At 51.9% G+C, this 144179-nt stretch overlaps 2 protein-coding genes across 4 annotated transcripts; both read right to left on the reverse strand.

Annotated features, from left to right (window-relative positions):
- Nucleotides 1-8807: 8807 nt before the first annotated feature.
- On the reverse strand, nt 8808-30652 carry PCMTD2 (protein-L-isoaspartate (D-aspartate) O-methyltransferase domain containing 2). Of its 3 annotated transcripts, none has more exons than XM_010365271.2 (6): nt 30523-30652; nt 26113-26443; nt 21540-21642; nt 20597-20768; nt 18014-18137; nt 8808-11849 (listed from the first exon to the last, which is right to left on the reverse strand). In XM_010365271.2, exons 2-6 carry the CDS (start codon nt 26417-26419, stop codon nt 11470-11472), a joined length of 1086 nt encoding a protein of 361 aa, XP_010363573.1. In that variant the 5' UTR covers nt 26420-26443; nt 30523-30652; the 3' UTR covers nt 8808-11469. The 3 variants fall into 3 exon arrangements, with proteins under 3 accessions (XP_010363573.1, XP_030770780.1, XP_030770781.1); XM_030914920.1 differs by having other exon boundaries at nt 26113-29853; nt 30523-30636; XM_030914921.1 differs by having other exon boundaries at nt 30463-30590.
- Nucleotides 30653-47119: 16467 nt separating this feature from the next.
- On the reverse strand, nt 47120-95462 carry MYT1 (myelin transcription factor 1). The gene is given in 22 exon segments (XM_030914343.1): nt 47120-47462; nt 47887-48030; nt 50588-50691; nt 51329-51420; nt 54568-54789; nt 58982-59065; nt 59476-59538; nt 63580-63648; nt 63765-63827; nt 64872-65026; nt 66757-67026; nt 67668-67792; nt 69389-69603; nt 74193-74306; nt 75610-75700; nt 76720-76854; nt 79538-80380; nt 86151-86364; nt 86366-86399; nt 86798-86860; nt 94401-94431; nt 95408-95462. Coding segments are annotated over 22 exon segments (3327 nt in total). The 3' UTR covers nt 47120-47321.
- Between the last annotated feature and the right edge of the window lie 48717 nt (nt 95463-144179).

Below are 144179 nucleotides of genomic sequence, written 5' to 3' on the forward strand. Positions count from 1 at the left end.
ATCCCAGGCAGGCTGACAGCGGTCACATTTGTACCTACTGCGTCTCTTTTCAGTGTGCTTCTCTGCCTTCATCTGTACTGATGGTGCCAGGTTTCTTTTAAGAATGTCCCCTTTGTCCTTATCAGCATGTAGCTAGCAATATTGTGACATTATTACTGCAGAGTGAGTGATGACTGGGGCATCTTAACAGGATTTCTAGGATGTTTCTTTCTGCATCGGTACCTCTTCTCCCTCTTACCTGCAATTGACAAGTGCCCGTCCACTCCAGCATTACAGATGCCACTAAATGTGAATTTTTCATGCTCCCTCCAGGTGAGCCTTCCCAGACTTTCCCTTTTTCAGGAGCTCCCCCTCCTCTTCATGTCTAGCCGTCTATCTGCTCTAACAGAGCCCACTACCCTGTGTCTTTCCCAAAAATAGTGAGGGAACGATTATTGGAAACCATAGGAAATGATATGCATGGAGATGAAAACTTTACAACTTACACAAATAATCACTCAAAATCATCCTTACACTAAAAATGCAAAACTATACAATTTCTAGAGGAAACTATGGAAGAAAAGCTATGTGCCTTTGGGTTTGGTAATGAATTTTAACAAATGACACACAAGGTTGATATACACACAAGAAACGACAATGTGGATTTCTTAATATTTAAAGTTTGTACTCTGGAAAAGACCTTGTTAAGAGAACAAAAAGACAAGCCACATATTGGAAAAAAAAAAAATTGCAAAATACAGATCTGAGAAAGAATTTGTATTCAAAATATATACAAAATTCTTAAAACTAAACAATAAGTTAAACAGCTCAATTAAAAATGCACACAGTTCTGAACAGACACCAAAGATGATCTACAGATGGCAAGTAAACATACAAAAAGACGCTCAACGTACTAGAGAACTGAAAACCACAATGAGATAGCACAGCTGGTCTATATCTGTTAGAACTGCTAAACTCTAAAAAAAATGACAAATTGCTGGAGGAAAAACAAGAACTCTTTTCATTGCTGGTGGAAGACAGTGTGTAAGACCAGAATATGCCACCCAAAAATGTGATGGTAGGAAACCAGAATATGCCACTCCAAAATATGTCCCTTTGGCATAAGAATTATTCTGAGCTGATTACTTTGAAAAAATGCTAAAAAAGGAAGTTCTGGAAACAGAGTAGAAGTTACCCTTGTGTAAGGGAAAATTTACATCTATAAACGAAATCCCCATTTAAAAGATCTCTCTGTCTCTCTCTCTCTCTCTCTCTCTCTCTCTCTCTCTCTCTCTCTCTCTCTCTCAGCACCAACCAACAAGACAAGGATGACTAAATCACTAAAGAGTCTTATCAACAGAGAACGCATGGAGTTAAGTCGTATAAGAAAACTTACCCTTGTCTACTGTGCTTTTGCTTGTTACCTCCTCACTACTGAGCCTCAAATCTTCTTTCTTTAAGTTGAAGATAGCATTTACACTTGAATTGAAAGCCACCTGCTGGGGATTTACTCATTTTTCCCTGAGTATCTCCCATGTATCCATAAGGTGTACATGTTTTTAAACTTTTCTACATTTTTCTCATTTTAATCTGTCATTTGTTACAGAGGGTCCAATCTAAGAATTCTGAAAAGTTAGAGAGAAAATTATTTTTCCTCCCCTATTACAAGTTGGGCGGTTTTTTCCAAAGCTAAACAAGTCTCACCTTACAATCCAAAAATCACGTTCCTAAGTATTTTGACAAATACTTTGGTGTTATTTCCAAGCAAAAGTTACCAGGCAATTACGTACAGAAGCCCTATTCATAATGACCAAAGGAAAAAAAGGAATCAGAAAGTTTTACAACAGATGACTGTGTGGGGACCCACTCAGACATCAACAGTTGTTACAAAGATTATTTAAATGAAAACATTTGAGATACTGAAGATGTAGAAAGAAATCTTATCAGAACTTACTTTATCCAATTAAAGCAGAGCTCCCAGAAAATACAGCTGCCATTTAACCCTATCCAAGGAGTTTCTTGCAAATTCACCTGCCATGAAGATACACTGCTCATTCCCCTTAGCACTGATAAATGAAAATGAAATCCTAAGCTCCCAAATGACTGAACAGACCCACTCTTGGCTGAGGGAACCCCAGAGTAACTTTCAAAACTGAGTTCTCGGCTTGGCCAGGATGGGATGATGGGGGTCAGATACACCTCATTATAACTCCTCCTTTGCAAACCATGATGAGGCTTTCTTCCCTAAGGGTTTAACAGAAACCAGCTGTTTCAAAGCCTACAACACTGATATCAACCTCTCCTTTCTTGCCTGATAAGAGACCACCTATGATGGAGAGGTTCTGGACAGCACACAGAGGATGCACAGAGCGAGTTTTCACGTCCTCTGCTTCACCTTTTAATGTCAGAGGGCTGAAAACTCCACCCTGGGATCATGCTAACACTGCCATTTTTTGTACATGGGACCCATGAAGGAGCAAAAAACTCAATTGGGCACGCACGCATTTCTCCTTTCATATTCATGACTCCTTCTAGAGCTTGTTAAATATGTGTATTTGGCCATGGCACTCAGCATAAATTACTGTTTCCTTTATCTCTCCCTTCAAGTGTCTGTTTCTCGCTTCTGGCTGGAGGCTATGCTTCCCAGCCTGTCAGAAGGACTACCCTGCAGGCTGCAACCCTTTACAGGAAATAAATCTCTCACTGGGTGCGGTGCCTGTAATCCCAGCACATTGAGAGGCCAAGGTAGGTGGATCACCTGAGGTCAGGAGTTCAAGACCAGCCTGGCCAACATGGTGAAACCTCATCTCTACTAAAAATACAAAAATTGGCTGGGTGCAGTGGCTCACGCCTGTAATCCCAGCACTTTGGGAGGCCGGGGCGGGCGGAGCACAAGGTCAGGAGATCAAGACCATCCTGGCTAACACGTGAAACCCCGTCTCTACTAAAAATGCAAAAAATTAGCCAGGCGTGGCGGCGGGCACCTGTAGTCCCAGCTACTTGGGAGGCTGAGGCAGGAGAATAGCGTGAACCCAGGAGGCAGAGCTTGCAGTGAGCCGAGATCGTGCCACTGCACTCCAGCCTGGGCAACTGAGCGAGACTCCGTCTCAAAAAAAAAAAAAAAAATACAAAAATTAGCTGGGCGTAGTGGCGAGAGTCTGTAATCCCAGCTAATCTGGAGGCTGAGGCAAGAGAATAACTTGAACATGGGAGGTGGAGGTTGCAGTAAGCCAAGATCACGCCATTGCACTCCAGCCTGGACAAGAAGAGTGAAACTCTGTCTCAAAAAAATAAAAATAAACAAAAAAATAGAAATCTCTCCTTTCCATATTTATGAACCTCATCATTCTTCAGTTGACAGCATTAAAAAGTTCAAAAAGACCTTCCATACTCTCGCACAGAAGCCCTAGAAATTGTCATTTTGTTAATCATTTTGGATGCTTGAGAACTGAGAATCTGATAGTGGCCTAGTATCTGGAATATACAAAGAACTCTTACAACTCAAGAACAAAAAGACAAACAACCCCCACCGACCTCCCACACAAAATGGGCAGAAGAATTAAAGACACTTTTCTCCAAAGAAGATACACAATAACACATGAAAAGATATTCAACATCAGGAACCATTAGGGAAATGAAACACAAATCTAAACTACAGTAAGATACCACTTCATCCCTATTAGAATGGTTACTACAAAACAGAAAGAAACGGAAACTAACAAGCGTTGGCCGGGAAGTAGAGAAATGTGGACATTGCTGACGGGCACGTAATCTGGTGCAGACACTGTGGAAAACAGTTTGGTGGTTCTGCAAAACGCTACACATAGAATTACCATAGAACCCAGCAACTTCACTCCTAGATAAATATACACAAAAGAATGGAAAAGAGATATTCAAACAAAAACTTGTACACATATGTTTATAGCGGTGTTATTAACAATTTTAAAAAGTTGGAAACAGGCCAGGCGTGGTGGCTCACACCTGTAATCCCAGCACTTTGGGAGACAGAGGCGGGCGGATAACCTGAGATCAGGAGTTCAAGACCAGCCCGGCCAACATGGTGAAACCCCATCTCTATAAAAGTACAAAAAATAGCCAGGAGTGGTTGTGGGTGCCTGTAATCCCAGGTACTCAGGAGGCTGAGGCGGGAGAATCACCTGAACCTGGGAGGCGGAGGTTGCAGTGAGCCAAGGTCATACCATTGCACTCCAGCCTGGGTGACAAAAGCAAAACTCCATCTCAATAAATAAATAAATAAAACACACACACATACACAGCCCAAATGTCCACCAACAAATGAACAGGAAAGTCGAATGTGGTACATTCCTATAACAGCATAATATTCAGCTGTAAAAAGGGTTGAGGTACTGATATTACAATGTGGACGAACCTCAAAACATGCTAAAAGAAAGAAGCTGAACACAAAAGGTCGCATACTCTATGATTCCATTGGTGTAGAATATCCAGAACATGTAAATTTACAGAGACAGAAAGCAGATGAGTGGTTGCCAGGGGGCAGAGAGAGGGCAGATTGGTAGTAGCTGCTTTATAGGTAGCGGCCTTCCTTTTGGGGTTTTGGAACTAGGAGGTGATGGTTGCACAATATTTTGCAGGTTCACAATGTCACTGAATTGTACATCTTAAAACAGTTAATTTTATATTATGTGGATTTTACCTCAATAAAAAAACAAAATCCTATCCCAGCATTCCCTCACCAGGGTGAGCCCTCTTAGCCTGGGGTTCAAGGTCCTGCACAGGCCAGCGCTGCCTAGGCCTGGCCAACAACATTCTGGACACATGTCTGCCAGCTCCTAAACCCACGGCCATTTCATCATTCCAGGTCCAGGTCACCTTCTCTCGCCTTCACAGACACCCAAGGATCAGCAACAGCACCTCAGGGCTCACAGGGTCTTTTGAACCTTGACCTGCTGTAATCCAGACCTTGGCACATGCTCTCCGACGGTTCTCCCATCTCAATAAAAGGAAATCAGAGTATTCTGAGCTCCAACGTGTGCAGGTGTCTTGCTGAGGTGAACTCCCTGCTATCTATAGCTAGTCCCCTGGCCAGGCTCAGGTGGCTGAGTGACTCACCTGACCTGCAATCCCACAGCCTCCAGTGGCTTCACACTCAGGTTCCAGCCCACAGCCGGGTCTCCAGGTGCCACCCAGGGAGTTTGTGAGTCAGATGAACGTGTGTCCAGCCCATACAGGAGAGGTATCGAAGCTGTGGGGTCATTTTTGTGATCTTGAGGTGGTCCAGGCCCCATGAGAAACTTCATGAATCAGGCAGACCCTGCTTCTGTACACCAACCCAAGGCTCCCCAGAGGCCAGCTCCAGGAAGTGGATTCACGCTACTATGTGATACTTAGTTAGAGCTGAGGACAGCTGAACCTCGCTTCCGTCCACATCCTCCCATTCTCTGGATGCTAAAGATACATTCTCAGGCCTGCCTCATCCCTGCTGACCAGGATCTGGTCTGAGGCTCCCCACAAACCTCAGGGGTTCAGAAGGCACAGAGGGTAGGAAGGATGCTTATCTGGGTCAGAAGGCTTTCGCCTTTGGTACTTTTTTTTTTTGCCCAGGCCACAGGGAGCATGGGAACCCCCAGGACAGGTGCTCCCTGGAGTTTGGGGTCCAGAGAGGGACCCAGCCTCTATTTTACCCTGCCTTCAAGACTTCAGCAGCCCCAACCCCTTAATAGTCTCATCCCAGCCCTCACTGGGCAGAGGTTCCCAGCACCAGCCCCATCCCCAGCAGGCAGGCCCTCCTGTGATCTGCCTGGGGTACCCTGGAAGGGGATGGGGCACCCTGGAAAGGGCCATGGAGGAATGTGGAGATCACTGGCAGAGGCAGGAACAAGGTTACAGGTGGAGTTTCATCCCTAACAATTCATATGTTGAAGTCCTAACACCCAGTACCTACAAATATGGCCTTATATGGAAATAGGGTCTTTGCAAATGATGAAGTTAAGAAGTCATTAGGGCCATCCTTCATTCACGATGATTGTGTCCTTATCAAAAGGGGAATGTGGACACAGAAATGCACACAGGGAATACGGTTTGTGAAGACTAGAGCTTTGCCGTCACAAGCAAAGAAACTACCAGAAGCTGGAGAAAGACCCTGGAACAGATGCCTCCCTAGGGCCAGCCCACCAACACCCTCATTCCAGACTCCGGACTTCAGAACTTCGAGACAACAGATCTCTGTGGACCAGGAGGGACGGGGCCAGGTGGCTTCCCTGAAACTGTTCCCTGAGTCTCTACCCCACTGTACCCAGAGCTGACCCTGAGCCTGCTGTCACTGGAGCCCAGAAAACCCAGGGCTGCGCAAACCCCACCCCTCACACCTCCCCTGGCTCCTCCTCCAGCTATCAACACTTTGGAACAGCCATTATGTCCCTTTAATGTCTAGGAAAGGTGCCACAGGAAGGCACAGAAAGAGGCACAAGATGGTGCCTCAACTGTGTCCACCAGGCCCAGGCTGGACCTTTAAGGAGGTGAAGGCAGGCTGTGGGATCACATCCCTCTTCTCAGAGAGGCCAGGGATAAGGCCAGAAAGGGGAGAGGGGGAAGTGTTGGGGCGGGGGCGGTGCTGTGGGCAGAGGACGCTGAGGGCAGTGGCCCCTCCCCACAGATGCCGAGTGGAGTGGGTGAGGAGGAGCCTTTAGCTTCCATCTGGACCGGACCTCTAACCATTGCATAGGTGCCACTTCTTGGGTGGTCCCGTCCCAGCCAAGGTTCAGCTCCAGAGATTTTATTTTCCCCAAAATGGACATGATGCAACTGGCTAAGTCATGGTTCTAGAACTTTCAGGACTGACCCTGCTACCTGAAGAGGATGAGTGAACAACACGCCCTGGAGGTCCTCATGTAGCCCGTGCCTCTGGCTGTGACCAGCTAACACCCAGGCACCTCCTCACACAGTCCCTGGGCCCTGCTGGTCCCAGGAAAGGCTACCGGCAAGGGCTGGGATGGGCCCAGGCTCTGCGTGTTTCCTGTGATGGCAGAGGGGTGGCCCTCGCCACCTTAGCGGCTCAAGGCACAGTAGTTACTGCTCCTGCCCTCTGAGTCTGCGGGAGCTGGCCAGGTAGGGGATACGGGGCATTAAGACAACCCTTATCTCTGACACAGAACAACAGGCCTGGGGGCAGGGCTCATGCTGTTCTCCCTCCTGACCACCTGAACCACCACCTAACCACCCAGTGCCCAGCTGCCCAGGGCCCTCCTAGATCAAAGGGACTTCCTGATCATGTGGTCTATGACTCTACCCCCGCTTTCTGCTATTTCCTCTTCCTTGCAGAACCTCAAGTGCTCATTTGGACATTCTGGTTCCAACATAGTAGAGTAATGGCTTACATCTCTGTCTCCAAGAGAAAGAGAAGGGAAGAGATATAAGCACAAGGTCCACAGTTGTTCAGAGTCAGGTTGCAAGTGGAGCCCCTGGTGACGGGCATCTGACAGGGAGCTGGGGTACAGCAGGGTTAGGGTTAGGATGGTCTGCAAGGAGCTCGAATGGCAGGAGAGCATCCTGATGCCCAGCAGCAGCAGGGAACCAGAAGGAAGGGGTTTCTGCGGACGGATCAAGGAGGCTCACTGATTCCAAGAGACCATTACCCTTCACATGTCCAGGCTCCTGGCTTGAAGACCAGCTCTCCTTATCCCACAATGAGGTTGGCCAATGACTGTCCCTACGCCAGCCTGGTTTGTAATTACAGACAGGCAAACGTGAGTCTCCAACAGTTCAGTTAAAAAAGAAAAAAAAAAAAAGACACAGCAAGTCACCTGTAGGGGAGTAAGTCCCCACATTCCTTCCTTTCTGGCCATTTCCTTCTCTGTTCAAGGAAGGGCCAGAATCCACATTCCCACCTCTGATGAAGCAAAATTTTAAAAAAATTCTAATTAGGATCCTAAAAAAGTCTAAGATACTGCATCCACTGAAAGTAACAGTATATGCAGGTGTGATGGCTAATACTGAGTGTCAACTGGATTGGCTTGAAGGATGCAAAGTATCATTCCTGGGTGTGTCTGTGAGGGTGTTGCCAAAGGAGACTGACAAGTCAGTGGACTGGGAGAGGTAGACCTACCCTCAATCTGGGTGAGTACCATCTAATGAGCTGCCAGCTCGGCTACGATAAAAGCAGGCAGAGGAACACGGAAGGACTAGACTGGCTGAGTCTTCTGGCCTCCATCTTTCTCCCATGCTTTGCTTCCTGACCTCGGACTCCAAGTTCTTCAGCTTTTGGACTCTTGGATTTACACCAGTGGTTTGAAAGGGGCTCTCTGGCCTTCAGTCACAAACGGAAGGCGGCACTGTCGACTTCCCTACTTTTCAGGTTTTGGGACCCAGACTGGCTTCCTTGCTCCTCAGGTTGCAGATGTCCTATTGTGGGACTTCACCTTGCCATCCTGTGAGTCAATACTCCTTAATAAACTCCCTTTCATATATATATATCTATCCTATTAGTCCTGTCCCTCTGAAGAACCCTGACGAATACAGCAGGAAGGAAAATTCAGAGATCAGTCAAGACAGCATGAAATTATCTTAAAATATATAACTGCCAAAATAAAAAATTGGAAGGCAGAATGTAAAAAATTTCCCAACAGGAACATACAATAAAAAAGAAAATATAAGCTCTTTGGGAGACTGGTCCCAGAATTTCAAGATCTAAACAACATTTGTGCTCTGAACAGATAACTGAAAACAAACAAACAAAAAAAAATGTCTGCCCCTTAAAAAGGTGAATGTGGGAAAATTACGCCAAAAACATTAACGGCAATCTTCAAGGCCCTATTCTCTTATGTACTTGGAGCTAGCCACTCCTCCATTTCTCCATTCCAATTTCACATTTATTAATGAAAAATAATGCCTTCTCTACATCTACTGTGAATTTCACAGAATCAAGCAGTAATACAAATATTTGCTGAAAGTAAACATGTTAATAATGAAAAAAGGTTCTTAAGATTTTGAAAAGAACATATTCAAGAACTCGAATCCCACACAGGATGCAGAAGCAATGCTAAGGATAAAATATCCTGACTACCTTTATTGACATGATTTGTGTTTACCAGCTCATTAAAATCTACGTTGCAAATTCCTTGGATTTTTCCCAAGTTCCAGACTGGTAAAAAGTATTTTTACATACACATTTGATTCTTTCATTACAAACTTCATATCTATAAACTTGAAATTTGTTTTGCACAGGTCTATGGCTATACTACTTTTCAAGACAGAAGTCACATATTAAAATACAAACTACTCAAAAGTAAATGGTTGTCAAGAACGTGGTTTACGAGATAGATCTTACAGACAACACAGACTATATTATGATTTATCTGTTTGAAAACAGAAAGTAGTGTATTATATTATATTGAATTCTGGTATAAGGTGCGCAGGAAACCTTACTTACAATCCTTTATTTTCAAAAGGTAAACACCAAACTATTTCTCACATATATTACAACCATATTTTTTTAAACCAAATTCTGGTTTAAAAATCACACACTGACAACACAGAAATACGAAATGCTAGGAAAAGTCTAGCATATGAGGGAAAAACATGTCTTATGCATTGTAATACAATTTTTTTTTTTACAATCTAGCATAAAGGCATACGCGGTTTTTTAAGAAATGCAGTCCATATACAATTATAGAAAAAAAACTAGTCAAGCCACCTAATATAACCAATTTCACAGATACCACTCATTTAATATTATGTCCAAAAATTTCCAAGTAAGTGTCTACATGTTAGAATAATGCCCACAAGGATCTCCAAACTACAAAATATTAGCAAGTAAATGTAAATCACACGTTTGTCTTTGAAAGAATGAAGCTTGACTATGAGTTAAAAGGCAGTAACTATGAACTAACTTTCTTTAAAATGACTTAAACTGGCCAATCTAGTGCAATACACGTTTCCCAGCTATACATGCAAACTGGATTGTGTGGTAAAAATGACTCAGTTACTTAAAAAAGCAGAAAAGATCCAAAATAATCAGAGCTCAGCTAACGTGGCGAAACCACAGAGACACTGAAGCTCAGCAACTCCCAAGAAGCTGAGGATTAAGATTAACAATAAACTCTGGATACCGAATCCTACATCGACACCCTGAATTTATGTTTATTGTTAATAATTTATATTATTCTTTTCTTTGGGTAAAAAAAAAATGTTTTAAAAAGAACCAATGTTTTGGAATAAGCAATGTAACTCTGATCATTCTGCTATGTGACTACCAAAAACGCTGCTGTTCTTTTAGCCCTACCACTTGGTAAGATAGAAAGCTCTCCACACACAAGGCTCAGAGAAGGCTGATACCACAAGTCAGTGTGAGTTACACTGTTCTCATCAATGGAGCTACTAAAATACATACATTTGCTCTTACAAAAAAATTACAAAACTAACAAATCTCTTTTTCTCCAGAATTATAAAAGATAGAATCTATGAATCAGTACTCTAATGTGATCGCAGAAAAATAGCAAACTGAAGTCAAAAAGCACAGGCTGTTCATCAGAGTCCCCAGTCTAATTCCTTTCTACCTCGAGTCCCAGTCTATTTAACACTTTCTACCTGCTCTGAGGATGGAGGGTGTCAACACCTTGGAAAACCATGATGAGCTTTAAACCTGGGTGAAGAACCATCCCTAGGGGTTACGGCACATGTGCCTTCGCTTACTGCTCACACACAGGAAAAAACTCGCTTCCTTTTCCAGGATATTCTTTTAAGGATTACGTGGCAGTAATTCTTTTAAAGGTATCAAAAGATGTCATTTAAAAAAAAAAAAAAAAAAAAAAAAAAAAAAAACCTCTTTGGAATTCTCCCGGAATTCAAGAAAGATTATCTGGCAGTTCATTCCTCCACCCCATCAAAATTTTTCCTTTGAAAAATTACAACTGACAACTCACATAAGATTTAATTAACTTACTTAAAATAAGGGAGGGCTTCTCAATAATGTTTCCCCACTAGAAACTAAAATTCAGTGATACTCAGTGCCAGTAACTAAGTGGCACATATCATAAAAATTCAAACTTGGATGCAGGTGCGTCACACCCAGAAAAGATTTCATACATTTATAAGCTTGTGCTTTCACACTTTATAAGCAACACAGGTTAGTTTCCACTTCGGTTTTCATTTTTAGGGAGTAACGTGCATGTTGTATGAGGGACGGTCGTCAAACAGTCTCTCTTACACACACTTTAGTGTTTCATCAGAGCCGAAAAAGCAACAGCCTTCTCTTTTTCTCTATGAAGAGTCTCTCCACTTTGGGAAAACAATCTTCTATGCAATGAAGGTCTTGTGGAATTACGCACAGAAATCATACAACTAAATACAATTTTAGAGGCCAGTCAGGAACCAGAAGAAGAAACCCATGATGTGGACGAGCCCAGCAGTTCCCTCCCCCGCAACATCTGCCTCCAGGTTCAACAGCACATAGGCAGCACAAACTTCACACTCAGCAATCTGCTCTTCCTCATTTCCCCCTTTCAAACAGGGGACTTATTTTTCTCTGTAATAAAGCAAGTAGTATTTCAGGGGATCTGGCAGAGGGAGGCTCAGGACCTTCTGGCGTAGGAAGTTCACTGGGGGGTCTGGCTTTGTTTCAGGCGGGGTCTTCTCTTCTTCTTCTCTCCGTTCCTCTTCCAAGTCTTCACAGCTGTTGTCATCTGAGGGGTTGGAAATCCGACTGGCAAAGACTTCTTTGTCCAAAAAGACAATCGTTTCCATTCGACGGCGGCGAACTCTCCTTCGTTTAAACCTGGGGGTGTTCTTTAGTCCGTTTCCGTTTTTGCTCACAGTTTCCTGATGAATAACCTTTTTAATGGTGCCCCGGATGGCAATGCGAGCCAAGTCCTGGAGGCTGCGAACTGCCACGGGTGCTGCGGCACAAAAGAATGAGACACAGTCAAACTCATCTGAGCGACACGACCACAATGCCTACACATCTAAGACCCGTAACTTCATTTGAATTAACGGCAAATCTATGAATATGTTGAAGGAATATGAGAGCAGGCCAAGCAAAGGTCAATTAGTGCTCTGATTACAATCATATGGTACTTTTCAGAAGACATTTTCAAATGCATCCATTCTTAACTGTGAAAGGGAAAGGAAGCAATATTGCTTGGCTATATTAATCAGTGGTGGAATCAACACCTGGGTTACAGTTTGTTTTCCTGACAGCCTAGTTTCATTATTCTATTACCTGCACGTTCATGTGTATATTAATACCCACCTACTAGTAAGAGAGTGAATATGTCTACAACGTTCTTTTTTTTGAGACAGAGTCTTACTCTGTCACCCAGGCTGGGGTGCAAGGGTGTGATCTCCACTTGCTGCAACCTCCGTCTCCTGGGTTCAAGTGATCCTCCCGCCTCAACCTCCCCAGTAGCTGGGACTACAGGCACGTGCCACCACGCCCAGCTAATTTTTGTATTTCTAGTAGAGGTGAGGTTTCACCATGTTGGTCAGGCTGGTCTCGAACTCCTGACATCAAGTGATCCACCCACCTCAGCCTCCCAAAGTGCTGGGATTACAGGCGTGAGCCACCGTGCCCAGCCTAATATTCTTTTATCTATTAGTATTTTCATAGTTATTCACACATTGAATATTTGTTCCATTTTTACTAAAGTACAGAAATGCAAATCCAAACATTTTTCAGAAAAAGCAAAAACTCCACACCAAGGAGAAAGAACAAATATTTCTCAAAGGGAAAATTACATTAAACTTATAGTTTAGTATTAATTATATATCATTAATAAAAGTAAATCAGCATCACTTTTCCCCTCCAGTACTCAACTTCTCCAAAGAACAACAGTTTGCACTACAGGGAGAGCTCTTGTGTTGTACACATTTATCACCAAAATCAGAAAGGCCTGCAGAGAATCTCAGCCATCTCCACTGTTCTTCGGAAACCCTCAAACAGGCATGTGTCCCAGGCCCAAGGCAGTAAGTAGCACCTTCTCCCTTCAACCTTTCCTGCTTTTCTGACTCCACCGACAAGAGGTCCCTTCTCCTTTCTCCAGGACAGGCTCTGGCACTTCCTTTGTCTTCAATCCTGTCTCCTCACCGAACACCACGATCATGCCTCTTGCCCCATCTGCGACCCAGCTCCCTCCTCAAGTACAGCCATCCTTCCTTCATCATCTCACATCTAGAAATATGACTCCAGAGCACTGGGATCTAGCTGTTGCCCCAAGAGGCTGAAACAACTCCTTCCGAGGCCCTCAGGGTTCCAGCCTTCAGCTCTGGCCTCTCCAGATCTCCAAGGTGTCGGCTTGGGATAAGGAATGTGGCTCACTGCTACCCTGGCCCAAGGCACAGCTGCTCCCTCTGACCTCCACAGCTCTTTTCTCTTGCAGGCTCTTCCTCTTCCATGCAGCCCAGTGATGCTCCCTAAGGTTCCAATTTCCACCATTTCCCCCTCTCGGTATGACTGCTAGTCCTTGGTTTTACATCCATTCTGTGGCTTTACATAACAGAGGCCAGCCAATAGCTCCCAAGGTTCTAATCCAGTCCTGACCAGGATCCTGAGCCTCCCATAGACCCAGGTCTACAACAAACAATGAACACCTCACATGTCCTTCCTCAGAAGGACTGTATCATTGTATGTATCATTCAATCTTCTCTACCGTAGAAGCCAGTCTCTTAGTTTTCATCTTTATATCTCGCCTGGAAAATTTCAACAGCTTTCCACTGGTTCCTGCTTCCAATGTGACCTGTATCCATTCAATCTGAAAGCTAAACCATCCACCCCACACCACACATATCTACACTCACACGTACTCACGTGACCCCACACCGCACATATCTACACTCACACGTACTCACGTGACCCCACACCGCACATATCCACACTCACACGTACTCACGTGACCCCACACCGCACATATCTACACTCACACGTACTCACGTGACCCCACACCGCACATATCCACACTCACACGTACTCACGTGACCCCACACCGCACATATCCACACTCACACGTACTCACGTGACCCCACACCGCACATATCCACACTCACACGTACTCACGTGACCCCACACCGCACATATCCACACTCACACGTACTCACGTGACCCCACACCGCACATATCCACACTCACACGTACTCACGTGACCCCACACCGCACATATCCACACTCACACGTACTCACGTGACCCCACACCGCACATATCCACACTCACACGTACTCACGTGACCCCACACCGCACATATCCACACTCACACGTACTCACGTGACCCCACACCGCACATATCCACACTCACACGTACTCACGTGACCCCACACCGCACATATCCACACTCACACGTACTCACGTGACCCCACACCGCACATATCCACACTCACACGTACTCACGTGACCCCACACCGCACCTATCCACACTCACACGTACTCACGTGACCCCACACCGCACATATCCACACTCACACGTACTCACGTGACCCCACACCGCACATATCCACACTCACACGTACTCACGTGACCCCACACCGCACATATCCACACTCACACGTACTCACGTGACCCCACACCGCACATATCCACACTCACACTACTCACGTGACCCCACACCGCACATATCCACACTCACACGTACTCACGTGACCCCACACCGCACATATCCACACTCACACGTACTCACGTGACCCCACACCGCACATATCCACACTCACACGTACTCACGTGACCCACACCGCACCTATCCACACTCACACGTACTCACGTGAACCCACACCGCACATATCTACACTCACACGTACTCACGTGACCCCACACCGCACATATCTACACTCACACGTACTCACGTGACCCCACACCGCACATATCTACACTCACACGTACTTCACGTGACCCCACACCGCACATATCTACACTCACACGTACTCACGTGACCCCACACCGCACCTATCTACACTCACACGTACTCACGTGACCCCACACCGCACCTATCTACACTCACACGTACTCACGTGACCCCACACCGCACCTATCTACACTCACACGTACTCACGTGACCCCACACCGCACATATCCACACTCACACGTACTCACGTGACCCCACACCGCACATATCCACACTCACACGTACTCACGTGACCCCACACCGCACATATCCACACTCACACGTACTCACGTGACCCCACACCGCACATATCCACACTCACACGTACTCACGTGACCCCACACCGCACATATCCACACTCACACGTACTCACGTGACCCCACACCGCACATATCCACACTCACACGTACTCACGTGACCCCACACCGCACCTATCCACACTCACACGTACTCACGTGACCCCACACCGCACATATCTACACTCACACGTACTCACGTGACCCCACACCGCACATATCTACACTCACACGTACTCACGTGACCCCACACCGCACATATCTACACTCACACGTACTCACGTGACCCCACACCGCACATATCTACACTCACACGTACTCACGTGACCCCACACCGCACATATCCACACTCACACGTACTCACGTGACCCCACACCGCACATATCCACACTCACACGTACTCACGTGACCCCACACCGCACATATCTACACTCACACGTACTCACGTGACCCCACACCGCACATGCCCGCACTCACATGACCCCCCACCGTGCACGCCCGAACGTGACCCCACACCGCACATGCCCGCACTCACATGACCCCCCACCGTGCACGCCCGAACTCACCCCACACCGCACACACCCGCACTCACACGACCCCACACCGTGCATGCACATTACCCCACACCGCACACACCCGCACTCACGACCCCACACCGTGCACTCACACGACCCCACATCACACGTGCCCGCACTCACACGACCCCACACCATGCATGCCCGCACTTACATGACCCCACATCACGCGTACCCACACTCACACCCCACACCGTGCACGCCCGCACTCATGACCCCACACAGCACATGCCTGCACCCATGACTCCACACCATGCACGCCCACACTCACGACCCCACACCATGCATGCCCACACTCACATGACCCCACATCACGTGTGCCCACACTCACATGACCCAACACCGTGCATGCCCACTCACACCCCACACCGTGCACACTTCAAGTCACGACCCCACACCGTGCACGCCCACACTCACACAACCCCGCACCGCGCATGCCTGCACCCATGACCCCAGACCATGCACGCCCACACTCACGACCCCACACCGTGCACTCTCGCACTCATCACCCCACACCACGCGTGCCCACACTCACACGACCCCACACCACGCACACCCACACACACGCGACCGCACACTGCAAATGTCCGCACTCATGACCCCTCATTGTGCACGTCCACACTCTCATGACCCCACATCACGCACGTCTACACTCACTCTGACCCCGTATCATGCAGGTCTAAACTTACACACCCCACACCACGCATCTACACTCACATGATCCAGTATCACATGTCTATACTCACACAGTTTTCTATTCCACTGTCTTCACGAACGTGACTTTACTAGTCTAGGAAACTCTGGCCCAGGAAAAGAAAAGTTGCAAATAACCCAATGGGTCACTTCAGAAACTCTAAAAGCATCACATTAATATTGATTATCTAACACTCTCTTCAAAACCATCTCCGCAAAACAAGCATTCAAACTGCCCACCACATTGTCATGATTCTTAATCAGGCCAGATGAAGCCCTCACAGGGAAAGACTCATTTTCAACCAGACCCTCAAAAAGTCTCAAATACCCCAAAGATGCCCTTGCCCTTCCCAAACTCTGTTAAGGCTCTGGAAGCTGGTGACCTCCCAGCCAAGAGCAGCAGTTACTTAAAAACATTATTCTGGTGAGATTTTCAGAGCATGCATTTGACAGATTCACCCTCCACCTGACCACCAGGCTTATCCAGGATCTTTTACTTGAAGCATCTGATAGCTCTCCCCAGCCAACATGATAAACCCAATTCTAACCTACATACCAGTAGTTTCTCCCACCAGTCCTAACTCTGACTATACAGGGAACATGCATTTTGATTTCTGCCCTACCATTGCTGCCACTTTTCTCCACTTTCTCCTCTCTTTAGGGAATTGCTTTTTGCCCTTGAAGGCCGAGCACAAACATCATCCTCTGCCAAACCTTCCCTAATTACTCCAACCGTTTTGCACGTCCTATTGTTGCTCATTATCAAATTTCAAGAACCGTGTCTGTTTCTTAGAACCTGTACTTAGTAGAGACCAAAGCAAAGTGTAATCATGTAATAGATGATTCCTAATAAACCAAAAAACCTTTCTGGAAGAGATCTGCCAAATGTACTGTCTCTGAGTGGTGGGACTATGTAAAACTTTTCCCTTCCTATTATTTGCATTTCCCTTCCTAAAATTTGCATTTTCCAAATTTTCTAAATGATCAGAGAGCATCCTGATAGTTTTATTTTAAATAAAATCAATTGGAACTCTCATTTCTGTGTGAGTTGTTTAAATTTTAAAACATCAGGAGGTTTTGCTGTCGTGCTGGCCCTGGCATCAGTTCCTTGCTCAGTTTGCATCCTGAAATAGTGGAACACAAAGGCTCGGCTGTGTAAGGTTCCACGGAAAGTCTCCTATCCACCCCAGCAGATTAGCTGGAATGTGTTCTCCACCCTTGTCTACCCATGAGGCAGCAGGCGCTTGGTGCCCTGGGGAACAGATGCCCCAGGACTCTGTAGGAGCCCCCTCTCGATGGCTCTCTCTGTAAGACCTCTCCCAGCGGAAGTGGCAAAGAGGCTCAGTCTCCCATGTGGCAAAATGAGCTCCCTTTTATGTGTGTCCTCAGCTTTCAATGGCGTGACCAGCAACAGCTCTTTGTAGATTTAAACGACGGCTAAAATAACCTGAAATAGGCTAAAAATAGATTATAATTTTTTTAATGCCTGAAATTGCTTGTAGAATTTTAGTTTCAGCATGGGAGTGGTGCTTTTTGATATCAAAAGGTTCTTTGTAAGCTTTGCTGCCTTTTAAAATCTAACGAGACGAAAAAGATCTAAAAGATAAAATAAGTAAGGACTGGTATACTTACGTAACTGGACAAGTCTTGATTTTCCTGACTCTGAATGGCAGGGCTGGATCAGAGGAGCAAAAGAAACAGCAAGAATCTTTTTGGTTTCCCAAGCTGAAGGACCCGTGCGCGTTATCTTAGTCAACTATCCCAGAGACAAAATGAGAATATTCAAAAGATTTGGCTACTGAATAGCTCATATTTAATCATTCCTATACATACTAAAAAAATACATAGATACGCTTACAATAAAATGAAATATCTTGACATATGGACCCCTAATGTGATGTGCCATGAAGTACATCTATCTTATGAATATTCCTGCAAAAATGCTTAACCTGAATATATTCAGGCCCTAGGCCTAACTTCTGTTTACAGAAATTATAATATTATAGAGAAACTAGTTATAGGATAGCAAGAGAAAACAATCACATAGAGAAAGTGAGGATTCTTGTAAGACAATGCTCTAGCACTCTCCAAAAAAGTCAACATTGAGGGTGAAAAGGGGGTCTGTTCTAAAGTATAAAGTAATTAAAGATATGTTAATAACCAACTGAATCCTGACCTGTTGTTACTGGGGGCGGGGGGCGGGGGGCGGCAGGCCTAACTCCTGATAGGCACTGTAGTCACAGATACTGTTATAGAATCCCTGTTACTTTTTAAAATGTAAACTTGTCATCTTGAATGCCTAGGCAATTATCCTCATGCTTTGGAGACAAACACTGAAGTGTTTAAGTGAGCCTTGCCCTGATATCACCCCCACGAAAGCACCGGAATCTGGTGGCTTAACATACTCCAGTGTAGGTCATCAAAGCATTTCTTTTGAATTCAAGTATTAGCAGCACCAGAGAACACAATGAGACAGGACCCTCTGTGTGCTCTGTGTAGCTGGGTCAGTCTCCAAGTGGCCTACACAGGTCACAAAACTATTTTTGGTCAGTTCTTTCATGCTATGATTACCTGCTGGCCTTTTCTAAAAATATCTAAGTCAGTCAATCCTCTAAAAACTAAGATTCTATGTCACAAATCTCATAACTTAAAGGATTAAGTAGCCATGTACTAAGCAAATATCAACAAACATTCTTGTATAGCAGCAAAACATATGTTTAAACATTTTTAAAAGAATGTCGTTATAATGAACAACAAGTATTTCCATATAATCAATAAATGATGTATAAAACCTTAAATAAAACTATAAACCCCATTTCATATTCTACATAAGCAGATGAGACGCTGTAAAGATGTCCACAATCCTCAAACTAATCGAGATGACACAATTCCAATAAAAATCCAATGCATTTTTGTATAGCAACAAAGACCTGTAATTTCACTTGTATAAGCAAAGACATTTAAAACAATATTCTGCCAGGTGTGATGGCTCATGCCAACAACTCTGGAGGCTGAAGTGAGGCAACTGCTTGAGGCCAGGATTTTTTGATCAGCCTGGGCAACACAGTGAGAGCCCGTCACTAAAAAAATAAAATTAGGCTGGGTGCAGTGGCTCATACCCGTAATCCCAGCACTTTGGGAGGCTGACACGGGCGGATCACGAGGTCAGGCGCTCCAAGACCAGCCTGACCAACATGGTGAAACCCCGTCTCTACTAAAAATACAAAAATTAGCTGGGTGTGGCGGCGCGCACCTGTAATCCCAGCTACTCAGGAGGCTGAGGCAGGAGAATCGCTGGAACCCGGGAAGCGGAGGTTGCACTGAGCCGAGATTGCGCCACTGCACTCCAGCCTGGGCAACAGAGTGAGACTCCGTCTGTAATTAAATAAATTAATTAATTTAATTAAATAAATTTAGCTGGGCATGGCAGCACATGCCTACAGTGCCAGCTACTTGGATGCTGAGGCAGAAGGTCACTTGAGCCCAGGAGTCTGAAGTTATAGTCAGCTATTATCAAGCCACTGTACTCCAGCCTGAATGACAGAGCAAGGTCTCATCTCCAAATTTTTGTTGAAACAATTAAAACCTCCTAATTTTTACTTTTAGTGTTTCCCTAGTTCTTTCTGACTGGGAGACATTCTTCTTGGTGACCAATTCACGTCTGAATAATCTGTTCATTTATTACGAACTGCTTTTCAGTGAAATACAGCAGCACAGACAAACATGCATGACCAAATAGCAAACTTGGACAAGACTCTCACCAAGCAAGGAGTCCTGTAAAGTGCATAACATCGAGGCATTTAACAATTAGGCTAATGATGAGAATGGAATTACTCTAATAATGTGATATATAATTCTAATAACAGAATAATTATAATAGATTAACAATTAGAATTAAAACTCAGAACAGCAGGGGGGAAGGAGAAGGGGAAGGAAGAGGGAGGTGAGGAGGAAGGGATAGAAGAAGGAAAAGGAAAGAGAGAAGGAAGGTGGAGAAAAAGGGTTTCATGTGTAGGCTCTGAAGTACCCACCTGAGTCAGGTTCTGGCCCCACCTAGGGTATGTGCATGACCTGGCATCTCCCTCACCTGTCCCTGCCTCTGTTTCCTCATTTATGAAATGCAGGAAATTGTTAAAAGAGTAAGTATACATAAACTGCCCAGAACAGACCTTGGTAAACAGTGTGCAAAAATGTCAGTTATGAAGGGAATCTGACCTTCTCTTCCAGTGGCATGACAAGGATCCCTCCCACTTTGAGAAGATTCTTCATGTATTCTTCATGTTCTTTCTGCACACCAGCCCCACAGTATACACGATCATACTGAGAACAATCCGGAGAAATCTCCAGGCAATTCCCAGTAACAAAGCAAGGTTCACAGAAGTCAAACCTGGAAGTAAAAAATGCTTCTTGCAACTAAAGGTATCACATTGCAACAAGTCTATACAGTAAACCTATGCTAACCATAGGTTAAAATCCCACAGCAATGTAACACAGTTTACAGAGCAAGGAGCTGGAAGAAAAGAATTACAAATGTCCAAGAATTACTTCCAAAAAGAATTACACTATATAACGAGAACTCTAGAAATGTCAAACAGTATGAAAGTGAGTATCAAAAGTATTATCCATATTTAACACAATCTCCAATCACTGTTGTCTCTGTCATCTTCCTATCATCTTATGTGAGATCTATTAACACAATGAGTGAGATGTGGGGGTGGTGAAACTGCACTTGGTGTTTCTAAAAATTTTAATCCCTAAAATAAGAACTTTAACGTCTTATTTTAAAATGGCAAAAGCTACTCATATATACTGTTTAAAGAAAAGTGCAACAATTTCATTTTAGGAAAAATTAGGTGGTAAAAAGTCGTCTTAAATAGGAAACATGAATACTGAGCAAATGAACATTTTCTGTTTTCTTCTATTCTTATATTGGTCAGAAATTACCTTATGTAGGTGTAACAGTTTGAAATACCCTAAAACCCTCAAAAACACAGAATATTTTTTAAAACTTAGAACAGGCACATAGGATCATCCCACCACAGTTTAATTACGTTTGCTACCACTTGAACACTAATAAGCTGATTTCTTTCTATCTGAGCAAAACTTTGTAAAATTATAATTCACATTATCTGCGCCAATGGATAGTACTTCATCTTACTTGTCAAAACTATCACTTGTTCTGATGAAGAAGTCCAGTTTCTGCTTTGCATATTCTATCACATCAGAGTGAAGTTCCACCCCATGGTTCACACCAAAAGGACCTAAAAGGTTTAAGAAGAAGAAAACATGTAGAACCAGAGCAAGAGCTCCTGCTCATTTGTTTACTTCTACCAACTGTGACGCATCTGATTTAGCATCTGCAACTGCAGACATTCACCAAGTTTTGAAGTCTCATCACATGACCACGGCTCACCACATCATAAATACTTGGGGCCTGGGCTTCTCTGCTCTCAAACTTTTAAAGAATCATTTGAAAATGGAAACAAACCAAGTGTTCAAGTCTTACTAATGAACTAAAGAAGAAACATGTATCTGCAAGTGCAACTGACACAGGCCTCACCTGTTTGTCCACAGGTAACATTTAAGACGATTCTGTTTTCCCTGAAAAGTTTCCCAAAACACTCAGATGTGTGCATTATAATATTCACAAAACAGGGTTCAATCATCATCATTAAGATAAAACTATGCTTCCAAGTCACAATGAAACATTGTTTATATCAAAGGATATTTATCAGTAATTTGAAATAAAACTGAGAAATGTTACAAGCCCACTTAGTGATGAAAGTGCTCCCTCCGTATAAAACTGCCCCTACATTAACTGGGAACACAGTATTGACACTCAACTTAGATGAGTCTCTCTGTTGTGGGAATCCACTTACACGAAGGTAAAAATCAGGCAAAATTCGTCTGTACTGACAAAGGCAAAACCGTCATCACCTTTCTGGAAGGTGCAACACTGGGGACCTTTCTAGAAGGAGGAGGGGGCATGGGAGCCTTCTGGAGTGCTGATTCCACTCTGTATCTTGCTCCGGTTGGAGTTTATATGGAGGTGGATGCACATGTAAAAGTCCACCAGAATTCACACTTCACACTTGTTCATTTACTATGGGTAAGTTACACAACAACTTTTTAAGTCTACATGTAAAAATCAATAGGGCACATAGGACTTTACTTAGTAGACGGATCTACCACAGGGATCATGCAGCACTGGACCCTACGATCTCACAGAAATGCTGAGAAACGAGCAACCTTCTGTGCATCCCACACCTGTGCACCATGCGGGCCCTCCTAGTACAAGAGTCACCAGCCCAGGCCAAGGCTTCCCTGGCCCCCATTTGGACAACTGTACCTGCTGCTCTTCTCTCTCAACAGATTTCGCACACAGAGCTGCTGCTAAAACATTACCTCATCAAAATACACCCTACCTGAGCGTTCAACTTTTCACTATTTACAACATGAAATCCTGAATTACTCCGAACGTTAAGACCTTCTGACAACTCCCCGACTTCAATTCCCGACTCTGCCACTGTGCCAGAGACCAAAAATAGCTGCTTGATTTTTCCTACTCATCTTATTTTCACTGACCCCTCACCTTCACTATCAAGCACTTAATAAGAATAAGCAGTTAATTCTAATAACAGATATGAGATATGTGTCCTATTCCCAAGAAGCTTAACACCAAACAGTAGTAACACAAATATCTCAACCCACCTGCTTAATAAAAAGATGACTAGCAGGGGAAGGAGGACACAGGGTGGCTGGGGGGTGTCAGAACACAGCACCTGGAACACAGCACTGGAATATGGCACTGAAGCCAGACCTGCAAGGCCTCCCCTGGCAGAGCCACTCCCAGGCATGCCCTGCTTCCTAATCACACAGCATTTTTTCAGGTAGGTGACTTATGAGTCACCATCTCTTAGTAGCTACTGTATTCTCCCCTGGTTGATGACAAACGAAGGCAAGGACAGCCCTGAGCAAAGGGGAGAGGAGCCCACAGAGCAAGCACAGGAACATGGCTGACCCAGGATGCAGCTCAGACCACGTGAAAGGCAATGAAGAGTCACAGTAAGGGATCCGTCAGATGAGAGACCCACATTCACAAGCACTGGGAAGCCAACGAGCTTCCACTCTGCAGGGCTTTGCACAAAGTGCTGTTACAGTTGAATAAGCTGCAGCATCTGGAGACGCAGCCAAGACATGCATCCATGACAGCAAACCCTGAAGTCACTTCCTCCAACTGCAACAAAGCAGCATGTCACATCCATCACAGCAGAAAACAGGCCTTCCTTCCTTCAGACCTCTCTTCTCCCAAAATCCAATGAAATTCCCAGTAAACGGGATTCAGAAAAGAGAAGCAACAATATCAAGTTGGAAGGCCTTTTCTTATAACTTCTAGGGGATGTCAAGTGCGGCAAGGCCATTTCAGGCTTACTTTCCTTCTTTCTTTTTGAGATGGAGTCTCGCTCTTTTACCCAGGCTGGGGTGCAGTGGCGCGATCTCTGTAACCTCACTGTAACCTCCGCCTCCCAGGTTCAAGTGATTCTCCAGCCTCAGCCTCCTGAGTAGCTGGGATTATAGGTGCGCACCACCACACCCGGCTAATTTTTTATACTTTTGGTAGAGATAGGGTTTCACCTTGTTGGCCAGGTTGGTCTCAAACTCCAGACCTCAAGCGATCTGCCTGCCTCAGCCTCCCAAAGTGCTGATATTACAGGCAGGAGCCACCACGCCTGGCCACTTCAGGCTTACTTTAAGTCATCTTTTCCTAAGCATTTTGGCTCTTTTCAACAGCATTTCTAATCTAGTCAGCTAGATCACCTATTTCTCCCCAAGGTTCTACCTTAGCTATAGCTCCAATTTTTCAGCTACATTGGAGGAAATCACAATTCCCAAATTCAAAAATGATAAATAACCTAGCCACCATGTTCTCTTCTCAAAGCACAAGGATCACAACAGTTTCAATCGAAGAGAAGTTAAAGTCAAAAAGCATTATAAAAATCTACACATTTTTACACCTGAAGGTAGCAATCTATAGCCTAAAGTCAAAATAATCGGTCTCAAAACTTCACCAAATTCCAATTTATACAGTCTTAGAGAAAAAAAACAAAATTCTCATTCCATATCCACAAAACTCAATTAGAGACAAGGTCCCGCTCTGTCACCCAGGCTGGAGTGCAGTGGCGCAATCATAGCTCACTGCAGTCTTAAACTCCTGGGTTCAAGCGATCCTCCAGCCTTGGCCTCCCAAAGGGCTGGGATTACAGGCATGCACCACCAAGTCAAGCCACATTCTTGATGTTTCTTTCACAACCATATACAGTCTATCCGTAAATCCTGTCAGTTCTAACAGGATTTAGAAAAAATACAGACTCCAGCTTCTCTGCACTGGTTTCATCCAGTGTCTTAGCCAGCATGCCTCAGCAGCCTGGCCCCTGCTTCCTGTTTAGAGCAAGGTTTTACAGTACAGATCAGCTCCTACCACTCCTCTGGCAAAACCTTTCCACCTTACTGAGTTAAAAAGAGATGCCTTCCCCGCCCCCCATAGCATTTTGCACCAAGTGATGTTTTTCCTTAGTTATCTGTTATTATTAAAAACAGCCATATTCCCATATGCAGTCTCACAACTCATTTGTTTGGGAAAATACACTAAATAGCTTCAAATAAGATAACCTGTGAAATCCCTTCCATCCCTGAAACTAATTTTAAAATCTATAGATATTACTCTTAATATTAAAACAAAAAAGCAGGCCAGGTATGGTGGCTCATGCCTGTAACCCCAGCACTTTGGGAGGCTGAGGAAGGTGGAGAGCTGGCGCCCAGGAGTTTGAGACTAGCCTGGGAAACACGGCGAGATCCCGTCTCTAAAAAAAATTCAAGAATTAGCCAGGCATGGTGGTGCACGCCAAGACCCCACCTCCACAAAAAAGTTTTTAAAATTAGCCAGGTGTGGTGGTGCACGCCAAGACCCCACCTCCACAAAAAAGTTTTTAAAATTAGCCAGGTGTGGTGGTGCACGCCAAGACCCCACCTCCACAAAAAAGTTTTTAAAATTAGCCAGGTGTGGTGGTGCACGCCAAGACCCCACCTCCACAAAAAAGTTTTTAAAATTGGCCAGGTGTGGTGGTGCACGCCAAGACCCCACCTCCACAAAAAAGTTTTTAAAATTGGCCAGGTGTGGTGGTGCACGCCTGTGGCCCCAGGTACTCAGGAGGACTGCTAGAGCCCAGGAGGTCAAGGCTGCAGTGGGCCATGTTTGTGTCACGGCACTCCAGCCTAGGCGATGGAGCACGATTCTGTCAAAAAAAAAAAAAAACTGCTTAGAAGTACTCCGAAAGGACTTTAAAGTTAATTCCCATCGATTTAGAGAAGGAGTGCCAAGGAAGACTGAGTGATAAAATTAAATCAAGAAATCACAGTGGGGTCAAGAGTTACACAACTATCTTTGTCCTCCACTGTCCAGAGGGCAGGTGCACAGTACAGGCTTTGGCAGTACAGGCAGAGGGGACAGAGAACAGGAGAGGTCCCCCTGGAGAACCTGGGGCCATGAGATGCATGCAGGCCTTCCTCCCTCATCTCTCCATCCACCACCCAGTGATGTGTCAACATCAGATAACTACTGGGAAGGCTGGGGTCTCGACCCAGGCGGGCCATTAGCAGACTACATTTTCTGTCAAAGGAGACGCCTCCTTCCCTGAGACAGATGAGTTTTCAGACTCTCCTTCCACACTTACCGAGAATGAGGCCCACCATGGAGCTCAGGTACCCAGTGCCACTGCCCAGGTTCAGAAATGAGAGTCCAGGCTGCAGATCTAAGGCTTCCATCACCTCTGAATAGATGCATGGGGCTGAGAGGTGAATGTTTCCATGCTTCCATGCCAAGTCTTTATAAGCATTTTCTTTAAATTCTTCAAGATAATAGTCTGCACGATCGATAGCTCGGAAAGCCTGCTCTACCAGCTCAGTCCGGATATACTGTGCTTCCTTCAAATTATCTATCAGCTCATCATTGTCTTCACCAGCACTCACAGCACCGCCCATGTTCAAGATTACACTTAGGCAATACTATAATTAAAAATTTTTAAAAAGAGTGATTTATGTTAAAGGTAAGAGCAAAACAATGAAAGTTCTAAACAGATACCACTTTCAAATTCTGAATTCTGAAAATAATAGACTATCTTTTGTCAACACCCACCTCATCCCCCGCCCCACCCAGAGATGCTAGATTTGGAAGGAAAAAAAAATCCCAGTTCAATTGGAAAATCAGGTAAACAACAACACTAACAATTATTTGATATTTATTTGAAATTCAAATTTAGGCCGGGTGCGGTGGCTCATGACTGTAATCCCAGCACTTTGGGAGGCTGAGGTGGGCGGATCACCTGAGGTCAGGAGTTCGAGACCAGCCTGGCCAACATGGTAAAACCCCGTCTCTACTAAAAATACAAAAATTAGCCAGGCGTGCTGGTGGATGCCTGTAATCCCAGCTACTCACAAGGCTGAGAGAGAAGAATCGCTTGAACCCGGGAGGCAGAGGCTGCAGTGAGCACAGCTCGTACCACTGCACTCCAGCTTGGGCAACAGAGAAAGACTCTCTCTGTCTCAAAAAAAAAGAAAAGAAAAAAGAAAAAAAATTTAGGTGGTGTCCTATATTCCATCTGGGAATTCTACATCCCCACCATAACACAAAAATACCCACCCAAGTCAAGCAATCCATTTGACCTGTTGATCTGGATATTTTGATGTTCAAATTTTAGACAAAAAAAGCAAGAAAACACTCTTCCCAAATTGAACACATTGTGACAAATACCTTCTTCTAACAAATGCAAAATCAGCTTCCTGGCTAAAGTTTAAGTGTAGGAGGGGCTGCTACCAGAACTTCCTACAGCCTCTTCTTAATTGCATGATATGCAGCTTTCCCAACTCTTTAAAAAGAACAACTACTTGTCTTACCTTCTCCCAAGCTGCCTTCAAGAAGAAAAAGCACAGAATGTGTCACCTCTGAGCCTAACTATTAAAATACAGTGTAGCTTCATCTAATTCACAAGAAAACACTTTCATATGGAGAAGTCTTACTCTTCTTAAAACTACAAAAATATCCTTTCCAATTTTATACTTACCCCATGTAACTTTTTCAAAGTAACTGCTTTAACTTCACATAAAATGGTAATGCTTTACAAAACACCAGATACAAATTGTTGGGGGAAAAGACCACCAGACCTCATGAAGACATTTTCTGAAATGAACACAATCTTTTTAACAACCTGTTATAATTATGATGAAGTTTATACTTGCTTTCCTCCTCACATTCCTCTGGATTTCTAACAGCAGAATGAGGATCGTAAAGAAATACTGCAGGGTGGCGAGGGGCCAGGGGCAGATTTCATACACACCCACGTACACAACAGGTGACAGTGGTGGGAGAGGTTTTCCCAGGAATGAAAATAATCACGTAGTTCCTTACAAGTGAACAGAAAGTGTGAAGGCTATGGCTTAACACAAATTCTCTTCTATTTTTATGGTGGAATACTCAGACTTCATACTCAAGATTTTAGAGCTGAATATTAGGTTTTGCAAATCAATAGGATGGTCCAGTCATTAAATTTTCACACCCTTTTTGAATTTTTTGAATTGTTTCAGAGCCCTTGTTAGATTATGGTCCACAGCCAGTTGATTTAGACTTAGATGGAATTAGGTCCTAATGAGGTCAAGTTTAATCCTGGATAAGCCACTTAGCTCTGAGGCTGCACCCCCAGCCTGGCACAGACATCTTAAAATTTAGGTCAGTGGTTAAAAGCGGAATCATGTGTTTGGATGCTTAAGGTTCTATTTAGGAAAGGAGCTGGAAATCACATACCCTCCTCAGTCAAAGCCACCTCCTCACCCAGAAGCCTGTAAATAATGTTCTGACATTCTGTCTCGATGCCACATCTTTAGAAGGCAACCTCAAACTGTATGTTGGATAGGTTTCCTTTTCCATTAAGTAACTATCACTTATTTTGAACTCTGTCTTAACTGGAAAGTTCGGACAGCTTTTTAGTAAAAACAAGCACCTTTTTCCAGGTACCACCTGTCAGTCATGGCCTCATTTACACTTCACAACATTAAGAAGCAAATTGGAGCTGGCCAGTTAATTTGTTCATGATCACGTCAGCCAGTTTGTGAGAAGGGGGCTGGATTCAAACCCAGGACTGTATGGCATAAGGCCTGTGTTTTTAATACCACACCAATGCAGCTTTTAAAAAGACTCAAGACAGCAACGTTCTTTACCACACAACACACCGGTAATCTTTTGACTATGGGGCAACCCTTTCTATATCTATTGCCATTGGTAGGATCCATGTGAATAGCTGTGGAGTCTGACATTTATTACCATTTTTGTCTGTTAATCTAACACTCCCTTACGCTGGAAACCATCGCTCTTTACAACAGACTGTGGATGTGATCAGTCATGATGTCACCAAAAACACCAACAACTAAGCTCTTTGCCAAACCAAATCCTATCATTTTCACCTAGATTCTACAATCTAGTCAAATCCAATTATTCAAAGTAAAAGTGTAGAATCATTTTTAGAATGCTGCACTCGATGATACTGTGCACATTATCTGCTGTAATTAATCCTTACTATACTTCACTACTCTGTAGTAACCAGCAACAGTCCATGACAACCCGGCTGCTCCTTACAATGCCAACTGCCAGGGCACATGAGGGACACTTGCTGGGTGGTGACAGGCATGGGAAGGTCTCAGAACTGACACCTGAGGAGGCTGTGATTGTGGCTGTGTCAACACAAGCATGAAGCTATGGTAATGGCGTTTTGGGAGGCTACATACAGAAGACCACACTCCAACCTGGATGTCACTTCTTAAGGGTAATATGGACAAAGTAATTCATTGTGGAAGGTGAGTGGGAAAAAGGACCCAAAGCCACATCTCCTTTGGGCAGAATGATCAAACAAACAGATTTCTCACCTTGAAAACCAGAACTCCTACAAGGAATGCAAAGGGACTTTTTTCAAATACAGATGGTCTCTGACTTAGGATGGTTCGACTTCAGGTTTAACGACGTGTTTAATGGGACGCGACCCCATCACAAGTCGAGGAGCATCTGTACCTGAAAGGCTGTCACATGCACACTATTAATGGGCCTAAGAAAAGCCAGACCAGTGGTACATGCTGGAGACAATGCCTACTAAATACACAGAGAAGCTTTCTAACAAATGAAGTTGCCATGAATGAAAGGAGCTCTTGACAACCCCAGCCAAGTTCCACTGGAGGTACGAGCTGGGGTGGGACAGGGAGAAAGGCCCTGGACCCATCACCTCTGAGGTCTCCTCTCATCACCTGCGTGTAGGGCTCCATTTCCCCCAAGCATCGGCCACAACAATTTCTGAGTTGCTTATAGGCACCTCAACGTCACTCATTCTTGAATGACATTCTATCAAATGCCCAGATCGGAGCTGTTCAGCCATTCCCTGGAGAAGAAAAACGAAAACTATTCTAGGCACACGAGTAAAGGGGGTGGGTAAAGAGGGCGTGGATATTTAGGTGACTTATTTGAGGTGCAACGCTGGAGCAAACATTCATTCGGGAGACATAACCCTCTCACAAAAACAAAAGGCACGAAGCTCAGACAAGTTCTCCTTCCTCCAACAAAGATCTCTTTCGATGCGTGAATGGAAGTCCCAGAGCTCTGCTCCAATTCTTACTACCTCCAAGGCACGGGGCGGGGGGGACAACTTTTTTTTTTAAATTGTCATCTTCTGAAAGGGTCCAAGGTAGACTTTGTTCTAAACCTTAGCTCATGGCTTGCCTTGGAATTGCAAACGTTGCCCACTTGGGAAACAAGGACAAGCTGCAGGTCTGGACTAAACAGACCCAAGAGTGTGAGTGAGCAACGGGCACCGGGAGAGACCGAAGGGAAACCGCGAGCGCTCGGAGAGAGAAAGGCGGGGCGCCCTGGGGGCCGCTGGGGGGAAGCGAGGGTGCCCGAGGTGGGGAGGAGCGAGGCCCCCAGAGGAGCGCTCCGGGCGCAGGGGTGCCGGGGGTGGGGGACGAGGAGGGAAGGGGCCGAGGGGACACACCGCCCGCTCGCCGCAGGCCGGGCCGAGGTGGGGGGACGGCGGCGGCGGCGGCGGCTCTACCTCCAGGCTCGGCCGGCCGACGGGTTCGGACCGCCTGGGCTGCGACCTGCAGCTCCTCGGGAGCGTCCCTCGTGCGCCCGCTGCCCGGCAGCGCCGCTCCAGCCTCGGCCGCCGCGAACATCCGCCGCCTCCGCCTCTGCGCCTGCGCACAACGGCCTGACTGCGCCTGCGCACAACGGCCTGACTGCGCCTGCGCACAACGGCCTGACTGCGCCTGCGCACAACGGCCTGACTGCGCCTGCGCCGCGGCCTGGCACGGAAAGGGGTGATGGCGGCGCGGGGAGGGCCCCGCTCGCCTGGGCTGCCCGCGTCCGCCCGCCCGGCTGAGAGCTCGCTGGGCCCTAGGCCGGGTCCGAGTCTCCTGGGCGCGCCGTCCGCGCAGTGCGCAGCCAGGACGGACCCCGCACAGGCTGCCTGAGAAGCCCTCCCTGAGGGTCACCTGAGACGCCGTTGCTGACCCACGGCTGGGGGCGCTCCGCCTCTCCAGGGTGCCCTGCGGCGGCTGACTCGGGGCCGGCGCTGCCCTCGCGCGGCCTCCCAGGACCAAGCACAGCCGCCCTGGGGCCCCCGCCCTGCCACCCGGACGGCCTCGCGGCCCTGGGGCCCTCCTACCCAGCCGGCTTTGTGAAATCAGCTATGAAAGGAAAATAGCCTGGGCCCCCAAGATCACTAAGGAAAACTCCAGCAGGAAACAGCTTAGGGCAAACTGCTTCCCATTCCATTCAAAGTCACTCCTCTGCTCACTGAGATCGATATGTATCCGACTTGCCTCCTTTGGAAAGGCAAATCAGAAACTCTAAAGAACGTAACGGTTTGTGCCTCACCTATCCGTGACCTGGACGCTCCCTCCCCGCTTGGAGTCTTCCTGCCTTTGCTTCAAGTTGTCCCACCTTTCCAGACCGAAGCAATGTACTTCTTACATGTATTGATTGATGTATCATGTCTCCCTAAATGTATAAAACCAAGCTCTGCCCCGACCACGTTGGGCACAGGTCGCCAGGACTTCCTGAGGCTGTGTCGCGGGCGCGTCCTCAACCTTGGCAAAATAAACTTTCTAAATTAACTGAGACCTGTCTCACATTTTCTGGGTTCACACAGCCTATTGCCCAAACTTCGCGTGAGGCTTTGCAGATGGGCTTTAGCTGCAGAACCTTTTCTTCAAGTACAGCCATGCAAACCACCCCATTATGTGCAGCAAGTGCCAGCGTCGCTGCTGCGGACGAGTGGGCCTGGGTCTCCCGTCCTCGCCTCCCTCCTGCCCCGCATTCCTCCTTAGACCCTGGAGCTCCACTTGGGAGCAGAGTTTGAAAACCAAAGGCCGGTGCCTTCAACACATTATGTGGTCCCAGGGAGACCTCACTTCTCTTGTTGATCCGTGGTCCTGGATCCACGGACCTGAGATGGCCCACCACCTCATGACCTTCATGGGGCTCTCGGTAGTGTCCTTCCACCTGAGAGCTTCTGTTTCAAATTACAGAAGCCCTGGAGTCATCCTTGACCCTCTTCCTACTGCCAGGGGACATGTCCTCCATATATCCCTCCTTGGCCTGCCCCAGCTCCCCTCACCTCTTCCCACCCCTCCCACCACTCCCCTGGGCTCTGGCGAGTGGTCCTCCTAAAACAATGTGATCACATCACTGCTGTCTTCAGACACTCCCTTTGTTCCTGGAACCAACTGAGGGTCCGGCTGCTACTTCTCCTGGCCCTAAAGCAAGATGCAGGTGAGCTGGGGAGTAAGGGAGGTTTTATTTCTGTAACCGGTTACAAGGAGAAGGCCTGGAAATTATCACCAGACCAACTCAAAATTACAAAGTTTTCTGAAGCTTGTATACCTTCTAAGCTGTATGTCTACGTGTACATGTGCATTCATCTAAAGACATAGTGATTAACTTCTTCTAATCTATAACTAAGATCTAAGTCCTGAAGACCCTCTCCTGGAGCCTCAGTAAGTTTACTTAATCTAAATGGGTCCAGGTGCCAGGGTGATTACCCTTATCTTATCTCCTGCTAAATCATAATGGTATGGGCAGTTCCCTTAGACCCCCATATACTTATCTGTGGAGGCTTAGGGAGTTTCTTCAGATCCCTAGTACAATTTGTTTAATCCTAAAAGGGTCCTGTTAAGAGTTCCTTCATTATCTTGTCATGCTTCAAGGCCCAGGAAAAGCCTAGGCAAAAATCTTGGTGGGCTCTTTGTTACATTCCAACCTTTGTATAAGGGCATCGGCTCAATCAGCTTTTAATGTTTAACCTGGCTACTGAGTCCGTGCTGGACAGTTGTAATGGACGCCTGTGTTAGTGAAACCTGGCCTGCCACAACTTCAGACTCTTGCTTGGTTTTCCAAGGTGTCTCTTCCATTCCCCTCCATATCAGCTCCCACGACCATCAGCATTCATAACCCTTCACAGGGTACATACTAAGCACTCTACATAAGTTATTTCCAAGAAATAGGTACTAGTATGACCTCCAAGAAGAAAAGTAGACCATAACATCAGGAACTGGCCTGGCGCTCAGATGGAGGCCATGGGGTCTCCTATTGGACATAAATACTTTTGTAGAGAAGCACCATCATGATCCAAGGCCACATCATAATTTTGTCTAAGCACAAACAAAAATAGGGTCACTGTGTCACCCACAAACTCTAAAACATAACCACTCCAAGTTAGTAGCAATGACTCCTGCTCCTCTACCAGCTACAGCTGAGCCTCCCTCTGCCCTGGCCTTCTCACAGATAACATCTACTGAGATGCCCAGGGAACCGACCTTTCCACCCATCCACTCCCCCAATTCCTGACAACATCTAATCCATGAAAAAAATCACCCAACTCAAGCCCATAACCTTTAGTAAGTTTTCCCGACACCTCTTACTGAGATGCCTTGCAGTTCTCCATGATCTGCATCCTTCTCACTGTAATGAGAGATAATCCCCAACTCATTCAATTACAGGCAGGTTCCTGGTGCCCTTTGGCTTGACGGCACTGATACCTCCATTTTACAGATGAGGGAACTGAAACTACAAGAGGTTAGCTGGCTTCCTGTACTTACCAGCTGGTAGTAAGCACAGGAAGGTGGACAGGAATCCAACTGCTACTCTCGGCCTCCTCCAGGCTTCTCCCACACCCAGCCACAGGGAGCCTTCTGAGTATGTCTTCAGTGTCCCCTTGCCTATCCCCTTGCATCTGTCCACTCATCTTTGTCGTATCTGCAGAGGAGCCTCGGGACAGAGGGAAGGTCATGCAAGGGCCTAAGACAGGGGTGCGGCCAGGTATCTGGAGTGCAAGTGGCTAGAGCCACATGTGGGAGGTCGTGTTGTTGTCTTCAAAATACACTATTCTTATTATGGTAAAATATACAAAATATTTATCATTTTTACCATTTTTAAGTGTACATGAAGTACACTGACATTCTTGTGCACCCTCACTACTATCCAGCTCCACATTTTTTTCATCACGCCCAACTGGAACTCCATGCCCGTTCATGTTAAAAATTCTTACCCAGCTGGCCAAGCAGGGTGGCTCATGCCTATAATCCCAGCACTATGGGAGGCCGAGGTGGGCAGATCACAAGGTCAGGAGATTGAGACCATCCTGGCCAACATGGTGAAACCCCGTCTCTACTAAAAATACAAAAATTAGCCGGGCATGGTGACGTGTACCTGTAATCCCAGCTACTCGGGAGGGTGAGGCAGGAGAATAGCTTGAACCAGGGAGTTGGTGGTTGTAGTGAGCCGAGATCGCACCACTGCACTCCTGCCTGGGCCACAGAGCGAGACTCTGTCTCAAAAAATAAAAAGAAAAAATTCTCTCCCAGCTAGTAATAGAGGGGCATTTCCTCAACTTGATAAAGAACATCTACAGAAAACCAACAGCTAATATCATACTTAATGGTGAGAAAGTGGACCCTTTCTCCTTAAGATCAGGAACAAGGCAAGAATGTCCCCCCTCACTACTTCTGTTCAACATCATATAGAAGTCCTAGCTGATGCAATAAGACGTGAAAATAAGGGTTACAAATTTGGAAAGAAAAAATGAAACTGTCCTTGTGCACAGGTGATAAGATTAACTGTGTATTATACCCTGAAGAATCTCCAGTAAAACTCCTAAAACTAAGAAGTGACTACGGCCAGGTTGCTGGATACAGCAGTCCCCCCTTATCCTTAGGGGATACATTCTAAGACACTGTCGGGGATATGTACCAAACCCTATAGTACATATACGAATGCTTGAAACCAGGGATGGAATCAAACCCTATATATATTATGTTTTTTCCTGGATCATCTATGATAAAGTTTCATTTATAAATTAGGCATTGCAAGAGATTAACAATAATGATAAAAGTAAACAATTATAACAATATACTGTAATAAAAGTTACATGAATGTGGTCTCTCTGTCACCACAGAGAGATTAATGGGCAAGTAGTATATATGCCATGGATATGCTGAACAGAAAGGTGGCGCACGTACTGGGTAGCATAGAGCAGGACAGCACGAGATTTCATCACACTACTCAAAATAGCACACAGTTTAAAATTTATGAATTATTTCTGTAATTTTCCAATTAATATTTTTGAATTGTGGTTGACTGCAGGTAACTGAAACCATGGAAAGCAAAACCACAGATGGGGGACTACTATGTAAGGTTAATAAACAAAAGCCAATTGCTTTCCTATAGACCAGCAATGAACGATTGGAATTTGAAATTAAAAATACAATACTGCTTACAATGGCACCAAAAAATGGGATGCTTAGGCGTAAACCTGACAAAATAGGTACAAGGTCTACATGTGGAAAACTACCAAACTCTCATAAAAGAAATCAAATATTTACATAGGCAGATATTCCATGTTTATGGAGAGGAAAACTCAGCAGTGCTATCAGTTCTTTCCAACTTAATCTGTAGATTCAATGCAACACCAATCAAAATCTTAGCAAGTTATTTCATGGATGTCAACAAACTGATTCTAAAGTGTGTATGGAAAGGCAAAATGCCCAGAATAGCCAACATAATACGGAAGAAGAACCAAGTAGGAGGACTGACACCACCAGATTTCAAGGCCTGTAAAGTTCCAGTAATCATGACAGTGTGGAGTTGGCAAAAGAAGAGACAAATAGATCAATGGAATAAAATAGTAAGCCCAGAAATAGACCCCCACAAATACATTCAACTGTTCTTTGACAAAGGAGCAAAAGCAATTACATAGATAAAGAATAGTCTTTTCGACAAATGATTCTGGGACAACTGAGCATCCACATGCAAACAAAAAACCAAAAAACTAGACATAGATCTCAAACTTTTTATATAAAAGTTCTACAAGATAATATAGGAGAAAATCCTGGTGGTCTTGGGTTTAGTGATGACTTTTTTGACAAGTCAAACACACAATCCATGAAAGTAAAATTTGGCAAGGTGGATTTTGTTAAAATTAAAACGTCTGCTCTGTGAAAAACACAAGTCTTACCTTATGGGTTAGCATTTGCACTCCTAGGTGCTTACTCAACCACTATGTCCATGCAAAAAGGTGCACTTAGATTTTTATAACAGCTGCATTCACAGTTTCCAAAAATTGGAAACAACCAAGATGTCCTTCAATAGGTGAATGAATAAACAAACTCATACATGCTAAACAATAGAGTATGAATCAGTGATAAAAAGAATGAGCTCTGAGCCACGAAAAGACAAGGAGGAACCTTGAATGCTTATTGCGAAAAGAAAGAAACCAGGATAAAAAGGCTACGTATTAACACTATATGATTCCAATGATAGGACATTCGGGAAAAGTGAAAACTGCAGAAACTGTGAACAGATCAATGGTTGCCAGGGATTGGGGTTGAGGAGAGGGAGAGATGAACAGGCAGAGCACAGAGGATTTTAGGGCACTGAAACTATTCTGTATGATACTGTAATGGTGGATACATGTTATTATGCTTTTGTCAAAACCCATATAACTATCCAGGTATGGTGGCTCACGCCTGTAATCCTAGCACTTTGGGAGGCGGAGGCAGGAGGATTTCAAGACCAGCCTTGGCAACACAGCGAGACCTCGTCACTACAAAAAAAGAAAAAAGAAAAAAAAATTAGCCGGGCATGGTGGCACAGGCCTGTAATCCCAGCTTCTCAGGAGGCTGAGGTAGGAAGGATCGCTTGAGGCTGGGAGGTGGAAGCTGCAGTGAGCAGTGATTGTGCCACTACACTGCAATAGAGCCTGAGCCTGTCTCAAAAAAAACACACAAAGCAACAACAGCAAAACATGTAACTGCAACACAAAGAGTGAACCCTAATGTGAACTATAGACTAATTAACTATTAACTAATCGTTAAATAGACTAAATAGCTATTAACTGATAACTACAGTTAATAGTCATGCATCAATATTGGTGTATTAGTTGTTACAACGTACCATAGTGATTCAAGAAGTTAATAATAAGGAAAACTGTGTGCAGGAGAGGGGTCTATGGGACTCTGTACTATCTGCTCAGATTTCCTCTAAACCCCAAACTGCTCTCAAAAATAAAGTTTGTCATTTATTTTAAACAATGAAAGATTTTTCTCAGACATGCAAAGCTAAAAGAATTCATTAGCAGACCAACACAATGTGAAATGTTAAAGGGAATTTTTCAGGCAGATAGCAAATGAAGCAGATAGAAGAGTAGATCTACATTTGAAAAAGCACACTGGAAATGAGAACTCCATGGGCAAATACGTAAGGTTAATTTCTTAGCATGTCTGAGCTCTGGCTGAGGACGCAACTTCTCATTTAATTTACCTCTGTGATGTTTGTTTGTATGACGTACGATATTGCTTTTGCAACGACAATTTAATTTTTTTTTTTTTTTTTTTTTTTTTTTTTTGAGGCGGAGTCTCGCTCTGTCGCCCAGGCTGGAGTGCAGTGGCCAGATCTCAGCTCACTGCAAGCTCCGTCTCCCGGGTTCACGCCATTCTCCTGCCTCAGCCTTCCGAGTAGCTGGGACTACAGGCGCCGCCACCTCGCCCAGCTAGTTTTTGTATTTTTAGTAGAGACGGGGTTTCACCGTGTTAGCCAGGATGGTCTCGATCTCCTGACCTCGTGATCCGCCCGTCTCGGCCTCCCAAAGTGCTGGGATTACAGGCTTGAGCCACCGCGCCCGGCCGACAATTTAATTTTTTTTTAGCCTCTAAGGGTTTTACAACAAGTGCCCTATTCTTTTTCTTTTTCTTTTTCTTTTTTTCTTTTTTTTTTTACGGAGTCTCACTCTGTGACCCAGGCTGGAGTGCAGTAGTATGATCTCTGCAACCTCCGCCTCCCGAGTTCAAGCGATGCTCCTGCCCCAGCCTCCCAAGCAGCTGGGATTACAGGTGCCCACGACCATGCCTGGCTAATTTTTTTTGTATTTTCAGAAGAGACAGGGTTTCACCATATTGGCCAGGCTGGTCTCAAACTCCTGACCTCAGGTGATCCACCCACCTTGGCCTCCCAAAGTGCTGGGATTACAGGCGTGAGCCACTGCGCCCGGACGGCACCCTGTTCTTGAGGAGGAGCTCCACTCCTGAGTACCAGACAGTGGCTGCCTTGCCATTTCCCTGCTCAGTACTTGGTGGTGGTCAGGGGTGGCTGAGTCAGGACTGGCTAGATGAAGGGGAGTCAGAACAAGACACTCTGATGGATGATGTGTCAGGGGTTCTCCCCGCCATGCGAGCAGAAAGCAGTTCACAAGGGAAGTGGGTGAATGTGTGGAGAGGCCCCTGCAGCAGCCGCCCTACATCCTCAGCCCCTTCCCTGCCACTCTTCCAACATCTCCTGGGTGCTTTTTGCAATCCAGTGAAGGGGCAGGTCTCACACCCACTGTAGGTGTCCTGGGCCTCTGAGATACTTGCCCACAGTCTCATCAAACACAGGTTGGCTTTGTCAGGGCCGCAGGGGCAGGGGGCCAGAACTCTTAGGGAATGGCCTTACGCCTGGTCTCTCTTGCCTCTGGCCGGGGCTAGCGGGGTGGGGGGGTGCTCATATGAGGAATTTACCGCAAAGTGTCACCGCTGCACAACTGCTCTCTTGGGAGGAGACAAACTGGGTCATCTGGAAGGGGAAGTCGTTCTCATTTTAAGCCCTGTAGCCAGAGAATGGAATGAGCCAGTCTGTTTTCCGACATCTGTCAAGGCTTCACTGCGATTCATGCCACACAGGTGACAGCAGTTTGATGCTGAACTGAAAATACCGGTAAACTCAAATGTATTCACACACATAAAATGGTTGGGAATGATTCTCAAAAATTATTTCTCATCTTAAAACGACCACTTTAGGTGGGCATAGGGAAGAGGTCTGCGATGGCCAATTTTATATCAACTTTGCTGGGCCTATGTAGGAGACACATATGTATCCCCTATTGGTTCTGTTTCTCTGGGGACCCTGGCTAACACAGGGTCCTCACAGAGAAGTGGGGTCAGACCCAAGGCCCAGAGCCCTGTCCACAGGAAACCTGAGGTGGGAGTGCCTTGAGCTGACACCCACACTTCTTAGGATGTGGGACCCAGGGTTCTTGGTGACATTGCTGTCGTAACAGGAACTCCCCTGTGCCAGCTTTTCCTCCACTCCCCACTCCTCACTGCCTCTTGTGAATTGTGAAAGGAAAACCTGGAGGGGAACGTGCGAGTGGATATCGGCCTTGAAGAAGGATGGGCCGCCCCAGAAACGTCTTACTGAACAGGTGGTGGAACAGACTAGTTGTGAGGACGAGGTGGTAGCAGAGGATGTTTTCACTCCCTGGGCACCACGTGGGTGGCAGCTGGACCTGGAGGTGAGGACAGGAGGGCCTTGGGTAGCACTTCCGAACCAGGCTGGGCTGTTGTCAGACATCCGGTAGCCAGCAACCCACCAGGGTCAGACCTCGAAGCCAAGAGGGGTGGCTGGTATAGATGGGAGATGCAGGGATGTCCCTGAAGTGTCATAGGTGGATGATCTGGGACCCAGTGCACCTTTGCAGGATGGCTTTATGTGGCAGGCAGGGGTGCCAGGCACAGGGAGAGGTACCCAGTTGCCAGCTGTCTGGAGAGTGAGCTCCAAGTCAGCTTCTCCCGGGCAGCCCAGCCCTGAGATCTGGGTGAGGATATGCCATGTGGAGCCCCCTGCCCTGTCTCAGCACTCATCCAGATGTCCCCAGTGACTTGAGGCTGGCCCTGGACTCCCCCTCCCTCCCTCCACTCAGCACTGTTTGCCTGCAAGAGCAGATCGCTCTCTTGACCCTGGGCATCCAGGGTTCGTATGACAAGACCCTCATCTCAGGGATCTTGTAGAGGCAAATAAACCGGAAAACACATCAGCAAGGTCACTCCACTGCCCCAAAGCCCCAGTGTTTGCATCTCACACAGCATCAAAGTCTGGCCATGGCCGAACTCCCTCATCCCTCATGCCTCCCGCTGCCCCGCCCCTTGGCCAGCCCCACTGGCCAGCACCCTTCCTCCCTCCCACCAGGGTCCCTGCCCCTGCCCCAGACACCCCCAGGGCTGGCCTACGCCTCCCTCAGGTCAAGTGCAAATCCCCTCAGGAAGGGCATCCCTGACCACATTGTGCCCCATTTTTTCTCCATGATTTCTCTGTAGCTCTCTTCACCAAATACGGAGGCAGATGAGGCTGGAGAATCTGACTCCATTCCGAGGAGCCTTAGTGGTGTCCAGCCAGTCCTACCTGCCCTGGGGAATGATCAGATTGTCCCCGGAGGCAATGACATCTACCTGGCCTCCCCTGGCCTCCTCTTCAGGCATCCTGACTGGGGACCCAGATGGTTCCCAACTCTCCTGAGGCTGGAGCAACCCAGCAGTGAGCTCCCATCTTTCCCTGCCCTGCCCAGGCAGATTTTTCCAGGCGCCTCCTGCCCATCCCACTGGACTAGGGACCATAGCAGCCCCTTCTCCCCTGGCCCCTTGGATACCCACTGGATCCTACTGTTCTGCGAGGATCTGCTCTTCTCCTCCTGGATACGCTACAGACACCATCATGTGGTTCCCAAGGCACCAGCTCTGGAGTCAGGGGCCTGTAGGCAAACCTTTGTGGCTCTGAGCAGCCTTCTGGGCTTCCCTGGGTCTTGGTTCCTTCATCTGCAATGATGGAGACAGTCCTATTGCCTATATCACAGTTGGCTGAGAGGTGGAAGGAGTCCATATGTGTAGAAAGGGATAAGATTCAACAATGGTCAGTCTTTTTTCTCCTTATCCGCTCAGAGCTGAGCCAAGTAGGGCTTCTATGTGGGGTGGGAGTTAGAGCAGCCATCATGAAGCCCTTCTAGAGTTGGTGCCTGATGGGTTCTGAGATTATCCACCCACCAGGGGTCCCAAGCAGTGGCCCAGGGGGATACGGGGTGGAACCTGTAGCACTTCTGGTTGGTCTTTCCTAGGCAGCAGGCTGGTTCTCACATGGCTCCTCACCATCTTTAGTCATAAACATTACCAGGTTTGACTTCTGCTATTTTGACAACTTCTACAGAGAGAGCTGTGACAGGATTAAAGACAAGGAAAACACTTTTGACAGTGAGTGAAATCAACAGGCAAAGGTGTGTCTAATTTGGCAAAAGGTGCCCCATGAGCAGAGAGGAATATGCCCCATGAAGAGGGTTCGCTGGGTGCTGGAGTGGTGGCTGCGGTTTGCTGCTCAACCTCCTGCTCCTTGGCTCCTGTCGGGGGGGAGGGGTGGCAAGGCTTCACAGGCACCCCTTCCCCTCCAGCAAGGTTTCTCACCCTGGGAGTGGTGGCTGCTCAGGGATGGTTCTGCAGGGCTGAGACTGTGCCTCATCCTTCAACTTCATGGTGCTCCCAGTGATCCCCTCAAGACCTACACTGGCTCACGAGGCTGCCAGGGGTGTGGCCAGCTCTCAGGAGCTACAGTCAGCCCAAGTAGACAGCTCAGCGACACTGTGACACTAGCTACTGGGAGGGGCTCTCTAGGAGCTCAGGGGAGTCACTGTGTCCACATGGTGGGCAGGGCACAGACTGTGCTGTTATACATGTATCCCTGCATGGCTTTCCCCAGGATCCAAAATAACCATCCCTTCTTCCCCCACATCATACTCCTGCCCTTGTCAGAGCTGCTCTATGGTTGGCCCCATGCGGTGGCACAGCAGAAGCTGGGTGCTCCCCAGGGCATTCACATTCACGTGGCACATCAGGCAGCTGTGCTTAGGGGCTCTCGTGTGGCCATGTGACCTTCACTGCGTGAGTGAAGACCAGGGGCTGATGGGAGTTGGTGTCTTGCTGGGCCCAGAAAGGACCAGGTGGGAGTAGCGGGCAGGCGGTTGTTTTCACCCAAGCACGTGTCCTGATGCCTCTGGGGCACCCAAGTGCATACCCAGAAGGTACGTTCTCTGCACACAGCAGACATCAGCCTTGGGAATGAGGAGAAAGGGGCTGGGACAGCCCCGATGCAGCTGCAGGGTAGGGTGGAAATCAGGAAGGAGGAGAGACCAGGAGTACATAAGCAGATGGGAGGAAGATACAGTAGAGGGAGAGGAGGAGGGAGCCATAGCAGGTGCTGGAAGAGGAGAGGCCAGGCTTTAGAAAAGTCAGCACACACAGAGACCTGCATGCTGAAGACACTGAGAGGAAAGAAAGAGAGGCAGAGACAATGGGAGCAGCCAGGAGGGGTGGTGGGCTTGGGGTGCAGTGAGGGCCAGAGTGGCTCAGAGCATAGCTCTGCCAAAGGTCAGCTGCCTGGCATCAGCCCAGGCCACCCACGATCATGGATAAGGTGCCCTTGTGAAGACTTAAGACTCTTATTAGAGAAGTCCACACTCCACCTCCATATTTTAAGACTGGCAAAGGGAACGGAACAGAGACTATAACCCCTGGGAGCATGGATGGCCTGTGTTGCAGGATTCACAGTCAGGTGATGGTTAGGAAACCCTCCACATCCATGTCTTTAGCAGCCTCTGAGAGGCCACCAGCTTCAGAGAGACAGAGTGGTTAATAGGAAAATCCCGCCTGAACTTGAGGCTTCAATTACTCACGGGGTGTTGTCGACCCAGCACTAAGCTGACTCCCCGTCTGTTCAGGCAGACAGTCGTGTGCTCACCAGCTGGAGGCATACCCATCCAGGCAAGGAAAGCAGGTGTATATGTGTGTTTACCTTTGTTCTCTCTTACACCAGGCTAAAATGACAGATTTTAAGGCATAATTGGCAGGAGTGAGGAGGTGAAACTGCAACAAAGCAATTTAGAAGCCAGAAAATTCACAGGTGCAAACTAAATGGCCTAGAAGACCCAAAACACTGAATTCTGGCCAGAGTGTAGACAGTTCAGAACCAACACTGTCCACACCTCAGAACCCCCCAAGAACTGGTGGCACCAAATTCTGCTGGAGATGGGAGAAGACGACTGGGAGAAAGTGTTTTGGGGGCCAGTAGCCCCTTCCCCAGAACTCCACCCCGACTCTGAGAGCCAGGCAAACACTCCCCTCCCTCTGGATGAAACCTTGAGCTTTATTCTCTGGATATGGTAAACAGAAGGGTCTGCAGGCTGGTAGAGAAGGCCTAGCTGTGGAGTCCCATACCAAAAATAAATCCTAAGAGAGCACATGCCTGTGACTCTAGACACTTTTTCTCCCGGCTCCCAGTGGGCTGGTGGCCCAACCAGTGCCTCTAAGCAAAAAGTGAGAGAATCTTCTTGGGGGTGACCAGCTCATGCCATTATCAAACTGTGGGGTTGTGCAGCTTTCTAACATCATGGTAACAGCCTGTGGCCCCTAGCAGCAACATCATAGTCCCCATCTCTCCAGCCAATTCTCATGTCCCCCAGAATGATTTTACCTCAGATTGCTGAGGGGACGCTGCAGACTCAGTCTTGCTCACACCCACCCCAGCATCTGCTGTGCTGATGTGAAGGGTTACAGCTCCAGGCCACTGGTCTCCCTGTCACAAATGGGGCCTCACCAAAGGAGACCCCCAGGAGCCCTTCCTCATAGTTGAACAGGTTCTGCATAACCTACTAGTAGGCACTGGCACCTGCTCGGGCCCCCAGAGCCAGCAGTGGGAGCCCTGAAGGCAGATCAAATGTCCTCCACAGGTGCTACGGACCCTGTCTGAACTACAACAGAGGTTGGAAACTCAGTCCAGAATTTCTAAGAATTTGTCAGTGAAGATGGATCCTTTGTTTGCATATCAGATGAATGCTCCAGGACTACCACCAGGCCAGATTCCAGGGAGGTCAAAAGCATGTTGACAGTTTAGGATGAATGTGACTAGAAGCCCTAAGTCCAAGTCTTACTCTAGGAGCACTAGAGCTCCACCTGACACAAAAGTACAAAAATGAAAAAGGGGAGAAGTCACTTTTTTTAAAAAAGCTGGTTTGCATTGGCTTTTTGGCCTTGTATGCCAGCTTGAAAAAAAAAAAAAAAAAAAAAAAAAGAATCCATTGCCTTACATAACTGGGCAGTTCAAGGGTAGAGTGCCTTCAGACATGGCTGGGTCCATGAGCTCTAAAAAGATCATCAGAGAGCTCTCTTCTCCTCCACGTCTCCCTCCATTGTCAGCTTTGCCCACCTCCAGAATGTCTGAACTCTCTCCTATTACTGTGGCCAGGAGAGAGAGCCCAGGGAAACCCCAGTTCCACACCCCCAAGCCTAACAACCTCAGCAGGAAAACTTTTTCTCCCTGACCCTAAGAAAAGACTCCTGGGAAAAACTTCAATTTGCAAATGACTGGTCATGTGGGAAGGGGCAAGATAGAGGGACTTAGACCTTCTAGAAACACACATGGAGGTGGTGAGGGAGGGTAGTTTCAAAAGGAGATATTGGCTAAACTGACACAAGGGGGGCCCCACGTGTGGTATCAAGGAGAGACCAGAGATGGATGACTCCCCTCCTGCCCACACGCTCCCAGGAGGGCACATCATAGAGCTCACCAGGAATGGCTCCCAGGAGGGTGCATGATAGAGCCCACCAGGAATGACTCCCAGGAGGGTGCATGATAGAGCTCATCAGGAATGGCTCCCAGGAGGGTGCATGATAGAGCTCACCAGGAACGACTCTCAGGAGGGTGCATGATAGAGTCCACCAGGAAAGGCTCCCAGGAGGGTGCATGATAGAGCTCACCAGGAAGGACTCCCAGGAGGGTGCATGATAGAGCTCATCAGGAATGGCTCCCAGGAGGGTGCATGATAGAGTTCAACAGGAATGGCTCCCAGGAGGGTGCATGATAGAGCTCATCAGGAATGGCTCCCAGGAGGGTGCATGATAGAGCCCACCAGGAATGACTCCCAGGAGGGTGCATGATAGAGCTCATCAGGAATGGCTCCCAGGAGGGTGCATGATAGAGCCCACCAGGAATGACTCCCAGGAGGGTGCATGATAGAGCTCATCAGGAATGGCTCCCAGGAGGGTGCATGATAGAGCTCACCAGGAACGACTCTCAGGAGGGTGCATGATAGAGTCCACCAGGAAAGGCTCCCAGGAGGGTGCATGATAGAGCTCACCAGGAAGGACTCCCAGGAGGGTGCATGATAGAGCTCATCAGGAATGGCTCCCAGGAGGGTGCATGATAGAGCTCATCAGGAATGGCTCCCAGGAGGGTGCATGATAGAGCTCATCAGGAATGGCTCCCAGGAGGGTGCATGATAGAGCCCACCAGGAAGGACTCCCAGGAGGGTGCATGATAGAGCCCACCAGGAATGACTCCCAGGAGGGTGCATGATAGAGCTCATCAGGAATGGCTCCCAGGAGGGTGCATGATAGAGCTCATCAGGAATGGCTCCCAGGAGGGTGCATGATAGAGCCCACCAGGAAGGACTCCCAGGAGGGTGCATGATAGAGCTCATCAGGAATGGCTCCCAGGAGGGTGCATGATAGAGCTCACCAGGAAAGGCTCCCAGGAGGGTGCATGATAGAGCTCACCAGGAAAGGCTCCCAGGAGGGTGCATGATAGAGCTCACCAGGAAAGGCTCCCAGGAGGGTGCATGATAGAGCTCACCAGGAAGGACTCCCAGGAGGGTGCATGATAGAGCCCACCAGGAATGGAGACAGTGTCCTCCCCACAGACCACAGCACCGACTCACAGTCAGAGTGGACTTTTATTAGGAAATCACCCTGCAAACACACCATGGAGTGCTGTGGGTTCAACGCATTTCCTGAGGAAGGAGGGTCACAGTATTGGAGCTGTCGGAGGGATGGGCGGCACAGCCTGTGAGCCCAGCGGCGACTCGAGGCTGCCTGCGGCCGGCACCCCCTCACAGCAACAGGACTCCACCGCAAGGGCCGACACGCAAACGCGACACGAGAAACATGCCCAAGCACACACATCTGCGCTACACTTAAATAATAATAAATACAGAATTCCATTTGCTGTTATCCGTGCTTGAAACAAAAGGAACCCAAAATGGAAAAAGAAAACCAAAATGTCTTTCTCTCCACTGGACCAAGGGGAAAAAAATCCCCAAATTATCAAAATTCCTCAGTTACAAAATAGTTTTTAAAAAAATTCCATTATTAAAAGAATAAATAACAAAATATATAAAAAATAACTTGGTTGCATCAAAATTATAACTAGGAGTTATATCAAGATTTTTTGTGGCCTACATTATAGTCAAATAGTTATTTTTGCTTTGAATTCACTTTTCCCCTCTTAGGGTGCCCTGGTGTGGGGTCTAGTTGAAATAGTATAAAATTAATAAATAAAAATGTTAAATAAATAGCAAACGTTAACATAAAAGGTTGTGAATATAAATACATCTTGACAAAATTAAATAATTTACAGAATAATTAAACTAACTACTTTTTAATTTTTTCCAGGAAGTGCAATTTCTCTACTTTTAAATACTAACTTGGAATTGCAGTCACAATTGACTTGGATTCTATTTACACAGTAGGAACATTGTGTTTTTAACACATTAAATTAAAATGTACCCTTTTTTCGCATACTGGATGGATCTAAAAGAAGTGAAACCTTGGTGGTCTCCTATTAGGAATTTACCCTCTGACCTTGATGATGTCATTGCCACCTCCGTCGCCATGGATGCAGAGGTCAAGCTTGGCCACGCCCCGGATAATGTGGCAGTGATGGGTCAGGGGTCCGGGTGGATGCACAGAATCCAGAGCGGTCCCTGGACGTGGATCCCAGACCCAGGGTCTAAAGGCTGCAGCCCAAACAGGGAGCTGTGACCCAGGGCCACACACATCTCCACAGCCTCAGCGCGCCAGCTGCCCCGACACTAGGCTGATTTCCAGGAGTCTCCCAGGTTAAAATTCCTTGACCTGACAGGGGCTGCAATGCTTGTCAACTGTCTGGAGTGTCCTCTGGGAGGCCTATTCCTAACTTTCCCTCTGGGACCGAGCTTTGTTCCACCCTTAACACAAAACTGAATTAAATGAAAACAGAAAACGCACTTGCTTCCGCCGCCCTCACTGAGCACAGACACGCTGCCCCGGGCATGTCCTCCAGGCCAAGATGCCACTCACACCACCCGCCCACCACGCTCACGGCTACCCTCCCAGCCTCGACAGACAAAGGAATACTGTGGTTGCAAACTCCAAAACTTCCCTGAGAACCTTGTCCATGAGCTTCCACTGGAGACTTTGAGCTGCTCTTCAGATTTCTTTCAGAAAACAAAAATAAATCACTTTGTAATTCTTCAGTGCCCCTATGCACATGGATGGGGCCGCCACGGCCCCAAGCCTGGAGGGAGCATCGTGGGAGAGGCCGATTTCCAGCCATCCCTTTGGATAAACCCACCCGAGGCCACACCGGGCCGCGAACGGGAAGTCACTGTGAGTTGGGCATCCCCACGGTGTGGGGCAGGGCGGGGGAGGTAAACGGTGTGGTGGGCTGGGACACTCCTGGGTGCCACACGGCCTAGACCTGGATGCCCCTCACAGCCTGCTTGATGCTCTCCAGGAGGTCCTTGTTCTCCGGGTTCTGGTAGCACTCCTGGTTGGAGTACATGTCGGTGAGGGTGCTCACATAGGCATCGAAATTCTGTTCGCATATTGGCTCCTAGAGAACAGAACCAGGTTAGCAAGCCCCATCCATGCAGTGGGCCCCACACCAAAGAACCTGATGTGGGACCATCAGACCTGTGCCCCCGTGTGACCCGAGACAAGCCCATACCAACGAGGGGCAGCACTGGCTGCCCTGCCCTGGCTGCTTTGAGTGTTTCTCTCTGTAGCCATCCCAGCAGTAGCCTCTCTGCTGGTGGAATCATCATTTTGCTTCGGATTCATTAGCTACTCAGGAGGGCTAAAGTCACCATAGCCAACAGCCTGCCTGGGCCATTCGGGGTAGAGAGAATCTCCACCAGGGCACAGGACCCCTAGGGCAGGACCCAGTGGCAGAGGGGGTGGGAGATGCCCTGCCCTCCTGCTTTCCGAAGAGACCCTGGGGGGCAGCTGTGGTGCTGGCAGGTCCGCGTGCTGCCTACCATGTGTGGAAGGCGGATATTGGCGAGACTTTGGATGAGGGCCTGGCTCAAGCCAGACAGCTCCAGAAACAGGGCTTCATTCTGCTCCTCAATGAGCTTGTTCTCCTCCTCGATGTTCTTCAGGTTCTTCTCCATGGAGGAGATCTGTGCCAGAGAGAGGTTTGAAGTGCTGCCTGCCCCTTGGCCCCCATCCTCCTGGGAGTCCTCCCTGGGCTGCTTCTCACAACCCTCTGGGAGAATGCAGAACCCTGGGGTGGGGGAAGGGACAGGGACCCTGCCTTCCTGTAAGTGTCCTGCCACAGGTGAGGGGCTGCCAGAGGAGAGTAAGGCAAGGGCCCTCTGGAGACATGGCCTGACTCCAGGGAAGCCAGGAAGGGGGCCCATGTGGCACGTCTCCCTGTACCATGCTTTCTAGATAGAACTGAAACCCCTGTGCAGCTGAGGTCCCCCTCCTGGTTTTCTGAGCCCCTCTGTCCTGAGGGGATGGGGTGGGAGCACAGACTTCACAGTGCCCTGTCTCAATTTCAGACTCCACCTGCTGTGGTCTTCGCTTCACCATGCTTCCTGCTTCTATCTGTAAGATGGGAATCACTGCCCCACCCTGTGGGGTGTCAGACTGCCTTTGGGTCTTCCCCTCACCAGAAAGACCAACAGAGAGCCTCCTCAGTGCCTCCAAGCACATCTTCCCCAGGTCAACTACAGGCAAGTCTTCTCACTTCCCCACCACGGTGGGGAACCTGCCCAGGGCTGTGTTGGCCCTGAGGCTTTTGGTGTCCAGGAATAGCCGCCAGCCGGACTGCACATCTGCAGGGAGCCATGCGGGCAGAGGCTAAACTCACAGAAAGACAGTGTGGGTGACACACGAGGCAGGAGTGGTGAGCTCCTTCCTGGGAGGCTGTGGATGGGGTCAAGCACGCTTCTTCTGCCACCTGGCGACAAGCATGTGGCTTTGAAAGGGATGCATGGGGGACAGGGATCTGCCTTCCCTTTGCCTTTGCCCTGCTGCAGAGGACACCACTCACCAAATTCCCTCAGAGGGACAGGGGCTTCTGAGTCCTTCCGAGGGGATGCCAGTAAAAGGTAATCATCTGTCTTTAAAAAGATTGCTTTTGGCAAATAAAGAGAAATCAGAGGTGCTACCCCGAGGACACTGACACTGATGAAGCCTCTGAGGACTTTGAGAAGGGGAGGAGCAGGGAGCACAAAGTGGGACACCCACACAACAGTGCATCTCCACACTCGGAGACACCAGGAGGGGATGGGGATGGCTCTGCTAGGCGGGCCGTCACCCCTTCTCTGTCGTCACTGCCTATGAACCTGGGGGCACGCAGCATCGACATGTGCATGACAACGAAAATCCTTCCTGATCCCCATGGGGTGATGCTATTTTTATACAGGCTCTTGAGTAACAAGCGGTCAACGTGAGCCTGTTTGCCAGTAGAGACAAGAGCAGAGTAACGAGACACGTGGGGCTAGACTATGTCACTCATTTTCTGCTGCCTTGGTGGAGGCCGCCGTCTCCCCATCTGTCCCTGCCCAGAGGGGCTCTGCCCAAATTCCCTGTGGGACCTGGTCACTTCCTTGTCCCTTTGTCCCTCCAGCCGTTAGGGGCACAGTTATGTGTGCCCACTCCCCCATTGCGGCTGCCCACGGGTGAGGCATGCTCTTATTTTCAAAATAAGATCTTTAGTGGTTTTTTTTATTTTTCTGATTATAAATGCTCATTTTAGGGAAATCAGGAAATATGACACAAACATTTAAAGTAATTTGTAATCCTATTCCTCAGCAACAGCAGCTCTCATCGACCACACTTACTCTGGATCAGGTGCTTTTTTTTTTTTTGAGATGGAGTCTCGCTCTGTCATCCAGGCTGGAGTGCAGTGCCTGGATCTCAGCTCACTGCAAGCTCCACCTCCCGGGTTTACGCCATTCTCCTGCCTCAGCCTCCGGAGTAGCTGGGACTACAGGCGCCCGCCACCTCGCCCGGCTAGTTTTTTGTATTTTTTAATAGAGACGGGGTTTCACCGCGTTAGCCAGGATGGTCTCGATCTCCTGACCTCGTGATCTGCCCGTCTCGGCCTCTCAAAGTGCTGGGATTACAGGCTTGAGCCACCGCGCCCGGCCAATCAGGTGCTTATGCTAACTGTTTTCCTCATAGAAATGCGTTCATTGTACAATAACCTGGAGTAGAATCCTGTTCTTACCTCCATTTTACGGAGGAAGAGGCTGAAAGGTTTGTCAGGTCCCTCAGCTGGTATGTGGCTGTGCTGGGGAAGAAACCTGGCTCCAGAGGCCTGGCTCTAAGGCACCACCCTCATGGACTACTGGTACTCACAAGACCAGTAAGCCTAATGGGACCACTAGCCTTGACGGGACTAATTCTAATGAGAGTAAGAAAAACAGTGCTGCTATCTTAATAGGACTAGTATTATTAATAGTATTATTAACACTAATGAGACCACAGCCCTAGCGGGACAACCAGCTCCAGCGACCCGCCGGCACTCACAGTGTGACTTCACAGACACCACCACGTGAGTGGCCAGCACGTCCTAAGTGTGCCTGTGTGCCAGGCACTGCGCTGTCCGTCAGCTCAGCCCTTACGGCAACCTTGATGAGTGCCGACGGATGCCTCACCGTTCCCAGGATGAACGTTTGGGTTGGGAAGGCAAAGAGCCCAGGAGTGGGGGGCGGCACCACCTACCTGGGACTGCAGCTGTACCATGGCGGCCTCCATCTCCGAGTTGGACTCGTTCAGGTCTCGGATCTCCTGGTTCAGCTGCTTGATCTCCTCATCATTCTCCAACACTGACCCAGTGAGAAACCTGAGCTGTGGCTCTGGGCCTCAGGCAGGCCTGGGCCAAAGTGCTGTGGGGAAGCCTGCTTTCTAGATGGAACTGCAACCCCCCGTGCAGCAGAGGTCCCCCCTCCTGGTTGTCTGAGCTCATCTCTCTGGGGCTCATACCCCACATTGTGTGCTGGAGAAGTCTGTCTTGAAAATTGTGAGATGAGTGTTTATGGTTTGCCTCCTGAGCTGGGTGGCAGGTGGAAAGGCTTAAATCTCTTTGGGAGATATTAATTGCTACATTAAAGATGGAAGTTTGTTCGGGCGATGCTGAATTTCCTCACCTAAGTGGGAATGAGCCTCACCTCTCCACAAAATCATAGCACATGGGCTCCACTGGACTCTGATCCCAGTGGTCACCAAAGCCGCAGGTTACAGCAGGCATGACCTCCTGAGGGCCAGGGGCCCCAGACACAGGTGTCAAGAGCTGCAGAGCCAAGGTCCAACAGGCTGTCAGCTCAGGTCAAGGGATCTGCCTCTGCCATGACTCATTCCAGGAGGGGATTCATCTCTCTGCCTTCTTCCCACCAAAAAGGTGCACAGCTCTCACTCGCCCAGGAACCCAGTCATGAGCAAGGAAATTCAGGAAGCCATCCTTACCATCGCTAGTCTTGAATTTTGGACTGAGGACCTCATCCCCTGAGAGTTTTCCCTTCTTTCCAGCAAATGTTGCTCTGGGACATCCTGACAAACTGGAAGCAGAGGCCACATATCATTCACCAGCCCAGGGTCACTCACCACGACCATCCCAGGGTCACCCACCACGGCCAGCCCAGGGTCACCCACCATGGCCAGCCCAGGGTCACCCACCAGGGCCAGCCCAGGGTCACCCACCACGGCCAGCCCAGGGTCACATACCACGGCCAGCCCAGGGTCACCCACCACGGCCAGCCCAGGGTCACCCACCAGGGCCAGCCCAGGGTCACCCACCACGGCCAGCCCAGGGTCACCCACCACGGCCAGCCCAGGTCACATACCACGGCCAGCCCAGGGTCACCCACCACGGCCAGCCCAGGGTCACATACCACGGCCAGCCCAGGGTCACCCACCAGGGCCAGCCCTGGGTCACCCACCACGGCCAGCCCAGGGTCACATACCACGGCCAGCCCAGGGTCACCCACCACGGCCAGCCCAGGGTCACCCACCAGGGCCAGCCCAGGGTCACCCACCACGGCCAGCCCAGGGTCACCCACCACGGCCAGCCCAGGGTCACATACCACGGCCAGCCCAGGGTCACCCACCACGGCCAGCCCAGGGTCACCCACCAGGGCCAGCCCAGGGTCACCCACCACGGCCAGCCCAGGGTCACCCACCACGGCCAGCCCAGGTCACATACCACGGCCAGCCCAGGGTCACCCACCACGGCCAGCCCAGGGTCACATACCACGGCCAGCCCAGGGTCACCCACCACGGCCAGCCCAGGGTCACCCACCAGGGCCAGCCCAGGGTCACCCACCACGGCCAGCCCAGGGTCACCCACCACGGCCAGCCCAGGGTCACATACCACGGCCAGCCCAGGGTCACCCACCACGGCCAGCCCAGGGTCACCCACCACGGCCAGCCCAGGGTCACATACCACGGCCAGCCCAGGGTCACCCACCACGGCCAGCCCAGGGTCACCCACCATGGCCAGCCCAGGGTCACGCACCATGACAAGGCCAGGGTCACACACTATGGGATAGTCTAGCGGTCACCACGACTAGTCTGGGGTCAGACACCATGACCAGCCCAGGGTTACACATTATGGGTTAACAGAAGGTATGTTCACTTCACCTAGATGACCCGGAGGGCCTCCCTATGGCCAAACTGTGTTCTATGGGGAAAAAGAAGCTACATCTTGGCAGGGCAGAGGCTGGGAAGGGGACACTCCAGAGCTTACCTCACTTGGCACAGCCATAGCTGGCCCTAACTGATACTCGAGGGGCCGGGGCAGTGTTGCTCTGGGTAACGCTCCCTCTGGGGTCTGAGGTCCACATGACCCGCTTGCCCGTACTTTGCAGCCCGGACCTCCCAGAGGAGCCGGTTCTAGCTGACTCTGCCTCTGAGATACCCTCTAGGATGTGGTGGTAACGACAATCACAGATCACTCCTCGGATACAGACACTCGAGCAGAAAAAGGCATTAAAATTGTACATTCTCAGGCATGATTTCCTTTATGAAGTGATTGTATCCACGGCATAAGTAAAGGTTGATTGAGGCAAGGTGAGACGTCTTTAGGAAGCCCAGCGTGAGTCTCTGCCCACCTGACCCTGGCTGCAGTAGCCTCCTTTAGTGGCCTTCCTGGCTTCTGCGACTGTGACCATGCCAGCTGCCCGTGCCAGATCTAGTCTCTCCTCTGCCTTCTGCCAGGGCCCCTCACTCACAGTGAACGCTGAGTCCTTGCTAGCTGGCAGCCAGATAAGCCCTGGCCCAGAACTTTCTACCTCATTTCCTTTCGCTGCCTCTCCCTGGCTCCAGCCCCCCAGCACCTCCAACCTCGTCCAGCGGGCCAGGCTGTTCTCAGCTCCAGCCACTTCACTGAGGCCTTGTGCCACAGACATCTCAGACCAAGCTGCTACCTCCTTCTCAAAGAGGACTTTCTTGTCCTCTTTGTAATTTACGTATTTATTTATTTACAGGCTGTCCCACCTACTCTGCCCCAAATGCACTCTACAAGGATAAGGGTTAGTTGTCCTTTTCTTCTCTGCTCTCTCTCCAGGGCTGGGTACATGGTGCAAATGCTTTTGTTGAATGAGTGAGTTAATTAATCTTGTAGGGGAGGAAGGAAGGGAAAAGGGAGGGGAGGTGAAGAAAAAGAAGAGAAGGTGAGGAAGGGGAGGGAAGGGAAGGGGAAGGTGGGGGGAAGGAAGGGGAGAGGAAGAAGGGGAGGAGAGGGGGTGCGGAGGGGAGGGGAAGAGGAGGGGAGGGGAAGAGGAGAGGAGGGGAAGGGGAGGGGAGAGGAGGGAAAAGGGAAGGGGAGGGGAGGGGAAGGGAAGGGGAGGGGAGAGAGGGAGGGAAGAGGGGAGGGGGAGGGGAGAGAGGGAGGGAAGGGGAGAGGAAGAAAAGGGGAGGGAGAGGGGAGGGGAAGGGGAAGGGAGGGAAGAAGGAAATGGGGAGGGATAGGGAAGGGAGAGGGGAGGAAAGGGAGGGAAAGGGAAGGAGGAAGGGAGGGAGGAGAGGAAAGGAGGGAGAAGGGAGAGGAAGGAGGAGGGAAAAAGGGGAGGGGAGGGACAGGGGAGGGAATGAAGAGTCAGCATTGGCCCTAGGCCCAGACACAGGGTTTCTGATGGGACCAGGCACTTATTGTCGCCATAGGACACACACAGGAAGTGGGGGCTGGTGAAGCAAGGTCCCTCAGCTCCACAGCAGGTGCTGGAGGGCAGGTGAGAGGTGGTGAGTGCTGCCCAGGCCCACTGCCAGACAGTGAGGGGTCGCCAGCTCCCTTGCAAAGCAGGCAGGGGTCTCTGCCCAGAGTTCAAAGAAGAGGTGTGCATGGGAGAGACACGGCAAAAGGTGTAGAAGACACACTTTTCCTGAGAAGTTGTCAGCCTGCTAAGAGAACATGTCAGACCCAGGGCTCTGCTCATGTGTGGCCTCTGTGTCCAGCATCACACCCAGCCTGGAAGGACTCCATCAGGATGTGGAAGGGTGGCTTATGAGGGAAGACGCATGGCGAAGACATAACCAACAGCATCACCTGGCACAACAGACCCACTAGCCTCCCCCATCCGCTACCCATGCGGCCTGGCCTTTCCCTTGAGAACCTTTGGTCACACGGAGTCCTGGTCTGGCTTCAGCCCCAGGCCCCAGGCGAGGGTCCCTACTGACTGCAGAGGGGCAGGGCCTGCAGGCACAGTTACCTCCGGTGGGTGAGGAAACTCCCATTGGCGTGGCCAGAGCCGTCACAGCCCGGGGTGGGGCAGGTCGGTCCTTCATTCTTCAGGGACTTCCAGGAGAATGACGAGCCATTGAGGGAACCTTCCTTCTGCCTGCGGGCGGCCAGTGGGCAGCCGGACGCGCTCCTGTGAGAGGCGTATTTTCCGCTGATGTGACCAAGCCCCACACAGCCTGGAACTGGGCACCTGGGCACAGAAAGGCCAGGGTGAGTACAGGGGCGAAGGGTTGGGAGGAGAAGCCTGGAGACGCTCCCAAGCCAGACACGAGAGAGCCCAGCATCACACATTAAAGGACTTCTGAGTGAGGCAGGGAGGGCAGTTGAGGTCCTGGAGCCTCAGGGAAGAACCTGGCCCTTCCCGGCTGAATGTGAAGACTGCAGGGCCGCGCTCCCTCTTCCGCCTTGGCCTCACAGCCCCTGTATGGCTGGAGTCTCCGCAGCCACCTTCTTTCCGTGCCCTCCAGCAGCTATGACCCTGAGCCTGGGGGCTGCCCTCAAGTTCACTCCAAGCCTTGCTGCTGGAGTCACTTATGTGTCACTCAGCAATGTGGAGCCATGTTGTCAGCTGAGACCACCCAGAGGCTACTCCCTGGGAGCTTGCATCAAGCACAGGTCCGGGGGCCTATGGATCCATGAGAATGACAAGGTACCCTAAGCAGGGGAGCTCAGGGACAGCAGGGGCCTGTCACCCCACAGCCTCCCAGACTGAGGCCAGTGCAATCGGGGGCAATGCCCACAGATGTTGCAGCTTTGACACAACTGAGATCTATGTTCTAGAAGGAAGAACACAGGCCTCATGTGGGGGAGACTCGCTAGGACATCCCATAATCACTCCTGCCTGAGGCTGGCCTTACATGGTGGTTCCCTTTCTTTTGTTCTGGGTGTTCCAAGAGAGAGATAGAGGCCCTTATGACAATAACATAAATTCAGATTGGCAAATGCCTCGAGCACAGTGTGGGTCAGAGACAAACAGGACAATGACAATGCAGAGGGCCCAGGCCCAAGACCTCTCTGAGTGTCTGTCCCCACGGCCTCAGGGAAGGACCTGGACCAGGATTTGGGGATCTGAGGGACCACGTCATCCGGGAACCCACTCCAAACCTAGGACAAGATCTTCAATCTGCAAGGCTCATTCTTATCTCTCCATAAATGAAACTCATCCAAATTCCCATTTGTCACATGCTCAACTGTGCTGATTACCTGGCAACACAAGACCCCAAGAGAGGACATTGCTCCATTTACAAAGAGATCCACGGGGATACAGGGAAGTCACAGCGCAGGAAGCGCTCCGGAGGACGGTAGCGGGGGGCGGGGGCAGTGGCAGAGGCTCCTGCTGCAGGGGTGAGATGGGGGCACAGGGCTGCGTTGCTCAGTGGGAGGTCAACGAGGCCTGGGCAGGGAGGGCAGCATCCGGCTCCTTGCCCCCACGCTGGCCTCATCTCTGAAGCTGCCATTTCAGGCACTTCCCAGCCACCTCAGCCAGGGCCCTGCTTCCTCTCTCTCCACAGGCCCCTCTCAGGGCTCTTTTCCCTTTGTTGCTCATCCCACCCACCCAGCCCTCAGACATTCACAGGACATTCCCTGAGCAGTCCAAGGCTGTCTCAACCCCATCCAGAGCAGAGACACTGCCAGCGGCCCCGATGGGGGCTTTGGGAAGTTCACATTCAATGTCCAGCCCCCCTCAGACGGGGATGCCTCCCAGCCGTGGGGCCCTGGGGGGCACCTGTGCCAGGCACAGCCGACCCTGAGGTGAGGACCTGGGCTGGGAAGAGGCACTGGCCAAATGGGAAGTGGCTCTTCAGTTACTCTACACGGTCGAGTCTGAATTATTATTATTATTATTATTATTTTATTATTATTGAGACGGAGTCTCAATGTGTTGCCCCGGCTGGAGTGCAGTGGCACGATCTCAGCTTGCTGCAACCTCCACCTCCTGGCTTCAAGCAATCCTCCTGCCTCAGCCTCCCAAGTAGCTGGGATTACAGGCGCCCGCCACCACACCCAGTTGATTTTTGTATTGTTAGTAGAGATGGGGTTTCACCATGTTGGCCAGGCTGGCCTCAAATTCCTGACCTCAGGTGATCCGCCCACCTTGGCCTCCCAAAATGCTGGGATTACAGGCATGAGCCACAGCGCCTGGCCCAAATCTGAATTATTTTTACTCCCTTTCTTGCAAAACACTAGTCCCCTTCATCAAGGGAAACTGTTTTTGTTCCCCTGGGTCACATACATGGAAAGGATTTCAGATTTCAAGTATGTTCTCTTTCTCACAACACCGTGTGTGGAGACTTTCAAGCCGTCAGGGACATCATGTTGAGACGTGCTGGGGCGGGGGTGCAGGCACTGAGCTGGTGAGGCCTCTGTGCTTCTTGGGTGAGCTAGTGTTTCCTGTCACATATTGGGGGGCAGAAGCCATGTGTGCCAGTGACATGAGAAACATGGCCAGGACCAGGAACCAGAGGTGCATTTCATTTGTCGGGTGTCTGTGAGGCCAGGGACAGCGTGGGCTCCCCTCTGGGGACAATGGGCAGGGCAGGGGGACATTCGCCTCTTGACTCCCATGGTGGCGCCTCCGCAGGACTTTTATGACCAGTTATAAAGCTGTGGCAAAGGGATTTACCACCAAGTGCCTGTTGTGACTCAGTTTTAAATAGTGCAGGCATGAGACGTCATAAAAAGGACTTGCTCCACCAGGCTCTCCAGATCACAGCTCATGCACGCTGACAAAATCCCATCCCTCAGCAAGACCTGACACATCCATTCGAGTTTCTGCTTCGATCTGCATCTGTTTAAAGACGTTGGGCAATTATAAATGCAGTTAAAGTTTATGGCTGGGGAGGCAAACCCCTGTAAAACGGAGGCGTTAAGTGGTCAGGTTCCCTCTGCCGTGGAGCCATTAGGAACTTCGTCTATCCTGCAAATGCTTAAGTGTTTCTCAAAGTCGAGTCTCCACTTGGCTGCAGAACTCTTGTTTTTTTTAAAGCTAAGTTGACAGCACATTAGAAAGGAAAACCGTTTTTCCTGATTAATTTGAAAAATGCTGATCTTGATTTTAGTTATCTGCAAATGCAGCACGATTCACTTGTAATATCCCTGCCAGCAGGATCCTTGCCAAATCCATAAAGGTGTTGCACTTATATGATCGTAGCAAATTCCTGGATTCTCAGGGGCAAAATGTTTTTTCTACACCTCAGCATTTAGCGTGCGGCCTTCATAGTACTAACAACCACAAATTTTGCATTGTTAATTTAGCGTTCATTACAGTTTTATTGTAAAAAGTAAACAAACAAGCCACAGCCTATTACACCAAACAGCTGGTGGGGCCAGCCCTTCCGAAGGATGTGATGTTGGTCAGTTAGGTTCCTCCAGGGGCACAGCTGGAGCGAGCTACCAAGAGGGGCAACCCAATCTCGGCCAAGTTGTCCCCTCCCCAGGGGTGAGGTCCGCCTGCCCTTGGTCCAGCAGGTAACACAATCAGGGCAACCTGTTTCCTGTGGGCATAGTAGGGCCGTGTCCTGACCAAGCCAGCCCCAAGGCCCTGGGCAACAAAGTGTACAGAGCCATCATTTCCGCCGCTCACCTGCTGGGGAACCCACTGCCCGTTTTGCCAGATGTCAGCTCTGAAAGTACCTCGGTCCTGGGCACATTGGCCAGTGGGCCGCCCGGTTCGAGTCTGTGGCAAAGCATTGCCCCCACCTACAAGTGGGCAGTGCAGGGGACCCATCCCCTATTGGGAGAATAGGCTTGCGAGGACACAAACCCCCACCGAGTAAGACAACACAGAGTCAGGGTTCCCGTGAGCCCCACAAAGACACATCAGCCCCACCCTGCCCCAGTGGGGAGAGCAACAGAGGAGATTCTTTTTGCCTCAAGGACTTTGGGTCACTTAAGGCCAAGGATGTCCTCTCCTTCACCCAACAGTGTCTGGTGTCCAGTTTAGATCCTCCCAGCTCTCTGTCTACCAGCTCTCTGCATCGGTGTGTGGGTGGACGGACACATGGGGTTTGAAGCTTCAACGTCTTTCTAACCACCCTCTTCTCCTTGACTTCTGCACCTCACCTTTCCTGCAGACAAAAGTCTGCAGGTTGCAAGGCCCTGGGGCCCACTCCCAGGTGGCCCTAAGACATAGGTAGAAGGGTGCTCTGCCTCTCCCAGCCCCGTCAAATACTCCAGACCTGAGAAGCCCGGAGGCTCTGGCACCCACGCCCTCCGTACTCACATCTTCACAGGTGCCAACGTGCAGCGAGAGCTTCCATAAAACAGTGAGGTGACCCATTGTATTAACGAAAAGAGACTCTAGCAGGCATTTTTTACATTATAAAACATAGGAAAATCTCAATTCTGCAAAGCAATGAAAGAGCCAGCATGGCCCAACGTACTTCATCAGCTCGGGGTCCTCCTTGTCGTCCTTGGTGGGTGCCACCTTGACTCCACTTTTCTTTGCACGAGGGCAGCCGGACAAGCTGATTTTGAAAGAGGAAAAAAGGCCACCTTAGTGCTAGAACAGCGGCTTCTCACACCCGTTCATCTCATCCTCGCCCCTCACGCTCTGTGACCCCAGGTTGGGGTGGGAGAGAATGAGGGCAACTGATGGATCCATTGTAAGAAGCAGAAACCACAGACACGGAGCCTTCGCACGAGGCAGCAGGGTCAGAAGGAGAAGCATTTCCATGAGCCCCTAACCCTGACGCTTTGTCTTTTATCTTACTGCAGAGGGCAACCTAATCAGGTTCTGGAAATGGCAACAATTCAGATTAAAGAGATGGAAATGGACTCCAGCGGTCAGCAACATTAGTGTCTTCCAATCTTCATCTAAGGAAGAGATTCCCTACACACCCCTGGGGCCCAGGACTTGAGGGCGTGGCAGGCTCACCTCCGGTGTGAAGCGTAGTTCCCTGTGATATGGCCAGAGCCGTCACAGCCAGGCGTGGGGCACCTGCAGAGGAAAGCAGAACTGGAACCAGAGCCCGTGAAGACGTTTAGCCCCGGCCCAGAGCCCTGGGACTCCCAGAGGAAAGCCTTCCGGGCGCAGCCCTTGAGTGAGCCCACTCACATTCCCTTATCCACAGAGGAACATCACTGATGTTCACCCCAGCTGCCTACTGCCAGCAACAGGGGTCTGAAGAGATCATCTCGGGGGTTCAGTACTTTCCTCCCCTGTCTCCCCAAGGGAGACCAGGAAGTCTGAGAGGACAGCAGCCAAATGCTGCTCCAGCATCAGTTTACACCCAGGCACCAAACCTGGGCACTGGGACAGGCCTACAGGGTCCACAGCAGCCCAAGGACACGAAGGGCTCCCAGCTTGGACTTCTGTAGGGTCTAGGCTGCACTAAAGGCATTCAGAGCATATCTGAGCCATAACTTCAAGCATGAGTTCTCCAGATCCTAAGACCAGTACATCTTCTTGGACGGGCTGGGAGCTTGCCCTCACAAAGGGTTGCCACCATGGGCTGGTAAATGAACAGAGGGTTTTTTGCCCACCTGCTGCATAGCAGATGGCGCTGGCCACGCCAGGCCTGGCTGTTGTGTAGCGTGACTTCAGAGTTCATACAGCCAGTAGCTTACAGCAGACTAAGGAGGAGAAGCACACAAGTCCAACTTCATACACCCAAAACTATGTGATGAATGCATCACGGGAGGTGGTACAAAATTCCACTTTAATATTACAAGCACGGATGCTATTTTCTTCCGAATGTGCAGTGAGGAAAAATATGTGAGTTCCTGCTGATGTTAGAGTGGGAGGAGGTGACCTGATTGTGCGGGTAGATCCATCCCCCGTCAGGGCTGCTCTCTGTGCCTCACCCCTCATGAGCATCCTGACCCTGTAGGAGCCAGGCAAGACTTCAGTGCTTGTGTCCAGATCACCTGCTACTCATGGGCACTTTGCTGTGGCGCTCAGACCCCAGGGAGGACGTCTCACTTTCCATGCTGCCGGCCCTTCCTCACCGGAGTCTTCCACCAGCACATGTGACATCTGGCCACTGGGGCAGGACATCTCCTCGCTTAGAGGAAGATGCGGCCGGGCACAGCCTGGCACCCAAAGGGCTATGGCGGCACAGCAGGGCTGGCCCCACCTCTTGCAACCTTCTCTTCAGCCCCTAGGAGTTTTCTCGGGACGCCCTCATGGGGAGTCTCAGGTTCCTTCATCCTCGCCCTGTGGGCCACACGTTGGATACCTTGCTGGCCAGCCCAGAGAACCAAAGATGGCCTGCCTCTCCTTCCTGAGTTGGCAGCTGTTCAAGTGGCCACATGGGGCTCCAGCTCCTTGTCTCAGTGGCAGGAAAGCATCGGGTAGAGCTCCGGTTCAGTGCGGTGGGCAAGTGGCCACTCAGGTGCCAGAGTGACAGACCCACAGCAGCTCCAGGCCTCGACGGGGATAAGCACAGCATTGGGCTGTGAGTGGCATCAGCAGCAGAGCAGATACTCCCCGATGGCATCTGTGAGTGAGTCTCAGGTGGGCGTATAACTCCCAAGGGGCCGGCAGGTACCTAACACACAGGTGGGGCCATCCTGCACTCCTCACTGAGGCCGCATTCAATGGCTTTTCTCAAGAGTTGTGTCCAAGAGAGGAAAGTGCTCACATAGTCAGAGGAGCAGGTGTCCCCTCTGCATGCCCCTTATGGCCCTGTGGACCCCCAGGGTCAGCTGCAGGAATCTGGAGCCACCTCCACCCCTCCCACTGCCTGTTTCTGAGTGTCCCATCTGGGCAGAAGGGAGCACCATGTCTGAGGGACACCCTCTCCCTTGGCAATACACACCAGGTCTCACCTCTCTAAGCCCCATCCCTGTGCTGTGGACAGGCATTCTTCACCCTGCACAAAGCCTGTCATGCCCTGGCAGGTGTGTGTGGCTGTGGCCGGAGGCAACCATGTCCTCTCAGCCCTTGACCACATCAGACACATGGGAGGGAAGAGTGAACGCCCTTGGGATTCACTTAAAACACAGAACACACATCATCCGACTGTCACTGCAGCCAGTTGTGGACAGGGAGGTCATGAAAGGAACCTCATTTTTTCCAAGGCCACCTTCACCCATGGCTGCCACAAGGCTGATCAGAAGGAGCCAGTGCCCGATGCCCCCTCACACAGGAGGTGGCAGAGAGCAAAGAGGTTGGTATATCAGGACACGTGGCGGGGCAGGACCACCATCGTCCCAAGCTCGTGCAGTGGTCGGAGGTAGGAGAGGAAGTGGCCTCCCATGGAAAGGCCCCTGGGGGGAGAGTGGAGCTTCTGAAGGAGCCTGGAGGCCTTGGCTGCCTGCCCACACCTTGCCAATGCTGATGAGTGGTTCACTTTCACACAGGGGAGGCTTTTGGTCGTTATTTCTAAAGAAGTTTGGAGTTAAAGTTCTTCACAGGCTCTTAGTCTTAAAAAAGCACTAACTCTCCCAGACGGCCATGTCTCCAGGCCGGAACCGTGCCAAGCTTCTTTCATCCACCTGGGCATCCACTTAGCAGGACAGAAAGGACATGGTGACATGGGGCCACTGGCTGCACACAGCCACATTTCTTGCCCTTTCATTATTCAGGCCCTCAAATGGGAAACACCATGGGAACTAATCATAGAAAAGAAAGCAGAATTGGAAAAGGAAAACGGAATGCAAGAAAGATGGCAAGAGAAGAAGGAAAGAGGGAGAGAGGACAGTCCCAGAAGCTGCAGGACTGAGTGTTTCCTGGGTTTCTAGGACTAGACAAAGTGAGGGGCAGAATGAATGAACAAGTCAATGTGTGAATCGGCTGTGGTGACCTGAGCCTCAGAAAATGCTTATGTTGAAGCTATGAACTTCCAGGAAGGAAACTGAGATGGTGCACCCCACCCTGTGGGAACTGAGGGCCTGATGACACACTCCTCCTGGCTGCTGGGGCCAGGGCAGCCTCCAGAGAGAAACAGAGACAAGGCTGCTGGTGGGTGGGGGCTCTGGGAGGCCCAGAGCTTTCTGTCCAGCTCTGAGCCAGCTAAGGTCCTTAGAAGCCCTTCAGCAATTTCATTTCCTCATCTTAGAGGCACCAGTGCCCAGGATCCTGTCTGGCCCCAGAATGGAATGAGACAGGGTGTGTTGACCTGAATTCAGGGCCCCCAACACAGAGGGCTATGGGAGGGAGGGACACCCCCGGAGAGGGGTGCCCTGAGGAGACAAGAATGGGACCCCCTTCCTCCAAGGCCTCAGCTCAACCCCGGTGCCCAGGAGGTGCTCCCCGTGGCTCAGGGTCACATACATAGGCTGTGGAGTCACAGCACAACTGGAGGCATGAAAACCAAAGGCAATAACAGTCCCTGACTCCAACCCCAAGAGGACACTGATACCTGGAAACCTCTGGGTGCTTGCGCCTGGCTGTGCGGGACTGTCAAGCAGGCTGGCTGGTGCCTGCAGGGCCTGCCCTGCCCATGTGTTAGGTAGGGGCAGGGAGGTGCAGAAGCAGAAATGGGTGAGCCCAGCAAACAGAAGGCACAAGCATGGAGGAAGAGGGCATCAGGGCTAAGGCAGAAGCAGCTGGAGCATGACAGGAGGGGGAGGACAAGGAGCTTTCTCTTCATGATCAGCGTTCAGTTCATTCAGCAAGAGCCACACAGCCTGCGGCCTGCCGAGCCACGGCAGGGCTCACATTCCCTGGTCGGTTCTGGGCTTTTCCCAAATCTCTAGGGCAGTGAGAAGGCAGGCCCAAACAGCCCTGTCGGGGTCTTCAGGAGAGGCTGGAGGGTGGGGAATGGGGCAAGAGCAGCGCGGGAGCCTGCAGCAGCCCCTAGCCCCCAGCGGAGAGGTGAACAGCAGAGCTCAGAGCAGGGGCACAGAGGCAGAGCAGCCCCAGCCAAGCAGAATCGGCCCCTCCACGGCCCTGCCCCTCTGCCCATCTCAGGAGAGCTAGGGCCAGCCGAGGCTTGGCACCTTGGAGAAGGCTGATTTTGGCAGGAGCCTCATGGAAGGAGAGCAAAGCGAGGGTGCCGCCCAAGAGACAGGAGGTCAGGGAGCGCAAACATACTTGAGGTCAGCAGAGTGGGCAGCCATGAGGTTTCTGAGGCTCTTGTCAGCAAGAGGGCAACCAGAGAGGCTGAAAGAGAAGAGATGGGATATTGGGGTAAGCCAAAGAGGGGAGCAGAGGAGGAGGAGCGGAGGAAGACCCACCAAGAAGCACCCAGGCCAGACAGACCCGAGCGGGAGACAAACCTGCGGTGGGAGGCATAGTTCCCAGTGATGTGGCCGCTGCCGTCACAGCCAGGGGTGGGACAGCTGGACAAAGGAAAAAGAGTGTCAGACCAGAGAGTGGTGTGTACCTGTCCCCCAGGCTAAGCCTGCTCTGCGAGGGTGACTGATGCCCACTCCTGGCTCGTGGCTCCTCCTCCCCTCAGTCCTTGGAGGACAGCCGGTGCCTCTCAGGCTGGAAGTTTCTCCCACACAACTTAAGAAGAAAAAGGTAACCAAATTAAAGTTGAGCTTAAAGTTAGGATGCCTGTGACGCACATGCTGTGTGTGCCCGTGTATGTGCCCGTGAATATTTAGGCAGGGAGCTCCTTCCCTTTTCCAGGCCCTGAAGCAGCAAGGCCTTCCCTGGATCCAGCCGCTCCCAGGAGGGCAAGACACAGGTGTGAGGGTACAAGAGGGGTTCAGGGTGGGGAGAAGAGGGACCCCAGAAATGTACTCTGAGCACATGTGAGAGGTGGATCACCTGTGGAGCAGGTGCCAGGCACAGCCTCTCACAGTCCCCTAGGAGAGGTGGCTGGCAATGAAGGCTGACCTGAAGGTCACTGACATCTCACCATTATCCATCAGCAACTTTGACTGTTCCAGCCCCGTGCGGACCAGCTCAGACACACAGCATCTGGGCCAGCCAGCATGACAGAGTTGAGGGTGGTGAGCCCTAAGGCAGTGCATTCCAGGCCTTGGCCACGGAGCCCTGGGCAGAACGTGCCCAGCTGCGGCCTCAGGGAGAGGGCTGGGCCTCTGGTTGCCCCGAGGGCTTCCAGTGGAGCTCTCTGAGGAACTCTCCTCCACTCTGCCCCTGCTCTGCTCTGTCCTGCTTGGTGAGCTTGGCCAGGGAATTTCTTTGTTCTTAATCACTTTTAGAAGATTGCAGTAAAGCCAACCACAACGCAAAGGTGTTGGGAAACCTCTGACTGCTCTGGCTCCTGTCGCAGGCCGCCCGGATCAAGGTGGTCAGGACAGGTCGGAGGAAGCCTGAGCAGACCCACTCGTCACGGGTCGGGACCGGGGCCTGTTCCTCCCCAGGCCACAGAGGGTCTCCTAGGAGCTGTGCCAGCCAAAGCAGGGACTCACGTGAGCAGTTCCTTCTTTATGTCCTTGGAGAGAAACTTCAGCTTAAAGTTGGTCAGGGTGACTTCCCCCGGATACTTCCGCTCCTCAAAATTCTCTTCCGACACTTCCTGGTCATCTGCTTCAGAAGAAGCAAAAGAATGGGCTGCTGGCTCTGACTGCAAAAAACCAGCAGGGAGATGTTTTAACCGGCTGGCGGGGAGGCCTGGGCGCCCAACCCGGTGGGCGAGGGAGAGGAACCCTTCAGGACAGTGCCTGGAGTCTCCTGTCTTCTGGATAAGGGAGGAAGACTTAACTCCCCAGCAAAACACAGAAGACAACACCCCCGAGGGGCCGGATCCCTCCCCCACTTCAGCCAGAGCTCCTGGGTTGCCCTAAAAATGAGAAGGCCTGGTGCTGCCCAGTGTGGCAGGCTCCTGACACTCTCCCTGGCCTCAGGTGTGTGGGTCCCCTCCACCACGCCACTCCACAGTGTAAACATCAGGATACTGTCCCTTCAGAGCCAGGGATGGCACTCAATAGACAGTAGGCACTAAATAAGTGTTACTGAAATGCCATGAAGATGGGACGGCACAACGAGGGTAATAATATACAAATTACGATCATTGCAGTGGCCTTGAAACCACCTGGCCTGACACGCCCACCAATGCGATGCCTTGACCATGGCAGGTACTTGATAAAGGCTTCAAACTGAATGCTGGGTATGGAGGCTCAGTGCTATGGACACAGGTAAGCAGGGCACAGTCCCCCCCACGGAGGGGCCAGGGGTCCATGAAGGGTCAGAAGGCCAACATTCTGCAGGATGCTGTAACCAGAGCTCAAATTCCAGTCCTGACAAGCACTCGCATGTGTCCCAGGCAGGTGGCTCAGGCTCCTAGGGCCCAGGTGCCACTCTTTTAAACTTGAGGTAACAGCAGTCCCTCACGGGCTTTTGGGGATCAAATGAGGAAATGCCCTTGAAGCCCACGGCCCAGCATAATAACAGTCTTCGGACAATTGGACCTTGTTGTGGGTTCCCAGGCTCCTCCTCTATAAAATGGGGCGACCTGAGGGTGGTGTGAGAGCCAGTGAGGAAGTCTGGCTCCCCACTGAGGCCGGATTATGGAGGGGGCCTGATCCAGCCCCCACCCTTCATAGGGGCCTAGCCCCACCTCCCTCATTCCTCCTTGAGGGTCTGGCCCTGCTCCTTCCGCAGGGACCCCTTCCACCTCCTGAGGGGCTTTAGGGGAGGGGAAGGAGAGGGAGAGAGAGAGGAGCCTGCTAGTCTCACACATGCCGCTGCTGCCACCTGGACCCTGGGCTGCCCTCAGAGCTGGACTTTTCTCTTCAGGACACACACCTCCTTGGGAAAAAACCCAGAATTAGCCTCTGAGGGCTCTTCTTTCACATGTTTTAGGGAATAACTAAAAAGGGAAGGATCCTCTGCTTCCCAGATCACAGTTCCAACACCCACGCCAGGTTGGTCCTGGTCTCAGGGACCTGGCACGGCCCACCATGGGCGATCCTAAGCCCATGGTGGTGGGAGGCTCAAAACCCAAGAAACCTGAGCTTTTCCCCAGTCAACTCATGGGATCTGAAAGACGCCTTTCTCCTCCCCATGCCTCCAGAGTGCCCACGTTGGTACTGGCCGCCACGCTCCACAGGGGTGAGAAGACCACCTCCTTCTTGACAGACAAGAAGCATGGCCCTGCTGCTGAAAATCCCACCTAGAGGGTGGGCCCCTGAGTCCCAGCCGCTCAGAAGATGAAGGACCCTTCACGAAAAGGGATGTCTCCCCCGAGGCTCTACTAGAACCGGTGAGGAGGAGCTTCCTTGAAAAGCCAGCATTACAACAACCTCAGGCAGGGCAAGCAGCCTCCCGACTGCTTGCCCAGGCGCCTGCACCCACCTCCTCAGGTTCCTCCTCTCTCAGGCGGCTGGGCTTGGTGTAGTCCAGAGGCCGGTCCCACTCATCCTGGCGGGAGGCCTGGCTGGACTGGGGAGAGGTCATGGAGCTGCTGGGGGCGCTGGTGCTGCTCTGGCGCTGGGAGGTGTCGGGAGACTTCACGCCGGGGCTGCTGCTGCAGCTGCTGCTGCTGGGGAAAGCCTGTTCTCGCCTGCGGTGTTTGTGCATGCTCAAGTCCAGGGTTCCATTTTCATCTACCTCAATATCCACAGACTGTAATTGCAAAGGTGAAATCTGTTAGCGATTCCAGCACCTTCCCGTGTGTGCCTTCTGGTACATTTTAATCAAATGTACAGAGTCGGAAACCCTGGTTCCCATAGAAGGAAGCAGAACAACACAGATAGACAGGCAGCGAGAGGGGAAAAATCCAACTGCCATTTCCTGATTTCCCATGAAGGAGGCCCTGCAATTCCTCTTGCCTTCCAACAGCACAAAACCCAGTCCCTCAGGACATGTCATAAACACGGGTAGGACCAGGTCCTCTGAGCAAGGAGAGTGTGTCAGTAACCACAAGACTCTGCGGAAAAAACATGTGAACAGGGCACGTGCACCGCCCTGGACTCAGAAGGAGACACCTGGGAATGTGTGTGCACCACCCGCAGGCTCAGAGGGAGACACATGGGAACTTGTGCTCACAGCCCTTGGTCCCCCTTCACTCAGCACACCAGGTTCTCTTGGTGGACCCATCCAAGCTCTGCGGTCCTTGGGGCCAGGGCCAGGAGGGAGAAAAAGTAAAGAATGAGAATTGCCAGCTAGACACGAGCCATTCCTAGGGACATTTTGTGCGGACAGCAGGTGGGCCTGACTGCAAATTCCACCAACTCACCTCTCCCAAGAAAGGCGGATGCACTGACCTTGCTGGGGAGGTCCTGTGGCTTCGTGCTGAGGTTCTCAGGCATCTCCCAGCAGCGTGTGGAGAGGTTCAGGATGGCAGTGGCAGCCATGTGTGCAGCCTCGGCATCGTGTGAGTAGTCAAAGCCTGCAGAAGAGGATGAAGTGCTCCTCACATAACTACTGGAGGGGCTGTGCCTGGGGGAAGAGGCCTTTGGGAAAGGTTTGGCTGCAAAAAGGGAACAACACCAGGCTGATACACAACTTGAAAAGAGGCAGCAATGCAGACAAGTCAGTGGGGAGGGGGGACTTTGGGAGCGATTCAAGGGCCCAGGGCACAGCTATGTCGAAGTGGGCCGGGGGCTTGGCCACCCATCCCAGTCCCATGTCCTCACACACCTCATTCCCACCCACCCTCCTCTAGGGGACTGAGGAGACAATCTCGTTTCTGGCTCAGTGAAAATTTGGGCAAAAAGAATAAAAGCCTCCAAGACATTCCAGCAGCCCTGACATTTCAAACAAAAATAACTTGTCTGTCAGAAACTGAAGCATTCTGTAAATAGGATGAGTGTGCCGTATCGCCCAAATAGGAAAACTTTGTGACACCATCTCAAAGGGGTGTACCCATATTTAGGCTGACTTGGTGTCCCCAGTAACCATCACTGCCTCAAAAAAGTAACATGACTGCTCAAATGAACATGGCGAATGAAGGCACGCAATGTTATCTTTTCTAGTAATTGTACTGTAGCCGCAAAATCACTCTCATGCACAATGTTCTCAGCAATCACGATGTCACCAGTATATCCAGAAAGGTCTAGATATATTGGAAAGCTTATCGTGTGGTCCCCTCTCCACTGGTACCATTGCATTCCCTCATCCAAGTAGGTGTGTGTGCCCGGAGGCAGGAAGTCCTCCGCCCTGACGAGCAGGCTCTGCCAGAGTTAGGAGGAGAGTCACACCCCACTGGAGCTGCCGCAATCAGACTCGTCACTGTCATGTTTTGGGCTGACAACATCTGCCACAAAACGCCCTCCCAATCTCGTGTGTGCACCAAATGCTTTTCCATTCCGCGTGCATTTCAGAGCTAATGAGCTTATTCCACAAACTAGGACGTAAGTGACAAGACAAGACAGAAAGGATTGTTCTTAAAGATTTGTAGGAATGATTTTTGTCAGTACAATTACCCAGAAAATTTGTCACTAATGTCACAAATAACACATTGTATCCGGTAAGACGGTCCCCACCAGGAGACCAATGGCTTCCCGCCAGGGCACTGGGCCCAGCCCCGCAGTCATCTGGCCCCACCCAGCCCACAGTCTGACCCTCCCCAGAGGCAGTGCTGGGAAATGGACGCCCGGCTGCGTTGGGATTAAACAGGTAGCACGAGGACAGCGGGGAGAGTGGGGTCTCCCGGGGTGAACCATGTTAGTGGAGCTGCTCTGAAGTCTTCGGAGACACACACTCATAACAGATCTGGGTTTTGTTTCACAAATAATTAGGAGACACATAAATGTTAATGGTGAGCATGAAGGTGGCAGCAGGAGTGAGACGCAGGCCCCAAGAAAGCCGCCACAGTGCCCACTGGGACAGCTGAGTCCTCCAGCCTGCATCGTGGTCCCCTCACGAGGGTGGAGATTCCCTCCCTAGTAGCTCCTCGAGACGGTCCCTCCTCCACTGCCCCTTGAATCCTGCCCCTCCCAGGAGCAACACGGAAGAGAAACAACAGCAATTCTCCCCAACTTACATTGAAAGGCTTTAGGTGAGGTTTCGCTGGTCTGAATCTTTGGGGCAAGCATGCGTTTGCCAAAAACCTGAGCATCGAAACTTGCGTAGTCAAAGGTGACCTTGGAGAACTTCTCCAGCTCCTTGGCCAAGTTGGCCCTGGGCGTGGTAGGGGCCACGTTGGGCCGGTAGCTCCCATATGGAGGGACCTCGAGCTGCTTCACGAAGCACATAGGCCTGGGGTGCAGTACAGGGATGCACAGCCAGTGAGATGGGACCCGGGGATCCCATGCCGCCCTCCCCAACCCCAATCCACAGCCCAGGCAGGGGCCTCACAGCGTCTGGTGAGGAAGGAGACTCAGGGAGATACTCCCCCTGCATATTCCACCATTAAAGCTGGGCAGAGTTCCACCTCCCAGGGCCAAGGGCTCCCAGAGCAGGCCCATGAAGAATTGCCTGCAGGAAGGAAGCAATCGAGCCTCAAATAATCAACGGCCTGTCCTGCATCAGCTAGAGGAGGCCCAAGATTTTCCCCAGAACTTAGGAGAGCAGGTTTCAAACAGCTCAGCTACAACTGGAGTGAGTACCGGGCAGAGGGCAAACAGTAGTGTAGCCCAGGACAACAGCAAGACACTCCAAGGCGGAATCAGCTAGGACTCCCCAGCAAGGAGGAAGCTGAGGAATCTACAGGAGACGCTAGTTGTATCAAGTGCATTTCTGAGGAGTGGTCTCAGGGCCAGGCCTGACCCTTCTTCATTCAGCCAGGGACTCAGCCCTCAGCTGCCCTCATCTTAAAGCTGTGTGGAGGTGAACCCTCAAGAACTGCTGGAAGGGGTTAACGACAGACGCGGAAAAGCTACTGCGAGCACTCAGTTCACTCCCACTGATGCTCTTGGAAGACTTCAGGATTTTACATGCACAAAAGATGGCATGAAGAAACTGGCATAGAAGGCACAGGAGGCAGGAAGACTGGTGGTAGATGCTGGTGACTACACAGGCACAGAGGGGTTTCTGAACCTGGCAGCTCAGAGAAGAGGAGGTCCCAGCAAGCAGCTATGGCTTTCTCTGTTCCTGTCTGGACCAAGCAGTGACTTCAGTCTGGAAAATGTGCAATCGGTGGAATTAAGAAGGAACTGACAGGCCGGGTGCGGTGGCTCAAGCCTGTAATCCCAGCACTTTGGGAGGCCGAGACGGGCGGATCACGAGGTCAGGAGATCGAGACCATCCTGGCTAACACGGTGAAACCCCGTCTCTACTAAAAAATACAAAAAACTAGCCGGGTGATGAGGCGGGCGCCTGTAGTCCCAGCTACTCGGGAGGCTGAGGCAGGAGAATGGTGTGAACCCGGGAGGCGGAGCTTGCAGTGAGCCGAGATCCGGCCACTGCACTCCAGCCTGGGCGACACAGCGAGACTCCGTCTCAAAAAAAAAAAAAAAAAAAAAAAAGGAGCTGGCTGACAATGACAGCCTCCAAGGTGCTGGGTGCTGCTACAAGAACTTAAGTGTGGACTAAGAACCGAGCCCAGCACAGAGGACTGCCAGGCCAGTCCTGCAACTGTGACTAGCTCTGATGGGCCTGGAAGAACTGAACACTACCAGGACTTGGGTGCATTCTCCTTCTCCAAGAAGGGTGGGAGCCCCAGGATGGACCCTGGCCCCAGTGGCAGATAGAAAAGTGACAAGAGTAAGGCCAGGAGGGAAAAAACTAACTTTAAACTTAACATTGGGTCAGGTGTGGTGGCTTATATCTATACTCCAAGCACTTTGGGAGGCCAAGGCAGGTCTCTTGAAGCCAACAGTAAGAAACCAGCTTAGGCAACATAGTGAGACCCTCTCTATAAAAAAAATTACACGAAAAAATAGCCAGGCATTGTGGCACACCTGTATTCCTAGCTACTCAGGAGGCTGAGGTGGGAGGATCACTTGAGACCAGGAGTTTGAGGTTACAGTGAGTTATGATTAAAACCACTGCACTCCAGCCTGAGCAACAGAGTGAGACTCTGTCACTAGAAATGATGATAATAATAAAGTTGACATTGATACCACTGTTGATGGCTTCCTTGACCAAGGCTTCAGTCAGAATCTATACACTTATTGTCCGCAATGCCAACAAAGCTTGGCAAAGCCTGTCCTCACACCCCAAAGTTCGACAACCAGAAATGTGGGCTAGACAGAATCAACAGAGCCTGATGGGAGGCCTCCTGCACCCTAGCCACAGGCTCCAGCGTTCAGTGAGTGTTCACCAGGGGCTGAGGGCGGCAGAGTCACTTGAGCCTCATGAGCGACTTAGTTTGTTATCCTACTTTTATAAGCGAACAAACTGAGGTCATAGTCCCAGGGAGCGCAGTCTCCGAAGTTGGAACCTGTTTGACACCCCTGCCTGGCCTCACACGGGGGCCAAATCTGTGGTTTGACATTTTATCGGTGATTTAGATCAAAGAGGGAAAGGATTGAATTAGCAACTGACAGGAAGCTGGAGGGAACAGCAAATAAGAATGAGGAAAAAGCAGCTTCAAACCATTGTGAGAGCCAGCTGGTGGAAAGCAGCCTGCTGGGACCTGCAGGGCTGAAGGTGCCTGTGTGTGGGCTGGCAAGCATGCCCACAGAGCAGGAAGGCGAGTCTCTGTCCTCGGCCCAGAGATCCCACGTGTGGGAATCGCACCTTCAGAGGAACCCTCTGGAGCAGGGCAGGGAAGGGCCTGGGTATGACACAGCCAAGGTGAGCAGCCCAGGTCATCTGGCTGGGACTTTGCCAATTACGTGCCAGGAAGGGCTGGGGTCAGGTGGGCCCTGAAAGGAGGTGGACAGTGGAAGGGGCTATGCAGTCATTCACACTCACCCCAGCCGGGGTCTCCTACACTCTCGTTTGGTGAGACAGATATGGAACAGGGGTCTGAGAGCTGGGGAGGAGGAGTGTGTGACTTCTAGTTCCTCAGGGAATGGGGGAGCAGTGTGTCTGCAGGTGAAGACAGGAGCAGTGGAAGTGTTCTCTTCAACAGTGGGTACCACGGTCCAAGGACTCAGCCCCACAGAGGAGAGACTTTGAAGCCAGGCAGGATGGGCAGGGTGGCCTTGGGCAACTCTCTGAGCCTCTGGCCTTATCTGTGGCACTTACTTCTTAGAGCCACGTGGAAGGAGGGGACACTAATGGGATGCATTCTGAAAGATCCTTATTGATGAAAGCCAAATCTACACATGCACACACACAGGGAGTCACACGCACATGTAAACATACTGGCACATATGCAAACACAAACAGGCGTGTGAACAGGCACACACATGCTCCACACGCTCACACACACCTACTGCAATCTCAGAACCTCAGGGGCCACAAAGCACTCAGGGGAGCAAAGCCTGCACCCACCCCTCCTCCTTGACTTGGGGTCTATCCCTGAGGTCGGGGAGGGACAGGCAGGATGGCCAAGGATTAGTGGCTCATGGTGCTTCCTGGACGTCCGTGGTCCTCGGCTGGTGCAGTCTACTCTCTCCAGACAGGACTAGCATCTCCACAAATGAATTCCCAAGGAGCCTCAAGTGGTCACATCAGACGACTCTAAGGAGGCAGAGCACCATGTCCAGGGCAGAGGCAGCTGTGCGGGAGTTTGTGCTTTGGCTGAGGCACTGGCGAACGTGGCAGACATGAGACTCTGTCCTGGGTGGCCCCAAAACTGCCCCGCAGTCCTGCTCCTGGGTGGCCCAGGACATGTGCACACTCCTGTACGTGCAGTCACACACATGCACTCACACACATGCACTCACACACGTGCACTCACACCCGTGCACACACATACACTTGCATGCACTCACACCCATGCACTCACACATGTACACTCACAAGCAGTCACACACGTGCACTCACACACATTTACTCACAAGCACTCGCACACATGCACTCACACATGTACACTCACAAGCACTCACACACGTGCACTCACACACATACACTTGCATGCACTCACACATGTACACTCACAGTCACACGCGTGCACTCACATGTGCACTCACATGCACTCACACGTGCACTCACACGCGTACGCTCACACGCACTCACACGTGCACTCACACACATACGCTCACAAGCACACACACATACGTGCACTCACACACGTGCACTCACACACATACACTCACACACTCACATGCACTCACACATGTACACTCACAAGCAGTCACACACGTGCACTCACATGCACTCACAAGCACACATGCACTCACACACATGCACTCACACATGTGCACTCATACGTGCACTCGCACACGTAAACTCACAAGCACACACGCACTCACACATACACACACGTGCACTCACACACGTACACTCACAAGCACTCACACGTGCACTCACACACGTGCACTCACACACGTGCATTCGCACACGTACACTCACAAGCACACACACGTACACACACGTGCACTCACAAGCATTCACACATGCACTCACACACATGCACTCACACACGTACACTCACACGTACACACACGTGCACTCACAAGCACTCACACATGCACTCACATACATGCACTCACACACGTACACTCACAAGCACTCACGCACACACACGTACACACACGTGCACTCACACGTGCACTCACAAGCACTCACATGTGCACTCACAAGCACTCACAAGCACCCACATGCACTCACACATGTGCACTCACAAGCATCACAAGCACGCACACGTGCACTCATACACGTGCACTCACATACACTCACAAGCACTCACACATGCACTCACACACGTGCGCACAAAGCCTGCGGGAGACTAAGAAGCCCCCTGCAGGCGTTTGGGAGGCAGCCTCTTCAGCTCTGCGGCTCATCTCACTCACCTGAGGATCCGATCGGAACTGGAGCTACTCTTGGAAGGATCTCCTGTCTGCGGCTGCTGCTTCTCATGGGATTTGGCTAATTTTTCGGCGGCAGCAATGGGACACCCAGACAAACTAGAGGAAGGAAGAGGAGGGATATCTGAGCCTTCCCCTCCACGCCTGTCCTGTCCTGGGTGACTGCGTGTGTGGGTGTCTCACGGCAAGGTCATTCAGATGTGAGAACTCCAGGTGTGCAAGAAGCCAGAACCGGGAATAACCCTGTCCTTCTGCAGGGCAGGGGTTTTCTCTCTGACTCTGTTCTTGAGCCCTCAAAGTACAAGCTGCCTAGTCAGTTTCTGTTTTGGAACATTCTATGCCAATGACACACAAAGATGAAATACATCCTAAAGGCCTTGAAAGCTCTGGGCAAAGCTGCCTCCTCTGCATGGGTCTGGGTGACCGGCTTTCCCCTCACCCGCGTCCTCTCCCTTCCCAGCTTCCAGGGCTGGATTCTGCAGCCATCTCTGGCTCTTGTTCCGTTAGCTGCCCTGGGGCAGCCCAGGGCCCCACTTGGACGACAACCTGGGCACTGACCCTGGATGACTCAGGCCCAGGAAAGCCTAAGACATGGAGGCAGCCGCTTCCTCTGCCAGAATTAAGTCAACTGTGAGCGCCAGCGCCAGTCCCTCAGCCAGCTCGGGGAGGTGATGTAATGGGGAATTGGCCTCTCTTCAAATGAAGTGACCTCAAAAGCTCTGGCAGTCCCTTCAGCTGAGCGTATGCTGGGGCAAAGGCATATCCCATCAAGGCCATGGCCACCCATGACACTTTGGGTAAGGCTGGGGGACTAGACCCTCTTGCCATAGAAGGCGAGTCAACAACTATACCTTGAGGGCGGTCGGGAAGCTTCACTTCCACCTGGGCCTCAGAACCCCCACAAAGCAGCCCAGAGTACAGTCCTGGCCTGCCGAGGTTACTGTTCGCGTCTGCCCTTTCCACTCAGGAGCAAGAGCCAGTGTGCAGAGGTTTCTGAATGTGGGCAGGACACAAGTATTCACCTGGCTCTCCACACAGTCATTGTACCTCTCTTCACAGAGGGTGCATTGCTCGCTCCTCCACAGGCCGCCCCCTGCTCTCTTGAGACCCCCAGCTCAGAGGGGTCAAGGCAGCAACCCCATGGAGTGACTGCACCTCCAGTTGCTGCTCTGCCCACACAAGGGGCCCTCACAGCCCAGGTGCGCCCTGACCTTATACCCACTCCTGAGGGCAGCAGGCAGGGAGAAGGGCAGCCCACAGGGAGCTACCTGGCAGGCCAGAGCCCTGTCCCAGGTCACGGGCCCAAGGCCCAGACAGGGACACACAGGTCTAACCCAGGTGCCCTACCACACATGGGGCCGCCCACCCTGGCCCCCACCCTGGCCCAGTTCAGTCCAAGTACCTTCTGTGCGTGTTGCGGTTGCTGTTCACATGGCCCTGGCCTGTGCAGCCGGGAGTGGGGCACTTCAGCACATTCTCATGCATGGCTAAGACTGTAAGAGAACCGGGGATGGAGGGAGCCAAGGCTGTCAGAGAATCTGGGGAACACGAGCTGAGTGGGAAGCACAGGCTGAGGAGGAGGCAGGAGCCCTGTCCAAAGGCTGCTGCTTGGTGGGCAGTTGGGGGACACAGCAATTTAGGGCAGCAACGCAGGTCAGCTCCAGCCCCCAAGAGCCTGCAGACGTAACCCCCCACCCTCAGTGTGATCCACCACCACTGTGGTCCCTCCCTCCTGCGGCAGAAACCAGACTCAGCTTTAAAACCTCTCGGCCGGGCGCGGTGGCTCAAGCCTGTAATCCCAGCACTTTGGGAGGCCGAGGCGGGCGGATCACAAGGTCAGGAGATCGAGACCATCCTGGCTAACATGGTGAAACCCCGTCTCTACTAAAAAATACAAAAAACTAGCCGGGCGAGGTGGCAGGCGCCTGTAGTCCCAGCTACTCGGGAGGCTGAGGCAGGAGAATGGCGTGAACCTGGGAGGCGGAGCTTGCAGTGAGCTGAGATCTGGCCACCGCACTCCAGCTTGGGTGACAGAGCGAGACTCCGTCTCAAAAAAATAAAAAAATAAAAAAATAAATAAAACCTCTCATTCTGTGGTTTGCTCCTTTAAATTTAATTTTCACAATTACTGCTTCTAGCCTAAAAATTAGAAGAAGTATTTGCTTCCCAAGCCTTCGGAGCACAGAGGTTGCTGCAAGAAGACCTCTCTCTTCCCAGCATGCTGGCACTTGCCTGTCCCCTCCCATCGATCTGTGACTGTGGGCTCTGACCCCGACTGGCGTCTCTAGGTAGACAAATGGGCAGGTTGCAGGGCCCCAGCCTCAAAGGGCTCAAGTTTGGGCTGAGGCAGTTTGTGGGGGGAGGCGGGGAGATGTAAGGATGAGCATCTGAACAAACCAAAGGGGCAGGTTATGGCCCTGGGCAGGCCACGCCTCCCCATAGACACCACCCAAACACCACAGAGGCAGCCTGAGCCTCAGAGTTGGGGCTAACGCTACACAGAGCTACTCACTCTCCGGGGGGATCCTGTCCTTGTGGGGACAGCCAGAAAGGCTGCGGTGGTGCGGGTACAACCCGGTCACGTGGCCAGTGCCGTCACAGCCTGGTGTTGGACACTTGATCTCACGCTTCTCAGCTCTTGAAGGATCTAAAACACACAAGTCGCATCAGTTAGAGCCAGGAAGCTGGGTGGTGAGCAGAGAGGGGGCAGGGGTAGCTCAGGACCCCTCTCTCTGGCTGTCCAGAGAGAAGAGAGGCAAGACTGCCCGTGAGCCTGAACAGGGACTGGGGCTGGACAGTCAGGTGACCCTGAAGAATCCAGCCCACACTGGCTACCTGTGTGCAAAAGCCCTGATACTGCCCTGACCATCCCAAAGAGCAGTTTGTGCAGTGTTTTAAGGAGAACAACCCAGATGGCAGCTGGAGTCCTCTTTCCTCTCTCCTCTGACAGTGTGGAGGCCTCATGGGTCAGCCTTCTGCCTAGAGAGGTCAAGGCATTTGGCAATATTGGAGATGTCCTTGGAATCTGACAGCACGAGGAGGACAAAGGAGCTAAGAAACTTATCCAAGGCTGCATGACTCATATACGTCTGGGCAGAAATTTAAACCCAAATCTGTTATAGACCTCATCTAGACTCTGCAGGACCAGTCTGGTCACTCTAGAGTGCAGGGACCAGCAGGAACACAGAGGACCCTCACAGCAGAGCTGACGTCTCAGTGAAACACCTTTGGACGAGCTGTCCCCTTTGGGAGGGTGCAGAGGTCACAGAGCCAAACTCAGAACTCCCACACCAGAGGGGAAGGGCCCCAATGGTGGGCTCCAAAGGGAAGGAGCTTTTGCTCTGCTGCCCCCAGTTCAAAGGAGGAGGAAGTCAGACTTCCACCCATATGGACAGGCAGCAGAGTCCTGAGGGGCTTCCAAACCCATGCCCAACACCTGCCTCCTGGGCTTGCCACCCCGTCCCACAGCCTCCATTCAGAATTCTCGCTGCATCTGGGTCCCAACATGAGTCCCTTAGAACCAGTCCCAGTCTCGTCTCTATCCTACTACACGTTCACATTGCACAGACACTCACAGCCCAGCCCAGCGCTGTCTGGTGTTCTCAGCTTGGCCACCTGTGTCACCCGGGGCTGTGTCCCTTTGGGTCCATGCACTGAAAATCTATTCCTGAAGGCAGGACACCTTGCCTCTGGGTCCCCCTGTGTCTGTCCCACAGGTCTGAGACCCTTGAAAACCTGGGCCTGGGGCTGTCACTTGGTGTCTCTGTTCCTCATACGTGTCCCACCCAATTCTGCGCTGATCTGTGTGGCCCAAGCACACCACACCCAGACTAGTAACCACACCAGGCCCGTAACACCTGTCCCTAAGTCTCACCTTTAGCCTGTGTCTCTTTGTGCCCATGGCCCCACAAGGCCGGAGCATGATGGTGCTGACTTAAATCTGGGTCTCCAAAGAGCTGTCCCGCCATCTGGGTTGCCCTAAAGGGTGTCCCCTCAAAGCCTGGGGTCCATCTCACCCTGAAACCATGTCCCCACCTGTGTCCCTTAGTATCTTTCCCCTGGGCTTGTCTCATATGCCTGGGTGTTCCCAGAAAATATGTCCCTCGTGTCTCCACTGACCTGCCTGTCATGCCCCTTGAATTATGTCTTGCTCAGGTCTGTCTCTCCCATGAGCCAAGTGCGTCTTCCCAGGGTTGGCCTTGAGTCTGTGTCTCCTGCATTTTTGGTTCCTGGCTCCAGCACCTGAGTCACCTCCCATCCCAGTTCTCTCTCCTTATCTGCCCCTCCCTGGTCTCAGCTAACCCTTCCTGGGGGCACTCATTGGAAGAGCGCCAAGAACTCCCACTGCCCCCGTCCACCTGGAGAAGAGATGCAGGACTAGACATGGGGAAAAAATAGGCTGAGGTCCGGGCAGGTCCCTAGTCTCAGGAGAAGAGAGGCCAAGTGCCCAGGTGCAGAAGGTTCTCTGCACCAGGCCAGGTGAGCCAAAGCTGACCTGCCCAAGGCCTGGCCTCCCTGGCATGGCTCACTGAGGGAGCAGCCCCTGGCCAGCCCTGCTCCCCAGGCCCCTGTCCCAAGGAGGAATCTGAGATGGGCAGTCAGCAGAGCAGAGCCAGCCTGCTGTCCAGACCCTGACACCCCAGTAACAGTGAAGGCCGCAACCGTTCCCTCAGGATTCGTCCTCAGACCTCAGCACTCCAGGCTCCCAGCTGCTCCCCAACCATGTCAGCCCAGTCCCAAGCCCCTCCAAGCAGCCCTCCTTGTCTGCCCTCACCTCAACATCAGCCACTCAGTGAGGTCAGGGGATGCCTCCCCTATACCCTGCACACTTTAGAGCCAAATCCAGGCAGATGCAGAGCCAGCGGCAGGCTGCTTCCTCTGAGGAGAAGGGCACCCCTCACCTCTGCCTGCTGGGCTCCAGCCCATGAGAGGATCAGGATGACCCAGCATGGCTGTAGGAAACAGCGGGTACTGTCATAGCACAATCCCTGCCACAAGTGTGAGTTGGGGTGGAAGGGACCGGACAGTCCCCACCCTCTCCGGACCCCAGATGCTGCTGTGACCAGTCACTCTGGGTGGGTCACTGTCCCTCCCACCTCCTCTCTCCCACCTGGTTCTTTCCCACACATCTCCGCTCTGATTGCTCTGTAAAGCAGTGTGGGAGCCCATCTGCTCGGTATCCGACCACAGTCTGTGTCATGTATCTGGTCTTTTGTCTGCTTTTCTGCCACCTCCCAGCCTCCTGTCCTAGAAGGGCTCTCAGCCTGCATTTGTACACTGGGGCAGGGGCGAAAGGATGAGTCTGCAGGGCCAGGCCACCCCGACCCTACCTTTACTGTAGTAGCTCTTCCGAACAGCGTCCAGGGCCTTTGCTGCCTTCCCTGGCTCTCCCAGGCCCAGCGGGCTCCGCTCAGCAGGCGGGCAGCCCGGCTCACAGACCGTGCGCACCTGTTCAGCCTTCAGGGCAATGGCCTGCTCCAGGAGGCCCAGGTTTCCCCGGGTCATCATGTCATGCATCTCTGACTCGTCAGTGACTGTTGACTTCTGGGAGTGGGTGTCCTCGTCCTTGTCATCATCCGAGCGGACCTCCACAATAACAGAGTACTCAGGCTTGGGACTGGGTGGTTCTGGGCCCTGGAGCTCAGGGGCCTTCTGGGCAGAGGCGTGAGAGGTGTCCTCCTGAAAGATCACATCAGGAGCTGCCTCTTCCTCCTCCTCCTCCTCTTCCTCCTCCTCGTCCTCTTCCTCCTCCTCTTCCTCGTCCTCTTCCTCTTCTTCATCCTCTTCCTCCTCCTCTTCCTCCTCCTCCTCCTCCTCCTCGTCCTCCTCTTCGTGACTCAGGATGCCTTTCTGCTTGCTGGACTCCTCACTGGCTGCATCCTCCAGGGACTGGGGACACAGGTCCTGGCAGCGTTCGGTGGTGACTTCTACAACCTCCTCGGCATCCTCTGGCTGGATGAAGAGGCCTTTTTCACCCTCCTCGCTGGCAGCTCCCTCTGTGGCCTCCTGAAGCAGGTGCACAATGCCAGGGCCTGGCTTGGCCGCCAGGGTCTCTTCAGCAATCTGACCCAAGTTCAGGAGAGAAGTGGCGATGATTCCCTGGTAGCTGCTATAGCTGCCCTTGGAGGAGCCAGTGGGGTTGGATCCAAAATGGGACTTGATGGGGCTCCTTCCTGCACAAAATCGAAATCAACGTGGGGGCCAGAGAGCATGTGGGAAGACTCCAGGTCTCCAGTCCCCAACACACCCACCACCCCTCCACCTGACCTACCACTCACTCTTTACACGGGAGCCAAGGGGAAACACGAAACTCCGGAACTGGGGATTTGGTATGGACTTTCTGTCAACCGCTTCTGCCTGAATCCAGATATCACGGTGAACATATTTCAGAAGGCAGGTCATGGGCCACTGATGTATTTTCTAAACTAAGAATTACTTAGATACTTTTCCTTAATGTTCCTCTCCCATCACGTTTACTTTCCAAATCAGATCAACCTGCACTGTATACAATGGAGCTTAAGCAGCAAGTCAGATTTTAAAAAACAGTAATTGTTTCATAATTGAAAAGCAGTAAATAAGAATGGGCGCGGTGGCTCAGGCCTGTAATCCCAGTACTTGGGGAGGCCGAGGCAGGCAGATCACCTGAGGTCAGGAGTTCAAGACCAGCCTGGCCAAAATGGCGAAACCCTGTCTCTACTAAAAATACAAAAATGAGCTGGGCGTGGTGGTGCACGCCTGTTGTCCTTGAACCCGGGAGGAAGAGATTGCAGTAAATCAAGATCGTGCCCCTGCACTCCAGCCTGGGCAACAGAGTGAGACTCTCTCGAAACAAAAACAAAACAAAACTAAGATATGGTAGGTGCTCACCACGTGCAGGCCCCGTAGGGTTGTCAGCAAGGACGCCTGGGCCAGCACGTCCCGTCCCACAGCGGTAGGGACAGACGCCGGGGCCGGCACGTCCCACAGCGGTAGGGACAGGGACACCGGTGGCCGCCGCACGTCCCAGCGGAGGACAGGACGCCGGGCGCAGGCCCACACGGTACACAGCGGTAGGGACAGGACGCCGGGGCCGGCACGTCCACAGCGGTAGGGACAGGACACCGGGGCCGGCACGTCCCACAGCGGTAGGGACAGGACGCCGGGGCCGGCACGTCCACAGCGGTAGGGACAGGACGCCGGGGCCGGCACGTCCCACAGCGGTAGGGACAGGACGCCTGGGCCGGCAGGTCCACAGCGGTAGGGACAGGACGCCGGGCCGGCACGTCCACAGCGGTAGGGACAGGACGCCGGGGCCGGCACGTCCCACAGCGGTAGGGACAGGACGCCTGGGCCGGCAGGTCCACAGCGGTAGGGACTGGACGCCGGGGCCGGCACGTCCACAGCGGTAGGGACAGGACGCCGGGGCCGGCACGTCCACAGCGGTAGGGACAGGACGCCTGGGCCGGCAGGTCCACAGCGGTAGGGACAGGACGCCGGGGCCGGCACGTCCACAGCGGTAGGGACAGGACGCCGGGGCCGGCACGTCCACAGCGGTAGGGACAGGACGCCGGGGCCGGCAGGTCCACAGCGGTTGGGGACAGACCCTGCCATCCACCCACTTCGGAGGGGAAGTCCAAGCCCGGGATGATGCCTCAACGCCAGATGCCCTTCTTGATAAGAAAGCAGGAAAATCTGTGTCTCCACTCCCTGTGATCTAGGACTACGCTGATGCCATGGGCAGCGCACTCACTCCACTCCCTGTGATCTAGGACTACGCTGATGCCATGGGCAGCGCACTCACTCCACTCCCTGTGATCTAGGACTACGCTGATGCCATGGGCAGCGCACTCACTCCACTCCCTGTGATCTAGGACTACGTTGATGCCATGGGCACGCACTCCACCCACTCCCTGTGATCTAGGACTACGCTGATGCCATGGGCAGCGCACTCACTCCACTCCCTGTGATCTAGGACTACGCTGATGCCATGGGCAGCGCACTCACTCCACTCCCTGTGATCTAGGACTACGTTGATGCCATGGGCAGCGCACTCACTCCACTCCCTGTGATCTAGGACTACGTTGATGCCATGGGCAGCGCACTCACTCCACTCCCTGTGATCTAGGACTACGTTGATGCCATGGGCAGCGCACTCACTCCACTCCCTGTGATCTAGGACTACGCTGATGCCATGGGCAGCGCACTCACTCCACTCCCTGTGATCTAGGACTACGTTGATGCCATGGGCAGCGCACTCACTCCACTCCCTGTGATCTAGGACTACGCTGATGCCATGGGCAGCGCACTCACTCCACTCCCTGTGATCTAGGACTACGTGATGCCATGGGCAGCGCACTCACTCCACTCCCTGTGATCTAGGACTACGTTGATGCCATGGGCAGCGCACTCACTCCACTCCCTGTGATCTAGGACTACGTTGATGCCATGGGCAGCGCACTCACTCCACTCCCTGTGATCTAGGACTACGCTGATGCCATGGGCAGCGCACTCACTCCACTCCCTGTGATCTAGGACTACGCTGATGCCATGGGCAGCGCACTCACTCCACTCCCTGTGATCTAGGACTACGCTGATGCCATGGGCAGCGCACTCACTCCACTCCCTGTGATCTAGGACTACGCTGATGCCATGGGCAGCGCACTCACTCCACTCCCTGTGATCTAGGACTACGTTGATGCCATGGGCAGCGCACTCACTCCACTCCCTGTGATCTAGGACTACGTTGATGCCATGGGCAGCGCACTCACTCCACTCCCTGTGATCTAGGACTACGTTGATGCCATGGGCAGCGCACTCACTCCACTCCTGTGATCTAGGACTACGTTGATGCCATGGGCAGCGCACTCACTCCACTCCCTGTGATCTAGGACTACGTTGATGCCATGGGCAGCGCACTCACTCCACTCCCTGTGATCTAGGACTACGCTGATGCCATGGGCAGCGCACTCACTCCACTCCCTGTGATCTAGGACTACGCTGATGCCATGGGCAGCGCACTCACTCCACTCCCTGTGATCTAGGACTACGTTGATGCCATGGGCAGCGCACTCACTCCACTCCCTGTGATCTAGGACTACGCTGATGCCATGGGCAGCGCACTCACTCCACTCCCTGTGATCTAGGACTACGTTGATGCCATGGGCAGCGCACTCACTCCACTCCCTGTGATCTAGGACTACGTTGATGCCATGGGCAGCGCACTCACTCCACTCCCTGTGATCTAGGACTACGTTGATGCCATGGGCAGCGCACTCACTCCACTCCCTGTGATCTAGGACTACGTTGATGCCATGGGCAGCGCACTCACTCCACTCCCTGTGATCTAGGACTACGTTGATGCCATGGGCAGCGCACTCACTCCACTCCCTGTGATCTAGGACTACGCTGATGCCATGGGCAGCGCACTCACTCCACTCCCTGTGATCTAGGACTACGCTGATGCCATGGGCAGCGCACTCACTCCACTCCCTGTGATCTAGGACTACGCTGATGCCATGGGCAGCGCACTCACTCCACTCCCTGTGATCTAGGACTACGTTGATGCCATGGGCAGCGCACTCACTCCACTCCCTGTGATCTAGGACTACGTTGATGCCATGGGCAGCGCACTCACTCCACTCCCTGTGATCTAGGACTACGTTGATGCCATGGGCAGCGCACTCACTCCACTCCCTGTGATCTAGGACTACGCTGATGCCATGGGCAGCGCACTCACTCCACTCCCTGTGATCTAGGACTACGCTGATGCCATGGGCAGCGCACTCACTCCACTCCCTGTGATCTAGGACTACGTTGATGCCATGGGCAGCGCACTCACTCCACTCCCTGTGATCTAGGACTACGCTGATGCCATGGGCAGCGCACTCACTCCACTCCCTGTGATCTAGGACTACGTTGATGCCATGGGCAGCGCACTCACTCCACTCCCTGTGATCTAGGACTACGCTGATGCCATGGGCCAGCGCACTCACTCCACTCCCTGTGATCTAGGACTACGTTGATGCCATGGCCAGCGCACTCACTCCACTCCCTGTGATCTAGGACTACGTTGATGCCATGGGCAGCGCACTCACTCCACTCCCTGTGATCTAGGACTACGCTGATGCCATGGGCAGCGCACTCACTCCACTCCCTGTGATCTAGGACTACGTTGATGCCATGGGCAGCGCACTCACTCCACTCCCTGTGATCTAGGACTACGTTGATGCCATGGGCAGCGCACTCACTCCACTCCCTGTGATCTAGGACTACGTTGATGCCATGGGCAGCGCACTCACTCCACTCCCTGTGATCTAGGACTACGTTGATGCCATGGGCAGCGCACTCACTCCACTCCCTGTGATCTAGGACTACGCTGATGCCATGGGCAGCGCACTCACTCCACTCCCTGTGATCTAGGACTACGCTGATGCCATGGGCAGCGCACTCACTCCACTCCCTGTGATCTAGGACTACGCTGATGCCATGGGCAGCGCACTCACTCCACTCCCTGTGATCTAGGACTACGTTGATGCCATGGGCAGCGCACTCACTCCACTCCCTGTGATCTAGGACTACGTTGATGCCATGGGCAGCGCACTCACTCCACTCCCTGTGATCTAGGACTACGTTGATGCCATGGGCAGCGCACTCACTCCACTCCCTGTGATCTAGGACTACGCTGATGCCATGGGCAGCGCACTCACTCCACTCCCTGTGATCTAGGACTACGTTGATGCCATGGGCAGCGCACTCACTCCACTCCCTGTGATCTAGGACTACGTTGATGCCATGGGCAGCGCACTCACTCCACTCCCTGTGATCTAGGACTACGTTGATGCCATGGGCAGCGCACTCACTCCACTCCCTGTGATCTAGGACTACGTTGATGCCATGGGCAGCGCACTCACTCCACTCCCTGTGATCTAGGACTACGTTGATGCCATGGGCAGCGCACTCACTCCACTCCCTGTGATCTAGGACTACGTTGATGCCATGGGCAGCGCACTCACTCCACTCCCTGTGATCTAGGACTACGTTGATGCCATGGGCAGCGCACTCACTCCACTCCCTGTGATCTAGGACTACGTTGATGCCATGGGCAGCGCACTCACTCCAGAGCCCCCCAAGGGAGCTGGGGTTGAGGACCCTCTCTGGCTTTGCTTCTAAAATCCATCTCAGACCCTTCCCCACTGCAGAAGCTTGGGGAGTGTTGGGTGGGTGGTGGGGATGGCAGGGGGAGCTGACCTTGGGCCTCCTCTGACCCCAGGTCTCTACAGAGCTGCCAGGGCACTCGGGGTACAGACCCCTCCCTCTGGAACCCAGGGGCCAACGCACCTGCTTCAACCACTTCCGCCAAGGGCTCGGTGCCCCAACATGGCAGTCCTGGCAGACCCCCCAAGGAAATGGGGGACTCATCTGCTTTCCTCCTTCCCGTCTTGGCTTCCCCGGGCACCCCATTTTCAGAGGCCCCACCTGGTCCTCAATCACCTGAACTCAACCTGAGGTGTTTTCTCAGCATCTGCCTGTGAGTGCCTCAGGGGAAAGCAGACCTCTCACCCATGCACCCAGGCAAGTCTCCCAGAGGGCCAGTCTAAGACCCTCCCTTCCCCACTTGCAGACACACAGAGACACAGCCTTGTCTGTCTCTCATATACATGCAGACACCTGCCAAAACATGCTACAACTGCACCCACACACACACACACACACAGAAGCCCCGTGTCTGTGTCTGCCCTGCCTCTCTCCTACACACACAGTGTTCACACACACACACCACAGGCCCCGTAAACACCATGGCAGACTTCTCTCCCAGGAAGCTCAGCACACGTTGGGACAAGACATGCCTTGTTCTCAGGAGGAGCTTTCTCTCGCTCAGAGTGAGCCCCTCCCCGCTCACAGGCTGCAATTCTCCAGGGCCACACTAAGCACCCTTTATTCGGGGAAGAAAGAGCGACAAAGCACCTTCAGCTGGCTCGGGGCGATGAATCTCCTCCTGTCCTGATGTCTCAGCCTCGGCCCCCTCCAGAGTTCCTTCCGATTCATCCGAAACAGAGGCGTCCTTCACCTCGGTGTCCTCACTGCCGTCGCTGTCCACACCATAGCCCTCGTCCAGAGCCAGCTTCAGGGGGTGCGACTTCCTCTTGGACACCAGGTGCTCAGCCTCAGCGCCCTCCAAGCTTCCTCTTCTTGGCCAGGGGGCAGCTCTGTAAACTGCGAAGGAGGAGTAGGCAGTGGAGAGGGCCAGGCTAGGGCCACGAGAGGCCTCAGCCACACCATGCGCCGCTCCCGAGGGTCCTCCCTCCCTCCCTCCCCCACAGACTCATCCAGTTCTTGCCGGGGACCCAGACAAGAAAACCACAGTGCAGCTCTGGTAGGTCAGATGGTCTATCTTTCCCCCACAGAGTGTGCCCATGGCCACACGGGCCTCCAGGCTAGAGTGGGAGGTCGCTGCCTTGCAGAAGGGCCAGCAGCCTGGCCTCAGGAGCCGTGGAAAAAGATGGAAAGTTCTCCATCTGCAAAAGGGCCTAGAACAGAGTTGGGTGGTGGCGGGGGGCGGGGCTCCAAATCTGCTTCCCAGGAAGCTCTGTGAGATCCAAGGGTCCTCTCACCTTCGGTGCCTGGAGTACTTGCCCCGGACGTGTCCTGAGCCAGTGCATCCTGGGGTGGGGCAGCTGAGGGGAAAGAAAAAGCGAGGTCACATCAGGCGATGGGTTCAGACCTCAGGGCCCATCGCAGACCTTCACCCTGGGGAGCACACTCTCTCCAAACGATTCATCTCAGAATGGCTGCTTGCAGTTTGCTGAAAATTAATAACTCACCCCATTCAAATAAATGAATGGCTCGTTACAGTTTTACAAGTGTTCAGTTAAAGACTGTTTATACATAAGAGCAAGACTTCTAACGCCAGAGTCTCCCAGACCGCTCCCTACAGCAGGCATTCCACCAGCTGCCACCAGGTTTCCAGGAGCTTGGACACAAGACACTCTGAGGTGCCCTGAACACAGTACCCCTCTCTAAAGAAGGCCCAAGTCCAAAGCACAGAAGTTGGCATTCACTGTGTCCATCACTAATGCTATAAGGCCTATGGCCATCGGCGGCAACAGTCTCTGCATTCCCTGCCAGCTGTGACCTTCGTGCCCCAGCAAACTGAGCCAGGACTGACAGGCAGAAAGGAATCCGTGGCCCAAGCCAAAGGCAGTGGTGAAGATTCCACCAGTGCCTGTAGCTGGTGTGAGTCCCAGCTTCCACACAGGGAAAAGAAGCCAGGAGCTGACAGGGTCTGCCTTGGTGGAAGACTCTTGGGCTAAGAAGGGCAGTTTGGGGAGGGGGTGATACTGACCCTCCTGCATCTCTCACCCCAGGGCTGGCAAGCACAAGGCAGGACACCCAGGAGTTCCTCTTCCTTAACCATCATCTGTCTCCCGATATAACCAAACCAGCAGGAAGCTCTGGAAACTTCTGAGCATGAGTACTGACTATGCCAACCACCGTGGCAGGAGGACCACAGCTCCCACAGCAGCCTTGGGGCCAAAGGGGCCGCTGTGGAGTGTGAGGCCAGAGTTCACCACCTATCAGGCTCTTGCGGGCTGTCGGATGCATCCACGGCTCAAGGACTACAAGGAGCAGCCATTGTAAGACCCAGATGCCTGCGCCAAGTCGCCTAAGGCAGGTGGGAGGAGCAGGCCTGCGCTCCTTGCGGGAAGACAGAGGCTTTCCTGGCCAAGATGGGAAGACCTTGTTTTGTTTTGTTTTGTTTTGTTTTTGTTATTTCATATATATATATTTTATACTTTAAATTCTAGGGTACACGTGCACAATGTGCAGAATTGTTACATATGTATACGTGTGCCATGTTGGTGTGCTGCACCCATCAACTCGTCAGCACCCATCGACTCGTCATTTACATCAGTTATAACTCCCAATGCCATCCCTCCCTCGCTTCCCCATAGTATGCCCCGGTGTGTGATGTTCCCCTTCCCATGTCCAAGTGATCTCATTGTTCAGTTCCCACCTATAAGTGAGAACATGCGGTGTTTCGTTTTCTGTTCTTGTGATAGTTTGCTGACAATGATGGTTTCCAGCTGCACCCATGTTCCTACAAAGGACACGAACTCATCCTTTTTTATGGCTGCATAGTATTCCATGGTGTATATGCGCCACATTTTCTTAATCCAGTCTGTCATTGATGGACATTTGGGTTGATTCCAAGTCTTTGCTATTGTGAATAGTACCACAATAAACATACATGTGCATGTGTCTTTATAGCATGATTTATAATCCTTTGGGTATATACCCAGTAGTGGGATGGCTGGGTCATATGGTACATCTAGTTCTAGATCCTTGAGGAATTGCCATACTGTTTTCCATAATGGTTGAACTAGTTTACAGTCCCACCAACAGTGTAAAAGTGTTCCTATTTCTCCACATCCTCTCCAACACCTGTTGTTTCCTGACTTTTGAATGATTGCCATTCTAACTGGTGTGAGATGGTATCTCATTGTGGTTTTGATTTGCATTTCTCTGATGGCGAGTGATGATGAGCATTTTTTCATGTGTCTGTTGGCTGTATGAATGTCTTCTTTTGAGAAATGTCTGTTCATATCCTTTGCCCACTTTTTGATGGGGTTGTTTGTTTTTTTCTTGTATATTTGTTTGAGTTCTTTATAGATTCTGGATATTAGCCCTTTGTCAGATGAGGAGATTGCAAAAATTTTCTCCCATTCTGTAGGTGGCCTGTTCACTCTGATGGTAGTTTCTTTTGCTGTGCAGAAGCTCTTTAGTTTAATGAGATCCCATTTGTCAATGTTGGCTTTTGCTGCCGTTGCTTTTGGTGTTTTAGACATGAAGTCCTTGCCCATGCCTATGTCCTGAATGGTACTACCTAGATTTTCTTCTAGGGTTTTTATGGTATTAGGTCTAACATTTAAGTCTCTAATCCATCTTGAATTAATTTTTGTATAAGCAGTAAGGAAAGGATCCAGTTTCAGCTTCTACTTATGGCTAGCCAGTTTTCCCAGCACCATTTATTAAATAGGGAATCCTTTCCTCATTTCTTGTCGTTGTCAGGTTTGTCAAAGATTAGATGGCTGTAGATGTGTGGTATTATTTCTGAGGGCTCTGTTCTGTTCCATTGGTCTATATCTCTGTTTTGGTACCAGTACCATGCTGTTTTGGTTACTGTAGCCTTGTAGTATAGTTTGAAGTCAGGTAGCGTGATGCCTCCAGTTTTGTTCTTTTGGCTTAGGATTGTCTTGGCAATGCGGGCTCTTTTTTGGTTCCATATGAACTTTAAAGCAGTTTTTTCCAATTCTGTGAAGAAACTCATTGGTAGCTTGATGGGGATGGCATTGAATCTATAAATTACCTTGGGCAGTATGGCCATTTTCACGATATTGATTCTTCCTATCCATGAGCATGGTATGTTCTTCCATTTGTTTGTGTCCTCTTTGATTTCACTGAGCAGTGGTTTGTAGTTCTCCTTGAAGAGGTCCTTTACATCCCTTGTAAGCTTGGATTCCTAGGTATTTTATTCTCTTTGAAGCAATTGTGAATGGAAGTTCATTCATAATTTGGCTCTCTGTTTGTCTGTTACTGGTGTATAAGAATGCTTGTGATTTTTGCACATTAATTTTGTATCCTGAGACTTTGCTGAAGTTGCTTATCAGCTTAAGGAGATTTTGGGCTGAGACGATGGGGTTTTCTAAATATGCAATCACGTCATCTGCAAACAGGGACAATTTGACTTCTTCTTTTCCTAACTGGATACCCTTTACTTCTTTCTCTTGCCTGATTGCCCTAGCCAGAACTTCCAACAGTATGTTGAATAGGAGTGGTGAGAGAGGGCATCCCTGTCTTTTGCCAGTTTTCAAAGGGAATTTTTCCAGTTTTTGCCTATTCAGTATGATATTGGCTGTGGGTTTGTCATAAATAGCTCTTATTATTTTGAGATACGTCCCATCAATACCGAATTTATTGAGAGTTTTTAGCATGAAGGGCTGTTGAATTTTGTCAAAGGCCTTTTCTGCATCTATTGAGATAATCATGTGGTTTTTGTCTTTGCTTCTGTTTATATGCTGGATCACGTTTATTGATTTGTGTATATTGAACCAGCCTTGCATCCCAGGGATGAAGCCCACTTGATCATGGCGGATAAGCTTTTTGATGTGCTGCTGGATTCGGTTTGCCAGTAGTTTATTGAGGATTTTTGCATCGGAAGACCTTGTTTTTAACAGGATTGACATTGTGAGTCTGAGCTCTTTCCAAAACCCAAGCACATCTTCCAGAGCCTGTGAAGGGAGGAAGGAAAGGGCTGGCACCCCCACACCTGGGACCCAGGGAAAAGAACACCATCCCCAGCCTCTATCCAGACACCTCTGATCGTTTCTAATTCGACTGACCACAGGCCTGACTGCAGACAACTGTGGGGCCCAATGGCCTTGCAGGCCACCCTCCCCGACCACCTCAGGGAGAACCGTCAGTAGAATCCAGACCTCACCCTATCACCCAACTCAACAGCAGCCATGGGGTCGGGGAGTGCTCATGGGACGTTCTCTGCAGTCTTCCAGGGTGGTGCTTTCAGTGTGTTAAAAAGAAGACAGAAAGGGAGGGAAGGAAGGAGGGAGGAGGGAAGAAGGAACCCAGGCGGGAAGGGAGGGGAAGAGGGAGGAAGAGGGAGGGAGGGAGGGCGCGCCACATGTACTGCCGGGAAAGGAGGGGAAGAGGGAGGGAGGGAGGGAGGGAGGTAGAGAGGGAGGGAGGGAGGGAGGGCACGTCACACTTACTGCCGGGAAAGGAGGGGAAGAGGGAGGGAGGGCACGCCACACTTACTGTGGGTTCCCTTTCCAAACTAAGGGAGTTGCTGCTGCTGCCACCCACCTCTCCCTGCCTCTAGTCTCTTCTAAAATCCAGGCCCACACTTGCTTTTACTCTTCGGAGAACTAGCTTCGAGACTTTTCACAAAAAGCTCCTTGTTATTGGGGACTCGAAGCTAAGGTCCCAGTAAGTCGATGAAATCACTGAGTTAATCAGGTAATTAGGTGACAGCCGCTGTGGGGACCGAACTGCCCCGAACACATCACCCTCAGCTGCGAAGAGATCCGGTCCCCAGAAAGGTGGGCCCGCACCTTCCCGCCCCAGCTCAGAGGCTGTGAGACAGGGCTGTGAGCCAAGTGCGGGGAGCCGGCAAGGCCACTCCGGGACAGGACGCTGGAAACCCCTTAGATGCCTGTTCCCCACCCCTTAGCCGAGGGGACAAGAGACCCAGCCAGGGCCTCCAAGGGTGTCATGCCAGCAGATGCCAGCCCTGCAGTTCACCTGCAAGCACACCCAGCTCTTATTTACTGATGCCCTCTGGGTGCTCAGGGCCAGAACCGTAGGGAGAGGAAGACGGCCAGGGCTCCAGGACTCCTGAGCCTCTTTTCTCCGGGAGGAGGAATTCCCCAGCCTTGACTCCTCAGCTCTGACTAGGGCTGGTGTCAGAGACGCGAGGAAAGGACGCACGTGAGGCTGGGAAGAGGGTGTGGCTCACAGTCACCCCTCAGCTGGCATCCTGCATGACAGCTCTGAGGGACCGAAACTTGAAAAGTAGGCATCAAAGAAGACAAGTCGGGAGAGGAGCCGAATCCCAGCGCCTGGAGTCCCGTGCTTCAGCTACAGCCTTTGAAGACACTGCCTTCCCTGCCTTCCCTCCCTCTCCTGGGGCAGGAGATCCCCCACTCCCTCCTGTCATCTGGGTGGGCGCTGGCCAGTGGCTCAAGGAGCAAGGCTCCAGAAGAAGGGTGAGTTACAGATGTGCTCTCTCCGAACTTGGAGATGGTCCTGAACTCGGGGTGGTTGGCGACTTGCTGTCTCAAAGATGCTAACCCCAACCCTATCCTTCCCTAGTCTTCGCCTCCAGCAGAGCCAGTCTGAGGCCATGTGACAACAGATGGACCCAGGAAAAAATACAAGCTGAAATGTCATCTGTTCTTCCACTGGGGTGAAAGGAAAAACCATCAAACTGCTTCTTTGCTCAGGCACTCAGAATGTTAAATTCAGGGCACACGGAAACTCCCAGTGGGCTCCAAGGTCGGAAATAGCAGCTCAGGGCCCAACTCGAGCCAAGTCCAACCTCTCCTCAGTTCACCTGGTAAACAACCAATGGAGTGTCTTCCCGGGAGCTCTGCCTGAGCTAGTGGGGAGATGAGCTGGGTTAGGGGCACTGCAGGCTGTGAAGTTCTGAGTCAGTGGGGTGCTAAGTCCCCCATCCACAGAGAAGGTCCTGCATGCAGGGGTTCCCCACAGGTGACTCTGTGTCCGTGAGTTCATCCAGTGCCACGGTCTGCATACAGGACGTGGTGCTCCTCTCACAGACCACAACAGTGCGTGTTCTCTGTGGGTCATGCTTCCTGTTCTGGCACCCACAGTGTGGGCCCCACCAGAACAGAGGTCTCATCTGCTTGTCCAGTCAGAGCCCAGGGTGTGCTGGTAAACAGGTCTTTGGGAGGGGGAGACATCATCAGCCCATTTCTGTGGTGTAAATGCTCCCACTATGGCTGGGGCACACAGTCAGCCAACATGAGCCACAGGCATGCCCACGTGGAGCGTGTGGCCAACATGTTTGAGAATTCAGGAATGCATGGTACCTTCCGTGCAGAGTGTATTTGATTCCTTGGAACATAATCTTTGTTCGATTTTACTCTAAGCATCACTTGTCAGCAATGAAGAATTGGTGAAGAAATTGCTGTTGGAACACGAGACGTCAACATGTTTTCCCCGAGTTTCTCCATTAAAAAGATCAAGGGACTTACTCTTACCAAGCATGTAGGTTAGACCTCAAGGCTAGTGACGAGGGTGTCAAAATCAAAATGCTCACAGAACCCCTCACTTAGGCTGGACAGGTCCTCTCAGAACATTTCAAAACAAACAAATCTATTCGAGAGTCATTTTTTCTTCCGCTGTTTCAAATCTACAAGAGAGCACCCAGCCATTTGTATTTGCCTTTTCAACTTCCTCCACACTCCATGTGTTACCAAAAAGCCTGGAGTTTCCTCTACTCCTGTGCCCTCGCCTGGGACTCTCCTCCATCTTTGTCTCCACCGTGTCCCTGGGCGACTGCCACGTGGCACCTCCTCTTTCCTTTTCTCGGGGCCCCTCTGAGCATCTCGCCATGAAATCACTGCTTCCTCAGCGGGCTGGCCAAGCAGATAGTGTCTCTCTTCCAGGGAGCCGGCCCCTGTGCTTCGGGGGACTGTGCTCTGGGGAGCACCCGGTGGGTTGCTGAGGACACCTGACCGGAAGTGCTGGCACACGACCTGGTTTGGCTGAGGTTCCACCCCACCCCTCCCACCTGTTACCCAGGGCGGGGCTTCCAGCAGGTAGCACGTGTGATTCAGCTCTTCTGGTTAAAGGAGGGTTAACCCCTGAGTCTCAGTTTCCCCACTTCACAAACAGGATAATAACATCACAAGGCTTCCATGACCTTCCCAGAGATCAAGACTGTGATGTGTGACTGCCGCAGAGCCTGGGGCTTACAGCACCCCAACTCCCTCCCGTAGCCCTGCCCCGTTCATCTCCAAGTTATGGGGCCTCAAGCAGAGGAGGGACACTGTCTTCCTGTCCCACCTCTGCAAAAGGTTTACAAAGTGAACTCTGCAGTCCTCTCATTTTCCTGATTGGCATCCACTCTTCAATTGTTCGCTGGACAATAAGATGCTCCTTGCCCTGGGAATCTATATCCCTAAGAAGCAGGAAGAAAACGGTCACAGAGCTCAGCCAGCCAGGTCATCAGCACACAGAACTGCGGTTTGCATCCCGAGCCAATGGAAGACTCAGGACGTCGAAGACCCCCTTCTCTCATCTCATTCCCAAGCTGGGCCTCCAACCATCTGACACAGAAGCTCTTGTGAGAGTCCGCTAAGAGAGTGGCTCGTTTTAGGTTTGGGGGACCCAGCGACAGTCCAGGTCCTCTCGGTGACCAGGTGTGAGCACATCCGTGTCCTTGCCATGATGCTGGGACACCACATGAAGGGGGCATGACAGAGCTGAGAACGGACAGAGATGGGGCCAAGGTAGCTGGACACACGGCCAGGAGAAAGGCAGTCTCCTTAGGGAAAGCAGGGGCTCACTCGGGTGTTTGGTCAATCCAAGAAGATCCCGTTTGGGACATTAAGGATATCTCCAGGGTCACAGGCACACAGAGGATGCTTGGTGCTAACAGGAAGACTTCCTTACCTGAGGTCTGCAGCTGTGGTCTCTGGGGGTCCTGGGGAAAAGAGAGAAACAGGGAAAACATGTGGGAGTTGTGATTTTAAAGACTCATTGCCCTAACAGCATAAACTAAGTTAAACAGCCGAGAGGTTTGCCAAGCACAAGTGGAGGCAATCTCAGTGAGACCTGAGCAGTTTTCCCAGGGCCCTCCCCCTTTCCTGACCTCCCAGAGAGTCCTCCAAGGTCAACAGAGTGAGCTGCTCCCTCCAGCCCGGTGCTCGCCCCAGAAGCTCCCCTGAGCAGTTTTGCAGAGTGGGACGGATGCTCCACCTCACACAGGATCTCTGGGACCTCAGGGCCAGGGATGCTATCTCTTTCTCTAATTGCAGATAGAAGTCAGCTTTTGGCAAGAAACACAAACCACCAGATCAAGCTGGATAGAGAAGAGAACGACTGGACCAAGTGGCTGGTCCTTCAGTGGTGGCTGCAAAGGTGCACGGGGCTCTGACTGGGGCAGGAACACCTGAGATGCTTGGGCACAAGAGGAAGCTCCCGCACGGGTCAGGGAGGTAAGTCTGGCCAGGGGTTGGGGCTCAGATCCTAGCACAGTGAGCAAGGCCTCGGCCCCCTCTCCTCCCACTGCACTTCCAGCTCAATCCAACAACCTCCTATTCCCCGTCAGCACCAAGACTGATCTCCTGGGAAGGAAGGGGGCTGCTGGTGGATGGCTGGTGGCCTCTCACTTCCAAACAGAATGGTCTCATAACTGAGCCTTGCTACTCCCACTCCATGGAGCTGAGTCTGCCTCTACATTTCTGCCTTCAAGGCAGGTTCATCTGGGCCAAAGGTCCCGCAGCAGCCCTCTGAGATGCCAGCTTCAAAGCGCAGCAGCCCTGAGGATGAACGAGGCTGAAGAGGCCTGAGGTCCCCAGGTGTCTCTGCACACGTGTGGTTACGGGTTTGTGCTCCCGAGGAAGACCGTGGAGGAAAGTGGCATTTACGGTCCTGGAGGAGGTAAGGGCAGCACTCACCTCGCAGGGCCTTGGATCGGGTGCGAGCTCGCTTGTCTTCATTTTCTAAGCTCATCTGCAAGCAAAAAGCCATGAGGTTAACAAGAAAACCCAGCCAGTGCCTCTGGAGTACAGAACCATCAGGAATGGTCTGTCCATTTTCTAGCTCAAGCTTTGACAGCAAAGGTGATTTTGGGCACAGAACAACAAGGATGGACTCACAAGACAGGAAAGGCCTGGGGCCAGGAGCAGCAGGTGGGAGGGTGTGGAGAAAGGACCTTCTACAAGACCTGGAAGTGTCCCATCAGTATGTCGCCGCCCTTGGTAAGGAGGGTACAGTGCACCGTGCCCTCCCACTGCCCCCAGGTTTGCACCTGCCACCAAGTGCTGAGACGTGGGCCCTGCTCCACTGAAGCCTGATGAGTGTCCGTGTTTTATCCATGAGGGTCTCCTGGCCTGACACAGAGCAGCACCCACTGCTCACCTGGCCAGGCAGGTGCTGAGGCATCAGGGCAGGTCGCTCACCACAGACACAGCCACCAGCGGCAGTGCCGGGTCATCCAATGGCTTCTGACCCCAACGTGTCCCCAGAGCACAGCTCCCCATGGGCCTTTTCTTCCCACTACAGCAGAAGGCTTTAATGCCCCTCACGCACCAGGGTCCTTCCGTGAGAAACAGGCAACCTGGAGCGGCCCCAGCCCATATGTTCTCTGGGCCTCAAGGGCCTGGCTGCCTTGCCTGAGCCCATCGGTGTCCCTCCCCACCTGTGATCCCTGAATCTGACCAGCCTCCATGGGGACGCTGCCCACAGCATTGTCCTGCGAGGGAGTCATGGGGGAGCCCCCAGGAGGGCGACAACCACAGAAAGGACATGCCGGGGGGCGAGGGGTCAAGGGTCACACACAGAACCCTTGTCCTGTGTCACCCATGACAAATCTGGGCAGGCAGGTAAACCCCACCCACTCCATGCTATGCAAAACGTCCTTCCCAGGGAGCCGCACCAGGCCAGGGAGGGCACCTCTAGCTGGACAGGGGATGCTCCATCCCAGGAGGCCCAAGAGGAGAGGGCTGGGCTCCACCACCATCACCTGTGGTCAGGAAGGGGAGGCAGCAAATCCACACCTCCTGTCCCAGGCCACAGATACCAGAGCTGCCAGGGCTCTATGTGTGAGGTAGTCAAAGGGAAAGCAGGGGAGTGGAAAGAAATAGCAGAGGAAAGGAAGGGAGGCAGCAGGAGGGGGGCTCAGAAGCCCCCACGTCTTAAATGGGGCTTTAGTTCCTGAAAGCCAGCAAGAGACAAATGTCTACGGTACCACCTGGGAAGAAAGAAAAAGGAATCCCCCAATTAGTAAGATGAAATTTGCAAATTGAACCTCCCCCATGCAGCAGCACTAACATACAACGATGTATGTGATTTGTTAAGGAAGAAAAATCAAAACCTGGGTAATTTCTGCAACCTGTGGACTCCAGGCTGTGGAGCACAGTGCTGTGGGCCGTGCGCTTATTACCGCCTTCCAATAGAATAGAAGACAATTACTACAATTTCTATTTTTAAAGCGGAGGTTCCCCATGGACCAATGGCTCACGTTGAAAGTGAAGAGAGGAGCAGGTGTCACAGGGACTTCATTACATTTATGAGCCTTCAAATGTCGTCTGCGCGGAGCCCATGCGCAATGCCTCCGATGCAGGACGCACAATGGAGCTGATGTGTCTGATTGCGCGGTGCCGGCACTCAGCTGAAATGCAATCTACGGCTTTTTTTTTTTTTTTTTTTGCCAGTTTTCCCAAGGATATTGGCAAGCATTCTGCTAGGTTAAAGCGTGCCTTGGCAATTTGGATTTCCTGCAGATAAATTATCCAAAGAGCAGAGAATAGAGAGACTGCAGGGATGTGCAATGGGTGCTGCTTGAAAACTGTGAGCTCCCATTGATGAAGCTGACAGTTCTGCCTCTCCTTCTCCTGAGCACCTTACCATTTGCAATTTATCTGCATTGACTGGTCAATAAGCAAGAAGTTCTCTTAGGTGCATGCAGCTTTGATTTTTAAAGGGAAAAAACTGACCTACCAAATTAAAAAAAAAAAACAGGCTCTTTAATATGAGAATGAATCCGTAAGAGCTGGGTGACTTGGGACACCGGTTTCTGAGCTGTTTGAAATCAGCAGTGCCGGCTGACACGAAAGCATCTGGGCTAGGCCGTGACAAAACCAGCACTGCCTGATTTACATTATTTTTCTCTTCGAAAGAACTCAAAGCACTTCAGAGGTGGATTCTCTGCTCTCCTCCTGCAGCAAGATCAGCACCCTGATGTGGTAGATGGAGAGTGGGTGCTGCGGGTGGTCCTGTGCCCAGTACCACCCACGCTCACCTTGGCAATCACTGGGCGGCAGCCCCCCAGACCTTTTGCCCCCACCACACAATGACAGCTGGGCCCCAAAGGGCAGCTCAATGATGCAAAGAAAATTAAACACTTCTCAATTTTTCATTGATTTTTAAAACACTTCACTTGTTCCAAACACAAGCCAACCAGGTCCCTTTTTTTGTGCAACCCACAAATAACCCAGTGCCCTCTCCCCTTGAGGGTGAAAAGGTCCCTTTGTTGAGACAGAATGACCCCATTACCCACTCTCACTGCTGGGCCGGCAATCTCTCTCAAGAACGTCTGCTCTGTTTCTCCAATGCCAACTTCATTCTGCCACTGTGAGCATGTCTTAGGCTGTAATTAATATTTCAATAGTTCTGCCTTCAGTAGGAAAACCATGAAAACTATGGGGAGGAGAATAATTCATAAATGCAAATACGTTGTATACTGCCAAATTAACCCGAGAGAACTGTCTCCTTGTCCATCCATTTAACTTGCTTTCTTAGTGCCATATAAAAGCTGTCTCCTCAAAAGTGTGTTTTTGCTTTGTTCTGTTTTATATTTCTTTTTAGTTAAGTCAGGATTAATCGTGTAAGCTCTTTTGAAAATAGACATAGTTCTGGCCAGGTGTGGTGGCTCATGCCTGTAATCCCAGCACTTTGGGAGGCCAAGGCAGGCGGATCACTTGAGGTCAGGAGTTCATGACCAGCCTGGACAACAGGGTGAAACCCCGTGTCTACTAAAAATACAAAAATTAGTTGGGTGTGGTAGCACATGCCTGTAGTCTCAGCTACTCAGGAGGCTGAGGCAGAAGGATCACTTGAACCTGGGAGGCGGAGGTTGCGGTGAGCCAAGACTGCACAACTGCACCCCTGCCTGGGCGACAGAGTGAGGCTCCGTCTCAAAAAAAGAAAAAAAAAATACATATATATATACACACACACACACATAGTTCTCACCATGACGTGCTACGAAGACCAGCCCCTTTTCCAGACTCATCTGCATGCTGGCCTTGCTAAAACAGAGTGCCCTGAGTTGGGTGTTTACAAACTCAGGAACCAAAATAAGCAAATGCAGTTAGCAGTCTTGAAACCTGCAGAGGAATCTGGACTCTTAGGCTGCAGCTGTGACAAATACACTTAGAGCCCAGAAACAGGGCTGGGCATGGTGGCTCACACCTGTAATCCCAGCACTTCGGGAGGCCGAGGCAGGCATGGTGAAACCTGACTGTACTAAAAATACAAAAATTAGCCAGGTGCAGTGGCAGCCGCCTGTAGTCCCAGCTACCTGGGAGGCTGAGGCAGGAGAATCGCCTGAACCCGCGAGGCAAAGGTTGAGGTAAGCCGAGATTGCACCACTGCACTCCAGCCTGGGTGACAGAGCAAGACTCCATCTAAAAAAAAAAAAAATGAAAAGAACCCAGAAACATAGCCAATAACAAACCACTCGTGTCTAACCTCTAAGGGGAAGTGGTAGACTCAGCTTCCAAAGATGTCAGGGTTGGATATTTTCCACGAAGCCCAACAGGCTTTGTGCCAACTTCCACATTTGCCCCCAGAGGCTGTGTCTCCCCGCTCCATTCCAGGCCCCAGCTCAGGGACACCCATTTCTCCTCGCTCACTCATTCACTCTCTCTCCGTCTCTCTCTGCCTCTTTCATCCCTTTTTCATGCTTCTCCCCAGGCCAGGCCCTGAGAGCTGAACAGCTCCCTCCCTCAACCCCCATCACATCCCTTCTGCACCAATGGCCCAGGGCCGGTCAAAGGACAGAATCCTGGCTGAAGCCTGGCCCCAGCAGGAGGGTGTCCTGGCCCTGAGGGGCACCAGCCTGGCGTCCCAAGGTTTGTACATCACTCCAGGGTGGCAGGGAGTGCTCGGGAAGAGCTCAAGAAACAGGGAGCTCTGCTAAGGCTTGAGAGCCAGGTAGGGATGGGGAAGGTGAATGGATCAGTGACCTGCAGACATTTGGGGTGGGAGGCACTCCAAAGGTAGAGCCGGGAGCTTTCTTGGGTGGCCAACACCCTGCCTCTTCCCACCTCCTCTCAGTCTCCACCCTGTGCCTGTTTGTTTCCCTCACAGTCCTCATCTCAATCTGAAATGAGCTCGTTCATTCATGGTTGTAAGGTCACTGTCTCTCCTCCAGAGAGCTGCTTGGCGCATGTCATTTAAGGATGGGTGGATGGACAGGTGGATGACTGAATAAATGGGGACAGTCAGAAACATCTCTGAACTCTTGGGGCTGGGGTGTGTGGAGAGCCGTGGTCAGACGGCTGCACACAGGCCATATGTGGGAACCCTGAGCTGGGGGGTTCCGGGCGTTCTGACACCACAGGGGCCATTCACCCAGCCCTGGACCAGAGGAGGAGACACGACAGTCTTTCATTTTCTTTAAAATGTGTTCTGACAGCCAGAAAATCTGGAGAATTAGGATGGTCTTACAACTATTCTTTAAAAATCCATAAAATTACAAAGGTTATAGTGTCTCAGTGGGACGGTTGGGCCTCTTGCATAATGGTTTTCCTCCCAGAGACCCATCTGCTGAGTCCCAGGGGACCATAGGCAGCCCCTTCTCAGGAGGAAGGGGCCAATGAAGACTTGGGGGTGAGGAGGTGGCCAGAAACTGGCTATCACCCACCCTGCCTGGCTCCAACAGTGCCTCACACACATTCAGTCTCACTTCTCTGCAGTGAGGGGAGGGGAGAAAGACAGAACCATGGTCTGGCCTGTTTTCTTCTCTCACGTATGTACTGAGGGCAGCATCAACTTCCCTGTCACTGCTGTGAAGCCATTACAGTAGACAGCATTGTGGAAGACCACGTTCCCACGAGGCCGAGACGGGCGGATCACGAGGTCAGGAGATCGAGACCATCCTGGCTAACACGGTGAAACCCCGTCTCTACTAAAAAATACAAAAAAAAACTAGCCAGGCGAGGTGGCGGGCACCTGTAGTCCCAGCTACTCGGGAGGCTGAGGCAGGAGAATGGCGTAAACCCGGGAGGCGGAGCTTGCAGTGAGCTGAGATCCGGCCACTGCACTCCAGCCTGGGCCACAGAGCGAAACTCCGTCTCAAAAAAAAAAAAAAAAAAAAAAAAAAAAAACAATCTAAGAGCAGCATTCAAGCATTTGCCTTGCTCCCCTCCCGAGTATCCCAGGAGGATCACCTGCGGCGTCCACAGCCCTTCCCTTCCCTTTCTTTGGAGCATGGACCTGCCCACCAGCTCAGCCCACAGAACAGGTATAGAAAGTCGGTGAGCTGGGCACACATCCTGCTTTCCACTCTCTAGACCTCTGAGGCTAAACCATATGCCCTCACCCCTGCACCCCACTGGCAGCCATCACAGTACTCCTGGTTCCTTGCAGAGATAGTTCTGTCCCCACATTGGGTGATTCCTGTTGCATGTCTGAAATTCTGAAATTCTCCTGACAAATTCGGCAGAATAGACCAGCCTCCTCCTTGGAATATAGAAAGGACACCTCCATGGGTTCTCTTGACAGCTCTAAGCATGGGATACTGGCTCACTTCACTCCCAAATCAAAAATTAGAGCTACATAATGGATACGCTGATGAAGCAGCCGTATCTGCATCCGTCTGTTAAAAACTCCAGCATAAATGGAATTTATACCCACCCAGGGTAGAATCCAACAACATCAAGTGAGGTAATGGCAGGAAGAAGGGTTGGCTGAATGGCAACTGATCTTTTCCTTGATTCCATATCTCTACAGTCGTCCACTGAATAATTTGCAAGAAGGGGGTTGAGGAGCTACCATCAGTGCCTGCACACCCCACCGACACACCACCACCTGACTTTTCTGGCAGCCCCTTCCAACCGGTCCTGAGCTGTCCACATGCCTGGTGCTGAACTCAGAGGCATGCCGCAGGCTGTCACAGTCCCCTGCACAGGGTTTGTGTGTTCGCTGCCCTCCCGTGCTGGCTCCTCACCTCACCCGTCTCCTGTCCTAAGCCAGCCTCTGGAAGGCTGACCCTGATGCTGCTGTGGCTGTGTGACATTCTCGCACTGTGACCACGGCTCATCCCCGGTACTGCCACCCTCTTCAGCCTCCTTAGTCAGGAGATTCCACCTGCACCTGCCCCACTGTCCTCTATCTAGGCAGTCGACCCTTTCTCGTCCTCTCACCTTCTCTGGCACACTTTACACCTTAGCTTCTCTATTCAGAGCAGTAACTCAGGCCCTATCTGCAAGAAATGAAGGGAAATAAGGAAATGACCCTCAAACAGAGCAGAGATGAAAGAGCTGGTGACGCCACAAGAATCTGGGCATGGGCCCCTGGCTTTGTTCACAGAAGCAGCGTTTTGAACAGCCGTGGGTTGTCCATGTAGGTGCCAAACTCTCTGAGTTTGTCATGCCTGGGCCAGGGGGAGACAAAAATCTTCTTACCCGCCCCTGGCATGGCACCAGACATTTGCAGATAACACTGCATGCAGAGCCCCTGGCCTCAAATCAAGTAACTCTCATGCTCACATGATCTCAGGCCAGTACAGCTCTATGTGAACCCTCAGGGTTTGGGGTGGGGCAAGGGGAATGAGGCCAAAAACTGAATGACCAAGATAAATAACATTTTAATTCAATATTTAGAAACATCAACATGATGCAAAAAACCATGATAAACAAGATACCAAAACTTTAAATCAAGACAGGATCAATATTACTGACTCCTCCTTGTGCCTCAGGCTCCAGTGTGGATCAGCAGAGCACTCATAATCCTGTGGGAGCCAAAACACGAGCAGAGGCACTTCACGGGGCATCTATAACAGACCCATTAAAATGTACATTCTCGTCACCAGATTCAAAACAAAAAGGTTGGGCTTTGAGAGTAAAACACAAGCACCCCCAAATGAAGTTCCCACTGCAACTGCATAACCCTCCTTGCCTACATCCTACGCCGTCACCGTCCTTGAGCCACTCCCTGAGTCACAGCTGGATCCTTGCTGGAAAGCATCTACATGCAAAAAAAAGGGACGTCAGAAACTGGTATCTGGGAAGGCTTCACCCTAAGCCTGTTGTCAGCCTCTACTTCCAGCTGTGAGGGTCACCTGACCCTGGGGACCTGGCTTCACCCAGAGAGTCTTGGTGGGAAGTTCTAGAATTAGAGGGTTGGTGGTGGAGAACAGTGGCTGTAAACACATGTGATATCACAGTTTGGGAGTGTCCCCGAGGGGAGATCTTATATCCTGGGAAGGTACAAGAAAGGCATGCACCATCTGCCTCCCCTGAGGAAGCAGCAATCTCTGCTGTCAGATCCTGTAGGGATTCTCAGCCTGCCCAGGTAAAAGCAGGGTGAATAGGGAACAGTTGCTCAGGCACAACACAGAGCCCAGATGTGAGCGAAGCAAGGAGTGAGACTCTGGGGTCGTATTTTCATTTTGGTGGTTTTTGTTTGCTTGTTTTTTGAGATGGAGTCTTGCTCTGTCACCCAGGCTGGAGAGCAGTGGCACAATCTTGGGTCACTGCAACCTCTGCCTCCCGGGTTCAAGCAATTCTCCTGTCTCAGCCTCCCGAGTAGCTGGAACTACAGCCCGGCTAATTTTTGTATTTTTAGTGAAGACGGGGTTTCACCATGTTGGCCAGGCTGGTCTGGAACTCTTGACCTCAAGTGATTCACCTGCCTCGGCCTCCCAAGGTGCTGGGATTACAGGCGTGAGCCACCGCGCCCAGCCTGGGGTCACATTTGGTTTTGATCGACTCAGAGTCGTCAGTTTTTCTTCCCTTAATTCTGAAGTGACCAGATCATTGCTGATCCTAGTCCCCATTTACCCTTCGCCTAACCTGGACTCTGGTGAGGATCAGACCCAAAGTCGTCTCCATGCTTCATGCCTGCAGCCACAGAAAGGCTTTCTGCAGGCAGCCACGGGGTGGGGCCCCAGGACAGGGGCTGCCCTCTCATGCCTCACCTTGCAGTGTCTGCCAAGAAGGTGTCTTGAGGTCCTGCAGCTGCTGGCCTTGCCTCCGTGTGTCCACCTCTGATTTAGCAGCTCACCCCGGAACTCATTTTCTGAGGGTTTAAAAAGGCACAAGGTCAGAAAAGGAAAGCTTGGTGGGTGCCAGCCATGCTGGCTCAAGGGGAGAAAGTGAGAAACTTGGGGCACTTTTTTAAACATCATATATTCAGCCCCCATTTCCTGGAATCCACCGGATAAACAGACAAAGTCATGGCTCCATGGCTGTTTCAGGGACAAGAGACAACTTCTCTCTGACTCGGAAGCCTCCTTGGAGTCTTCCAGCATCTACAGTCCTCTGCACGGTTGTCCCAGCTCTGGTGCTGTTTCATGGAACATGCCTTGGGTAGGTGTTGGTTCCCACTGACAACCACGCCCACCAAAGATTGCTGGGACAAGGCAGCTGAAACCCACCTTGAGAAAAGCTGGCATTTCACCAACCTTGAAAATGAGCTGACTAATGAGTAATTATTCGCCTTACAACTAGATCCTTCTTCCCCTCAAAAGAATGCACAGTACATATGCATTTGAAAAAGAAGATTGTTTTGCACGACTTCTCTGGAGCCCATTGATTGAAGAAAGTGAGACCCACCCATGGTCTCAAATCAGCTTTGCCTCCCGCAGGATCCCAGGGGCCTCAGCATGCTCTTTGCCCTGGTTTCCAGCATCTTTTCTCACCCCGTGTTTCTGCCTCTCTCCAGGGCAATGCCTCCAGTTAATATTTAATTCCTCAATAAATTCCCATGTCTAAGCAGAGGCTGAATGCATCAGCTGGACATGACAAAGAAATGCATTGTGTACCTATTCCCTGCACGTCACTCCCCGTTTCCATGACAACCTGCTTTCTACATAACTGCAGCATTTCAAAGGAAGGTCATTAAGTAACCAACAATAAAAACAGGAAATGAATATTCTTGCATTCTGCTCTGGCTTCGCCTTGGAAGTGAGTTTGGATTCTCCCGAAAGCACACTATTCCCACCCATTTTCTTTCTTTTCCTTGTGTTTTTGAGGTGCATCCCCAAATGCAATTTTTCTCTAGGATTCTGGCCACTCCTGGCCCCAGGCAGCCCTGTGGCTGTCGCCACAGCATCCTCTTCTTATCTGGAAATGCTTCCATCCCAGTAAAGGGCTTCAGATTACCTTCCAGAGCAGAAACACAGAGGAAAGCCGATTTGGCCATCAAGGAGACAACATAACACAAGGTCTTCAAAGGAATGAATAAAACCACTCAGATGTGGCACCTACTCTGCGCACCTACTCTCTGTGCACCTACTCTCTGTGCACCTACTCTGCGCACCTACTCTCTGTGCACCTACTCTGTGCACCTACTCTGCGCACCTACTCTGCGCACCTACTCTGCGCACCTACTCTCTGTGCACCTACTCTCTGTGCACCTACTCTGCGCACCTACTCTCTGTGCACCTACTCTCTGTGCACCTACTCTGCGCACCTACTCTCTGTGCACCTACTCTCTGTGCACCTACTCTGTGCACCTACTCTGCGCACCTACTCTCTGTGCACCTACTCTGTGCGCCTACTCTCTGTGCGCCTACTCTCTGTGCGCCTACTCTGCGCGCCTGCACCTACTCTGCGCGCCTACTCTGCGCGCCTACTCTGCGCGCCTACTCTGCGCGCCTGCACCTACTCTGCGCACCTACTCTGCGCACCTACTCTGCGCACCTACTCTCTGTGCACCTACTCTGCGCACCTACTCTGTGCACCTACTCTCTGTGCACCTACTCTGTGCACCTACTCTGTGCACCTACTCTGTGCACCTACTCTGTGCACCTACTCTGTGTGCACCTACTCTGTGCACCTACTCTGCGCACCTACTCTGTGCACCTACTCTGTGCACCTACTCTCTGTGCGCCTACTCTGCGCGCCTACTCTGCACGCCTACTCTGTGCGCCTACTCTGCGCGCCTACTCTGTGCGCCTACTCTGCGCGCCTACTCTGTGCACCTACTCTGTGCACCTACTCTCTGTGCGCCTACTCTGCGCGCCTACTCTGCACGCCTACTCTGCGCGCCTACTCTGCACGCCTACTCTGTGCACCTACTCTGTGCGCCTACTCTGCGCGCCTACTCTGCGCGCCTGCACCTACTCTGTGCACCTACTCTGTGCACCTACTCTGTGCGCCTACTCTGCGCGCCTACTCTGCGCGCCTACTCTGTGCACCTACTCTGTGCACCTACTCTCTGTGCACCTACTCTCTGTGCACCTACTCTGCACACCTACTCTGCGCACCTACTCTCTGTGCACCTACTCTGCGCACCTACTCTGCGCACCTACTCTGTGCACCTACTCTGCGCACCTACTCTGTGCCTCCCCTCACTGAGCTGTAAGTCAGTCGCTGAGATGACAGGGCTCCCACTCCATACTCCGGTGCCTGGACTAGTGAGGAGGGAGCTGCGGGAGTTTCCCCATAGCCCAAGACCTCTAGGCCCCCTGGGTTCCATCTGCCACTGGCCATCTGCGCTGAGCCAGTGTGAGGTGCCTCTAACTGGGACCCAGCCTGCCCACCAGGTAATCCAGTTCTCAACTCTGTGAGAGGGATGTGGGGTATCGGGAGGAAAAACACACTGGAAGATCCCGTAAGTGAACCCACAGGAATCATGCCAGCCGGGGAGAGTGCTTCACACTTTGAAGATGGGGCATGGGGTTCTCCGTGTGTCTCTTTTTTTATGGTGACAACAGAAGCTGAGAGATAAGGCCCCAAACTGCACAGGGCTCACTTTCTGAGTATCTATCCCAGGAGACAAAATGCTACAGAAACCTGCTCACTGGGCTGATTGGCAAGGCTCAAGCAGAATTTCTTGTTACCGTTAACGTATGTAAATATCCAAGACAACTGGGGCCCGTCTGGCTGACAGCTGGCTGAAGGACACAAGGTCTGTGTGTCCCAGAGGAGACGCTGCCTCTCCCCAGTGCAACTCCCCGAGTTCTGCTCTGAGTCTCTCCTGCTTCTCAGAGAAGCCACATGGACATGAACTGCAAGAGTCTGCAAAGGGACCTCCAGTTTTGTTCGATTGGAGATAACCAGCTCACTGGGGCTTCTCCACCCACACACACCCATGGGAGTCTGGAAATAAAGCCCTGCGGAATCCCTCATTGCCCACACGCTTACATTCCTGTCCCTAGGTCAGTCAGCCCTGGGCTCTGAAGTCCTGACCCCTGAGGCCCCACATCTACTTAGGCAAAGCACTAGGATCCCGGGGATCAACCGCTGCTCCAAAGAGCCACTCCTGCCTCCCTGAGGCAGCAAAGCCACCGAGCTTCTCTGGGCAAAAGAGCAGAATGGCACCTGGTGAAACCCCTGGGATACAGAGCACACAAGTAATCAAAGTACATACCCCCAAGCTTAGAACCTCCTTTATGAGGACCCGAGGACCTGGCTCAACCTGGACATGATTTAGCCTCCCTTTTCCAAGAAATGTCTTGGCAGCAAACGACAATCACTACTAGAAGCCCAGTAAGGTATGCCAGTTCTTCTCCTGTGGCCCTCTTGTCCCCTCCTGGGGCCTCTGTGTATGGCCAAGCGCTGCCCCATGGGCTCAGTAGGCTCCACCCCAGACAACGCTCTCCTGTCTGCAGGCTCTTGCGCAATCAGCATCCCTGGCAGCACATTAAGCCCCCATGCACCAAAACAACATGCCGGGGTCACGTGCTAAAGGAAAACTCTCCACAGAAATGTGGAGGGGTTCCATAAAGATGCCCCTTCCTTCCAGGAGTCATGCTGCTCCATGCACACTCTGTGGTAGGAACAGGAACAAGGGTCCCCAGAGCTCACACAGGGCACTGCTGCCAACTCAGACCTGACCAGCAGGTCCCTACCCTCTCTGAGACTTAAGTTCTTCACCCATAAAGTGAGAGGGAAAGAATTATTTGGAGATGGAGAGACACGCACGGATAAGCCTGCAAGTGAACCCAAGAGGATATCAGCACTGCTGCCATCACTGTGGACTTTCTTGTCGGGAATCCGAAGTGAAGTGGAGGTTTTCATCCAGACGAGCCTGTTCTCTTGGGTTATTAAGTTTCTCGTGAGTTAATCTGAATCCCTGCTCGTCCATGCAAATGGGAAACGGAACATCAGAGACTGCAACATCCTGAGCACGGCACCCAGAGGGCAGCACTGGCTGGGACCCCTCTCTAGGGACCCAACGTCTTTGCACCTGGAGTCCTGCCTGCTCAAGGTCACCCCATATCTGTCCCCACAGTGGCCCCAGACTCACTTTTGTGGAGCTCCGGTGGGCAGAAAAACTCAGTAAACAAACAGGGCCTGCTCAGCTGAGACCGATGCACACGGGTCCAGAGGAGAGGGAACCGCCCCTCATTGGCCGGAGACCCCAACACAGGCCAGGGAGATGTGCAGAGCTGAGCTGCAGCTCCTGTCTGTCCCTCTCCTAACGAAGCCCTCTTTTTCCAACTCAGCATCACTACAAACCGGAGACCAGCCTGACCCAGGCCCAGACGGACATTTCCACTGAGAGCCAATACTCTGTTGGGTTCCTCCCAGGCAGTGCTGCTGGCCTACCCCAAGGTTTCCTCCTGTTGTCATGGCAAGGAGAGCCCCCTTGTCCCAGAGCTAACACCCCAGCTGCCCGCTGACCCACTGCCAGCACACACTACCTCCCGGCACACACAACCCCATGGGGGACCCCACACGGGTGACCATGGCTGCTTTCATGCTGGCTGGGTGGCCTGGAATCTGGCCTGAACCCACTGCCCCCATGGTGTATCCCCTGGGCCTCTGGGTGGGAATCCCTGTGGTGGTTAGCTCTGATCCACTCCAGCCCTGGCAACCCGACCCCCTTCCACTGTGCAAAACCTCCCCACTCTGAAAACAAGAACAAAATAACAGGAAGGCTGAGTGAGAGGCCAGGTGGTAAGTGTGGAAAGCCAAATGTATCAGTCTTCACTAGGTTTTGCATCTCTGGTGACTAGGGCTGCCTTTGGGGCCAGGAGCTGTTACTGCCTGCCCCTCAGTATGCAAAGAGGGGAAGGGTAGTCGCTTGAGAGGAGCCCTCACCTCCATTCTCCCATGCACCCCCTCAGCCCTCCTCCAGCTCCAGCAAAGGAGGCGGGGTCTTGCCTCTCTGATGGGCCGGCTTGTCCCTCTGGACTTTATTCCACCTCCTTCTCACTGTCAATTGAAGTTCCCAGGAAGATCAGCTCTTCCCTCCATTCCTCTGGAATACTGAAACACTCTTTCCAACTCTTCAACAGGCTTGAGGCATCCATGTTTAAAAAAAACAGTCTCTCTTGACGGCACGTCCCTGCCCGGCCCCCTCTCCATCTCCTCCTGCTTCATAACTACACATCTTGCTGACTCTTCCTCACTCCCCACCACAGGTGGCCTCCACCCACATCTCTCTACTGAAACAACAGGCGGCTACATGTTCACAGGGCATGTGAGGGTCCACGAGGCACCACCGCAGTGCGTGTCTGTCCCTCCTTCTGTGGCAAACACTCACCCGCGACCTTGTCGGTCACCTGTACAGGCGCCTCCTGGCCACCCCGTGCCAGATGCCCTCTCGTGGCAAACACTCACCCGCGACCTTGTCGGTCACCTGTGCAGGCGCCTCCTGGCCACCCCATGTCAGATGCCCTCTCGTGGCAAACACTCACCCGCGACCTTGTCGGTCACCTGTGCGGGCGCCTCCTGGCCACCCCGTGCCAGATGCCCTCTCGTGGCAAACACTCACCCGCGGCCTTGTCGGTCACCTGTGCGGGCGCCTCCTGGCCACCCCGTGCCAGATGCCCTCTCGTGGCAAACACTCACCCGCGGCCTTGTCGGTCACCTGTGCGGGCGCCTCCTGGCCACCCCGCCACCCCATGTCAGATGCCCTCTCGTGGCAAACACTCACCCGCGACCTTGTCGGTCACCTGTGCGGGCGCCTCCTGGCCACCCCGTGCCAGATGCCCTCTCGTGGCAAACACTCACCCGCGGCCTTGTCGGTCACCTGTGCGGGCGCCTCCTGGCCACCCCGCCACCCCGTGTCAGATGCCCCCTCCTTTTCGCTTCCTCTCTGCCCACAATATCTGCTTCTTATGGGACCTGGGGTTTTCCTCTTCCCCTCTTCAGTCATCAGCTCCTAAGCCAGAACCTTGAGGGTCATCCTTGGCCCCAAATCCTGCCAATGTTATTTTCTAAATCTCACCAGAATCTGACCATTTCTGACCTCTCCAGCTGTGTTGTTTTGTTCTGTTTGCAAAAACTGACAAACTCATTCTAAAATTCATACGGCAATTCAAGAAATATAGACTAGCCAAAACAATTTTGAAAAAGAGAAAAGTTGGAAGACATACTTCACAATTTCCAGACTTACTACAAAGCTACAGTAATCAAGGCAATGTGCTACTAGCATGAGGACAGGCATATAGATAAGTGGGACAGAATTGAGAGTCCAGAAGTAACCCCCTCTACTGATGATCAATGGATTTTTGACAACGGCACAAAAACAATTTAATGGGAAAAAAACGGTCTTTTCAACAAATGCACTAGGACAACTAGATATCAAAAAAAAATGAAGTTGGAACCCTCTCAAAAATTAACTCACACTGGATCACATATCTAAATGTAAGAACCAAAACTCTTAGAAAACACAGGGGTAAATCCTTCTGACTTTGGGTTAAGCAATGGTTTCTTAGCTATGACAACAAAACTACAAGCCATTAAAGAAAAAAAGTAATATAATGGACTCCAACAAGGTTCAAAACTTTTGTAGTTAAAATAACACTGATGGCCAGGCACGGTGGCTCACGCCTGCAATCCAAATACTTTGGGAGGCCAAAGCAGGCAGATCACTTAAGGTCAGGAATTCAAGACCGGCCTGGCCAACGTGGTAAAGCCCCATCTCTACTGAAAATGCAAAATTAACCAGGTGTGGTGGTGGGTGCCTGTAGTCCCAGCTACTTGGGAGGCTGAGGCAGGAGAATCACTTGAATCTGGGAGGCGGAGGTTGCAGTGAGCCGAGATTATGCCACTGCACTCCTGCCTGGGTGACAGAGTGAGACTCCATCTCAAAACTAACTAACTGGCCAGGCGCGGTGGCTCAAGCCTGTAATCCCAGCACTTTGGGAGGCCGAGACGGGCAGATCACGAGGTCAGGAGATCGAGACCATCCTGGCTAACATGGTGAAACCCCGTCTCTACTAAAAATATACAAAAAACTAGCCGGGCGAGGTGGCGGCGCCTGTAGCCCCAGCTACTCGGGAGGCTGAGGCAGGAGAATGGCGTAAACCTGGGAGGCGGAGTTTGCAGTGAGCTGAGATCCGGCCACTGCACTCCGGCCTGGGCGACAGAGCGAGACTCCGTCTCAAAAAAAAAAAAAAAAACTAACTACATAAATAAATAAATAACACTGTCAATAAGGTGAAAAGACAACCCAAAGACTGGGAGAAAATATTTGCAAATCATGTATCTGATAAAGAGCTTGTATTCGGAATAAAGAACTCTGATAACTCACAATAAGATAAATAACCCGATTTTAAAACGAGCAGAGGATTTGAATAGACATTTCTCCAAAGATAACATGGAAATGGCCAAGAAGCATGTGAAGATGCCCAACAGCTAGTCATCCAGGAAACGCAAATCAAAACCACACTCAGATACCACTGCACTAAAATGACTGTAATTTTAAAGATAAACAGATAGTAACAAGTGTTGGCGAGAACCCTCACAGAATGCTGATGGGAATGTAAAATAGCACAATTGCTTGGAAAACGGCATGGCAGTTACTCAAAATGTTAAATATAGAGTTATATGACTCAGGAATTCCACTCTAGATATTTGCCCAAGAGAAATAAAAACATATGTCCACATAAAGACTCGTACACAAGTATTTATAGCAGCTTTACTCCTACTAGCCAAAAAGTGGAAAAACCCAAATGTCCATCAACTACTGACTGGGTGATACGAAATACAGCGGCACTGTCTTTGGCAACAAAAAGGAAGGAAATTGCTTACACTCGCAATGATGTGGGCGAATCTCAGAAACATCGTGTTCAGTGAAAGAGGCCAGGGTCAAAAGACCACGTACTGAGCAATTCCATGTTTATGAAATGTCCAGAACAGGCAAATTCATAGAGACAGAAAGTAGATTGCCTAGGACTGATGGAGGAGAAAATGGAGAATGACTGTGAATGGGCATGGGGTTTCTTTCTGGGGTGATCAAAACAGTCTAAAATTGAGCTGTGACGATAGATGCACAACCCTATACATATGCTAAAACCATTGAGTTGTATACTTTTAATAGGTGGGCCGGGCGCGGTGGCTCAAGCCTGTAATCCCAGCACTTTGGGAGGCCGAGACGGGCGGATCACGAGGTCAGGAGATCGAGACCATCCTGGCTAACACGGTGAAACCCCGTCTCTACTAAAAATACAAAAACTAGCCGGGCGAGGTGGCGGGCGCCTGTAGTCCCAGCTACTCGGGAGGCTGAGGCAGGAGAATGGCGTGAACCCGGGAGGCGGAGCTTGCAGTGAGCTGAGATCCGGCCACTGCACTCCAGTCCGGGCGACAGAGCGAGACTCCGCCTCAAAAAAAAAAAAAAAAAAAATAGGTGAATACTGTGATGTGCAAATTACATTCCAATAAAGCTATTTTTAAACAGTGCCATGTGGATGGTCAGTGAGACACTCCGGGGACTCTTGCTTAGGGCAGGAGGTCCCAGCAAGTCCCCCTTGGTTCTCCAGACTGGGTTCTGTGAGCTTGTGTCCTGGGCCAGCCTCTGGACCACTGCACCTCAACCCCAAGCTGGACCACCTTGGATACCTGTCACTCCTTGCTCCTGGGTCCAGGGATACAGCAGGAGAATGGGTCATGTGAGTGACCTGAGACAGGCCATGGAGGTCAGAGTGAGAGCTCTTGGGTCTACTTCACCCTCCCACTCCCCAGAGCAGTCAGAGCTGTATTCATTCAACAAGGCCAAAGGAAGGCGACCTGCCTCTGTGCAGCCGGGAGGCATCGTGACCAGCACAAGCTCACCTCCCACCTTGGCCAGTGCTATGTCAGGATGTGTCAGCAGCTATCCATGCAGCTGAGCCGATGGCCAGGGCCGATCCCACCTGGTAGCTGACCCAGTAGCAACAGCCCCCCATTCTGCCTGTGCGTGCGCGTTGGCTGGGCCTGCCACGTCCTGGGACACTGTGGTTGCTCCAGCTGCCACTTTCCTGGAGAGGGCAGGCCTTCTTAGCTTTCATCATACCTCATGCAGAGTGAAACTGAAAAGAAGCTAGGCCCCAGGTCGAGTATAAAATTACATATTGCCATTCGAAAGCAAAAACAACAAAAAAACAAAACAAAAAATACCTTGTTCCTACTTCTCCTCTCAATTCCCCATTCATCCCCTTCTTGCTGCTACTTGGGTTTAAATTAAAGCCTTGCAAGGCAGCAAGAAAAGGGTTAGAATAAAAATTTAGAAACAATTTAAGGCCCACACGAAACTAATCACAGGTCACAGTAGACTCCTGGGGGGACCACAGCCCAAGATTCCGCTCTCTAGACCCAAAGAGCCTCCGACACCCAAGGTGACACCCCTGAGGTCCAGGCTGCACCCCCAGACACGGGAAGGTAAGGCCCTAGGAGGCAAACAGACTCACATCCATGTCACATGGCTCCTGGAGGAGGCAGCAGCAGAACTAGGTCCAGCATCTGTCTCTCAGAGTTCGAAGCGAGGTCCCCGCCCCAGTCTGAGGACTGCCAGGGTGCTCAGACACAGCTGTTCCTGGACCTTTCCTGGCCTGCGGGAGGAACCTGCACCAGGTGAGCAAATAAATGTCTCAGGAGGCTCCTTCGGGGTCCCTCGACCAACAGTGTGGGCAGCGGTTAGAGCAGGAACAAGGACAGACACATGTGGACAGGGCAGATATGGCCCAGCCCAGACAGTGACAGGAGGACTTGTTCGGGAAGGTTTCATACCATTGTGTCTGTCTGCCCCAACTTGGAAATACATTGTAAGACCAAGATAAAAAATTCAATAGAAGACTTGGGAGATAGAGTCAAAGAAATATACTAGAAAAGAGAACAAAAGGACAAAGAGGAGAGACAGAGGAAACACTGAGTGAGGTCTGACACCCGATTTGGGGGTTCCAGAAAGAACTTATTAAGAAAATGGGAAGGAAAAGCATAAGTTAAAAAAAAAAAATCTCCCCAGAACTAAAGGAAATTATATTTTTAGATTAAAAGGCCCATTAAGTGCCCATAACAGTGAATAAAAAAAGACCCACATCCAACCAAGCCCAGCACTATCAAATTTTAAAACACCAGGAATAGAAAAGAGACCCTAAAAGCTTTTAAAGGGGGAAAAAGTCACAAATGAAACAATAACTGGAACAGGATCGCATTGCTTAGGAGCAGTGGGATGTTCACAGACAGCAGAGAAAGGCTCTTTCCGATTTTAAGGGAGTTGACATTCAACTTCAGGGCATACCCTCTAGGCCCAGACAAAACATTGATCATGGGAAGCAGTAGAACAAAAAAAATCCAGATATGCACAGTCTCAAAAACGGCGCACTGAACACTGAGTAAGGGGAGTGAGGCCAGGGTGGTGCCTGCGGCAGGAGTGGGTGATCATTATCTACAAGAAAAACAAACCACAAAATCTTGTATGAGATATAACACTGGTAAATACTGCTTGGTCCAGCAGTGAAACGTTGAAGATAATGGAAGACAATGCTCAGTGCTACAAAGGAAGCTAGTTCTGGGGCCACAGGGAGGCCAACCAGCCCATTATACTTGGGATCGTCCTGTCCCACACCTCATGAACCCCACAGTCCTGGGCAACCGACCAGTGAGGCTCCCTAGCACCAGAGCCCTTCCAGGGGAGAAGGTGTCCCCACCAAGGCCTAAAACAGAGGGTGGGGCTGTCCTGTGGAGAGCCAGGGGGTTGGCCTGCAGAGAGGGGCTCAGTAAGGGGTCAGCACGTGTGTGGAGTAAGGAGGGCGCTGGTATGGGGAAAGAAGTGGATCAAAGAAGTACACATATTGCAGATAACGGAAACCAGCCTTCTCACTGTTGGAAGAGCAAGCTATGCCTGTGGAAAGGCAGAACTTCAGAACGAACCCTGTGTGGGAACCGGAATCAGCGGTTATCAACGCGAACTTGTGTTTTTCAACATACATCGATAGATGGAGAAATACAGACCTAGGTGAAAAAGGGCGTGTGTGTAGCATGTGTGTGTCACTGTGTGTAGCATGTAACTGTGCATGAAGCACGTGTGTGTCACTGTGTGTAGCATGTAACTGTGCATGAAGCACGTGTGTGTCACTGTGTGTAGCATGTAACTGTGCATGAAGCACGTGTGTGTCACTGTGTGTAGCATGTAACTGTGCATGAAGCACGTGTGTGTCACTGTGTGTAGCATGTAACTGTGCATGAAGCACGTGTGTGTCACTGTGTGTAGCATGTAACTGTGCATGAAGCACGTGTGTGTCACTGTGTGTAGCATGTAACTGTGCATGAAGCACGTGTGTGTCACTGTGTGTAGCATGTAACTGTGCATGAAGCACGTGTGTGTCACTGTGTGTAGCATGTAACTGTGCATGAAGCACGTGTGTGTAACTGTGTGTGTGGCATGTGTGTGTCACTGTGTGTAGCATGTGTGTAACCGTGTGTAGTATGTGCATAGTATGGATGTGCATAACTGTGTGTGTAGCGTGTGTGCAGCACGTGTGTGTCACTGTGTGTAGCATGTAACTGTGCATGAAGCATGTGTGTGTCACTGTGTGTAGCATGTAACTGTGCATGAAGCATGTGTGTCACTGTGTGTAGCATGTAACTGTGCATGAAGCATGTGTGTGTAACTGTGTGTGTGGCATGTGTGTGTCACTGCGTATAGCATGTGTGTAACCGTGTGTAGTATGTGCGTAGTATGGATGTGCATAACTGTGTGTGTAGCGTGTGTGCAGCATGTGTGTAACTGTGTAGCACGTGTAGCATGTGTGTAGTGTGTGTGTAGCATTGTGTGGCATGTGTAACTGTGTGTCTAGCATGTGTGTGTAACTGTGTGTGTGGCGTGTGTGCGTAACTGTGTATAGCATTGTGTAACTGTGTAGCATGTGTGTAGCATGTATGTGTATAACTGTGTGTAGTGTGTGCGTGTAGCATGTGTGTGTAACTGTGTGTGGTGTGTAACTGTGTGTAGCGTGTGTGTAGCATGTATGTGTGTGTACACACATGCATCTTCCCAGCCATGTCCACTAGAGGCACAACACCCAGGTCTCAGGCTAAGCACCATTTTCTAATAAAAGGAACCAGAGTTCCAGGCCCCAAGCAAGAAAGGCAAGAACAAGGAAGGACAGTGGAGCTGAACTGAGGCTATGGAAGCTTCCGTTCTGAGCTTCCACTGGTTAATCAGGGACAATCTGAGCATCAAAAGAAGGCTTTAGCCCATGGGATAAAACAGGAAATAATGAGTCTATAGAGACATTCATCAAAATTAAGTGATGGTTTGTTGAGGATGGAGATATTTCCAGAGTTTCAAAGTAACTTCCCCCCCAAATATTTATGAATTGCAAAGGGAAAATGACTGGCATTTCCCTCTGGCATAGAGGTGCCGGGATGCCCCAGCGAATCCAGTGACCAAGTCAACATTATTAGTTCAGGGACAAATCAGCGTCAGGCGAAGGGAGAACCTCCCACTCGGGTGTCCCTGCATAACCCAAGTCCAACCACGGGCAACACGGGACAAACCCATGCCGAAGGGTATTCCACCAACGGCGGCTCAGCGCCCTTCCAAAAGCACGAGGTCGTGAACGACGGGGACTGACGACGACTTCGGACGAACGAGACGCCAGGACCACGCACAACACGCGATCCGAACCCACTCCCGAACGGGTCTGAGGGCCAGGCGGCTGTGAGGGTGGGGCTGGAGCAGGGACACCCCCGTGTCCTGGCGATGGCCTCCCATCAGCAACACGCCCTCGCCCGCTCCGGAGAGAGAGCTGGGCCCGTCACTTGAAACATTTCTGTGGCTTCGAGACTGTTTCAAAATGTGTTTTTGAAAATAATGAGGATGGGGGCTTGTGATTTAAGTAACCAGTGGTCAGTGGAGGCTTCTGTGAGAAGAGAAGCTGGGACCAAGGAGGATCCTGAGATGCCTGGTCCGGGCAGGACGCTCCACCTCCCTCTGTCCCAGGACTGCTGCTGGAAGACCCTAAAGTCCGTGATGTACTCGGCCTGCTTCCAAAGCTGGCTGGACAGGTGCAGGCCCCAGCCCCACCCAGGGTTTCTCTCGGGGATGGCCGGCTCTGTTCCTGGGGGCCTCTGGGAAAGCCCAGGGGACCAGGCACCTGGGAAAGTCTGACAAGCTTGGAAATTTCCATAAAGAAGGTGGAACCCATGCCCTAGAAACTACGGGTCCTATGGGGCTGAGAGGAAGGCGGAACAGGACTCCCTCAGCCCACACTGGACCCCCCCGCATTTGCCCCAGCCCCCCGTCTTTCCCAGCAGCGGGTCCAAAACAGCCCCACTAGCTCCGGAGAGGGGTGCCCTCTTGTCCCAGCCCCTGAGTGCCTCTTCCACTCCACACCCTGGAGGGCCACAGTCGCAGGGGTTTCTGCTCCAGGTTTGGGGCACCTGGAGGAAACGCTGGCAGGAAACACAAATGGGACCAAGGGGGAAACGAGGGCAAGTTTTGCTCTTTTTCTTTCCTTTTTTTTTTTTTATCTCTGGAATCCGGAGAGAAGTAAAATGAAGACTTGCTGAGTGGCGCAAAGGCAGACCAGCTTTTGCTGAGTTTAGGTGAAAATGAGAGAAGGGAGAGGTGGGGGCAGGGAGTTGGCAATTCTATAGCTTTGCACATTTCTCTCATTATTTCGCTTCTAAATCAGCCTCGCTGGTACTTTCTCTATTCAATAAAAGCCAAATGCAAGCCATGTCCTCTAATCTCTCCAACAGCAGCTCACTGCTGAGAAAATAATACAGATGTAACTTCCAGCATCATGTCTCAAAGAAGTGTTTCCTTAAAAATGCAAATGGCATGTTGCAGGCAGTTACTGTGACTCAGTCTTTCTTATACGATTATCATTATTTCTTTTAACCTTACCAACGCTGTAAAAACAACAGCTAAACTGCTCTGCAGTAATAATGACTTTCCAACCAAATCACAGGACGGGCTCTCCAGGCGGCCTGTCATCCCCGGCTGCCAACAGGGGAGGAGTGTGCCCAGACCAGGGCAGGCGGTGTGCTGGGAGGGACACCAACAGTGTCACATCCATCCCTCCCAGGGGTGCCTGGGAGAGCCGTTCAGCCGTGTGACCAGGCCTCACACCCAGGCCGGGTGCCCGGAACCCAGGCGGCACCAAGCAAACCACTCCACACTGCTCCATGCAGACACACGCAGGATTTTCCTTCTGGGGCAAGAACATCCTCAGCTCCAAGTGGGGTTCAACCCTGTGACCCCGGTCCAGCACATTCGCCCCACACCCAGGACAAGGAACCCAGAGGGGGGCCTCCAGAAATAGGTGGCTCCCAAGAGCCCACCCAGAGCAACAGGAACGATGCTACAGGAGGAGAGGCCAGGGAGCGGGGAATGAACACAACTATAGGCACTGGGGTAAGGGGCTCCCTCCTGCTCCCCTGACCATCTCTCCTGACTAGGCCAGGCCACAGGCTGGGGAGAAGCCCACAAGACACCCACTCTATCAGCCGCACCTGCTCACCAGCCCACCTCCGTCTGTGGCTGCTGCCTCCAAGGGCTGCTTGAGGCCTGACCCACCCACGGTGCTCAGGAGGGGAGGGGAGGTGGCCAGGCTGACCCAGGGGCCTTGCCTCACTAGGCCACCAGCAGAGACACTTTTTCAGATCAGGCACAACTGGACTCACCTGCCTGAATCCTGCGGTACGGGAAGGGGGAGAACACAGAGAAAACAAAGGCAGTAAGAAGGGACTGCGATGGAAACAGGCCTGGTCCAACAGGTATTCCAGATGCAAGATAAGAATTTAGAGGGTATGAGGCCAGGCATGGTGGCTCAAGCCTGTAATCCTAACACTTTGGGAGGCCAAGGCGGGTGGATCACTTGAGGGCGGGAGTTAAAGACCAGCCTGGCCAACATGGTGAAACCCCATCTCCAATAAAGATACAAAAATTGCCCGGGAGTGGTGGCTCACGCCTGTAATCCTAGCACTTTCGGAGGCCAAGACGGGCAGATCACGCGGTCAGGAGATCGAGACCATCCTGGCTAACACGGTGAAACCCCGTCTCTACTAAAAACTACAAAAAACTAGCCGGGCGAGGTGGCGGGCGCCTGTAGCCCCAGCTACTCAGGAGGCTGAGGCAGGAGAATGGCGTAAACCCAGGAGGCGGAGCTTGCAGTGAGCTGAGATCCGGCCACAGCACTCCAGCCCCGGTGACAGAGTGAGACTCCGTCTCAAAAAAAAAAATAAATAAATAAATAAATAATAAAAAATAAAAAAAATAAAAAAAAAAAAAGAAAAAGAGGGTATGGCCAGAGCCAGTAGGGCTGGATTTGGGGGCGTCTTCCCCATGGATCTTTGGGAACTCCCCAGAAGACACATCGGCCTCGCAGGATCAAGAGGTCCCGCTCTGGAATTCTGCTCCAGCATTTTCGTTCCTCTGTCCCAGAAATTTTTCTTAGAACCGTTCAGCTTTCCAGCCCAGAAAGAGAAGAAACTGCCACCTCCTTCTTCCTTAAAACCACATTTTACTGAGGCCTTACTCCCACTAGGACGGGCATCCCACATTCCCTTTCGGGTCTGCCCACACCCTGGCCCATCCCCAGTTCAGAAAGGAGAGGGCTCCAGGGAAGCTCCGGGCCTTCACAACAGTTCTGTTTCCTTCTCCAACCCCAGGCTCTCCCACCGCAGGACTCCTGCCCAAATTCCTGTTTGGGTCGGGTGAGCCCAGGCAGCTGCTCTCTGGTGGCTTCAACTGCAGCCCCAGCTCCAGGGCTCAGAGGTCCTTCTGCTGCTTTTCAGGCTTAGAAAAATTGTGGGGGGCGAGGGGATGTGTATGCTAATTTCCCAGCCTGGATGGACAGTGGTCAGTAAACGACAGCCAACACAGAGCACATCTGGGGAAAACAAACACTTTACAGACACCAGAGGCTGCCTGGCCTCTGAGTGACTGGGCAGGAAGTGGGTGGCCAGCAGGAGGGGCTGGCAGGGGGAGAACTCACCAGGTCCAGGAGGTCCCAAGGCCATCAGAGGGCTCTCCAGGAAGAGGAATTGGACTCTAACTCTTGTATCAAAGTGGGTTTGGGTTCCTCCAGATGCCAGAGGTGTAGGGAGTCAGCCAAGCACAAAGGCTCAGACCCTGGGGATGAAGGGAGCTCCACATCCAGTAGCAGGTTCTGACTTAGAAGCTGCATCTGCAATTTGCAGCCAGACAAGCCCAGGTCACCAGGTGGATGACGCTCCACAGGGAAGAGGTGTAGGGCCCAGAGTCCTGGGGCTGATTCCCCGAGACAGGCTCCAGGCAGCCTTCTAGGGACTGAAGAGCCACTTTGTTTTTCCTGTCTGGCTGATGCACCTAGGAAGTAGACTCCCTACTTACAGGACTTACTGCTGGATGAGGAAAGGCAGCAAGCTCCCAGCACCTCATAACTCTTAAAAATTGGGCAAATTTAGGTGGGCACAGTGGCTCACGCCTGTAACACCAGCACTTTGGGAGGCTGAGGCAGGCAGATCACCTGAGGTGAGGAGTTCAAGACCAGCCTGGTCAACATGGCAAAACCCCATCTCTACTAAAAAAAAAAAAAAATGCAAAAATTAGCCAGGCATGGTGGCACACACCTGCAGTCCCAGCTACTCAGGAGGCTGAGGCAGACAGAATTGCTTGAACCTGGAGGCAGAGGTTGCAGCCGAGATGGTGCCACTGCACTACAGCCTGGGTGACAGAGCAAGATGCCATCTCAAAAAAAAAAAAAATTGGGCCAATTTGTCTGTGTGTGTCATGGGGAGGGAACAAACACCTCACAGCCAACCCACTTTGATGCGTTGGTGACAAGGCTGGGTCATGGCTCACCAAGGCTAGGGTTGGGCATGGCCTTCGTGGAAATAAAATGAGGAAGCACAAAACTCTAAATAAGCCAGCCAAAACAAAATCAGACCACTAAAGAAAAAAAAAATGACTGTAAGAGGCATCTCTTTAATGTGCATTCATAGTCTAACATTTTATCTGGGCAGACATGATCTCAAATAACCAGAAGGCAGGGCTCAACCTCAAGAAGGAACAGAATGGAGGAAAAATTCGGAACCATCGATTGAGCATTTAAGCAGCTTTTCTTCCCAACACAAGTCTCCTTCCAACCTCAAAGCCAAAATGTGGATCCTCCCCTGGTCCAGACTGGCTTTGAAAACTCCATGTGCCGTGCGGACAAGGGGGGCCCTAGGCAAAGTTGAGGTGTCCTCCTCAGGCCCAGCAGGTCCTAGACTTGGGGTGCCCTAATTGGGTCCAGCTGCCCCAGACTTGGGGTGCTTTCCTCAGGCCCGGCACCCCCAGAGGTGGTTGCCTGCAGGCTCTCCCAGAAGGCAAGCAGGGACACCCATCAGCCTGGTGCAATGTCACAGCAGAGACACTACATCCGGAGAGCGGGATTTCAAATGTGAGACACGTGAGAGTAAAGGTAAGTAAAGGAAGGGCCGGGGTGGCATCTGCACTAAGCCTTGAAAGAGAAGCAAAAATTCAACTGCAGGAGATGAAGGGAGATAGGGAGTCATGTTAGGGAATCTTGGGTAACAACCCAGTTTGGGACGGAGAATAAGGTTGGAGGGCAGGCTGGGGACAGGCTCTAGACGTCTCCCAGGCGGTGAGGAAGAGGCACCAGGGCAGCAAGGGTCATACTGTGGTCTGCGGGCAGCTTGGGGCACTGGGAAGCTCAGAGCCTGACGAGCAAGTGTTCGGTCGGCAGTAACTGGGCAGGCCGTGTTGAAGCATCCCTGGGATCCCCGGGACGGTAGCTGCTGACAGAGCATGACTGCTAAAGCTATTTGATTTTCAGAATTCAAAAAACTCTGTAGGTGTGAAGACCCAAGTCTAGTTTTGACAAGTTCAGCAAGGTGCACACAGGGATTGGGATGCGCCTTGGGACTGGCTCACCGTGGGTCTGTGGGTCTGGCTCACTGGGAGGCCACCCCAGGCACCTGCTGCTGTCAGTTTGTGGTCCAAGAGTCTCAGCGACCTTCTAGGGCCTTCTAAAGCAGGCCCTGGGGCACATGGAGCCTCCAAGCTCCCACTCAGGCAGGATAGGTCAGCCACTGGCCGCTCTGAGGGTCCCTGAGCTGGGGAGACGTGGAGGGGTCCCCCAGGACCAGGTGAGAGGCTCTAACCGCCCTGACCCAGGGCCCCCTCTTCTCACACCCCTCCTCTGATGTGTGGATTGCAGGCAGCAAAATGGGAAAAAAGAAGAGGACCCAGATGGCTTCTGCCCCAGCCCTCAGACCACTGTTGAACACGATGGAGGTGTGAAGCCAGGCGTGAGAGAGAGGTGGGGCCAGCAAGCTCATCTGTCAGCAGCTCAGGCCATATGGTGCCTCCACTTTTCCTCCCCAGCATCTAGGTCCCAAGTGCTCACCCCCACCTTGCCTGGCCACCCTGACTCATGCAGAGCGCTGCAGCCTACTTCCTGAGGACCGTCCAACCTGCACCCTCCTGGCACGGGCCACACTCCCAGGCCACGGTCCCAGACAAACCCCAAGGCACAGCGAACGTATCCAATTGACTCCGAGCAACTCCAGGACAAACCACACACTCAGTTGCCTGTGCACAAAGTCACCCTCTTGAAGGCTGGGGCTGCTGAGTGGAGGCTCCCGGTGCTGCAGGACGAGGGATGGCAGGAGGGCCACAGACACCCACAGCTGTGTGGACATCCTCTCTCCTCTGCAAGGCCTGGACTCCAATCCTCGCCAAGGCAGATGTACTCAGCCAGGGCAGATTAAAGCATCCTGAGTTGCTTTCGTTCCCGATTAAAATAACATTGCATTTTTTAAGTGCAAATTGTAAAATAAATTTCAAAACAAGGATGAAGTGATGGGTGAAACCAACCTTCCCACAAGGAAAGCTCCTAATGGCATTAACCATGGGGAGAAAAGACCACGCTTATATCGGGTTGGTTCCACCAACGCTGAAGATAAACAGGAAGACATTTTCAAACTATGCTTTCCACTTGCAAGTATCCATTAATCTCTTCTCTCTGAAGCAGGCTCCATGGAAGCCTGAGATCAAAAACATTTTAATTCAGGTGAAATTCCTCTGGCTTATTTTTGTTTTCAGTTTTTTAAAGTGACATTTGGGGAAATTTTGTCTGAAAGACAGAAAAATGCTGGGAACCTCAAGAGGCCATGAAAGCACATTCCACCCCAAGGCCCCCAGCAAACACTCTGGGCTGGACAGTGGGCTGCCCCCAGTGGGGTTGTCCTGAAGCGGGGGTGGGTCCCGTGGTCTCCAAGGAGCAGAAAGCCCACAGGGGAGCAGCACAGCAGCCACTGCTCTCTTCTCTTCTGGGAAACACGGCATTTCTCCGTCTGACTAATCTAATGATGCTGGTTCCCAAAGACCATTTTCCTGTAAACTCACACCGCAAAATTCCTGTTAAAATTACATCGTAGACAACTAACTTCTGGTTTATTCATGAGTGAGTTCACAAGGAAAACGCAGAGGGGGAGGATCTAAGATGAGGCGGATGGGAGAGAGGAAGGAGAAGCCCCCCCAGTCCCCCGCAGGCCCCGGCTCCACTCTCCCGCCCAGCTTCCTGCAAGAGAGCAGGCAACAAAAGAGGGGCTCTGAGATGTGTCTTCCAGCACTGGGACAGGCAGAGCATCCACCCCACTCTCCAAGATGCCTGAGTAAAATGAAAGTCTGGCTGACCATCCAGTGCCTGCCTGCCCACAGTACCAGGTGACGGCCAGCAGCCCCCACACTCCACAGCTAACCCCCGACCCCTGCTCCAGCTGGGTCAGTCCTCTACCTCCTCATCCACTCCAGGCCTGGTGCTGGCCAAAGTGTTCTGGTTGTTCCTGGTCTCATCCCCACCCTGAGCCCCGACAGAGGGACTGGGTGGCCCCAAGCCCTGCTCAGTCTTTTCCAAAGTAGACGTGCCTTTTGCACGGAGTCCATCCAGGAAGAGCTCAGCCCCCACCAGCCTGCCCACCGCCACCGAGCAGCTGCTAGAGGCCCCAGGTTTCTCTCTAGCACTTTGTCAGTTTTCAGGAACCTCTCCTGCTCTCTCTGCACAGCACTGGGTTGTGCAAACTGGCCTTCCAAGCGGCCCAGCCATCACCACACTGAGCAGCACCCGGAAGGTGGTTAGTCAGGCCTCTGACCCCTGTCTCCCCAATGCAGAGTGGTGCTGGTCTCCTCTGCCCCCTACACCACCACAAATGTCATTGTCTGCACATTCAGTGACCCCAGGCCAGAGAGGAAGGGAGTGAGTCTCTGGGCAGCACCAGGGAGAGCACCCACCACGTCCATAGCCAGGGGACAGGCCAAGCGCCAGCCACCATCCAGGCTGTCTGTGGAGCCAGCACTGCCGTTGGTCAGCTGCCAGAGCTGCCCAGCGTGCACCCCCATGGCCGCATACCCTCTGCCAGCCTCTCCCTGACATCTCTGGGCACTAACAGAGCTGCCAAGTAAAGGCTGCTGCAACCCCCAGACCAGAGCGACTTTGCATCCCCACATGGCTAGAAGGGGTCATCTCAGAGAGTTTTTCCCCGATCACACACCTGGGGCATCCAAGGCAGTGGGTGATCACTGCCTTTGCCAGAATCTACCAATGGGGGGCCAGAGCTTTGGCTCTGAACAACTGAGGCCACCTCCAGAGCTGTGAGCAATGACTGAGGGTCACAGCAGCCCCCGAGTGGCACTTTGGACAGAAGCAGCCCCCCTGCCTTGGGTAAGCTCCCAGGCCCTCGGGCTACTCCAGAGTGCAAAGGTCTCTTTGTCCAACTCTCCGTGGCTCCTGCACAGGCTGCTGGATCCGAAAACACCCCTGTGAAGTTCGTCACCGTCCAGGTGCCCAGGGGGTCGGGGGCCCCTGTAGGAATCTCAGTCTCTATAGGACAGAAGAATCCAGAAAGCTGCCTCCTTCTCTTTGAAAACAAACTGCCCTCTAAGCCCTGACCCAGCCTCCTCTGCACAAGGAACAGCTACCCAGGGAGACAGGGCAGGGTCCTGCCCCCACTGGTAGCAGCACCCTGGCTGGTGCCACAGGACTCCAATCCCTGTTCTCTTACTCTTTTGTTTACTGTTAATTAACAGGGCCATATGGAAGGAGGTGATAATCACAGCCAAGGACCAATGGGAGGGGAGCCCTGGGTGGCAGGGAGCCTGGGGGCCGAGGGGAGCCTCCCTCAGTCAGCCCTGGGTGAGGACACAGCACCCCCACTCCCCAGGCCACAGTGAGGCCAAGGCAGGCGCTGCCAGCACCTCAGAGGAGACAGAGCCAGAGCACACCCCTCAGCACCAAGCGGGCCCCCCCAAGCCTGCCCCAACATCCCTCCCACCTTTTGTGCACTCAGCCACTGGCGTTAGAGGTGTCCTCGGGTTTCTGTGATTTAAAAAAACAAAAAACAAAAAAAACTACAAGGGCAAAATTCTCCACCTCCCTCTCCCGAAAGGATAATTATAATCATCGCTGTCATTATCATCGTTATCGTGACAGGACCCAACCCGCCTGCAGCCACAGAAGCCCCGCACCACCGCAGATGTTTTGTTTCCAAAATTAAACACCCAACTTTACCAGCCAATGATGGCCACTGATTCAAAGGTGATGCTGAGACAAGCAGAGCCCCTGGTGACTCAGAGGAGCAGTGAGAGCCCACCACCCCAGCACAAAGCCACCAGCATTTGTTTATTTTCCTGGTTTGTGAATTCGATGGACAGAACCAAAGTCCACAGCCCCAAAACTACAGACAATGGCATTCAGGTGTTCAACGCCTAAACCAACTTCTTAGCTAACCCTGATTTTTAGTTCTAAATACAAAAATCCAGTTACACTACCACCATAGCCAACCACACTCCACAGCCTCACGGACACGCAGCGAGAAAAGGGGCTGAGAAGCGGCCGATATTTACTTCTGCACGTCTGTCCCACAAACGCATGCACCCTAGAGATTGATCCTTAAGTTGAGAAATGCGTGACATGCAGACAAAACGTTCACGTGAGCCCCTCTACTCAGTACCTTGGGTGGGGGTCACACGTGACACACCCCAGACTCTGAGACCCTGCTTCAGAGGGGTCAGTGCCCTCCCCAGGTACGGAGCTGCTGGGTCCCACGGCCACAGACATATCCGTTGTTCCTCTTCCAGAAATGCGCATAAAGTTTCTTGTTTTGATATGCACTCCCCCTCCCCTAATGTCTCCTCTGTCAGACGCACAACATGTCCCCTGGAATCTCAGAGGAGCAGGAACAACAGAGAGGCAGGAGAAAAACAGCACACGGCAGGCCAGGGAGGAGAAGAAAGCCCCCGTCCTCCAGAGCAGTTTCAAAAAGCCATCCTCAGACCTGCTTTCCCTGCAAAGAGAGCCTTCATCTTAGAAATTAACTCTGTCCGCGCACCCTCTCCCTGTCTCTGTCCAAGAGGAAAAGCCAAGCATTGGGTATCTGCCTTTGTCAGAAAGAACGTAACATTGACTTACCTTTCCCCACCGCTATTGTCTGTCCTCCTTCAAAATGACATCACGGAAAGCAATCATGAAATTTACATGGGGGGTGCAGGGTGGACTGGGGGAGGAGAGGGAAGGCAGCTGCCTCCCGTGCAGCGGTCACATGTGGGGAAGCCTGCGTGCGGGTTTCAATTAAATATCTTCTCCCCTTAGTGTGCGAACTCCTAAGCCAGCTAAAGGCGACGTCTCATTTACTTAATGACTGCTCTCATTAGCAGCGGTGGCACGGGCTGGCGGAGGAGGCTCCTTTGTAAATACGCTACCCATGAACCCTTGGGGCTCCAATATATCTGTTTACTCTCTGAGGTGAAATAAATTTACAGTATAGCATCAGAAAGATGGATCTGCTGAACTGGGGGTGAGAGGTGTCCCAGGCCGGTGGAGCCCTGTCCCCTGCTCCGAGCCTCGGCCAACAGAAGGTGCCTACATTTGCCCACCCTGATTCATAATCCATGTGCAGCATGATTGAGTTTTTTGAAAACGCAAAGCACACAAAAGGGCAGAGAGCATTACAACCACCACATTCACCCCCCTCTGCTTTCTCTGCCAGTGGTTCAGTCCAATAATTCCTAATAGCAGCAACCGGAATGACAGATGCCCGGGGTTAGCATGGCTACAGCGAAAGTACTTGACAATATTTATTGGTGGTTAGGAATATGACCTACCGTCATAAAGAACGGGCTGCAGAATTTATTACTCAGATGAACCAGGAATATTACATACTGGCTCATCTGCATATTCAAGTACCCGTGACTTAAATGGATACGTATTTTTTAACGGCATAAAGGTAACTATAGCCACAGACCAAAACACAAAGTCATGCACACAAAGAATAGATCAGGAAAAGACATTTTTCTGTGGTCACACTTTCCCTTTCACTTTAATTTTTACAATAATAAAAACCTTCCCAAAGAGAACTCAGGGATCCCTGAGGCACGGGTATCCCACCCCCTAAAAAGACTAAGTTTATTCCAACCAGAGCGAAGCACACTGCCCAAGTTTTCTGCTCTTTTTCTGATTCTTTTACAAATGGCCTGAAAGGAGCTATCCAATGAAAATCAGGAAGAGAAAAATCCATAACACACACAATAGAAGTGCCCACCCACTCTCCATGCAGCCTGACTGTCTGCCTTCTCATCTGCCAGTTTGTGGTGTTTTTTTTCCACATTCAGGGATAAATGTAGGAATTTCTTAAGTAAGAGTACTCAAGGGCCAGAGTATTCTTGTTTGCAGCCCAAATCTCCTTCTTGTACTGATAAATCAGGCAAACAATTGTGCATTATCATAATCAGAATGTTAGAGACTGTGAAACACAAGGGGTGAAAACTCAGTGTGAGACACCTGCAAAGATGCTGCCACCCAAGGCCAGCTGGAGAACAAGAAAATTCACGTCTCAGAAGTTCAGTGCAGAGATTTCAACAGACAGTAAACATCATTTCTTGGTAAATTATGCGAGAACACAATACCCCAATTAATTAGCACCAAAGGGCTCGGGCCACCAAAAGTGTGAATGAGGCAGAACTGAAACATTTAGCTCTCTCTAAGAGACCATGTTTTGAAAATCTTAGTGGCTTATTTTTAACATACAGTTTGTGCTTTACACATTACATACAAACCAATAAGCTTCACCCCAAAGGCAAGTATCTTAGGTTCTGGTACACACACATTATCCTCAACAAATAAAACACAAAATGCACACAGAGCAATTGTTTAGATTGAGCACAAGGAAATAAATGCAAGCCTGCACTGGTCAAACTGAGGATGAAATATTAATTAGTCAAATGAGAAGAGTTTGAGGTTTCCACAATGACTGCCTACCATTTTTAAATTCTGTCATAAACTTATATCCATCAGTACAAAAGGACACACTCGGCTGAGAGCACTCCTGAAAAGCCGTTTCTATCTCCTCTGGACATGCTGTGAGTGCCAGGATGTCTCCCATCTCGAACCTTCGGCATTCAGAAATTCTATGAAACTCTTATCGGCAGGCTGCAGGCTCCGGGCAGGCTTGCGGGCCATTGTTCCATGATGAAGATAGAATCAAAGGGAGGGCCGTTGCTGAATCAGCCTTATTTCCCAACAACACCCAAGGTTTCATGAAAGCGACTTAATTCAGATATGCAGCAGTCACACCTAAGAAACCACAACGAAGAAGAGGTGGCAGCAGGGAGAAATCAACCTGCACAACACGGGCTTCGCGAGGCCAAGAGTGTTTTCAGGTAATAGACATTATATTTGTGAAAACTAAGTCTTCCGGCATTTCTCACTTCCCCTTTTGCACAATCACAGGCCTCCTGAGGTGCGGCGCTCTGGTGGTCGCGAATGGGCCCCCAGACCCTCTGTGGGCTGCTCAGAGTGTGCCTGGAAACTTACAGCTGGTGCCTGCTGGCAGGACCTGGGAACTTACGACTGGTGCCTGCTGGCACGACCTGGAGGGCCCTGGGAGCTCCCGCCGGGAGGCTAAAGTGGCATGAGCAGCTCAGAAGAGGAGTTGTGATGAGTAAAGGTTCGCGCTCTTCACCTGACACGTCAGGAGAACAAAGGAGTCCAGGGGAAAGAGCAGGGCCGAAAAGGGCCGCCGCCCTTCAGCGCCTGGGAGGGAGCCTGAGCGGTGGGTGGATCCCAAGTCTGATCAGCACTTCGGACAGCGCTCTCCCCCCAGAGCGCCTCCGCCTTTGTTCTCCGCACAGGGAAGCTTCTGAGCTCGCACCAGTTTTCAGCCATCGCCAAACTCGGGGCTCCGGGCTGAGACAGAGAATTCCAAACCCCAGCAGACCCCTGCTTGTAAGTGACAACAGCAAGGTACAGTCTTAAACTTATTTTCTTAGAGAGGGTGAAAATTTGTCAGGACTTTTTGAAATCATATTTTCTCTTCCATAACTAAGCATGGGGTTAGTTCCTTTGGGTTTTATTTCATAAAAACCTGTGGGAAACTCACATGTGACTTTTCCATAATATGTTTGCAAAGATCCACCAGGAAATAACTCCTGTCTGATTGGCGGGTCCTCAGACTCCACACGGGGAGGGAAAGGGGAGATTTGCAAAACCAAACTTGCGCCGCGGCCGCACTCACTGAGAAAGTGCTTTGTGTGAGTGGGGGAGCAGGCTTAATGATCGCTTAGCTGGTAAGATCATTTCAAATAAAGTGTAATTACTTGTGCAAATCTGCACACAGACATTCCAAGTGTCAGTTCATTTGCTTCATAAAAACTCTTTCAAGTAATTTTGGTCTAAACTTTCTGCATCTGTAATTGGCACCACCTTCTCCGGTGACCAGCTGGGGGTGAGGGTTTCCTTGTTTCCTTCTGAAAGCTTCCCCGCAGATGGGCGCCTGCCTTAATGCTGCAGACGACAATTAGGGCCGTTGTGTGAGGCCGAGATGGTGAGCATTAATATTGTATAGAACAGCTGAGGGCGGGGGTGCTGCCCCAGGCCGGCCCTGGCAGATGGAGCAAACAAAACCGGGATCCACTCTCCGCCACACTCGGGGCTGACTTTGTGTTTCTGTCTCACACTCACGCAGACACTCACAAACGTTTGGCATCCAGTTTGTAAGACCCTCACACACTCGCACACTCACACACCTGCACTCACGCACAGCAACTTTGAGTGTGATGAGGACACGAGCAGCGGCAGCCCCGGCCAAAGCCCCTTAGCTACAGTTAAGTCCCAGGGGACATCTGCCACACACAAATTCTCTCTGCCCACCTTCTCACAGCGCCTTGCTGCCAGGCCAAGGGCTCCTGACACCCACCAGCTATATGGCCTGCTAGGCAGATCTGGGCAGGTAAATCACCAGAAAGAAGGCCCGGATGGCCTCTGCACACACCCTGCCCACCACTCTCCAACCTCCAACCTTCTGCAGGGCAGCGTTCACAGGGCTCTGTGCCGTCAGCACTTCTGCAAGCCACAGGACCCGCTAGAAGAGGAGGTGGCAGTTTCCCCAGGGGCCCTGGCCATTGTTCAGGAGGGAGCATGTCTGTCACCTCCTCGGCTGCCCAGAAAAGAGCACTGAGCACTGATGGGGGGACACACACAGCTAATTAGTCCCTTTGGCATCTTCGCAGAAACTTGTGAACAGACCAGGGAGGGATGCAAGGGGCTGGGGGTGGTACGCACCCAGGAAGATCCCGCAGAGTGTCATCCTGGCCGGGAGGTGCACCTTCTCTCTGGGAACACACGTCACTTCATGCTGGAAAAAGTTGCTGCACAAACTTGTGTCCCAGGGCCCTGGGGAGACCCCACTGCATCCAGCCAATCAAGACCAGGGAGCAGATAATCACAAATTGATACCCCGGCTGCCTGCCAATGAGCCTCTCTTCTCCACACAATGGGCTCAGGCCCCAGACAATCTCTCCCCCCACCCCGCAGGGCTAGGGAAGGGGAGTAAGGAGAGGCAGAGACACAGGGCTTCCCACACAGTAATGGACTCACAGTGAGGGAGGGGAGGGGCCCTTCCTGAAGATGCCTCCCTTCCCCCACTTCCTCTCTCTGACAGTGGGACTGTCAGACCAGGTCCAGAATGAAACCTGGTGGGGAACCAGCCAGGATGGGTGAGTGGGGTCAGGTCTGGCTCCCCACAACCCAATCATTGGCTGTCGAGAGGGCAGGCCCCTGAGGGCCCTCAGCTGCCGTGGTTGACTCCCCACCACCAGGTGCCAGGAAGAAGCTATGGTGGGAGGTGCCGGGGGAGGGGCACTGTAGAAGTCAAGACTCCCTGGACAACCTCAGGCCCTGCAGGCAGAGGCTGGGGTGAGCAGGAAGGAAAGGGCAGGGAGAGAGGGCTGCCCAGAGGGACCTGGATCTCCCAGCGGCCAGAGCCAGGGGGTAGGGAAGGGCAGGGTGTGTGGATGGGAGTGAAGGTGCGCACTGCAGAGGCCTCTTCCGGAATGATCCCTAGTCCCTCAGACTCTGGGTCCACAACCTTCAACGGCCCACAGGGGCCCTTTGAAACGATGAACTTGGCCACAGCGTCGAGCCTGGCTGTCCTCTGGGCTTTCCCTGACGCCGAGGGAAGCTTCCACCACCCCAGGCAGCTCGGGGTCACCTCCTCGTCCTCAGGTGCTGCAGGTGCCTGTCCCTGCAGGGGACAGGTGGAGGCCCAGGTGATGCTGGCTTCTTTCTCCCAACACGTGGCCAAGTCCAGGCTAGTCTCTTCCATCCAGGGCAGCATTGAGGGGGAGACCCGAAGTATGGAGGGTTCAAACCTTTGAAGGAGGCAGGTCTGGACTGACCCCTGACCGGCCCCTCCCAGCTGGGTGGCCAAGAGCAAAATGTTTAACATTTACATCTTCGGTGAGGCCTGTGGTGAGCGCTACTGGGTGGCAATAGATGGTAAAGGGTGTCCCAAGAGAAGCAACGAATTGCACTTGAATTGGGACACCCCTCAGGGAATGAGTCGGGTTGCTGAGGGTCTGGGTGAGGTCGAGACAGAGACCACAGGAGACTCCAGGGCTGACCAGAGCCATGAGGTGAGCGGCAGCACCCCCTGAGGGAGAGGCCGAAGAAGGGCAGATTTGTGGGAATTGCTGGCTCTGCTGGGATGTCTGAGCGCCTGTTAGTCACCAGGTGACACTGTCAACAAGGGTGTCAGTATGGAGGCTGAGGCTCACGGCAGTGGCAGCGATTGGGCTGGAAATAAACGGTGAGTCATCTTGTTTAGAGGAGAGAACAGTGAGGGGGTGAATGTGCTCAGAGGCTGGTGAGCGTGCAGGGGAAGCAGGAGGGAGCAGGTGGGTGCAGGTGGGACAGGTGGGAGGCCAGGAGGGGCAGGTAGGGGTGGGGAGACAGGTGGGGCAGGTGGAGGTAGGCAGGGGAGGGGGGACATGTGGGGGGCAAAAGAGGGGCAGGTTGGGGGCAGGGGAGACAGGTGGGACAGGTGGGGCCAGGAGGGGCATATGGCGGTAGAGAGACAGGTGGAGCAAGTGGGGGGAGGGGAGGGAGGCGGTGGCAGGAAGGTAGAAGAGAGACAGGGGGCAGGTGGGGCAGGTGGTGGCAGGGACCAGTGGGGCAGGTGGGGGACAGGGACAGGTGGGGCAGGTGAGGACAGGGGCAGGTGGGGCAGGTGGGGGAAGGGGGTAGGTGGGGCAGGTGGTGGCAGGGACCAGAGGGGCAGGCGGGGGACACAGGCTAGTTGGGCAGGTGAGGGACAGGGGCAAGTGGGACAGGTGAGGACAGGGGCAGGTAGGGCAGGTGGGGACAGGAGCAGGTGGAGACAAAGACAGGTGGGGATAGGGACAGGTGGGGACAGGAACAGGTGGGGCAGGTTGGGGACAGGGACAGGTGGGGACAGGGGCAGGTGGGGGCAGGGGCAGGTGGAGCAGGTGAGGATAGGGAGAGGTGGGGCAGGTGGGGACAGGGACAGGTGGGGCAGGTTGAGGACAGGGACAGGTGGGGACAGGGGCAGGTGGGAACAGGTGGCAGCAGCAGTTGCTGTGTGAAAGAGTGGTTTTCCCCTCTGAGTTCTGCCTCTTCTCCTCATCCACAATGATGTCTGTGCTTAGACAGGGGAAGTGACCTGGGGCAGGTTGCCAAACCTTTCTGTGACTCAGTTTCCCGATCTATCAAATGAGGGCAACAGAAATGTCAGAAAGTGCTGGCAGGGGTTGGTGCTGATCCCTCCGCCCGCCCATCACGGAGACACCCCTCGCAGTAGCCAGGTGGGCCCTCCCAACACCACAGCTATCAAATGGGGTTTGCAGTCCCAACTTGCTCCAACTGATTGGGACTACCCTTGGGGAAAATACGTTCCTCGGATGGAATTAATTAAGATTGATTATTTAAAGGAACAATGGTGAGAAATCCAGGAAAAGTTTGTGCTGCTGCCTTTTGGTAGAACAAACCACCCTGGTAATCCATTACGTGATGAAACGACTTGGACATGTTCAGAATCAGGAGAGACAGAGCCAGTGCTCCTCTCTGAAGGTCTGCCCAAGAAAGGCCCTTTAGCCCCCCACCCCAACTCAACACACACTCAGGGGCCCAGCGCCAGGGGAACCTGGCCAGACTGAGTCAGAACTCACCAGGTTGACCAGATGCATTAGGGTTTGAGGGGCATTTGCCATAGGCCAGGCATCTCAGCCTCACCCCACAACTGGGAGAGTCCAGTCCCGTGTGTGGGATGCAGCTCTGGCTATTGAAGGTGGCAATACCTCAGCCTCCCTCAGGGCTGCATGTAACCACTGTACCTCCCTGCCCTCGACAGGAAGCCAGGCTACAGCTGACCCAAGGGAACACCAGACATCACCCACCATAGCTGGGTTCCCAGCACTCAGCGCCACCTGGACTGCAGTGATGCTGAGCCAGAGCAGGGGTCCTGCCTGCTGGACACATCCCGGACTCCAGAGGTCACAGGCTGCTGGTCATCGCTGTCTGGGCTGGTACTGGTTTCTGGTTTAGTAGGGCCCCCAATACATGTGCACCTCTGAAGCCCCTCTGGTCTGCCCATACGGCTCCTCTGCCTGCTCTGCCCTGACCCAGAGCCATGACCTTGGAAGGAGGCATCCTAGGGGGTTGGCTGGGCTGTGTGGATGCTGGCTGAAACAGCAGAGTGACCTGGAGGACAGAAGCTGCTCAGAGGACCCAGGTCACCAGGCCCTCAAGCCTCTGAGGGGGCCAGCCCAAGGGTCCTGGGGGTCTGTGCATCTCACAGCAGCCTCAGCAACAGTCCAGCCCAGGAGACAAAGGATGCGGGGACAGAGGAAAGACAGAGGAGAGACAGCTGAGGGCTGGGGGCACCAGCAGGAGAAGGCAAGCAGCTCCCTGCAGCAGCGGCAACCTAGGCCAACCTCAGGAAGAACTGGAAGCAGTTGCCAAGGGGCTTCCTTTCCATCCCCCTGCAAGTCAGACTGGTGTCAAAGCTCTGCAGAGCTCAGAGGGCTCTCTGAGCCTCTCTGCGCCTGCGGGCAGGGGCAGCTGAACAAGGCTGCAAGCTCAACCATGTGTGGTTGGGGGAAGCCAGGAGGCTCCATGCTGAGCCCAGGACACTGCACCTGCCCAGTCCTGTGGAGAGAGGGACACAAGGTCCTGACGGGAGGCCTGACCAGGAAGGAGTGTTAGATGTGGGCACAGCATGAGTGAAGGCCGCATGGCAGGAAAGGGAAGCACATTCAATGAACAGCAGGACTGGGCTCAGAGGGAGGAGCTCAGAGTGAAGGACTTGGAGAGTAAGAAGCTCAGGCTGAAGGCGCTGCCCTGGGCACTGGGCCCAGGAAGCTAAGAGCAGTATGAGAAAGTCCCCGCGTCCCCCTGCCCGCCCGCCTCATGACCTGGCCACCCTGAGGTGGAAGAAAGTGGGGAGGAGAGATAGGTGTGCCCAGAGTGGACCAGGAGAACAGTGAGGGACAGGCCCTGCCTGACTGTTCTAGGAGCATCCAAGAGGGTGAGGCAGGGGTAGAAACCCCCTGATGCCCTGGTCCTACCAGCACAGAACGACAGCCAAAGGCAAAAAGCAGCTGAGCCAGTAGGAGAGAAAAAAGGTGGAGACAAAGGCCAAAGAAATAGAGGCAATGGCCAGGGAGGGGGCCCAGAGACCAGGATCAAGGAGATTAAACACAGAGATGGACACAGACAGAGGCAGGAAAGGAGACAAAGGATGTGGGGAAAGAGGTAAGACAAAGGCAGAGAGGTGAGGCAGAAACCAGGCCGGCTCAGACGAACAGATGGACAGAGAGGTGAGGAATACAGAGAAAGAGAGGAGGACACAGACTGGCCGACCACCAGGGTGCCCAGGAACCGGCTTGGGGACAGTAGGAAAAGGGAGAAGCCAGTGGGACGCCCTGACTGTCCCTGTCATCGCCTTCCACCTTGCAGGGGTCACACCACATGTGCATGTGCGTGTGTGTGCCTGAGTGTGTGTACACACACGTGTGAGGACAGAGGGCCCAGTGCCTTGCCCTGCTCCAGGCTCTGTTTAAATGGCTTTGGAATTGTGCTCCCAGAACAGATGGCCTCGGAGATAAAGCTACCGGGTGCCTGGACAGAGAGCGAAACTGCGGGTGGTTGCCATGGCAGGCTGGACTGGTGAAGATCACTCATTAGCAGACAGAGAGCAAGGCCCACAAATGTCAAGATGGGCTCATGGGGAGGGGTACCCCCAGCAGAGCCCCAGGAGGGAAAGACCCTGGACTGAATGTCCGGGCCCTGCATTCCCAAGAATGGAGCTTGGCGGAACAGGTAGGCACTGGCCAGTTGCTGACTGATGTCCAAGGACGACAGCCATGCTGGCCTAGCCATGTCCGGAGAAACACCCCCCGCCCAGTCTCTGTCCCAAGATGCCTAACCTGGAGCCCGAGACACACTGACCGCGGGGTGGTTCCAGCCATGCCCCACATTGGAGATCAAGAGCCAGTTCGAGGCCAACACCACACTCTGGGATGACAGGACGACTTCCTGAGTGAAGAAGCCCCCATCCTCACATGCATCACTCTGGGGGAGGGGTGGGAGCCAACCACAGGGGCTCCAGAGCCTGTGCCCAAGGCTCTCCCATCCCAGCTGGGAGCGCAGAGAGGGAAGGGGCAGCTGGAGCCCTGGACAGGGTCTAGGAGACAGACCCTGGAGCCAGCTCCCCCATCATTCCAACAAGCACACCCTGAGCACCTCCATGACCAAACCCCACTGAGGAAGCCAGGCTGGACAAACCCCACTGAGGAAGCCAGGCTAGATGTCCCCACTGCCACTCAAGCCATGGGTCCAGCCCCTGAGGAGGAGGAACGAGGATGCTCCCATTGGTGCCAGCCACAGGGCAGTTTCATCCTTTAGTTCCCTGAGGGTCCACAGTGTTGTTCCCAACTTGTAGGTGGGCTCAGAAGGGTCAAAGGGCCCACAGCTCCCAGACAAAGCTGGGACTGACGCCTGGACCGTCTGGCACCAAAGGCTGGATCTGAGCCAAAGAAGGGGCTCACTGATGCCTTCCTCAAATGAGAGCCCAGGAGGGACAGACCCAGGGCCAGAGGAGTCCCTGCTAGGCTTCAAAGGGAGGCAGAGCCAGGACAGGAGGTTTCTGCCCTGGAGCGAGCAGAAGGCATACGGAAGTCCAACAGCAGAGCCGGGGCACACAGTGTGAGGGCAGCCGGGACGGCAGAGCCGGGGCACACAGTGTGGGGGCAGATGGGACGGCAGAGCCGGGGCACATAGTGTGGGGTCCAGGAGCAGAACCAGGGCACACAGTGTGAGGGCAGCCGGGACGGCAGAGCCGGGGCACACAGTGTGGGGGCAGCCGGGACAGCAGAGCCGGGGCACACAGTGTGGGGCAGATGGGCGGCAGAGCGGGGCACACAGTGGGGGCAGGTTGGGACGGGCAGAGCCGGGGCACACAGTGTGAGGGCAGCCGGGACGGCAGAGCCGGGGCACACAGTGTGGGGGCAGATGGGACGGCAGAGCCGGGGCACATAGTGTGGGGTCCAGGAGCAGAACCAGGGCACACAGTGTGAGGGCAGCCGGGACGGCAGAGCCGGGGCACACAGTGTGGGGGCAGATGGGACGGCAGAGCCGGGGCACATAGTGTGGGGTCCAGGAGCAGAACCAGGGCACACAGTGTGAGGGCAGCCGGGACGGCAGAGCCGGGGTACACAGTGTGGGGGCAGCTGGGACGGCAGAGGGGACCCTGGGCAGGTGCCTAAAGGGCACACCCACCAGGACAACAGGGAACACGGGCCATGGAGCCTGGAAGGCCTTGGGCCTAGTCAGCCTGGGACTGCCCAACTAGTCCACGTGCCTGCACCTGGCCAGGCCCAGGAGCTCTGCCTAGAGCCCCAGAACCTTCCCTGTGACCCCAGCCTAATATCCCCTCCAGATAACCCCACCTTCCCAGGCCAGAGCAGCGTGGGCCCTCTAAATCCAAGAGCCCCAGGAGGCCCTTCCACCCCACCACACACAACAGACCCTACACACACACACCAACACACACAACACACACAGACACAGACATACACACCATATACACACCACACACATATACACACATGCCACATACACACAACAGACCCCACACACACCCCACACACGCAGACACACACACAACACACACAAACATACACACCATATAGACACCACACACACACATAGACACACATACACACACACTACATACATCAAACAGACCCCACAGACCCACAGACACACACACCACACACAGACATACACACCATATACACACCACACACACACAGACACACAAATACACGCACACCTCACAAACACACCACACACATACACACAACACAAACACACATACACACCATATACACATCACACACATATACACAGACACAAACACACTACATAAACACACACACCACACATACACACATGCAGTGTGTGTGCAGTGGATGTGCAGAGACCTGCCGGGATGACACCACCTCCTCTGCCAGCACACAGGCCATCAGTTCCTCCTTACACGAGTCCCCAAGCCCAGCAGAGCCCCAGTTATGACCAGGAACTAAGGCTCAGACAGTGACTAAACTCAGCAAGTTTCCAGGGAAAGTTAATGGCAGAGCAAGGACACCCTGGAGGTCCCAAACACCATAGCCCACCTCCCACTACGAATTCAGGAGCAAGGTGTGAGCCCCGAGGAGGTGGCAGGGGAGCGAAGCCATGTTCTGAGTGGCCATTGTCCCACCACCAGTGCCAAGAGCCACTGGCCCTCCCGGGTGTGGGTTTGCCGGCCCCACCCCAACACTTCAGCTGCAAGGGCACCTGTATGCAAATGCCACCAAGGGCGCAGGGGGAGGGGGCTGCCCAGGCCAGAGCATGTAGGGTGCCGGGAGAAGGACAGAGGAGGTGACCTGGGTGACAGCTGTGTGCTTCAGGTTAGGGGGCCACAGGCCCCTCCCCCAAGGGATAAGCAAGATCACAAGAGGAGGGGTGTGAGCCCCACCCCGAGCCTGGGAGCCCGAGGCACCAGCCTAAAGAAGGGGCTGGCCGGGCGCGGTGGCTCAAGCCTGTAATCCCAGCACTTTGGGAGGCCGAGACGGGCGGATCATGAGGTCAGGAGATCGAGACCATCCTGGCTAATACGGTGAAACCCCGTCTCTACTAAAAAATACAAAAAACTAGCCGGGCGACGAGGCGGGCGCCTGTAGTCCCAGCTACTCGGGAGGCTGAGACAGGAGAATGGCATGAACCCGGGAGGCGGAGCTTGCCACTGCACTCCAGCCTGGGCGGCAGAGCAAGACTCCGTCTCAAAAAAAAAAAAAAAAAAAAAAAGAAGGGGCTGTCAGGCCGGGCGCAGTGGCTCACGCCTGTAATCCCGCACTTTGGGAGGCTGAGGCGGGCGGATCACAAGGTCAGGAGTTCAAGACCATCCTGGCAAACGTGGTGAAACCCTGTATCTACTAATAATATAAAAATTAGGAAGTGGCAGTGCACGCCTGTAGTCCCAGCTACTTGGGAGGCTGAGGCAGGGGGATTGCTTGAACCCGGGAGGCAGAGGCTGCAGTGAGCTGAGATCCCGCCACTGCACTGCAGCCTGGATGACAGAGTGAGACTCAATCTCAAAAAAAAAAGAAGGTGGAGGTGTCCCACCTGAGGAATAGGGTGCTTGGAGCATGGACCTGCCTGGGCCCGGGCACATCAGTCACCGTATGAAGCAGGTGCGCTGACGCCTCCTCTCATCCAGCTGCAAAGTCTCCTTGGAAACCCTGCCTTGGACCCGCTGAGTCTGCAGGAAGCTGTCCCACCTGGCGGTTCCAGCAGGAGGAAGAGCCCCAGCAAGCACCCCTCACACACCATGATGGTTCCAGTGAATCATCACTGCACCTCACAGGAAGATTGAATTTACTTGTTTTACAGGCTCAAAGAAATGATACATCTTTTCTGAGGTCCGTGACAGCATGGCTGAGTCAGGAATGGGGTCCCAGTAGAGCCATGTCACTGGTACACAAAGTCCCAGGCCCCGACCTGCAGCAGCCAACACGGACTTGGAGGCTCAAAATCACCAGATGTCCCACAGCACCACATGAAGAACCGAAGGGTAAGAGTTTCCAACAGAGATCCACATGACAGGCAATGTGTGCACACCAGGTATACAGGGGACCAAACACACACAAGCCCTGAGACCGCACAAAGCCCTTGGGTCAGATTCAAGGTAGCTGACACCCAGTTGGACCACCGAGATGTGTACCCATCCTGAACCCTCACTGCAGCCACAAGCTTGTCTTGGGCGCCCCTCAACCTACCTGACTGAAGAGGACCAGAAATGTGGGAACATTCTGCCACCGGTTTCCAAGTCACAGAAGATCCCAGACATTCCACTGGCTCCAAGTTAATGAAGCAGCTTGCAAACTCCTGCTACTCCGCTGTCTCCCTTTGTGCAAAAGTGTTCATCAGCCCCATGCTTGCAAAAGCTGGTTTCTTCTAGTGCCACACAAAAGCCCGTTGCAACTGGAAACCTGCAGGAGGGAGACTTATCTGTAATTTGTGCTTTTAGGTTGAAATTGCCACCTCTGTTTCTGACTTCAGTGCCTCTGACCTGGGCCTGGGAAGATGAGGAGTGGGAACCTCCTGGCAGCCAAGAGCATCCTGTGGACAAAGGAGCTAGGGGAACGCAGGAGCCAAACGCACTCCCACATATTGTCCTGGGGTTGGAGGGCTGTGTACCTCTGGAAGATACAAAGGATACACAGCCGACGTTCTCTTCTAAACCCATCCTCTGCCCAGGACAAGATGACCTGGGCACTCCTGATGCAACCACTGAGAACCTTGAGGACCTCGTGCTCCCCTGCGCCCCGCTCCCCCAGGCTTCCTCCACACAGATGCTCCTGTGTTTCAACACCCACAACAAGGCTGGTCCTGACTGACCTCCTCCAAGTCCTACTCACATCAGGACCTTTGGAGGGCCCTGACACAGCACTTAGCACCCTTGACTTTGCCAGAAAGCTCAAAGAGGTGAACTCTCTCTTCCACTGGGATGTAAGCTCCCCAAGAGTTCCTGGCACACTGACATTGTTCCTTAAATGCCTGAATGCTCCAGCTAGTCCCCCGAGTTCTCCACAGGGAAGGCCAAGTCATATCCTGTTCAGGGCTCTCCAACACCAACCATGAAGGCCTGACCCCTACTCTCCTTGGGGCCTGGCCCAGATATCTAGACTGAGCTTTTCTCATTAAGCACCAGCCTCACGACCCTGTCCTTGCCTCTGTGCACCCAGCCTGGCCTAGTCCCTGCAGTTCCTGTACTGACACCCTCCCCTTCCCATAGCCAGACCCCTGGGTGTGCACCTCTTCTCTGAGAGGTCACACTGGTCATCCAGGCACTCCAGTGTCTTAGGACCTGAGGACTAGTCTGCCCATCATTGACCACCAGCTTCTTCCCCTGGATGCTCGTAGGGGCAGAGAGGAAACTAGACCACTCTCCACACTAGTAGCCCCTCACCTAGGGAAGGCCTGTCCTTTCCCCACAGTCCTCCACTCCCACAACTTACCATGCACCAGTTCCAAGCTGCTGCTTTAGGGCCCTCATCCCTCTAGTAACGTGAGTAAAACTCCAATATCCTAATCTACAGACCAGAAACCCGAGGCCCAGAGAAGAGTCAATATTTGAATCCAGGTCTTCTGCCTTCAGAGAGCCGTTCATGTCCCCTTGTCTTCATAGCCTCAAGGCAGGAACTTAGAGACAGGGAGAAATGACAGCTTCACCCAGCATGGCCCCAACCTGAGGCAGACAGTAGAGCTGCACAGAGGGGTTGCGTTTGCGTGCATGTGTATGTGTGTGAACATCTGTGTGTGTACATCTGTGTGCATGTGCATGCCCATTTCTGTATGCATGTGTGTGTGCATCTGTGTACACATCTGTGTGCATGTGTGCGTACATCTCTGTGTACACACCTGTGTGTGCATGTGTGCGTGCATCTCTGTGTTCACACCTGTGTGCATGTGTACGTGCATCTCTGTGTTCACATGTGTGTGCATGTGTGCGTGCATCTCTGTGTACACATCTGTGTGCATGTGTGCGTGCATCTCTGTGTTCACATGTGTGCATGTGTGCGTGCATCTCTGTGTTCACACCTGTGTGCATGTGTGCGTGCATCTGTGTTCACATGTGTGTGCATGTGTGCGTGCATCTGTGTTCACATGTGTGCATGTGTGCATGCATCTCTGTGTTCACACCTGTGTGTGCATGTGTGCATGCATCTCTGTGTTCACACCTGTGTGTGCATGTGTGCGTGCATCTGTGTTCACGTGTGTGCATGTGTGCATGCATCTGTGTTCACACCTGTGTGTGCATGTGTGCGTGCATCTCCGTGTACACATGTGTGTGCATGTGTGCGTGCATCTCCGTGTACACATCTGTGTGCATTTGCCTGTCTGTTGTGTGGGCCTATGCATGCACATTTCTGTGTGCATGTCTGTGTACAAATGTACATGTCTCTGTGTGTGCATGCACATCTATGAATGCACCATCATACACCATTCCTGCCCCCATGAAGGGGACTCGGGCTGAGGAAGCACAAGAGCTTCAGGTCTAGCCCCTCACCTAGGAGAGAGCCCTCTAGACCAGCCCCCATCGGCTGCCATCTACGGAGTTGAGCCAAGGTGGAGCCCCTCACCCTGCTGGTCTCCACCTTCTTCTCAACCCAGGGTCCATGATGCTGCCCTACAACCCCCTCCTCAAACAAAGAAAGCTTCCTCAAAATGGGCTTTATGCAATCCCCAGACTCCAAGGTCCCAGCTCCCTTGGGCCTTTGCAGGTGCTGGCTCCAGCAGGGACACCCTCACTTTGACCATGACTAAGGGGAAGGTCTCAGGTCAAGCATCATTCCTCGGAGGACTGCCTGGGCCCCTTGGCTGGTTGGAGTTCTCCACGATGCACCCCCATGAGCTGTGTCTGTGGATGCTTTCTGTGCCTCCCCCAGCATGGCCTGGCCAGTACCATCAGTGAATGTCTCAACCACAAGCTGCCTGCAGCTATTTTGCCTTCTGCAAATGATGATCCAAAGTGTCTTTATATCTCTGCCTCTATTTGGTGGTTTTCCACATTTAGCCTGCCATGTGGGGCCATTATATAGGAAATTGCTTCATCAGGAAGTGAATACCTGTAATGGGAACGGCATACATCAGGGAGAGAACGTCCTGGCCTTTAAGCACCGTTCTGGTGGCCACCTTCCTCTCATCTCATCCTGTGTTTGTTTAGAAGCCCTCAGTGGAGCTGGCGAGGTAGGGGACAAGAAGTAGCCACTTCTTTGGGGAGCCCCCCGCCCAGGAAGGCTGGCACAAAGGGTCAGAAAAGAGATTTTGATTAAGCTGAATGTCTTCAAGGTGAAGAGTTACCTGAGATCTGAAACAGAGGTCCCCCGAGGTGGGGGGTGTCTGACACTTTCTACTTTGAGCTGCCAGTGACTCGAGTTTGTAGTCCACAGCAGCTGTGTGACTGGTCCCGTGATTTCTAACGGAATGTTACTTGGGGTTGTCAGATCTCCAAGTCTGAAGCCTGCTACATTGTAAAAAGTACTTGGGAAAGGAAAATAAATTTCAGGACCCTAAAATCACTAAGCCAGAGTATGTCAGGCCAACCTGCCTCCCATTTTATTCCTGAATAAGATAGTGACAAAGATAATTTGGAAGGCTACATCCTCCCTCGCAATTTCCCCACAAAGAAACTCTTCTTGGGCTTCAAGATCTTTGCCCTAAAACAGTTCTGTTGAATTTCACCCTGGCAACGTAAACTGATAGCTTACCTTCGCAGGTGCGGGACAATGGGCAGGCAGAAGGCATCAAAGTCATCCCAATGCCCCTCTGAGACAAATGCATAACTGATGGCTTCCTCTGCCCTATTTATGTAAAAATGCAGATTCACTGAGTCATAAGTGACTATTTCTCTACCCGCCTCACATGGAAATTGTGTGTTCAGTGAAACGCTGTTCAAAGACCTAAAAGACTGCAACTGTTTGTCTCTGACCTCCCTATGGCCTGGAAGCCCACACTGAGTTGTCCTGCCTTTCCAGATGAAACCAATGTACATCTTGTACATATTGATTAATGTACAACGTAGATATTGACTAATGTCTCATGTCACCCTTCAAATGTATAAAACCAGACTGTGTCCCGACCACCTTGGACACATGCCACCAGGACCTCCTGAGGCAGCGTCACGGGCCATGGTCACTCATACTTGGTTCAGGATAAATCTCTTCAAATACTTTACAGAGTTTGACTCTTTTTGTGGACACCCTTGGCTTCCCCTCCTCAGAGGAGCCCCTGGGCCCTGACTTGCACTGCTCAGCGAGGACACAGAGCGCAGACACCTTCGTGTGCTTGGGCCACCATGATGGGCCCTGAAGGTTCCCTATGTGGATTAGGGTTAGGATCACAGGTGGAGCTGCCCCTCCTTGCCCCCACTGACAGCACTCACTCCCTCCTGTGCCCCTAGGGCACCAACACTTCGGTATAAAGACTCGGCCTCTAAATCGGCCTCTCTGCTCCACCCACTCTCTCTTTCCCCAGGGTCTTCCTGCTAAGCCAATCTCTGGGAAGCTTTCAGACTGGGTCACAGCCCTTCTCTGAGCTATTCTGGTGACCCTTGTTGAAGCTGGAATGGCACAAGTACATGTCATCATCTGTTCAGTGTTAGGCCTAGGTGAGGGGCTGCATGGGTCAGCCTTACCTGGTGCTGAGCCCACGGGCTGCTCAGAGAAAGTGCCAGATACATGTGGACACATGCAGAAAAGACACTGGTTAGGACTGCGGACACCCCCCGCACATCTAAGGGAGGCTGCGGCTGGTTGGGGCATCACAGAGGAGGCTCAGAGAACAGACCTTCTTTGAGAAGCTGGGGGAGTAGGGAGGGGCAAGGCCGGAAGACGGGGTCCCCGCACAAAGGGCTCCATCTGCGAAGTCAGCCCTGCACCTGCCCTGGTGCC

This window comes from Rhinopithecus roxellana, chromosome 13, assembly GCF_007565055.1.
Source record: "Rhinopithecus roxellana isolate Shanxi Qingling chromosome 13, ASM756505v1, whole genome shotgun sequence".
NCBI classification, from domain to species: Eukaryota; Metazoa; Chordata; class Mammalia; order Primates; family Cercopithecidae; genus Rhinopithecus; species Rhinopithecus roxellana.

Bases quoted from the DNA above. Each gene is read 5' to 3' on its own strand.
- PCMTD2 (XM_010365271.2), bottom strand. From the start codon at position 26,419: ATGGGCGGTGCTGTGAGTGCTGGTGAAGACAATGATGAGCTGATAGAT. The intron at 20,769-21,539 runs GTAAGATGAAGT...TTTTACTTCCAG, and splicing joins ACAAGTGATAGTTTTGACAA to GTTTGACTTCTGTGAACCTT. The intron at 11,850-18,013 runs GTAAGTATACCA...TTTGTGCCGCAG, and splicing joins ATCAAGACTTGTCCAGTTAC to CACCCGTGGCAGTTCGCAGC.